The 144,179-nt window shown below is 37.5% G+C and overlaps 6 protein-coding genes across 15 annotated transcripts in view; 2 read left to right on the top strand and 4 right to left on the bottom strand.

Annotated features, from left to right (window-relative positions):
* Window positions 1–7,414, bottom strand: part of PRKAB1_2 (Protein kinase, AMP-activated, beta) — a gene marked incomplete at its 5' end in the record, with an annotated part of 15,892 nt that extends 8,478 nt beyond the window's left edge. The window contains 4 exons of one of the 4 annotated variants that reach the window (XM_051212276.1): window positions 1,206–1,598; window positions 2,920–3,019; window positions 6,595–6,866; window positions 6,911–7,414. In XM_051212276.1, coding sequence (XP_051072437.1) covers window positions 1,206–1,598; window positions 2,920–3,019; window positions 6,595–6,866; window positions 6,911–7,012 — 867 coding nt within the window. The other 3 variants (XM_051212277.1, XM_051212275.1, XM_051212274.1) reach the window with 3 other exon arrangements.
* A 10,653-nt stretch (window positions 7,415–18,067) lies between these two features.
* On the bottom strand, window positions 18,068–62,131 carry WDR47_1 (WD repeat-containing protein 47). 2 transcript variants are annotated; one of them, XM_035730685.2, is made up of 13 exons: window positions 62,036–62,131; window positions 42,911–43,176; window positions 38,562–38,768; window positions 37,951–38,103; window positions 35,901–36,099; window positions 32,273–32,877; window positions 30,655–31,246; window positions 27,826–27,968; window positions 25,165–25,487; window positions 24,259–24,520; window positions 22,321–22,636; window positions 19,873–20,091; window positions 18,068–19,144 (listed from the first exon to the last, which is right to left on the bottom strand). In XM_035730685.2, exons 2-13 carry the CDS (start codon window positions 43,100–43,102, stop codon window positions 18,999–19,001), a joined length of 3,357 nt encoding a protein of 1,118 aa, XP_035586863.1. In that variant the 5' UTR covers window positions 43,103–43,176; window positions 62,036–62,131; the 3' UTR covers window positions 18,068–18,998. The 2 variants fall into 2 exon arrangements, with proteins under 2 accessions (XP_035586863.1, XP_051072434.1); XM_051212273.1 differs by lacking the exons at window positions 18,068–19,144; window positions 19,873–20,091; window positions 22,321–22,636; ... (3 more) ...; window positions 30,655–31,246; window positions 32,273–32,877 and having other exon boundaries at window positions 34,148–38,103; window positions 42,911–43,173.
* Window positions 62,132–66,470: 4,339 nt separating this feature from the next.
* Window positions 66,471–79,999, top strand: PDE9A_2 (High affinity cAMP-specific and IBMX-insensitive 3',5'-cyclic phosphodiesterase 9A). Of its 3 annotated transcripts, XM_051212272.1 has the most exons (8): window positions 66,471–66,622; window positions 67,589–67,871; window positions 67,909–68,029; window positions 68,689–68,946; window positions 70,297–70,678; window positions 71,817–72,025; window positions 74,359–74,730; window positions 77,522–78,436. In XM_051212272.1, the coding sequence occupies exons 5-8, from the start codon at window positions 70,582–70,584 to the stop codon at window positions 77,966–77,968; spliced, it is 1,125 nt and encodes a 374-aa protein (XP_051072433.1). In that variant the 5' UTR covers window positions 66,471–66,622; window positions 67,589–67,871; window positions 67,909–68,029; window positions 68,689–68,946; window positions 70,297–70,581; the 3' UTR covers window positions 77,969–78,436. The 3 variants fall into 3 exon arrangements, with proteins under 3 accessions (XP_051072433.1, XP_051072431.1, XP_051072432.1); XM_051212270.1 differs by lacking the exons at window positions 67,589–67,871; window positions 67,909–68,029 and adding an exon at window positions 66,658–67,030 and having other exon boundaries at window positions 77,522–79,999; XM_051212271.1 differs by lacking the exons at window positions 67,589–67,871; window positions 67,909–68,029 and having other exon boundaries at window positions 77,437–78,436.
* Window positions 80,000–87,361: 7,362 nt separating this feature from the next.
* On the bottom strand, window positions 87,362–98,548 carry MS3_00004357 (uncharacterized protein). Its single transcript, XM_051212269.1, has 6 exons — window positions 98,427–98,548; window positions 98,229–98,392; window positions 97,982–98,190; window positions 96,684–96,809; window positions 96,537–96,644; window positions 87,362–95,566 (listed from the first exon to the last, which is right to left on the bottom strand). The coding sequence occupies exons 4-6, from the start codon at window positions 96,758–96,760 to the stop codon at window positions 95,350–95,352; spliced, it is 402 nt and encodes a 133-aa protein (XP_051072430.1). The 5' UTR covers window positions 96,761–96,809; window positions 97,982–98,190; window positions 98,229–98,392; window positions 98,427–98,548; the 3' UTR covers window positions 87,362–95,349.
* An 11,686-nt stretch (window positions 98,549–110,234) lies between these two features.
* MS3_00004356 (uncharacterized protein) lies at window positions 110,235–133,140 on the top strand. 4 transcript variants are annotated; one of them, XM_051212266.1, is made up of 12 exons: window positions 110,235–110,263; window positions 114,252–115,966; window positions 119,335–120,418; window positions 120,982–121,091; window positions 121,179–121,263; window positions 121,304–121,373; window positions 121,428–121,479; window positions 121,522–121,619; window positions 122,059–122,165; window positions 123,842–123,909; window positions 124,847–125,055; window positions 131,052–133,140. In XM_051212266.1, exons 3-12 carry the CDS (start codon window positions 120,387–120,389, stop codon window positions 131,475–131,477), a joined length of 1,257 nt encoding a protein of 418 aa, XP_051072428.1. In that variant the 5' UTR covers window positions 110,235–110,263; window positions 114,252–115,966; window positions 119,335–120,386; the 3' UTR covers window positions 131,478–133,140. The 4 variants fall into 4 exon arrangements, with proteins under 4 accessions (XP_051072428.1, XP_051072427.1, XP_051072429.1 ...); XM_051212265.1 differs by lacking the exon at window positions 110,235–110,263 and having other exon boundaries at window positions 113,953–120,418; window positions 120,982–121,263; window positions 121,522–122,165; XM_051212268.1 differs by lacking the exons at window positions 110,235–110,263; window positions 131,052–133,140 and having other exon boundaries at window positions 113,953–115,772; window positions 115,812–115,966; window positions 121,522–129,278.
* A 247-nt stretch (window positions 133,141–133,387) lies between these two features.
* On the bottom strand, window positions 133,388–143,067 carry MS3_00004355 (uncharacterized protein). The gene has a single exon (XM_051212264.1). The coding sequence runs from the start codon at window positions 140,820–140,822 to the stop codon at window positions 139,311–139,313; it is 1,512 nt and encodes a 503-aa protein (XP_051072425.1). The 5' UTR covers window positions 140,823–143,067; the 3' UTR covers window positions 133,388–139,310.
* Between the last annotated feature and the right edge of the window lie 1,112 nt (window positions 143,068–144,179).

The following is a 144,179-nucleotide window of genomic DNA, read 5'->3' as shown; positions in this document are numbered from 1 at the left end:
CAGTGCAAACACTTGTGTGCGAAGCATTTTCTTCTTTATAACTTGAGTACAACATAATCTCTCTCGAATATAATCTTTTCTGTCCAACTTTGGTTCAATGGGTTTCACTTATTCCGAGCACCGCCAAGTTATATCTCCTCATTTCCTTAGCTATTTGACTAGTCCTCCCAGTTTCCCACATTATCCGGATATTCCATGTGCCTATGTTAATCGTTGCTTTGGTTATCATGAGGCGTCAAAATTCTTCTAAATAAAGACCCTTCAACTCCCAAGGGAGTGTTCAAAAGATTTAAATTATTTATGTGCTTTTTAGCAAGGTTTTTTTAAGGGATGGGGTTACTGACCCCATGCCCAACCCTCCTCCTTTACTCAAACTTGTGACTGGCAGGAGTTTGAATCTAAAATATCAGCTTCTTATTCATTGTTTAGAGCCAGTAGATACCTTAATTCATAATAATAACTACACCCACTTAACAAGAATTCGATTTATGGTAATTTTCTGAGACAAAATGTTATGAGTATATTATACTATGTACCAAACTATTCCATCAGTCAAGATGTGAAAATGCGAATAAAGTTTTCGCCATATATTGATGTCAATTGGAGAACTATGGAAAACTAAGAACCAATAGTCAGCCGCCGCATTTTACTATGGAACTTCACAAAAAAAGTGCATCAATGACCTAAATATCTCTCTCTGAGCACGTAACCGTTAGGCTATCGAGTTGAGATCGATAGAACCTACTTACTTAACTACATATATATTTACTTCGGGAATCACTTAGTTTAGCTTTTTTATGATAAAGTCTAGTTTGTTTAAGTAATTCTGAAAAAATTGGGATATTCCCTATGGTGATGGCTACACTTGCATAGAAATATCTATTCATATAAACGAGTAGTAGTTTTTATGATCGATTGCCTTGATTCTTTCAGAAATGATCATATATATAGTTGACTAACAGGTTACAGGTGTATCATTTAACAAAAGACAAATGGTTTCTGTTCAACGACTTATAACCAACAGTATAAATGTTGAAACTCGGTTGGGTAAACTTGTATTTCACAATGGCAGTGGACTAATTAGTTCTAAACTACGCAATATCAATGTACCGCTAGATAAATTTTGGTTATGTATCATGGTGCTGCGTAGTTTAAATTGGCCAATACATTTATTCACTTTAAAAAAATGACGAAAAAAATGTAACCTGGAGTAATTGTGGAGGTAATAACGGAGGTGTTAATGCTTTCTTAGGATCACTTGAACTATTATGAATGGCTGGTGAAGGTAATGATCCTCCACTTCCAGTTTGCGGGGATAAAGCTTCCAATGGTGTGGCAGGAATAAAGCGGCTGTATTCACCAGGTGGTGAACCAGACCCGGAACTTGGTACATGGGGAATTTCTGCTTCTGATGCCCCTGGCGCATCAGATTTTCCATCATTGATTTGAAACGGAATAGCTTGTGAGGTTGAGGATCGATCATCATTACCACCACGAGAATTGGCCATATCATGAGATAGAGCAGTAAGCACATCAAAGTCAGACTCTTTGACTTGAATCACGTTATTTTGAACACCGGTCGGACTAGTAAAGACAGGCTACAAAATTTTAAAAATGTTGAAACCAATAAATAATTTTAATTCAGTCGTTTACAAAAAGACACAAAATACACTTGAATACATTAGCAGATGCAACGTTATTGAAAATTTGTCGGGTGTATAGTGTGAACTGTTACTAGTCATGTTGATTAAAATCCAGAATCTTTGAGTACACTTATAAAGGTATGAAATATCAGAGCTTACTCGAAAGTATACATTGAAAAAGACTTTCAATGAGGACAATGGCCGATTGTTAAACGGGTGAAAATAATAAAGATCAAAAATGAAATCCGTAAACTTACTGAGGGGAGGCGATGGAGAAGATCAACTGAATAATGAATTTATTTTATTTAGATATTCGGTTAGATGTAACCACTACATAATATGTGGACGGAAGATACTTCAACATTTCCAGTTTACTAATTTGGTGGTAGATAACAACATAGAAACAATAGTTGGTAGAAGTTAATATCAATAATCATAAGCTACATTTATTTCTCCCACAACTATTTGTCTCTTATTCTGAATTGTGAACTGCTAGGTAATGAAATTGATAAAGCAAAGTCCTTAAAGATAATATCCAACAAAGGTCCAGACAGGATACTTTGTATGCTTTTATTTGAACTTAAATGATGTAAATTGGCACACAGCTTTACAAGTGAAAAATTTATCTCGGTTTTCAGTTTATAAATCCATTAATAATGTTTTCTGTTTACATTTATTTTTTAAAAAAGGAATTTTTAATGAGGTTACACTAAAACATTAAAGTAAATTTGTATTTTTCGTGAGTAGAAAATATTTTTTGGACAATCACAGTAGAGTAAATACATTTCCTGAAATAATCTGATATCACAATTATTCTAATTCTTTTCTGATACGTTGATGAGCTAAGCAAATGTTTCGCAACTCCAACTTCAACACAGTGAATGCGGCTACTTCTATCCTCTTCTGCTTTGCCTGGTAACTGGATGGCAAAGTCTAATTTGTATAGAAACTTTATTGATCGATAACCCCAGAGGGAATAATTTACATTCAATTTAATCCAGTTATGTATCGATTCAATGATTACTGATTACAGAATTTTATCAACTGAATAAGTGTCACTGAACACACAATCATAGTAGAATAATCAAAACAAGGAAAAATGCATTAGGAATCAAATAAATAGCTACAACTAAAAATACAGTGGATTGTTTTGTAATACTGCCATATTACTTTTAGAGGCAAATTTCCAAATATTTCGTTGTATCAAATAGTTCCGTATTGAGACGAAAATAACAAATAAGTATAAAGCTTGATTAGTTTTAGAAATGAAACCAACCTGGTTTTGGTCTAGCTTCCAGTGCCCATCAACAATAAATTTGTACTGATGTTCACCAAGAGGAAGATCAATGATCGTATAAAAGTTGTGTTTACTTGAGCTGATATAAAAATAAAATAAACATGATTTTACGGTCTGTAAATGAGATCCGTATACAGAAAAATGGGTTGCTTCATATGGTATAAGAGCTACAACGTAGGACTGACTGATAGGAGCACACTACGAGAAAGTTAGAAGTGACCCAACCAAGACGTAATATTAATCCAAGGATCCAGTGATAAGTGGACTGTGCCATGTGGGTAGGTTCATACTACCTGGTTGAGGTATATCCTGGGACCACCGAGTCAGAAATGCAGTTGTTAGGAAACGAGTACTAGGTAACGATGGTAAATCAATTGATGAAGTAGTGAAAATTCATCAGTTAAGATGGCTGGGACACGTGTTACGTATGCCCAACCACCGACTGCCCCGACGTGCGATATTTTCTGGTGTAGGAGTAGGTTGGGAGAAAGCTAGGAGTGGCCAGACCAAAACATGGCACAAATCCATGAAGTCACTGACAAGTGGTCTGAGTCATGTTGGTAGGTGTAGACTACCTGGTTGGGGACTGCGAGATGATAGCAACCGATGGTTAGAGACCCTGAATGGCATGACTCAAAATCATTTACAATGTCGCAGGTGCATCTACTCTTTGTGTTCTCCCAAATTCTAATCTTCTAGATTCTTCCTATCCCTTATTTTCTTCCCAAATTTATTTCACTGTATTATACCCCTTGAATAATATCTTCAAACTAATCTTTCGGACTACTGCTTATACTCTTACTACCACTACGGGATTTGAATTGACAACTGCATCTACATGCTAATGAGGTATGGCAACTCGAACTGATGTACGTACACACAAAGTTCTACGTTGTTACTGACTGACTGACTAACCTGGTTGAGGTCTGGAAGATTATAGCAACCAGTGTTTGAAGATATTTCAGTCGGTCACAATGGTTTAATTGTATTTACTCCTACCCTCCTATAGATAACAGTTTTCAAAATTATCTTGTTATTCTAAAAACAAAATACTTTATCCTCGAATCACAATACTAAAATGAACTCTTGAATACAGGCATAGGATACAATACATTTAGTCTATCCGGCCTGAATACTGTCCAGTATACGTCAAACTACAAGTGTTAAAGTTTGTTTATTTGAACAGAAATATTGGTACAAAAAGCACCAAATACATATACGGCACATAATAACGATGAGAATGTGAAGAGGTAGATAATATAAAGTGAGAATAAGAAAAAGGAGAACAATAACGAACAAAAATTAGTGTGACAGTGAAATAATAATAATGAAAGAAGGCAGTTCGGTTAGCAAAAGTACAACCAGAAAGAATTCTTTCAGTCAAAGAAGTTACGTTCATTTTTTATGAAAAAAGTAAGATAAAGCTACAGCAGGATCGCCCCTGGCTTCTATTCTGAACCATATCTGATAACGTCTCAAGCCACTGTGTTGCACCAACTCTAGGACCTCAACCAGGGGGTCGTGAAGGACCAACAGAAGCCAGTCCTGTACAGCTCTATTTCATACCACGACACCATTCCATAACCTGACCACCTCTCTGCTTTTTCCAACCAGTCTCAGTGTCGGCAAATAATGCACGACATGGGATCTCTGGGACGACAGATGTTAAAGGTAATAAGCTTGAATGGAACATGATCTTAGAACAGCTGGATCAGATAAGGCATCGAATGATATCATTCAAAAAGCAATCGTTCAATTAGACAGGAATTTTAGAATTCCAGTTGATCGACAGAATTTGATTAATGCTAAAGACTGAACAACCACCAAATTGGTTAATAGTAAGTAATGTAAAACCCTCAATCAAGTTATTGGGCGCCTTGATAGCTAACTGATAACGTCTCCGACCGTGACACTAGTGTCGGTAGATCTAACACCATGGGGAGTAAGTGTTGGTGAGACCATATTATAAATAAACGGGCTACGATCCAATCAGTCCAGATAGTTGGGACGATGGGCGTAACACTTACAGAAACAGTTTACCTGACTTCCAACTACCTTCTAGTTGCCAACTTTTGTCAAACAAACTAAATGGAATGTCAAAATAAGCTCCCCAACTCTTAATAAAGTCGAAAAGGTTATAACTAGCACCGAGCGGCGGAAAGCGGATGGCTTTAATGGATTAACCTTGGAGATGTTTGAGGATAGTCATCCAGTTTTGTCACTTAGATTGGCTGAGGTATTAACTGGAGTCTGTACACTGAATGTAGCCCTATATGACCGGTCACGGTCGCCGATCGTTCCAGATTATAAAGAAGGATAGAGATCCTCGCGTGGTAACTGCAGACGAATCAGTTTAACTAAATACACTAGACTGAGTGATTATCTGACGGTTATCTAGATCTGAGGAACAGTAAGCCTGAGAAAAGCGGGTTGATTTGGGACAAGACGTGAATGAAATGACCAGATATCCACTCTTCATCCGATTCAAAGATATAAGGATACCAACGAAGCCCAACAATGGCTGTATTTTCTAACTTTAAGATGGCATTAGACTGTTGATCTGGAGGTTTTATGGTGTCACTGAAGGGCGTGCCGATGTAATACATTAACCTTGTACAAGCTCTCTACCTGAATAGTACTAGTCGAGTTAAAGATTATGGCAAACTGTCATCAGAGCTGATAACACCAAGTGGTGTTCGTCAGAGTTGCTCGCTTCTTTTATTTTTATCTAGTTTGGTCAAAGATATTATTTGACGTGAAGATTTCGATACTTAACTTTTCAGGGGTCGATTAATAACAAGGAGACTCACTAGACTTAGAATACGCAGATCAAGTAGTTCTATTTGGTGAACTCCCGACACAATATAGTCTTTCGGTCGCCTTTAGCAACAACCCAAACATGTTTGGGGTGCGTTTCATTCTCTTTGAATCCCAACTCGTACATCGGGACTGGTCTGCCGAGACGCCTAAACTAGGGAGTGATAAAGTTGAAGTCTTAATAATTCTAGTGTATTATCATCCGCCGACGTTTTGTCACAGATTTCGGGAATTCATTTGTTTCCTGCCAAAATATGTCGCTTGTGACAAATAGATGTAAATCTGCCGAGCGACAGGTGAGTATATTAAACAGTAGTCGGTCCTGTATCACTCTATGACTATGGAACATTGCTAACGTATACTAAAACCACGAAGTGAGTTATGTTGACTTTATAGGCGAGTGGCAGGTAAAGGCGTAGAATGGATTGATAAGGTTGTGTAATATGTAAACCCAACAACCGCCAACCTTGAACTGCAACATTGGCTGCTGTAGAGGTGGGGTGGAGTATGTTAGCAACGTTCAAACGAATACACCACTGGGACATGAAGTTACTGGATATTGGACACAGACTTATTGGTAGATGTAAACTACTTAATTGGACCGTAACCATTTGTTGGGAGGTATCTAACAACTGCAACTGATTCAGTGATGTAGTTTGTGGTCAACTATGATAGACTTTTTATCGCCGATTCTCAATATGCCTTGATAAGAGGTTATTTTAGATGTGCAAATTTAATACTGACTACAATAAAGTGACTGTTCAAAATATGCAGGCATACCAAGATAGGTAGCCGCATTAAACTATCATTATTTACATGATATTATGCATTTCTAACCTTTTAACCATCGGGATTTTCGACCTCCAACCATTGAATGTTCCACTTATGTAAACATCTTTTCCTCCTCCATCCCACTTAAAGACAGTTGGTACACTCTGCAAAGATTGATTTTCTTCTGACATATCTGGACCTGGAGCCGGTCCTCCAAGGAATAAATTTGGTTTGCCGCCTGAGTCATAAAGTCTGGAATCACGGAGTTGGTCCGCAATAGCATGGACGGCAGAATTACCAGTAACAAAGCTAATCACGGAATCTTCGGCAAGGGTGTCCTGAAATGGGTAAAATTTATGCTACTCCGTAGAGATGAACCTACATGTGACATTTGATATACATATCTTTTACCAGCAAGAACGCCCGAGAGGACATCGTCGTCCAGTGATGGTCTACGCTTGTGACCACTGGAAGAGTTGCCCATAATTTTGATTTATGTATAGTTGATATGAGACCCACAATTTAAAGATTTTGAAATCAGCCACGAATCTCCAAATCCCGAAACAACATAAATGTCAGAACATAACGACCAAATTGTAACGACAATTACAATTCACGCGGTCTCTAAAAGCAATTAACTATAGATTCAGATAGGTGTATAGAAAACAGAAGGCCTATGGCATGTTTTTGTCCTTTTCTAATGAGCTCTTGAGACTATCTAGTCTTCCACTGGATGAGTCAACTGAAGGGTTGGACATCACTTTTCCAGCTGACTGGTTCCATAAGTTGATGACTCGGTATGAAAGTGTGGAGATAGGCCTGACAAGCTTATTTTGTAAATAGTTTTCAATTTTATTTGTGTCCATTTTGTTAACCTTCCATTGTATGTATATTTAACATTAAATGACTGTAACTGCTGTTTTAGTAAATGACCCTGAACACACTTTCCGTTGTGATTCTGACATAGCGTAACATACCGTTGCTGGCTAGCAAATACACTGTTTCTCACACATTCCTCGTTCTATTTTCATTCTTGATTGAGTTAACTGAGATCTAAAATAAATATTATTTACATTTATAGACTGTGAGTGCGAATACGCCATACCTTGCTTTGGATTGCACCACTGGAGAGTTCGTCGACACGTTTGGAAATTACCCAGTATTTATAACTGTGGATTTATTGTACCAGACTAAAGCTGAACACGCATCATTTTGGGCGGACTTAAGTAAAGTCCCGTTTTTATTGTATTTGTAACATTTAACTGGTATATATTAATATTACTATTGATTTTTATTAAGTTTGTTGATACTTTTTGCGTTTATATATCGTCTGGTCCACCACAAATATTTGGTGAGCCTCGATTTTTTTATAGACATTTACTATATATATCTACATATTTTTTATTATTATTATTACTTGACACGACACCATTTTTGTTTTGGCCATTATGAACTCCCCTAGTGGACTTATTGATATAGATAGTTCACCAACCAACCCTTTCATTCATCACAGCCAGAAGATAATGTTTTAGACTCAATCAACGCTATTTCTGAACTAAGATTACCAACCTACGGTGTCAACAACCCTAAATTTGGGTTTGCACAAGTTGAGGCACTATTTTTGGCGAGGGGTATACGTTCGCAAGCGACCAAATATGCCCACGTCGTCGGTGCACTACCTATAGAAGTAGCGACGGAAGTCGGTGACCTGATTGACAACGTACTAGAAACTGACCCTTATAACAAGATAAAAACTGCAGTAATCCAACGCACATCGCTCTCAGACGAAAAACGTTTACAACAACTGCTTACCTCATGCCACCTAGGGGATAAGAGACCTTCACAGTTGCTCCGACACATGAGACAGCTAGCCGGCCCATACAAATTAGACGAGACGCTACTTAAGCAAATGTGGTTACAAAGGTTACCATATAGTGTTAGACAAATTCTCGGTATTTCAGGAACCTCTGTCACCCTCGACGACTTAGCTGACATGGCTGATAAGATGATGGAAATATATCCCGATAGTCGCGGAATCAACGCGGTACAAACCTCTAGTAGAGATGTTATGATCCCCCCTCTGGACATTCAGCAACAAATAGCACACTTAACTCAGCAATTAGCATCGTTGCAGGCGACCATTGCCACGATCCACTCTCGTCTTGCCAGATCGATCTCGAGAAAGCGATCAAGGTCCAGACCTCTCCATAGGTCATCCAAACGGGCAGCGGACACTTGCTGGTATCATGCGACTTTCGGGGAGAAGGCACGTCGTTGCACTAAACCGTGCAACTTTGCGACAAACAAGCCAGATTATCAGGGAAACGAGCCGGCCAGACAGTAATGGCGGCGTCTGTTACCGGCCAACAAGTTAGCCGCCTCTTTCGCATCAGGGATCACATTTCTGGCCCGGATTTTTTAGTCGATACAGGAGCAGAAATCAGCATAATCCCACTTCACCTCTCCCAAAGACAAAAAACAACAAGCACTAAGCTGTCTCTCATTGCGGCTAACGAATCAATTATCAAAACTTACGGAGAGCAATCTCTTATGTTAGACCCCGGACTCCGAAGACGATTCACATGGGTTTTCATGGTTGCCCAAGTCAAACGACTCATCCTCGGAGCCGATTTCCTCAGTGCCTACAATTTGTTAGTAGATATGACCAAGAAGAGATTAATCGACGCAAATACACGTTTACAGGTAGATGGTACACCTTCCAACGACTATGAAATCCATGGTGTACGAATAATGAAACCTGCAAACAACGTTTTCAATGACATTCTGTCAGAATACGAGTGCATCACGAAATCAGAGTATCAAAAGGAATGTAATTCACATCAGGTGCAACACCACATCATTACCACCGGTCCCCCTATTAGCACCAGGGCGAGGAGACTACCTCCAAGCAAGTTGCAAGTAGCTAAAAGAGAATTCGAACATATGATGCAACTTGGTATCATCAGACCATCTAATAGTCCTTGGGCCTTGCCGTTACACATGGTACCAAAGAAAGACCAAGATTGGCGTCCGTGTGGTGGCTATCGACGAGTGAACAATCAAACCATTCCCGACAAGTACCCAATTCCACATACACACGATTTTTCATTAAACCTACACGGTAAATGCATCTTTTCGAAGCTCGACCTAGTGCGAGCATATCACCAAATTCCGATGGCACCAGAAGACATTGAGGAAACAGCCATAATAACACCTTTTGGTTTGTTTGAGTTTCTAAAGATGTCATTCGGACTGAAAAACGCTGCTCAGATATTCCAACGCTCCATGGATGACGTTACAAGAGGCCTTGATTTCGTGTTTGCCTACATCGACGATGTTCTGATTGCAAGCTCATCTTAAGAGGAGCACATCCAACATGTCCAGATCCTTTTTGATCGTTTTAAAAAACGTGGTATTGTCATTAACCCTTCGAAATGTATATTCGCAGTCCCAGCCTTAGAATTTTTGGGACATTACATCGACTCACAAGGTATCAAACCACTTCAGACGAAAGTTGAAGCTATCACTAACTACCCCGAACCTACCACTGTGAAGTTATTACGACGCTTCCTCGGTACGTGTAATTTTTATCGCCGCTTCTTACCACGTTGTGCTGAAGTGTTACAGCCATTATCCGATTTGCTGAAAGCCGACAAAAAGGTACGAAGAGAGAGAAGAATCAAACACTCAACCTACCCCCTGACGCCAAAACAGCATTCGAAAAAGCAAAGTCGATGATAGCTAATGCCACCATGCTGCAACATCTAAATACTGACCCCACAACCCACTTAATTTTGTGTACGGACACATCTCAAAAAGCCGTCGGAGTCACCACTGAAAACCTCTCTTTAATCTCTTGAGGTTCAGGACCCAGAAGAAACTCGCGTCAGTGCATGTGGTGTCCATCCTCCTAAAATTTTGACTTAAATCTAACCCTAGATAGTTGTATTAATGACCAATCAGACAACACGGTTCAAATTATTGTCAGTGCATTACCCAGTTACAGTAACCGTGAAACGAATAACGGGAAAAATAGTCATAACATTTATATGACTGACCACGCACTGAACGTGTATATATTAAAACCTTGTAAACCATTGCAAGTATGTTTAACAACACTTGATTCCCGTCAAATTACGAAGGAGCTAAAACAAACTACGAACTTTGGAAATAAACGTCTAGAACATGTTACACATACATCAGGTATAAAAAATAATTCGAATTATAGACAGCCACTTAGTCGCACACATAGACCTGATAGCCTTCTTGGTCCGGCTCCCAGTATATACACTATGTCCCTATCAGATGTTACAATCAACAACAATCACGAGACTTTTTTGTAATTCCACGGCTTTTCTGCCGGCACCAGCAAGTATACTACAATTATCTCTATCCGTTGGGACATCCAGGCATGTAAATTTGAAGAAGAAAGTCTTGATGTTAACGATGATTACGCCTGTGTTCCTGTAAATTGTGGATCGCAAAACTATTTACTGATGGGATGTGTGTACATTTCATGCCATAGAGATATTACGAAAAATTACTAACAAACGTATTTTCAGACTTCACACTAACCGCATGTGCTTACAATCTTCGGAGGTGTTTTTGATCTGCCAAACGTTGAGTAAAATTCGACTTAGGTACCAGGTCGATATGATAAGTTAGTTGAAAAATCAGAACTTTATTGATGGTTCCAGCAAGTTCGAAAGCCGGCCAGGAGAAATAATATACTTGATTCATTATTCACTTCATCCCAGTGCACATCAGTCATGAATTTTTTATGAGTGATCATAGAGTCGTATTGAGTACTGTTCATTCTTTGAACATCAGAGGACTGAACTCTAAGGCTGCAACGATGTAGCACAACTCCTTTTCGACGCTTACCATGAAAATCCTATTTCGTTACAAGTAATGTTGACAGTGCGCTTTCAGAATTACACCACAACCTGACATATTGCCTTGACTGTACTGCTCCAATTATCGGTCATGTGGCTTATAATGCTAATAGGGGCCAAAACACTTTCAATACCTTTAAGAGAAAGCTGAGAAAATTGAAACACCACTACCAGAATTATCACATGTATACACTTCAGAATATAGTTGACAGACAAATGATTCATCCAAACGCATGTGTATTATGACTATGGAGAATAAGGCCTCAGGTAATAAAAGCCCAGAGTTATCAATACTTCGACCTTTCGAATCCTATATGAAATCGAATTCTCTTGGTATAGAGAATTTTCCATATTTAGTGGAGGCATTTTTGGTGACCCTGATACTATTTTTCAGCAATTCGGCCAGCATTTCTCCCAATGCCACAACACTGAAACCGAAATCTCTATCAACGCGTTTCCATGTATATTTTTATAGTTGAATTCATGAATCGGCATAAGCTAAACCACCACGGAAAACCTGGAAGCACTGAACAGTCGTTTCGTTCTAGTATGTGACTTCTCAGTATCGCGCTTCCACGATACCGCTAGCGGGATCGCACATGTGGCCTTTGCATTTGATTATTGTTAGTATGAGCAGAGAACAATCGTGCTGCTCGTACTTTGAGCCGGTAACCGCCAACTAACACTATGCATTCTATTGTGGTTTGTTGACACACTTTGGTGTACCAACCCATTCTCTCATTTTTTTGTTTCATGTATGAGTGACATACAGCCAGCAGACATCGTATGAATGTGAGTTTCTTGAACAAACAGCCCCGCGCGCACTCTAAACGTCGTCTTCCTGTGTGCTAGGTCACGGCCATGATCAACACACCACATCGGCTCGTAGTTGGCCTGACTATAATATTTCGCCGCATTGATCTATGATTAGCGACACTCAGGATCAGTCGAATATGCACACCTGTAAGGTCCAAACGAACTCCGTTTCTAAGTGACTTAAGTAAAAATAAGTTTTGCCACAACATGCATATTAACATCAAGTCAATCAAATAGTCAATCTGTAAGTCTCCGATGATATTGTCGACCTTAAGAAGTCTATTAGTCTGACGTTCTTATTTTCTTGGTCAACAACCACACCCTGTATTCGCAGTTACGAACCAGGTTATGATAGGCGTCCATCGAAGGCTCTGGGTCATATATTTGGTCGGGATTGGTGATGAATCCAACTTCTGGCTGGTTCACACTTATATATTTTGAAAGAGTGACTTTCCTTTTTTCGTATCTATGGTGTCCGTACCGTATTATTTCCGTCCAGATTAGCAACCCGTTTTAGAAACTGAGCAGTTATACGGAACCAAACATATATTGCATCTAATTCTACATTTCATTTCTGTACTTGATTATTTCATAAAAACTGGAGAGCAATTCTTCATGACTGACTGACTTTATTTGTTTTTCTCCGGAGCAGACTCTTATTTATCTTTGACTTGATGGTGACCCAAAAGACAGGTGGGTAAACCCTTAATGACTGGACAGATTGTGAGAGAGTTGTATCATACCAACATGGTATTGGGTAGCCCACTCGTGGCATCACCTCATATATTTCCGTCTTACTTTTTATCCTCACTTTTCTTACATGCTTTCATCCTCACATAGAGGACGAAATCAAAAAGTCATGAGCGATAATTTATGGAAGATTGTAAATGATAAGAGATAACAAACTAGTAAAGTATATGACACCCATGAAGCATCTCTGAACACTGACTGGGCGTTGATCAGTATCGATTGAAAGCCAAAAATTGAGCGAAATAGTTCTTGTTGGGTAAGTTGATCAAGCCGACATTTATGTGGAATTTTATTTTAGGAGAAAGCTGAAGTAACGACTAAAGTTGATTGGTTAAGAGCTGTCCGCAAACATCATGGTAATGTCACATTATAACCCAAGTATTCATTCACCACCCTATTTTGTGTAGATATTATAGTTCTTATTATTTTATGTTGAATATTGAAAAACTTTGTGTGTTCCAAAAGAATAACGTCACGCTTCGAATGTTTTGTTCCATGATCTTAATGAGGGCATATTTGTAGTGGCATTGGGGCTTAGCTACACAATCCTCAAAGATGAACACGAGACAATTAGGGTGATAGATATTCAGCCTTTAACGCAGAGAAAAACCTAACGATGAAGAAGGGGGGAGTTAGGAACGGAATTAATTCGGATTAGTCGGATGGTATGGCTCGGCCTTGCTTCCACGTAAGATCTTATCGGTTAGGCATTTACGTCATGACAAAGGTACAATTTTAGGATTGGGTCTATTTTTAGAGCAGTACTAATATCATAGTAGACCATGATTCTACATATTCACTAATAGCCTGGTAACTTCTATCGATGAAACGAGGGGTACCCATCGCCACGAGAGAATCATTAAAGATTGTGTTAAAATAAAGATAACGCTGGTAATGAAGTATCCAGCTGTTTTGTTGTAGTAAAATAAATCCAAGACTGCATTAGACTGGTTTTATCTTCATTGTATTGAAATGATCACAAACTGTTCTAAGTTCCAACTGGTCAATTTGTCTCTAGTACTTAAAGATCGGTATAACAAGAAGATACGATTAACAGAAAAATAGATAGACAGACAACCACATAGTGGAATATGAGAACTCATATGTAAGGCATTCGAAATGATCACACAACTGATCGGAATTTGACCATTAGGATTGAACTAGCGCATTCGACAGTCACATGCTTAGTTAGAGATTGTATTCTCAAATGAATGTTCATTTATATTCGTTTAAAATATCCGTATTGAATACCTTAGGAATTTCGTAGTATGTTTTACCCAAAATTTGTAATGTACATGTATGCAGTGAATACAATGTTGAGAACGTTCGTTTTGTGACCTTCGATAACATTACAGAATTATGGTCTAGTTCGTTATTAGTACAACTATAATAATATACATTATCCTAAAATTGTAGATTTGTCATGATATGAAAACCTAATCTGTATGATCTTACGTGAAAATCACATCATTGTCTATTCTGATTCGTAACAATCAGCAGTATAATGTTCGGAGTTTCTAAAGAACATACGTAGACCGTAGATAGAACAACATTTGTAATATGCATAAAAGAGATAAGTTACACAAGAATGATCACGCCTGCAAGACTCAGCCATGCCATCAGATTGAATAATAAAAAGTTCCCGCCTTCTCCCCTGTCAGACGTCTCTCCGTGTTAAATGTTTAATATCTATTTTCCCAGTTGTTTCACGTTCAGCCTTAAGGATTGTGTGGTTATGACCAATATTACTACAACATTTAACTGAGTTTAGGTGCTTCTAATTACTTCTGAAATGTGCATAGTCGAGAAAAGCAAACGGTATTCAGTGCTTCGCTGTGCAAATCAGAAGGATCAACAGGTGAGTTATTTTGTATTTATACTAATCATTTACAAGCAAATGCGCTTAAGAAACTGAAGGAGGTAATTGATAGCTAAACTGCGGAACTGTGGGATTGATATATTATAGCCAAGTCAAGTGATGAGGAGCCAACAGAACAGTTAAATGAAAGGTTTAAACTATCAAACCACAAACCGATACTTAGAACTCCGAGTGGCTTTAAAAGATGATGTTACTCATTAACATGAAAATATAAGGAAGTGCGCCTGAACTTTTTTATTGTATTGTAACCCATTCCTGCTGATTCCTTAGACTTTTATTTGGGAGCCAAGTTACCACTTGTTTTGTCTTTCAGGTGAAAGGTATTGAGAAGACTTTAGGTCCCATTAGATACTAGCTGTAATACAATTTAAGTATGTATGTGTATGAAGACCCACCAAACATACAGTTCCAGTATTCGTAATTCTTCGTTCGTATCGTGTCTTTAGTGTTATTCCTTTTGCTTTCGGTATAACTCATGCTGTGGTGTGTACTAATTGTAAGACAGATGTGAGCAGTATATATCAGGAATTGAAAGTAGATTTCTCATGAACAGAAGAGAAAGGAAAACAGAAAGCAGTCCAAATAACAATATCAATGAAAGTTCGAAGGAGTTTGTATGGGATAAGTCAGTAGATGTGAACAATTAGTGTATTTAATGGATTGCTTTCATCTTTTACCAACACAGTGTGTGATTTTGTTTAACACAGTGAATCAGTTTATCAACCAAGACTACTTTTGTCACTATATTACATCTCTTTCGGGTTACTAACAATTATTCATTACATCATTATGGATTTGAAACTGGAGCATTTGATGTCGGACGAGTTTAATACAACAACCAATACCGCTTTTGTACGATCTTTTAAGTTATTACGCAAGAAATCTTGCTAGATGATATTAAGACAGGGACGTTTCACAATGGTAATGAGAAGTTAAAGCAGTTAGTCACTTAGATAAATTTCAACAATGCCCAATTGGAAAACCTCTATGATCATTTGAGTACTTTAACCCCTATATCCTTTGAGATTTAAAGTTGGATTCAAGCTAAACTAGTGGATATAGAGCACCAGCTTCATTCTCACAGACTGAGGCAGAGAAGCAAATTAACTTCTCAGCATATCAAATCATTACAAGAATTGCGAAATGATGCTGATATTATCATAGTTGAACCTGATAACGTATCAGATGTTGTTGTCATGAATAAGTCCGATTACAAAAGTAAAAAGGAATCTATTCTCAATGATTAAAGTAAATATATGTCCTACATTAACTCTGATGGATCACTTAATTTTTAAAAGAAAGTAAACTCGAATCTCATAAAATTGTTAAATATGAATACTTTTAACAAAAGGAGTTTAGTTTATTAAAACCTACGGGTTCTGTGTATTCTAATGATGTGTGTGTCAGAACGATAATTATTGACTGTTTGCTCAGTCAGCCTTGTAGATTGTCTGACAGGTGTTAGATGAGTTATTTATTCTCCTGTTCTTATTATTATCGATTGTTGGTTGCTGTGAATTTTGTGTCGGTTTTTGGTATGGAAATATATTTACGTTCTAGTCAGGCTAATCACGTGTTCGTGATCTGTTGGAGTCCTACAGAATAAACTCTAGAAGGGAATCTAGTGTAGATATTCGTCTAAGGTAAATTAACGTCTCATTCGTGCAGACAAAGAAAACCGATCGTTATAACACTTAGTTTATATGAATCACTAAAAATCCATAAATCCAATACCCCTTTACATCAGTTCTATCAACGTGTCGATCATCTACACACAATTTTGCAAAATGGCTCATAAAAGTATCAAACCCCATCCGGAATCAATTTTGTGAGTATTTTTTTGAATGACTCACTTAGATTGATTAAGTTGTGGTGGTAAATAAATCCCCAAATTAAATAGCTCTGTTAGTCTTGGACATTCGATGCTGACCACATTAGTTTTAATGGACTAACTTAGCTGAAGGCGCTCGGTCATGCATCCGCACCAGATCACGAGTGGGAACACCGTGCTCAACATCCCTTGCAATCGCTAGCAAGCCAAGATCGGTTGATCCTCGATATATTTGAAGATGCCACAGGTATTTAGAGTTTGACAACGCTTTAACCAGTAACAATTTCTACTATGAATCGCACCCTCCAAATGAAATCAAAAGATAGAAGCGAGGAAGTTCGAAGAAATATTTGATGGGTTATCAATATATCGTGGATCGACTCATCTAATCTGGCTAGCGATTGCAGGTGATGTTGAGCACGGTGTTCCCACTCGTGATCTAGTGCGGATGCATGACCGAGCGCCTTCAGCTAGGTAAGTCCATTAAAACCAATGTGGTCAGCATCGAATGTCCAAGACTTACAGAGCTATTTATTTACTGCTACATATTGATAACCTATCAAATATATCTCCGAACCTCTTCGCTTCGGTCTTTTAATTACACTTGATGAGTACGATTCATAGTAGAAATTGTTACTGGTTAAAGCGTTGTCAAACTTTAAATACCTGTGGCATCTTCAAAGTACTTAATCGATAATAATTTGAAACTAAGACAATATGCGCTTTATTTACGAATGTACATTTTAGGAAGGCTGATAATACTTTACGTGACCATATTTCATTAAATAACATTCCGTTGCCAATTTCTGTTAAAAACCCTTAAAGATTTATTACTATTATGTACTGACAATGTGAAATCCGTTTTTGAGGTCAAGCGCTTTCGACAAATCGATGGCGTAGCTATGGGTAGCCCTTTAGAACCGTTGTTGGCCGATGTGCTTATGGGGTATGTAGAGAATTTAGCTGAAGACTCAATTCTGAAGATGTCTGTATAAGCGGTACGCGGATGATATAATCAAATGTGATAAACGTGTAAATGTTATCATAAACCACTTTTTATAATCAGAATGAGAGACTATACTGCTGTTTAGTATATCTGTACTTTGGTTGAAAAATGTAGAGCTCGGATATGCCATGAGTAATGAACTCTAGCATCTCTTATATTATTTAACAGTTTATACTAATTGTTAACATGGAAATATAAGAACGTGGAACTGTTACGCACTTAACTTACAGATTGAAACCTCTCTCCACCGGATTCGACTTAGGCAATCGATTATTATCGTTAGCCCTTAAACATAAAAGATGCACATTGCTGTTCAAAGTTGAGTTAACAAATTTTTTATTGATAAATGAGTTATTTTATTACCTCGATTTAAACGAAACAAATTTTATTTATTTATTTTAAATGATTAAAACGAAACAACAGATTGATTTACCAACACGGATCATATGTTTGATAGGGATCAATTTCATGCTTTATTTCGAACGAATAACTAACTAAATACATGATAGAAATAAGTTGATTTTTTAGGAAAATGTAATAATAAAATATTGAGACACCGTGGATGCATGAAGTAAAATGACAGAAAACAGATAAAGGATAGTGCTGAAGAAGGTAAAAAGAAAAGACAACTGTATCACAGTAGAAATGTATACACTATGTAGTCGAGAATTTTCCCCATTTGAGGCAGCATATCTAGTGTAAAAATTTAGTAAATATGAACACCGAATTTTAATAAGCTAAAAAGTATCTTGTTTCTGCTGAAAGATAATCAGAGAAAAATGAAAAATTTTGATAACACAAACTAAAACATAATGAATATATATCTCTTGAGTATTATATTGGGAAGTATAGCTGAAAAGTCAATCAAACATACACGCTGAAAGCAAGTTAACACATACCCATAAAAAGTGATACAAGTACAAACTGAGACGAGTTCATTTAAAGAGTATTCGATACATCAATAAAAAATAGTAAATAACATATGATCCATGAACTCCACCAGGATATCAAGCGTACTATTGCACTATAAACAATTTAGGCACACATAAAAGATAAATTTTGATTACAAACTGATTTTAATATATGTAGGTGAAGGGTATAATAATAATTTTGTATAAACAATTTAAATAAGCGCATACTACGAAAACAATTATTCAGATGCTGAATATATTATATAAGAAGGCATGTGGAACAGACAATAAAAATCGCGTATATGAAGAGAGAGAGAAATGAATAAATTTATCCTAGTATCCATAGAAACAAAGAGATCATTGGGAGAATATATATGTTATATCACACAGTGGGTAATGCCCATGAAATAACACTCTTATCTGCACTTGAGGTAATGAATGATAATTGATTAGGATGCCAACGTGCTTGTATAATTTTATCCGTATGCTCAGCTAATTGAACACAAGGCAATGGTTGAGATAAATCACCTAAATATTTTGATGGACAATAACACAATTTTTGAAAGAAACAAAAAAAACAGATCACTTAGTTTAATAACTTGAATGAATTGATGATTTGAATATATGCATTAAAAATACTGGAGCAATGTATATAGAACTGATATTTATACTGTGAATTTTATAAATACATAATAAAACCTTGTTATAAAAGGAAAAAAGATAAACTCATTCATTAAGTTATACAGTTTATTGGAGATTTTATGAAGAGCTTATGGTGAAACATTAGATGTACTATAAAATACTTACGGAGTGAAATAATTAACCATGATAAAAACATTTAAATGATTGGGGATTTATATAATACGTATGAGTTGCAAATAAAATTATTTGCTTTTTTGGCAATAAATTTATGCAAACAGTTTTGGACATTTTCAGCTGCATAGGTGTATCGGCTTGAAAACGAAGAAGGTGGTAGTGACTGTATTAGACAGCGAAAGAGCACAATATTACTCTCAACAAACTTATCTCATAATAGATTATTATTAGAATATAATAACTCTAGACGGTAAATTTACATAATCTGAAAATCGACGGTCGATGAATTTCAAATTCTCATGTTTATATTATTATTATCAATGATAAACTATAATTGTTTTTCAATAAATAAACAACGTTAGATAACAAAAGTTAACCAGTATTTATAATAAACACACAAGGGAGAAAAAAAAAACAATAACACAATACATTGATCATACCATGAAAGTCGGTTAATATAACACGTTTGTCATAACTAGCTGATAGTAGGTAATAAGCAGTTGGTGAGAATCGTACACTACGCACTTCATTTGAATGTGGTCTGTATGCATTGATATAACGAGCACCACGTAAATCAAATAATGATATTGTTGAATCCTCATGTCCGCTAGCGAGTAAATTACAATTCGGCTCAACAGTAACTGAAGCAAATGCACTGCCTGAATAAAGAAAACAAATTCAAAAGAACGAAATAACTAGATAATACAATTTGTTATAATTATATTGAGTTGTACAATCAGTACAATGGAGAATGATTATAAAATGCATGTGGATATAACACTCAAATAGACAGACAGAATGACAAATATACAAAAATAAGCAGATAATCAGACAGAGAGAAAGAAACGGAGCTTTGTGGGCGACTTTTAATATAACGAGAAGTAACAATGAAATAATTCACATTTCATAGTCATGTTTTTTCGTCTGTGGATACGTGGTGTCAAAATGAAGTGCAAGTCTTTCTTCCGAACGTTGCTTTAGCTGAGGATGCGCCCTTAGGTGAAGCTGGGTTCGGAGTTATTCTGTATACTCTTAGAAAATTCTGAATGACTTCCCCCGTCATTAAGTATGTGGAAAACGGTTGAACAAAGTCAATAACTGCTTAATGGAATATTTCCAATGACGTGATGCAATGTCTATTGCTAATTCATGCCTGTTGTTTGAGTGGGGGGTGTCTAGTCATTTCAGCTACTCTCAAATACCGAGTATTAAAAAAACTCCACTCAGGTCAGCCTGGTATGCGGCGCATGAATTTACCGCCACACAACCACGTATACTGGTCACTGATGGATAGGGACATTATTATTATCTGATACTGATAGTACTTACCGTTAACACTTATTACCCTACCCATTGTTGAATCATTAGACATACGGTACCAAACCATTTGTTGGTGAACAAAATGGTTTAAAAGATATCTCGGTTTTGCTGTCGATGACATTGTTAAATTGCTTACTGCAAATAGATTAACTGTGGTATCTACAAAGCATATTCCATATTTTCCTGCGAACATTTCGTAGACCACCACTATACACATATATGTACGAAGCGACTAAGTAGTGTAAACAATAGTGTAAGATTAGTTATGTATTTTTAACTGTGATTATTATTAAAAAGTACGACCAAACAAAATCAATCGATAGAAATACTTCAAATATGAAGGTAAACAAATGAAGTCCCATTTTACATCATATCTAATATATTTAACCATGGAATGATATACATAAATAATCGATTAGTTGCAGTATATGTTAATACTATTACTTATTATTTATGATAATGTAGGGTAAGAATTTCGGCCTAATAATTGGGTCATACATCCATCAGAAAGAGGGTAACAATTAATTATCTCCATTTTTTCGTCGAATATTTAGTGTACAAGAATCAGTTTACAAAAAAACAAAAGCTTGTTACACTGGTCAGTCGTATTGCCTTGGTATATCAATGGATTTGACAGTCTTATGTGTCAATAATGTAATCTCATGAGCAGTTGTTACTAGGATACCATATACTCTTATTATGCATCAATCAATCGATCCTAAATCCAACACTACATTACAGTTTTTATAATGTGATTGCGAAATTTAGAAATTGTGAAATCAAAAAAATTTGATGAGTTATTATTTACGTGTAGCATTTTTCATAATGTTTATGATCTTTGGAGGTGTTCTCTCCCCTGAGTTGGATGATTCAACTGTTGAGCTTTCTTTGAACTTCTAGATAACATTATGAACATACAAATTAGCAAATTTGGTACGTAAATAGCAGTGGAAACTAAGATGCATAATAAGTTCTATTTATGATTCGTTAACTGGATCCCGGCACACGGGGACACAAGAAAACTTGAATCTTTTACCTTTCGCTCCAAACTTCAACTGAGTTCAGAGAGCCATCAAAATGATCAACAGATATGAAGTTAGTAATAAAGGTTTGTAATTCTCCGTCGTTCATATTAAGCAATATAACAGAACAGTCTCTGATGACATATGTGTAGTGTGTGTAATGAGAGGATTTCTTCGATATTAGCCTTTAGTTACAAGCTGCACATATAGGTTGAAGGATTTCAGTCAATTCAGTCAGTTATAATGAATGTAGAATATGGTAAATATATAGATCGGTTTAAGTTAGATTGAAATTATAGATAAGCACAGTTAGAGGGTAAATTTACATTGGTTTTCAGGAGAACTAGACATCATCCAATTTCTTTACAACCTGGAAAGCAAACCTGAATTCTACAGCTACAGACGTGTACTAATAACTCTAGTGAACCATTTCTGACAATTGTGTCAGATCACTATTGAACCATTTATAAGAATTCAGTTTTCTAGTATAGTAATAGACGGCAAAACTAACATGTGTACACAGACATAAAAATAGACAGAACTAACCTTGTGAACCTGAATAAGATGGAACAATTAACACAGGAGCTGGAGCTCGTAAATCCCATAAACGTGCAGTAGCATCTGCACTACCAGAAACGAACAATGAGCCAGGACTCCATACAGATAATGAATAAACTGCAGCTGTGTGCCCAGACATTGAACGTACAACATAATTAGGTGGAGTGGACTTCGGTGTAGATAGATCAAATGTTTGGGCTCGATTACAATCAACAAGATAAATACGAGAATCGCCTGCACCAGCACTTAGTAAATGACTACTTGGTGTACTTGTAATTGTATCCGAACATGGATAACTTCCTAACTAGATTTAATTTGTAAAACAAAATAAACAAACAAACAAATTTAAAATACGTTTACTGGAATAACGTAACTTGCTAAAAACTGTTATTTAAATTCACACATTTTGTAATCTAATGTAACTTATTCACCATACAAATGTTTGCGTAATTGACTTTGAGTCACACTACTTCGGGTATGAGGGCTAGTGATACAGTTAGACTGAGCAAACCGAAAGTGATGGGGGGATCTGGACTTGTAATTTATTGGTTAAAAGTCGTGTGATCCAGTCGTTATAGCAACGTTTTACGTTATTATTATTTACTGGCAACACGGTAGATTACAGGATTTAATTCGGTGTTTAAACAACTAACTTTTATCGATTGTAGTAATTTGATCAGATAGTGAGGTAGCGTAATTATTTGTGTTTGAAACATAATCAGAGACTAATTGATTCATTATGAAATCGTTTGTAACAGTAAAACGTTTTAGTATGAAATTCATGGATAAAAATAAATAGGCGGATTCCACTACTTAGACGATAAATTCAAACCGTTTTCTGAAGTTGAATCCATGAGTCAATCTAAGCAAGACCACAATTGAAAACCTGGAAGCGCTGGGCGGCCGTTTTGTCCAAATATGCAACCCTTCAGAACCGCGCATCCATGGCCCCGTATGCAGGACTCGAACCCAGGGCCTTTAGTTTCGCACGAGAATATACAATGTTCACTAATTAAAAGAGATCTGTATGGATAAGAAGTTGACAGTGATGAATGCATTATTTTTAAAGAATTGATACGGAAAAAAATATAGGCAGATTGCAGACAGTGATTGTGATATCTGAATATAATCATACTTTTGAATGTTTTTTTTTAAAGGAAATTGTTATCAAGTACTGTAGTGATTTCGAAATGTACTGTACTGTAGAAGAAATAGAATTCTTTCTATACTGTTTAGAATTTCGACTACAGAAATAAAAGATGATTATTGTACAAAGAGTTTACATTGTTTTACATGTTTGATAAAGTAATTCCATATAATTAATTTTGTAGTTAAATATTTATAATCGTCTTATTTGATATACATCACATATATTCAGGGGAGATGTATAGAAGCACAATTACCAGTAGTATGTCAAATAGACACCTGTAATCAACTATAAGACATCTGAGTTCGCATGACCTCAGTTGATTTATTTAATTTATATACAGTTTATGTTTTCTTATTTTATTTTACAATACAAAGTTGTATTAAACAAATAGCCAGACAAAAATGAGTGCACATAATTTATTGTAATACCACTGTCTCGATTTTTTATAAGAAAACATATAACATAGTTGGATGACTACTGTAGGTCGTCTTGTGTTCGAACGATTTAAACTCACTACAAAATTATTATACCGTAAAATAGTTGGTTTGACAATTGAATACCAACAAAGAATTGTCAATTTTAGTCGCATCTTTATTGATTAATAAAAACACAGTTCGTTGTTTAAAATACCTGACTTCATGGTCAACCTATCATATGAAAACTGTTTAAAGAAAGTATTATGTTATAATTAGCGACACACTTATTTTTGATCTATTTTCTACTATATGAAGTAGCCTGAATCAATGACAACCAAAATAGCATCCTGACAAACTTACTAGAAATGCAATATCTCGTACCGTACCATCATGATATCTTAGTTCAATGGCTTGTCCAGCGGTACTTGCAATTTCTGGATCACCACAAGCAGCATCTGGTATGCCAGTTGTTGGGTCCATCTGAAGTAGGCGAGTTGTAGTGTCGTTACTTCCTGTTGCGATAATACGACCATCTGGACTCCAAGCAACACAATATATACTACCTTTGTGGTATTTTTGACGCCTCATTAGAACTACTGGAGAAGTAGCTACATGATTAGCACTACAAGAAAAAAACATTAAAAAAATATTTACTGGATGACAAAAATTATCTTCACTTGAGACGATCATTGGAGTGTAATAGGTTCAACGAATAAATAAAACTAATCACATGTTTGTTAGTTACTTTTAGGTCATGAAAAAAATTTATGGACTTGAATGTAAAGTCATAGGGAGGTAACCGAAACAGATAATAGGATGAAAAACTACGAGAAGAAACGTCGCTCTACTTAAATAAACGGATGATAAATAACAGGGATGAAGATCACTACCGTGTAATATCCATTACACATAAGAAATACATATAACAGATAACACGACGAGAAATTAAAACTGAACAGATCATATAATAGATCATTTGTCAAATGTTCTTAGATATTCAAATGATCACGGTAGTATGTAAGTTTAATATTCATGTCATATAAGCTTACACAGTGAAGTGCTGTACATTAATATTTGCGATTATAACATGTATAACCTTAGAATGTTCACATAGAAGCAATGTTTTTCGAATTGTGTGTTAATTTTTCTTGTCATGGATCAACCAGTGGTAATAGTTACCCAAATCACCTCGATTTCAAAGTGATCAAACAGGTCCAACGTACACACTCATTAAAAAATGGGAGTAAAGCTTGTTCACAAACTCACCTAAGGTGCTGTAAACTAGGATATTGGCATACACGTAAAAATTTACTATTCGAACCGACAGCATACAATCGTCCAGATGGATGAAATGCAATACAACGTATTGGTTGACTATCTTCTAAAATTGTTACAGGTATGTAACGTGGAGTTTGAGGACTGGTATCAGGGGTGTCCGACACTTCACCATTAAGTTTACATGGTCTATCCATGTCAGTACGTTGTGCCTGTGGTTGTGAGGAAGAATTAACTATAGATGGTTTTTCATTTATATTAGGTTCCATAGTTTCAGACAGCTGAGTAGGATTTTTTGTAGCTTGACTAATGATCTGTATAAAAAGAGAAGAATGAGTTAGTTGACAAACTAAACACACATAAGATGCTTAAATCGATTTTTCTAACATCACGGATGTTGAATCCAAGAATGAAATACAACTTGTCATCAGACAAGTTTATTAAACGTTATAACTTTTTTAAATCCATTTATTTAGAGCAAGTACATTCTGGAGCGACAGAGCACCAAAAATATGCCCCACACAAATAAGATAGTATTTTGAATAACTAAAGAGAAGAAGGGTAGTAGTAGTAGTACTAGCACTAAAGAAGTTAACAGAGATAATATTTATTAAGTTTCACTTAAATATAAAGCCAAGGAAAGCTTCTACCAGTTTGTGAAACCCATCTTACTATGAAGATTGTAGTACGAAACTACAGTAAGGTTGCCACTGGCTTTTATTTTGAGCCTTATCTAATAGCAACTCAAACTACTGAGTTGCATTATCTCCAGGATCCCATTCAGGTCCCGATGGACTGGCAAATGCTAGTCTTATACACCTAGCTTTCGTACTACGACACCATGTCATAAACTAAACAAGCCTGTTACTTCTTCAATCCATCTCAGTTTCTTCAATTAATCTACAAAATGTAAGCCACTGAGATGACATCTATAAAACACATTTGTAACAGTGTTTGATAGGAACAAATGAGATAGGTGAACCTTGTCCTGTCTCATGTGTTTGCGTACAGAGCCTTCAAGATGTCAATAGGGTAGACAGCACTATCGACCCATGGACGGAAAACCGAGAAAAAAAGACAAAATAGTTTCAAATAATTATAGGTGGAGTGAATGTATACTTTGGTTTCATGATTGGATTATGAAAGAAGTAAAAAGTCGATGAATAGATTACTTGGGATAACATAACTAAAGTCAGACCAAAATAGTGTAAACGATTGACTGTTTTTAGATATCTGGCAATAAATCCAAGATAGCTTTTTACATTTTATCAGTTTATTACCCATTTATTGATATTCAAGATCATATTTTACAGACTTTCATTTATTATCGTACTATATACAATAACTTAGATCTATGTAACAGTTGTTGTATTTATCTGTCCGTCTGTCACTTCATCATGATAAAGTTGGAAGATAAAGCGGTCAACTAATAACATTTCTGAAATTGATTGATCATATAAAATAAGTAGAAAGAAAATAATTTACGATTGAGAAGAGAATATCTATAAATGAACCCCGATAATAAAATTAAGTAGTCAAACGAGACAAAAATATGATTATTTGTGGGATTTAAATCAGTGCGGGATTATAGGTGAAAAAGAGAGGTAGTATGCAATCGATTATATAGATATGATGAATTTGCTTGAATGAAGTTAGAGTAGTTGACTGTTATAGGCTGATAAATCATAAGCTACAGAGATTTAGATAAAAATTAATAATTTCTATATGAAAGTTAAATAATAAGTAGGCAGAAAAATAGATATTGATGAAATAAATTGGCATAAAATTTCTAGTTAAACCAAAAGATTTGAATTAGAAATAATAAGATGAACACTGAATGTGACTAAATAACAACAAATGATATTAATTTTGCACAACATTACTACCACGTTAAGTCATCGGACATGAGTAATTTATATTAGTCAAATAAACCGACATATTAACAATCCTTTATAAGTCTAAGAGAAATCAATAATTTTGTGAAATGGTGGTATTGTTTTAGATTATATTTAATCTGCATAATATGAGTATTTGCAAGTGATAACGCTAGGCTACACATAATGCAAAGCCAATTAACTAAAGAATAAATATATATGCCTGCTAAAACCTTTAAAATTTTCAACAAAATATTTTTAGTAAAGTTCTTTGGTCTAGATAATTTATTAGGGAGATTTCATTGTCGTTCTTGACCTCATCAGCGACTAATTTATGTAGAAATGAGCTTTTCAGTTATTGGACAAATGTCATCGTGGGTATTGCAGTATTTATTTGTTTTTGCACTCATGTATATTGTGTTTTTTCCGCTGACTTACGATTAATTGATTTTTGCTACAACAGGGGTTGATAGACTGTATCTTTTTCAGTGTCTACTGATTGAGGATCTATAATTGAAAAGCTCATTTTTACATAAATTAGGTCCTGATGATGTTGTTCAAGACAAAATTCAAGGCTCAGTAATTGAATTATCAGGCTCAGAGAACTCAATAATACCAAAATCAATCACCTGAACTGCAAAATTTTTCCATCGTTTCAAGAGCTACAGATTAATGAAATAGCCTTATCCACTTGATGATTTATATACTCAATAATGACAAAACAAACGATAAAGAGGTAATGCATAGAAGATAAAAACACAAAAAGACAACAACTAACAGGTGTAACTGGACATGATTGATCTTCGCTATTAGCACCGGTAGTAGTATCGAGCACTTGAGAATTTTCTCTATCAATACGACGTTTTTGAAATTCATGCAATAAATCACCAGCATGTGAACCGAGTTTATGACCATCTTTATCTTGAATATAATGAAAATGATAATTGTAAAGACTTTAAACTCCAAATAAAAAATACACAAACACAAAAACAAACAAAGAAGTTATACGATAACACGTGATGATTTGATCTGTAACAAAACCCATAATGCCTAACAAAGTTTTAACGAAACTCACTAAGAAGAAAAGGACAAATTGTGTTGTAGAAATTTCTGTTGTCCAATACTGTCAGTTTACAACTAACTCACCCACAGTTTAAGTCATAAAAGTGAACGGAGTAGTAGTATTACCGTTAGTGTTAACTAACTGACTCAATATATCATGTCCTCATATCCACAAAATTGGCCTGAATTCCTATGCAACCGTATTAGTAGATTGAATAACTTTGGTAATCAGACTCGATCTAATGGATTCAATATAGCAACACAAAATATGAAATGTAGATTGACCCTAGTAACCTAGATACAATATTTAACTAGTCTAATAAACACAAAACCATGTGGGAACAATCCATTTAGCCATAAATATTTGTGATAAATCTTCTGACTGAACGCTTGAATAGGTTTGCTAAGCTCTTCTAACAACCCCAGGCCAAATCTATACAATAAGTTGAACACGAGAGAAAAGGCGCGAAATATAGACAGAACGCTTTACTTCAAGATTAATTTATGTACAGAAAATTGAGGGTGCTTATAGCGATCCAGATGACCTTGAGCTTCTGGAAGGTTCTAGAACCCTACTAAACATAGTAGCAGGATAGATAGTCACCCAATCAGAAATGTGACACGTGACTCTTTACTTTCTGAGAAGCTTCTATTCAATACTGACCGGATAAAATGTTTCCCAGCGTTTTCAGGGCCCCTTTGGGTTGTTTTCGGGGAATACTCTGGGTTTTCTAAAAATTTGCTCTCGAGATGACAACATTATATACTTGTAAATGGTATAACGATCGGAAAAACTTGTAACATTTTAGGTAGAATTTTATTTAATACACTATCCTTCACAATACACAATACTTCTATTTTCAAATGGATGAGGATGTATGCAAAAAAGCCATTGGGATAAAACGAGAAAATGAATGAAGAGAAAAGCGAAGAGACAAAATGAAAAACATGTCTAATCTAACCGGTGTGGTGGTAAAATATGACATGGAGATGTACAGACACACACACACACACACAAAGATAAATTTTTCTGTGTAAGGACAAACGAATGACCAGTAACCAGATCATGATAAACTACGATCACATAACCAGCCTTTTGTCGATTATTGATGTCAGCATAATCATTATATATATATATGAAATAGATTTTCTGAGTCAAATAGAGTAGCAGCACCCAATATGCAACACTAATTCACTCTATCTCTTGAATAAAGAAACTAATCTGAAATAAATTATGAGATAATTGAATCTCTGAAATTTTAACGATAATGTCTAAAACGTGATGTGTTCATTTATGATCGACAGATATATCAGTGAACAGTTGTGAAACAAATGTTCGGGAAATACTAATCAATAGGCATGAGTACTTGATGATCACTTGTTTTATAAGTTGGTAATACTCGGTAGTTAGCTCGAATTAATCTACTTCAGAAAAGTTAATTTTACTGTAATTTTAAATCATTCAAGAGCTTATCGAAGTTGGCTTTAAGTATCATGAAACAACCTTTTAAAAAAGCATAGATTAACTACCTTGTCGGGCTTAATGAGACAAGTGTTTAGTAATTAGATCTGGAGGTCACAAACTTACATCAAATTGATGGTTTAAATTACTTGAATAACAACTGAAATACGTTGAAGAATTATAGATATATTTAAAATCAATGGATGGATATTTTGACCTAGACTGGGATTCCTCAGAAATCAAGATATTAGGTATTATCTAAGTGAGGATAGATGTCTTTGAGTGGAATCGAAGGACAATTATGCTAAGCCCCGAATCCCCACAGTTGAATGACGCTAGCGATACTAACCTCCCAATGCCCTGGTACGGTAGAGAGTGGTGAGAGTTCACTCTCTTTCGAAATGCTCACACTTGGTCCACGTATACAGCCACTGATAGGGAAGTCCTACTCACTACCTTTTCGCCGCAGGGGTGTTGTTTACGACATTGAGAGGATAAAAAGCGAATGACCGGGGCTTGAAACCGGGTCAGTGAGTAAGGAGGATTCAACTAGGGGAGTTGGAAAACCCTGATTCCAAACTAATGATGCACATGGACTCCAGGATCCTGAGGGAACAAATGGGGTATAAACCTATTGTTGGTCACAAAATACCATGGGATCGCATCTCTTAACGTTGCTCCATTGCCTTGTGAATTAGATCTTGAGATCAAAGGTTTGGGGAGTGACCCTATAAGAGAACTACAAGCTTCGGTTTGGTCACCCGGGCACTACATCCCAGCCTTTATACAAATCATATGTGGTGCATATATATTTTGGTGCCACTTTGTAACATTATGGGTTTGAATAAATAAACTGGACGATGAACAAATGATAACCTTTATTTAGTTCTTTGCTCAGTTTTAATTCATTTTAGAGATGAAAGATAAGCGCCTGAATGAAAGTTTTACCAATCCCAACAAGGAAATTGATTCGATTTTCATGATATTCAACAAAGATATTAGGATTATTGAACAAATATGCTTGAAATTTCTTTTAGTTTTGCATTATATATATGTATAAACACAAAAACACAACACACTCACCACTTTCTATATCGATAATAATTGAACTTTGCATTGATGCAACCATCTCTTTAGGTGATAAACTACCAGACATTGTTCTATTACATGGTGATGAAGATGATGGAGATTTCCGATGACTGGTAGTATCATCAACACTGACAGATTGTTTCACTGCCAAACGATCATTAGTAACAGGATCAAATGATGAATGAGGTGATTCTTCTGTAATTGATTGCATTTGACCTCCTGTTAGAGCAGTAGAACGAGATAATAACATTGAATTTCGTACCGTTGTGTATATGTTATGTTCATGATGATCTGCCATAGAACTATTCATATCTGTTGAAGTAGATGACATTTGACCATGTAGTGAAAATAACCGGTCCACTGAAGCTTGCATACTGGCGGAAATATTGGCCGATTCTAAATTAGCATTTTCATTAGTGTTTTGATCAGCTGAAATATTTTGTACTTTATCTTCTGACATAGTATTATTATCTTGTGAATTTGTAGATGCAACTGTTCGGTTGGAATTAGATTTTTGATTTAAAAATTGTAAATTCGGATTAGGTGGAAGACGAAATCCAGACAAAGAATGAGTCATTAACCGAGGCTATAGGAAGAAATAAGTATGAAAGAACTTATATGGAAATCTGATGAATTAAAAATCTAGGCTATATTGGAAGAAAGAATGGCTGATTAGATCATAAAGAAATCCCTCTTGATGTAAATTATCATATCGAACCCAGATGAACCAGAAGAGGGTTCGCGGGTAGAATATCATATAAGCTAGAAGATACGAACAGGTTTTGACGTTTTACTCCCAAAGAAAAAGTAAATATTGTTTGCTCACATCATTGGACTCAAGCCTCAAGTAGTGGCATATTCTGGGGATTACTGAGCTCAAAACTGTGGCCACCAGGAAGAACAGGCAAACGACGGGAATGGGGTGGATATTCAAAAAGAAGTACAGATCGGGAACAAAAATTAGGTGCTTATTCACATACAGAAAACTAAATAGTCTGTGTAAGTTCTTTCTACACTTTTGATATCAAGACAAATAACTTAGCGATTCACCGATAAGTTACCCTAGAATGGAAACGATATCCAGTAAAACCATAAGAGTCCAATTAACTCAACTACATGTACAAATAATCTTAAGCGAAAATTTGTTGAAAAATGTATGCTATTCCCCAAGAATACAACTAAACTCAACATAGAAAGGAATTTTAAATCCACCATTTCGAATTTTAAAACCACGAGTGTATATTTGAATCAAGTGCTCCAAAACTCGGGTTTTCGATGGCTGATTAAATGCAAGTTTTTAGGAACTTGTGCATCTCCCAATAGTTTAGTTGTCAGCTACCGTTTAAAGTGTTATTTGTATTTATTTATGTCTTCTTGTTACCACTTTGTATGGTCTAACATTGTCCATAACTAATTGATGTGATTGAGATCAAAGGTGATAGATGTGAGAAAATTTGACATGGAAAATCCATCTTAAATGGAATACACGTGATTTTCTTCATAGTTTTCAGTTTAAGTAGACAACTCATACGAAAATCTTTGTCTACCTTATCAGTCAAATTCGATATAAAAAAGCGAAGAAATGAAAAGTGGCATATATAAGAAAGCTTACACCACGTCGAGATAAATTTGGTAAACCAGAACTCCGAATAACTGGACGCAAACCTGTATTGATACCATTATGATGATTGATGTCATATTCACCGTTAAGTTCATCATTTTGTAATGACGGTGGATTCATGCGTAAGAGACCACTGGAAAGTCCTTCATAAGCAGGAATAAGACTTCGCATTAATTCACCACTAGGTCCTTGAAGATGGCCTCTTTTTAAAGCTGGATTATGTATTGATAATACTGAACGCTGAATACTCGATCCCATTATGGTATTTGATTCTGGTATGTGAGTATAAGGAAATACGAGTGGTTTCACAGTAGGTTGAGTTAATATATGTTCTGGCCATAAACTAGATTCAAGTGTTGGTCGATTAATTGGTTGTACTTTCAAATCTAATTCATATGATTGGAATGGTTGACTAAAATTCACTGGTTTCAATGATTGAAGCCATGAATTTAATGATAAATCCGGTGCAACAGGTTGACGACAATGACTAGTAGAATGACTATGTGCTCGTTGATTTATTTCATTGTTTTGTGTAGTATGTAAAGAAATATTCTGATTGTAAAAACGTTCAGTTTCTTCTTCTTCGTCTAAATCACCTAGAAAACACGCAGAGAGAAAGACTATTTAATTATGAAATGAACAATATATCGATTGTAAAAGTTTAGTGAAATCGGTAGCTTTATATCTATTGGGAACATCAACATTTATTATTATTATTATTATTATTATTATTATTATTATTATTAATTATACAGTGTTTAACATGGTCTCCATCGACATTAGCTAGGATTATTGAAAACTAAGGTCAATTAGTCAAAAGCAACGTAGAACTTGACGCATATATGTGTCGGTTGACGCTGCAGTACAACATCATTACAGCGAGACCAAGTTATCAAGACAAATTGCGAAGCAGTAGCAGTAACGGTATTAGTGACAATATAAAAATTAAGGATACACAATATGTTTCAAGCGAAAAGAATGAATTGGTGAAATGAGAAAGATGATTTTAAAACTGAAGATTCAAGGTGAAGCAAAGAGTGAATATATCTGCGTCAGTAAGATCGATTCTGAGAAACACCAAAGTTTCTAACCATTGGTTATGATAATCAAACGGATCTCAATGAAGTAGTTTGCACCTACCGAAATAGCTCAGTTCGACAGTCAATTACTTTATGAATTGATGTTACGTTTTGGTTTGATCACTCCTTTCAACCAACTCTTACATAACATTAAGGGGTATTAGAGAGTTTTTTAGGCAAAACTTGGAACTTCTTACAAATAGAGTGTATGCACGACCCAACTCATAGGATCGCAATCCAAAGTGATAATAATACCGAAGTTTGACAGTCCTAGAAGGAAACTTGTTATTCGATTATATCTGGACTTCAATCCTTTTCCTTTTAACGTTTAGTGTGTCATGAGAATAATCATTTAAAATAAACAGAAAAATTCAGCTAAACTATATGATGGTTTGACCTACAAATGTGGAACGGTCAAGAATAACCAACAATTTTGATACAAAATTGAATATGTATCCACTTAGTGTCAATGTGTCGTTCTATAGTTGCTTACAATGTAATAGAAATCAATGTGACAAAAAATATTGACCTGAATGGGAAAGAGAATAATAACTATGATGTAGTAAGAATCAAAGTGTAGATGTAAGTAGTTAGAGTGATCATGTTCATGAATAATAAAATTATTTAACAAAGAAGGACGGTTAAAAGTGTACGTTCTATAAAAATAAAATATAACAAAATAGTAACTATGAGGACAAAAAATATGTTCATAAGTAAAGAGTACAAATTATGCAAGAAATTATCATTGAGATGATAAATGGGGACAATTGCTTTTTTGATTGCGAAGGTTAGACGTTAGTTGTTCAACAGTTACGACCTAATAAAAGAACGAGCAAATTTGAATCAACTTGGTTATACTAGGAATTTTAAGACTTTGAAATGATGCCCTGCAATTAAATAAGCGATTAACAAATGCATCCGTCGAAGATTTATGCACTTTTGAGTTCTAGATGTTTTGGGATGAACAATAAATTTTAGTTTTAAGATAGGTACTTTAGTTTGTACACTTGGTAATGACATAAAAAATGAGTTATTGGATTTGTCACATAGAGCCTCTTCAATAGATAGTGACTAGTTTAACAGGTAGACAGGTCGTTTTTAGTATAACATTTATTCCACGGTCGATTCATCTAGCTGTTAAACCGGATGTCCTTAGGTACTATTATGGAGCTAATCGAGTCATGAAACGACTAGTGTATAACATTGTGCTGTGAGCAGTTCGGTCTTATGTTTGAGTCAAAACAAAGGAATAATCTATGAGTAGTTCGGATCGCGCTGGATTGCATAACTTGGGATGATTTGTGTAGTCTAGTGACGACTACTCATTAAATCCGAGTTTATTGATATAATAGGCGTTATAAACAAAGTCTCCTTGTATACACTTATACATAAAGAATTCGACACAAACGTGATTCAAATCTATTTAAAGAGTAAATGACAGTAAGATTATAATTTTGTAGATAATTCACAAGCCTAGAAAATCAAGGTCTAATTATCTGATGCACATGTTGACTAACAGATGAACGCGTGAAAGCTGATCATTCTGAGTATGTCTGATAAGACTCTACATTATGTCGCTGATATCTAAGGATAATCACTTTTAATAAGATCATATAGGTTCCAGTGACATATGATCCACGATAGCTACAATATTTAATATCATGATTCAACAATGATTCTTACACTTAAGAAGTAGCTTATATTGTTTATGAAGATATTAAAATGTCAACCTAGCTGCATTTATATCGAGTACTATTTGTTGTCACTAGGACAAGGTTAAAAGAAGAGATTTTTTGGTTTATGAGTGCATATAATCTAATTGTGTTGGACATCATTTGTCATCAAAAATAAAATAAACAAAATCCTCACTACTTTTGAAACCAATGTGCACATAAACAGAATATATTTTTCAATATGGTTATTTTTATATTCATCGATAAGTTAATGTGGATATCTACTGTTGAGTAGGTATCTTTTGACAATAGAATATTATTCTAAAATGTTTTTGAATACATTTGAATTGGATCTTCTTCAGCTGGAATAAAAATAGTTGTTGAATGAAAAATTAATATTTTACCTAACAAATACCCATATATGAGGTACAGATGCTCAAACCAAAGACAGTAGAGTTAGAGCTGGAGAAACGCTAGTTGAAAGACCAATACTAAACGCAAAATATAAAGCTCCGCATTCATCACTACACTTATTGGAAATTTAAGTAAAGGGGTTTTGTGGAGATTGGTTCAATTTGTAGATATTATTCGTCACAAGTTGATCACATTTACAGTATCATTGAAAACCAGGGACTACCAGACAGCTGCTTCACTGTAGTATGGAACTCACAAGCAGTGTGAATCTACAACTCTACTAAGGATTGAACCCAGGATCTTCAGTTCTCGTGAAGAACGTCTAACCATCAGAGCCTATGGAATGGCATCCAGTGATATACTTTCAACTTCAATTTATTTGTTGTCATATAATACCACTAGTGATCATTTACTGATGACCAAACAAACTATTTTGTCAACAAATACACAAACCTCCAAGCATTCCAGTTATCTGCATTTGAGCTTTCCGTTCTGTTGCCATAAGAGCACAGTAATCTACACAGGCTTCGTATAGTAAACCTTTAACAAGTAATCGTAAAAGTCGGTCACCACGAGCATTTTCATCAGTTGATGCCTGGCCACTAGATGAATGTTTACTAAGTTGAATAAATGGTTGCAAGAGCGGATAGATCTAAATTGAAATGTTTTCAAAGAAAAAGCGAAATAATAAAAGAAACAAAAAACAATAGAAAGGAAACCCACTAGTCTTTTAAAAAAATTTAAAATTAGACATTAAATGTCTCAACACACAGATTTATGTACTAGAAAAAGAACACTGGTAACTCGCTTTATGCATTGTCCCTAATTTTACAACATCATTTTTAATACTTTCAAATCTATGATTTTACTTGCACACTGAATAATCTCAAATGACGTTATTCTTAGCTATTTCATTAGCTCTGTGATCTTAGAATACTCAATGCAGGAGGAAAAGTCGGAGACTAGAGAATAAATTGTGTCGGAAATTGGAGGTAGATATTTTAAAAAACGAATACCATTTGGTAATAACTGGAAAAGATAGTCCAGGACAGAGTTGGTTGGAGAATCCTGGTGGCCTATGCTCCATGAGGGGAAACAGGCGTAAGTAAGTACTCAATTATTTTAGCTATTATTTTGATGTTATAGAATCTTTGCTTTCGCCTAATATAACTTAGTAATAAAGGACGAAGTCGAAAAAGTTTCGAACCTGATATTTATTTAAAGATGAAAGATACTATTGCGAGCTACCCAAACAAAACAGAAATGATAGAAGCTATAAAAAATGTTACTCCACATACACAAAGTGAAAAAGCTTACACAAAATATCATTGATAGACCAGAAGATTCCAAATAGAACACAGGCTATCTCAAGGCCACTTGAAAATGAGAAATGCAAATGTAGACAATAGATTGTGAGTAGGCGAATCATTCACCTAGCCGAGGTTACCACCTGTTATAACTTGTGAACCTGTGTGCCCAGTTTATTGTATAACACAACGATACCGCCAATCAGAGAGCAGCGAACTATCGACCGAACCATGTGCGAGCAGAGAATAAATAACCAAGAAGTGACTTACACTAAGTCACAAAACATCAGAAAATCTCATTTTTCTACTCATTGGGATATTACAAATATATCATTAATTTATAACAATCTACCCAATGCTCAATTTATTCGAAATTATCGAGTCAAACCTTGGTAATGATACCTATAAAATGAACGGTTAAGAGTTAGGTGAAATCACTACAACTAAATAATCCCTGTTAATTTGTGTTTTTACATTTGTAGTTATTGCTTGACCCAAAGTGAATTATACGAAAGTGTTATTACATGTGAAATAATTTCACAGTAGGATAGATTCATCTGAAACACTCGTCAAGGAGAAGCTGATATCCTTGAAAGTACTGATGCTACCATACATCACTCCTAGTATATTTTGATGGATACCGCTGGTTGACTGTTGTTACACATAGTCTACATAACGATAATTACTACTCAGTCAACCATTGTATTTCGCCTATTTCCCGCTGCCTTCTTCAGCAGTTTTACGTAGAGAGCATTAACTAGTGTGATTTTTTTTAATGGTTGAACACGTATTTCTAAATATTTAATAAATATTCAGCATCATTTTTTTATCCCATAACAATCATTAGACTAGCAGTTATAAACATGCTGATGTCTCATATTACATTGAAATGAATTGATAAGCAATCTTTCTAACTAGCCATTCAAGCCAAAATGTGACATAAAAAGGGCATAGAAACAAGTTTTTTCTAACTACATGCTAAACAACATGCATAGAAAAGTGGTTGTTACTGAGAAGTAGAAAACAAACAACGTCAACTATGCTATTTTATTACTGTTTGAGCATAAATCTTAACTATCCGCCAGCTTTTATTTACACAAACTGAAAATAATGCTGAAGGTAGCAGGAGATGAGTGAAGGAGGGGTGGGCGAAGAGAGATTTAATATAATTATTTATCAATATTATTAAAACTAACCTGATTAAAGCATTGTAAACGGCCTAAACTTGGATTCCAATAGCGATAATCCGGATGTTGGTCTAATCGTGTTAAAGTTAACAAAAGAGTTAAATCACGATATTCTGCCTGATTTTCACATTCAGGTTCTAACTGTTTCAAACAATCAATAACCTGTTGTCGTTTTTTTTTTTAGAGAATAACAAAAATAATAATAAAATAATGTGTTATTTATAAGAGAATAATGAATATTGTACATTGATAAATAATCTATTGTGGGGTTTTTGATGCATTCCTCTTTAAATCTAATTTATTCAAATAAAGATAAACAAAACGTATAAAAAACAATTCAATAATGCTTGTAAAACTACAGAAATTGTATAGAGTAACCATTATTGTTAAGACAGATAGACTCAGGAGCATTTTTAATGAATCCATGTTAACAGATCAAGTAAAAATTAGATTAGCTCAATGTAATTAGTTTACAAAAAAATATACAGATGTAGGACAGGATAATAGAGCATTGATTAACGTAACTATGTTAAGTGAACCGGTAACATTTAATTATATAGCTTGAAATTGATTTTAGGTTCTAGTAAGGTGAAACACAATCTTGCAACACACAAACTAACCTGTTCAACACCATGATCTATATTATTTTCGTTAACATTAACACCGGTAGTCCCATTAGCTGAATTATTCCCATCCAAGTTAGTTACATCACGTAGACACAATAATTCTAGATACTTATGTTTTAATAATAAAAATCGGGGCTTCCTAAGATCTAACGCAACAGGTGGACCTCGTAATGGTTCCAAATAGTCAAGTGCATCGTCCCACTACAACAACAAAAAACGAGGAAATGATTGTTAGAACAACTTGATACATTAATAAACTTATCGCGTACAAATAAGAATAATCAAACTGATAATTAGCTCATAGAAATTATTTCTAAATCATAACTGAAAAAAGAAACATTCAGAATACAGAACCACATAATAAGGAATTTAGGCTATCATTTATTTATAAACCAGTTAACAAAAAAAATTGAGTTATTTATCTGATAATAAGTAATTAACCAGTATAAAAATGAAAGTCACAGAATAAATAGCAACCAATGGTCCATCACTTCTACATAAAATAACAATGTATGGTTGCATTTTATCTAAAATTATTATATCTCCTCCAAATCCGAACTGAATCGACCGAAAAATGGATTGCTTTTCTATTATTATTGTGATGGACACTACTTACAAGATAACTTATAAATAGCATGCAACGGAGCGCCTCAGTTGCTGTAGTCGACAGCTGAAGACAGAAAATGGGAGGGTAATTACCTGTGGGTTAGTGGTATTATCTAAATATTTAAGTATAAAAAAGTCTAATTTCTGAGGGATACCAACATAATTAACACAGTATATTAATACATATAATATCTTGTGAAATGTTGGTGCATGCAGTTATAAATCTAATCAAATTATATGTGAGAAAAAAAAATTCTCTGCTGTGAAGGGCGGCCTGCTTGAGCATCTGGGCTACCTGTTCCTCCCATCTAGATATTTCAACAAGTTATCTATTTTTCTTTGTTTCAATATATCATTATGTCTATTCATCGCATAACCTATTCTGCTGCGTTTCTGAAAAGTGTACAACCTTTCGTTGTCAAAGTTACAAAAAACTCAATAAGAGACAATGTGGTTGCTGGCAATATACAACGAAAAGAATGCAAATTATTCAGATGTTCATTTATGGAACTGCTAACATCTAACTGGCGATCACTCAATATTTATCGCCAGGACCGACCAAGAAGAAAGAAACGGAAACTTGTTGAAATACTTTGCGCTGAGAATTGTATATTGTACCAAAAATATAATATTGAATAAAGCTAGTAATAATAATAATAATAATAATAATAATAATAATAATAATAATAATAATAATAATATGGTTTTATTTCTTAATAGGTATTAAGAATGTAGTATGTGTATAAACTATTATAATTGACTATTATATCTCTGATCATATGTACATCTTAATAAGACAGCTGAAAACCAATTAGTTAGTTCACTTTCTAATGTGTAGTATCTTTCTCTATCTCAGTTGGAATTTGATTGGCAAATTGAGATACATTACATCATTCATTTCAAAAGTTAATCCATATATATATAATATGGTTAAAAAAAAATTGTTTTACAGGTATTCTCTAAATATTAGTTACGTTCCTAAACAACAGCTTATACTAATATAAATTGATTGGTGGTTGAAGCAGAAGTTAAATGGTTATAATGTAGCGTGACATTCATTTACCTATTCCAGATTTTTCTAGATTCATTGATTCCCTCCATTATGGCTCCTATTCAGATGATTTTATTAAATGTATTTATTTTAAAAAATGTCAATATTATGTAATCAAATTATTAGTTAGCAGTATCATTTAACAGTGATTTAAGTAAAATTCTTTGAAATATTAACTGAATGATGCAGAATCAAAAACAAAATAATTTTATCTCATCATAATGACTCACTTCAGAAAAATGTAATTCATGTATTAAGCAAGAGGATGTAGTCATAGAGATGTGATAATTAATTATTGATTCATTTTACTTATTACTTAACTAATTATTGTATTTTCAATAGTTAAGATCATGAGTCAGTTGAAGCTAGACCACCATGGAAAACCTGGAAGCACTGGATGGCCGTTTCGTCCTATTGTGGGATTCGAACTCAGGACCTACTGGTATCGCGCGCGAGCACTCAGCCACTAGACCACTGAGTTGGCCGCCATCTAACGGTGTGAATGTTTAACTTCAACTAATCCACGAAATTGAGCGACACATCCACCATTGTCTTCAGTGAGTTACTATCTCACAACAGACCTGATTGAACTCCACTGTTCACCACTTCTCACTAGAACTCCAGGATATACCTCTTGAGGCCAGTCACTAGTGAGCATATGTTGATTAATATCAGATGGATTTTGTAGATATTATATGCTCACTAGTGACTGACCTCAAGAGGTATATCCTGGAGTTCTAGTGAGAAGTGGTGAACAGTGGAGTTTAATCAGGTCTGTTGTGAGATAGTAACTCACTGAAGACAATGGTGGATGTGTCGCTCACTTTCGTGGATTTATAGAAGTTGGACATTAACACCGTTAGATGGCGGCCAACTCAGTGGTCTAGTGGTTAAGCACTCACGCGCGAGACTGATAGGTCCTGGGTTCGAATGCCGTAAGGTGGGGTCGCGGGTGCGCACTGCTGAGGAGTCCCACAATAGGACGGAACGGCCGTCCAGTGCTTCCAGGTTTTCCATGGTGGTCTAGCTTCAACTGTCTCATGATCTTAACCATTGAAATTACTATAATATCCACAAAACCCATCTGATATTAATTAGTGTATTGTTGATAAATTTTAATATCATTGTCTATATTTATATTTACTTGAGAATGGTATTTTTCTTATTTAAACACGAAACCTATGGTCATATATTTATTACGGTATATTTTTCTTAGATACTCTTAAAACAGTGACTTCCGAAAGGTAGGGTTGAAGTTTGAGATATGTTTTAAATTACATGAATCATTAGACGTTTTCTGTGCTAGTTTAGTATGTTGCTTATACAGAACAGTGATTTTGATATCAATTGATTGTAGATGCTAATTGAATGTAGAAGTCATGCTTGTTTGTCATGAAAATCTAGTTGAGTTGTAATGAGTGGATTACGAATTCCTAGTGGTTTTATCAAGTCGCGCGCTGTTTGTAAAGCTGTAAAATCAAAATGGGAAATTTTAGATCCAAAGGAGAGGTTGTACTGTTGACTCTAACAGGAAATCGAAGCAGTAAAATGTTTTCTACGTATAACTGCTGTAACGTGTGACTGCAGATTTTGATAGCAGCGTTTTATCGATCGATTCAATGACACGAAAAACACGTAAGGACGACCTAGAGTCCCGATTGGCCCCGCTTCGCTGTCTAGCCCAACCAGTTGAGTCCAGAACACAAGTCTCAGCCTCTGAGTTATGAATCGTTATATTTCAAACATACTCTGTTTATATACCAACCAAACAAACCACATCGTACCATAAAATAGAAAACAACATTTGTACAATATTTAACAAGTGAAATAAATATCGACCCATAGGGAATGTCCATTTAACGTCCAAAGACATCATTAGACTTAACACGAAAATTATTGGTATATTTTTCCGAACATCCTAACAATAACTAATATCCTCAATGTCACATTTTTAACAGACCTAAGTAGACATACAAAAAGCTCGGTCTCTAAAACAGAGAATTCTTATTTTCTTTCGATACTGGTCCCGAAGATAACCAAGTATAGAGCCAACAATACAAAACTATAAACAAATTTCCCTAGGAAGGCCACAAGTCACCGATATCAAACAGTTTTCTATTGAGCTCTGAGGTGCAGCTCTCGGACTGATGGAGATATTAACATCAACCCAGTTTCTTGTTCAGGTTCCCTAAAAAGAAGCATTCTCCTACAATATGAGTAGTTATGACTTCCAAACCACTAGCACACATTTAACATCACCAGGTTTTATCCTACTTACGAGATAAATACTGAACTAACTGCCTATAGGCACTGATCGATATGTTTACGTTGCTTAGTGTCAGGTGTGATTCAATGGTAGATTTAGTTTCCACCACTTGGACAACTCGACGGTAGGATGGATATTGTAACTATGTAGCTTTCAAACAGGTATCTGCTAGGTGTTACAACCGAATAACTACAAAATATTTGGTCACTGGAACATTAGTTCTGACTGAGCTGTTCGCAAACAATTTGGGGACCATTCCACTAACCATCAAGATTGGTTTTTCCATTGAAGTCAAGTTTTAGATAATTTTTATTGAGTTGGCAAAATGGTAAGACTTGACTGAGTTCACCCGGCAGGGGTGGTATCGTAATTGCACAATCGGGGCTTAAACTGGTCAATATATTTCAGGGATTAACTTACATGACCTTCCAAAATTAATTGACGAAAGAATAGTATATCTTCATTGAACGGTCCATTTACTTGTCCAGTTTCTCGTTCTAGGGCTAACATAGAGATGGCTAGATCACGTTTTTCCAAAAATTCCAAAATTAATTTAACTACATCTGCTTCGTATACTGTTAGTTGAACTTTCTCATGTTTTTGCACACTCATTCTCAATAATGTTACAATTCAGCACTAGTGATTAGAAGAGTGATATGTGTATAATTTGATACATCAATTATCTGCTATTCGAAAAAAGAAGACAATTAGAAAACATAATATAGGCGTTAAATAATTACACAACTGTTATAGCTTTAGTAAATGAGAGTATTAAGAAAGATTTTTTTAATGAGTTGTTTTTAACTCTTTTTAATGAGGCAACGTATTTCCTCCCGTGCTACTGACTATCTGGAAGAAGAAAGTGACATAAAATATCCAAAAATGAATTGTATGAAATAGTCGTGTAATATGTTTAGTAGAAGGATTATTTCTCGTAATACATTTTGCTTTACTCAAAGCACGATAAACTAACAATGTAGGAAAAATTTGTAGGGTTAATTTCCATGAAATCTGTCATTTTCACTTCATTCTCCAAGCGATATGATGCGGGTCCAGAGTGAGTAGGGTCCTTCCAAAATTTCCAAATACTCTATTGCAGCTAGGCCTAGCTGAAATTTTGCTTTGGAAGTCTTGTCCCATGAAGATAAAAAAGCTGATTTTCATTTAAATAATGAGTATATACTAAAACATCCTGTAGGGACGAATGCAACTTTAAACATAGAACGACGTGCCCATAGGTTGAAGTTGCCGTACCACACTGGGCAGAGAGCTAGAACTATCAGGGCGCCCCCAAACGCCCTGGTACGACCGAGAATGGGGAGTCAGTCCTACCTTTTAGTGACCCTTAATCTGACTACAGTTAGGCCGGAGAAATGATCGTTATCGGGTGATCGCTATCACCTATTCTCGTATATAATTATCAACTTAATCCACATTGGTGAATAACGAAATCAAACAAGCCAAATACTAGAATGGATTTTCGAATACGTATATTTTGTACAATCATCGATCTGAACAGACAATCAGAGGGACGAAGAGGAGAGAGATGACGCGCAATGGAGAAGGTAAGTGAGCCAACTCAATTTAATCAAGCGTTAATCAATATTTATAGTCAGATGAAAATAAGTTACAGATATGTAATGAATGGGATAAGAAGTGCACACACATATGCTCATATGAAAACAGTCAAGGTTGATAAGCAAATAGCTGAAAAGGCCGAAATGTGATTTCAGAAGAATGAATAAGTTGGCTTGTCCGGAAGCCAAAATAAGCTTAATGGGCTTAACATAGTAACCGACACTACAACCTCTCGAAATTCTCTCACATGGCTACGTGCATACAACCACTGTCAGGAAAGTTCTACTCACTGAATCCTCGCGGCAAGGGTGTTGCTTAAGGAATTCAGAGGATGAAAAGCGAGTGGTTGGTGTTTTAACCGAGTTGGTGGATATGGGAGATTCACCTGAGTTGGGAAACCCGCATTCCAAACTAAAGCTGCACATCGGATCCAGGTCCTTAAGGAAACAAGTGGCGTATGAGCCTATCGTTGGCCACCAGTTGCCATGCGATTGCATGTCCTAAAGATACTCCACTGCCTTATGGATTAGATTTTTAGTCCTGTTACCACAATATAGATTGAATTAAAGAACGTTCCGTGCAGGATGTTGGGGAATGCTGATTGGCTATCTCTTAACCAATCAGCACCAATGGATACTTAGAGAAGACTCTAGAATCTCGCGTAAAATCTATAAAAATACTAACATTTTTCTTATTGTAATTCCTACTTCCATCTACCCTTGTTATTTGGAATATAATTTCGTTCTTGTTCAACCGTGTTCTGATTTGAGAACTGGTCGATTGAAGTAGCGTCCAAGAATACTAAGCAATAGGAAAAGCTGGGTCGTAATAAGAGAAATTATTATAGTTGCGACGGGGGAAATAAGAATATATTCAAGATGCCAATATCAGATGACCAACTCAACCGAATACTACAACAACAGCAAACACAAATGCGGTTACTGGAGACTGACGAACAAGCTTAACATTCACTGCTCAAGCTTAACCTAGTGATAGTATTGACACTACTGCAGATTAAATTAGGATTTACCTGTTCAATTAACTCATTGTCGTGTCTGATGTTTTTTAGCCGTTTACACTCATCCATCAATGTCCTGAGTGTGACGTTTGGATCTTGATCCAGTCGAATTAAAAGTTTAGTCATGGTCTCAGCATCTTTTGGTGAATGAAGAGCTTTGATGAACATTAGACAAATAAATTGGTCTTCTTTCAATGGGCATAACTAGAACCGTACACACTCTGTTGACGACGTCTGCTAGAGCACCATATTCATCAGCTTCGTGTTTCACCAAATTTAGACACTGATATCGAATACTAAACAATGAAGAGGAGTCTTCGAATATCTCTGACAATTCAGTTACTGTCTTCTCGAAACTGAGTTCTCGAGGTAACTTTGGCAATATATGGTCAGCATAATGTGCATGTTCATTTCTTCCCAACTTACTCATCAACAATCGAGTCTTCCACTCGTCATCCTGTTTACAGAATTCTATTCGAAATGTATCTTTCCAACGCTTGAACGACGTGAGAAAGGCATTTCCAATTTCGGGGTCATAGATGAAGTCTGTGATGCTCCCAACAACCGCACCACAAAAAGTATTTGAAATAGCGTGTGAACTTGAGCAGTGGATGTTAAGCTTGTTCGTCAGTCTCCAGTAACCGCATTTGTGTTTGCTGTTGTTGTAGTATTCGGTTGAGTTGGTCATCTGATATTGGCATCTTGAATATATTCTTATTTCCCCCGTCGCAACTATAATAATTTCTCTTATTACGACCCAGCTTTTCCTATTGCTTAGTATTCTTGGACGCTACTTCAATCGACCAGTTCTCAAATCAGAACACGGTTGAACAAGAACGAAATTATATTCCAAATAACAAGGGTAGATGGAAGTAGGAATTACAATAAGAAAAATGTTAGTATTTTTATAGATTTTACGCGAGATTCTAGAGTCTTCTCCAAGTATCCACTCAGTCAGTCAGCTACAACGTAGGATCAGGCACATATATGCATCGGTCCAAGTTGCCATACCTCATTAGCACAACAAAATGAACACCGGATTCATAGAACTAGTTAATTCAGTGGTGGTAATATATAAAAAAAGATAGCATATAAGGACATAGTACAGCAAGAAAGAATTAGTTAGTAGAAAGAAAGATGTGAAGCGATCTTAATCTCACGGTTTGAGGGAAGACAGAAAGTGTATACACCGACACCATTGTGATCGATTCTGAGCCATGTCACACAGAGTCTCCAACCATTGGTTACGACAGTCACGCGGACCAAAACCAAGTAGTCTGCATCTACCAACATGGCTCAGACTAGAAGTTAGTGTCTTCAAGCACTGATGCCACGTCTTGGTTTGGCCGCCCCTAACTTTCTTCCAACCATCTCCAATACCGGATAGCATTGCACGTCGTGGTAATCGGTGTTCATGCATACGTAACACGTGGCCCAACCATCTCAGTCGATGAAGATTCACAGCCTCATCAACTGATTTACCATCATTATTTATTTGAACACATAAATATTGGTACAAGAGGGTACCAAATATATAGGCGCCACACTTTTGTGTGAGGGCTGTGATACTGCCCGGGTTCCCAGACCGAAGCAGGTGGTTTTCCTAGGGGGCCACACTCCGAGCCTTTGACCTAAAGGTCTGATCCACAAGGAAGTGGAGCATCGTGAGGAGATGCACTCCCATGTTAGCCGGTGACCAACGATTGGCTCATACGCCATTTGTTCCCACAGGATACTTGAGTCCATGTGCACCGGTTGTTTGTGATCCGGTTAAAGCGCAGGGCATTCGCTTTTCGTCCTCTCATTTTCGTAGACAACACCCCCGCAGACCAGTTCTGAAGCAGCAACTTGCATTTAGAGGGAGAGAAGCGAATTCCAAACATTCTGGCATTGTTGCTCAGTGCTACCAAAAGACTCTGCATTTTATCAGCGTCTTCACCAAACAGGACTATGTCATTTGCGTATTCTAAGTCGATAAGTGGACCTCCTGGAAGGAAATCAATACGCGAGAATTCAATCGACGAGAATGTTATTTCCATCAGTAGGTCTGTAATGAAGTTAAACAAAAATGGGGAGAGTGGACAGCCTTGACGGTTAAAGCCCACCGAGCTTTCCGGATTGGTGACGAGATTTCATTAGACATCAACCTACTACGGCCGTTGGGATTTCCAGGGTAAGTTAAGTGACTGAAACGCCCAACTGCTTCACTCCCTGCTAATAGTCCAAACGTTGACGAAAACCAGTCGTAATCTTGCATTTAGATGAAGAAACGCATCCCAAACATTGTTGCATTGTTGTTTAAGGGGGTCGGCAAACCGACTTTTCTAGGTGTCTTCATCGAAGAGAAATGTGATGTGCATATTCAAAGTCAATAAGTGAATTTCATTATATAAGGTTGATTTCTGACGAATCGGACGAGTGCTATTTCTAAAGGAATGTTCACGGTGGAGTTAAACAAGAATGAGGAATGTGAAAAACCACGAAAAGCTTACCGATTTCGAAAACAGCTTGCCATAAGCTCTGACTCAACAAGTAACTACAGAATCCAAAATACAGAATAATACCCCATGTCAAAAGTCAGTCAGTCAGCTACAACGTAGGACCAGGCACATATGTGCATCGGTCCAGGTTGCCATACCGCATCAGCACAACAAGATGAGCACTGGATTCACAGCAGCGGTTAGGTCAAAGGTGGTAATATATAAGAGAAAGATTGCATGTAGAGATATAGTACAAGAAGAAAGAATTGGTTCGTAGAAAGAAAGATATGAAGTGATTTTAATCTCTTAGTTTAAGGTAAGACAGAGAGTGTATACACCGACGCCATTGTGATCGATTCTGAGCCATGTCACACAGTCTCCAACTATTGGTTACGACAGTCACGCGGACCAAAACCAAGTAGTCTGCATCTACCAACATGGCTCAGACTAGAAGTTAGTGTCTTCAAGCACTGATGCCACGTCTTGGTTTGGCCGCCCCTAACTTTCTTCCAACCATCTCCAATACCGGATAGCATTGCACGTCGTGGTAATCGGTGTTCATGCATACGTAACACGTGGCCCAACCATCTCAGTCGATGAAGATTCATAACCTCATCAACCGATTTTCCATCATTACCTAATACCCTGTGTCTAACCTCACTATTACTTACCCTGTGATCCCAGCAGACGCCAGCAATATTTCTAAGGGATCTGTGGTCAAATACTAGTAGCTTACGAATATCTTCTACTCTTAATGGCCATGTTTCGCTGCCGTAAAGTAAAACAGAACGGACTGCCGCGCAGTATACTCGTCCTTTTATTGATAGACGGATATCTCGCCTTCGCCACAGGTGACGTAAGTTGGCAAAAGCCAAACGAGCTTTTCGAATCCGTGCTGAGATTTCGTCAGACACCAACCCATTAGGGCTGATCAGACTTCCAAGGTAAGTGAAGTTGCCAACGCGTTCGACTACTTCACTCCCTATCCTTAGTTCAGGTGTTGACGCAGACCAGTCCTGAAGCAACAACTTGCATTTAGAGGGAGAGAAGCGAATTCCAAACATTCTGGTATTGTTGCTCAGTGCTACCAAAAGACTCTGCATTTTATCAGCGTCTTCACCAAACAGGACTATGTCATTTGCGTATTCTAAGTCGATAAGTGGACCTCCTGGAAGGAAATCAATACGCGAGAATTCAATCGACGAGAATGTTATTTTCATCAGTAGGTCTGTAATGAAGTTAAACAAAAATGGGGAGAGTGGACAGCCTTGACGGTTAAAGCCCACCGAGCTTTCCGGATTGGTGACGAGATTTCATTAGACATCAACCTACTACGGCCGTTGGGATTTCCAGGGTAAGTTAAGTGACTGAAACGCCCAACTGCTTCACTCCTGCTAATAGTCCAAACGTTGACGAAAACCAGTCGTAATCTTGCATTTAGATGAAGAAACGCATCCCAAACATTGTTGCATTGTTGTTTAAGGGGTCGGCAAACCGACTTTTCTAGGTGTCTTCATCGAAGAGAAATGTGATGTGCATATTCAAAGTCAATAAGTGAATTTCATTATATAAGGTTGATTTCTGACGAATCGGACGAGTGCTATTTCTAAAGGAATGTTCACGGTGGAGTTAAACAAGAATGAGGAATGTGAAAAACCACGAAAAGCTTACCGATTTCGAAAACAGCTTGCCATAAGCTCTGACTCAACAAGTAACTACAGAATCCAAAATACAGAATAATACCCCATGTCAAAAGTCAGTCAGTCAGCTACAACGTAGGACCAGGCACATATGTGCATCGGTCCAGGTTGCCATACCGCATCAGCACAACAAGATGAGCACTGGATTCACAGCAGCGGTTAGGTCAAAGGTGGTAATATATAAGAGAAAGATTGCATGTAGAGATATAGTACAAGAAGAAAGAATTGGTTCGTAGAAAGAAAGATATGAAGTGATTTTAATCTCTTAGTTTAAGGTAAGACAGAGAGTGTATACACCGACGCCATTGTGATCGATTCTGAGCCATGTCACACAGTCTCCAACTATTGGTTACGACAGTCACGCGGACCAAAACCAAGTAGTCTGCATCTACCAACATGGCTCAGACTAGAAGTTAGTGTCTTCAAGCACTGATGCCACGTCTTGGTTTGGCCGCCCCTAACTTTCTTCCAACCATCTCCAATACCGGATAGCATTGCACGTCGTGGTAATCGGTGTTCATGCATACGTAACACGTGGCCCAACCATCTCAGTCGATGAAGATTCATAACCTCATCAACCGATTTTCCATCATTACCTAATACCCTGTGTCTAACCTCACTATTACTTACCCTGTGATCCCAGCAGACGCCAGCAATATTTCTAAGGGATCTGTGGTCAAATACTAGTAGCTTACGAATATCTTCTACTCTTAATGGCCATGTTTCGCTGCCGTAAAGTAAAACAGAACGGACTGCCGCGCAGTATACTCGTCCTTTTATTGATAGACGGATATCTCGCCTTCGCCACAGGTGACGTAAGTTGGCAAAAGCCAAACGAGCTTTTCGAATCCGTGCTGAGATTTCGTCAGACACCAACCCATTAGGGCTGATCAGACTTCCAAGGTAAGTGAAGTTGCCAACGCGTTCGACTACTTCACTCCCTATCCTTAGTTCAGGTGTTGACGCAGACCAGTCCTGAAGCAACAACTTGCATTTAGAGGGAGAGAAGCGAATTCCAAACATTCTGGTATTGTTGCTCAGTGCTACCAAAAGACTCTGCATTTTATCAGCGTCTTCACCAAACAGGACTATGTCATTTGCGTATTCTAAGTCGATAAGTGGACCTCCTGGAAGGAAATCAATACGCGAGAATTCAATCGACGAGAATGTTATTTCCATCAGTAGGTCTGTAATGAAGTTAAACAAAAATGGGGAGAGTGGACAGCCTTGACGGTTAAAGCCCACCGAGCTTTCCGGATTGGTGACGAGATTTCATTAGACATCAACCTACTACGGCCGTTGGGATTTCCAGGGTAAGTTAAGTGACTGAAACGCCCAACTGCTTCACTCCCTGCTAATAGTCCAAACGTTGACGAAAACCAGTCGTAATCTTGCATTTAGATGAAGAAACGCATCCCAAACATTGTTGCATTGTTGTTTAAGGGGGTCGGCAAACCGACTTTTCTAGGTGTCTTCATCGAAGAGAAATGTGATGTGCATATTCAAAGTCAATAAGTGAATTTCATTATATAAGGTTGATTTCTGACGAATCGGACGAGTGCTATTTCTAAAGGAATGTTCACGGTGGAGTTAAACAAGAATGAGGAATGTGAAAAACCACGAAAAGCTTACCGATTTCGAAAACAGCTTGCCATAAGCTCTGACTCAACAAGTAACTACAGAATCCAAAATACAGAATAATACCCCATGTCAAAAGTCAGTCAGTCAGCTACAACGTAGGACCAGGCACATATGTGCATCGGTCCAGGTTGCCATACCGCATCAGCACAACAAGATGAGCACTGGATTCACAGCAGCGGTTAGGTCAAAGGTGGTAATATATAAGAGAAAGATTGCATGTAGAGATATAGTACAAGAAGAAAGAATTGGTTCGTAGAAAGAAAGATATGAAGTGATTTTAATCTCTTAGTTTAAGGTAAGACAGAGAGTGTATACACCGACGCCATTGTGATCGATTCTGAGCCATGTCACACAGTCTCCAACTATTGGTTACGACAGTCACGCGGACCAAAACCAAGTAGTCTGCATCTACCAACATGGCTCAGACTAGAAGTTAGTGTCTTCAAGCACTGATGCCACGTCTTGGTTTGGCCGCCCCTAACTTTCTTCCAACCATCTCCAATACCGGATAGCATTGCACGTCGTGGTAATCGGTGTTCATGCATACGTAACACGTGGCCCAACCATCTCAGTCGATGAAGATTCATAACCTCATCAACCGATTTTCCATCATTACCTAATACCCTGTGTCTAACCTCACTATTACTTACCCTGTGATCCCAGCAGACGCCAGCAATATTTCTAAGGGATCTGTGGTCAAATACTAGTAGCTTACGAATATCTTCTACTCTTAATGGCCATGTTTCGCTGCCGTAAAGTAAAACAGAACGGACTGCCGCGCAGTATACTCGTCCTTTTATTGATAGACGGATATCTCGCCTTCGCCACAGGTGACGTAAGTTGGCAAAAGCCAAACGAGCTTTTCGAATCCGTGCTGAGATTTCGTCAGACACCAACCCATTAGGGCTGATCAGACTTCCAAGGTAAGTGAAGTTGCCAACGCGTTCGACTACTTCACTCCCTATCCTTAGTTCAGGTGTTGACGCAGACCAGTCCTGAAGCAACAACTTGCATTTAGAGGGAGAGAAGCGAATTCCAAACATTCTGGTATTGTTGCTCAGTGCTACCAAAAGACTCTGCATTTTATCAGCGTCTTCACCAAACAGGACTATGTCATTTGCGTATTCTAAGTCGATAAGTGGACCTCCTGGAAGGAAATCAATACGCGAGAATTCAATCGACGAGAATGTTATTTCCATCAGTAGGTCTGTAATGAAGTTAAACAAAAATGGGGAGAGTGGACAGCCTTGACGGTTAAAGCCCACCGAGCTTTCCGGATTGGTGACGAGATTTCATTAGACATCAACCTACTACGGCCGTTGGGATTTCCAGGGTAAGTTAAGTGACTGAAACGCCCAACTGCTTCACTCCCTGCTAATAGTCCAAACGTTGACGAAAACCAGTCGTAATCTTGCATTTAGATGAAGAAACGCATCCCAAACATTGTTGCATTGTTGTTTAAGGGGTCGGCAAACCGACTTTTCTAGGTGTCTTCATCGAAGAGAAATGTGATGTGCATATTCAAAGTCAATAAGTGAATTTCATTATATAAGGTTGATTTCTGACGAATCGGACGAGTGCTATTTCTAAAGGAATGTTCACGGTGGAGTTAAACAAGAATGAGGAATGTGAAAAACCACGAAAAGCTTACCGATTTCGAAAACAGCTTGCCATAAGCTCTGACTCAACAAGTAACTACAGAATCCAAAATACAGAATAATACCCCATGTCAAAAGTCAGTCAGTCAGCTACAACGTAGGACCAGGCACATATGTGCATCGGTCCAGGTTGCCATACCGCATCAGCACAACAAGATGAGCACTGGATTCACAGCAGCGGTTAGGTCAAAGGTGGTAATATATAAGAGAAAGATTGCATGTAGAGATATAGTACAAGAAGAAAGAATTGGTTCGTAGAAAGAAAGATATGAAGTGATTTTAATCTCTTAGTTTAAGGTAAGACAGAGAGTGTATACACCGACGCCATTGTGATCGATTCTGAGCCATGTCACACAGTCTCCAACTATTGGTTACGACAGTCACGCGGACCAAAACCAAGTAGTCTGCATCTACCAACATGGCTCAGACTAGAAGTTAGTGTCTTCAAGCACTGATGCCACGTCTTGGTTTGGCCGCCCCTAACTTTCTTCCAACCATCTCCAATACCGGATAGCATTGCACGTCGTGGTAATCGGTGTTCATGCATACGTAACACGTGGCCCAACCATCTCAGTCGATGAAGATTCATAACCTCATCAACCGATTTTCCATCATTACCTAATACCCTGTGTCTAACCTCACTATTACTTACCCTGTGATCCCAGCAGACGCCAGCAATATTTCTAAGGGATCTGTGGTCAAATACTAGTAGCTTACGAATATCTTCTACTCTTAATGGCCATGTTTCGCTGCCGTAAAGTAAAACAGAACGGACTGCCGCGCAGTATACTCGTCCTTTTATTGATAGACGGATATCTCGCCTTCGCCACAGGTGACGTAAGTTGGCAAAAGCCAAACGAGCTTTTCGAATCCGTGCTGAGATTTCGTCAGACACCAACCCATTAGGGCTGATCAGACTTCCAAGGTAAGTGAAGTTGCCAACGCGTTCGACTACTTCACTCCCTATCCTTAGTTCAGGTGTTGACGCAGACCAGTCCTGAAGCAACAACTTGCATTTAGAGGGAGAGAAGCAAATTCCAAACATTCTGGTATTGTTGCTCAGTGCTACCAAAAGACTCTGCATTTTATCAGCGTCTTCACCAAACAGGACTATGTCATTTGCGTATTCTAAGTCGATAAGTGGACCTCCTGGAAGGAAATCAATACGCGAGAATTCAATCGACGAGAATGTTATTTCCATCAGTAGGTCTGTAATGAAGTTAAACAAAAATGGGGAGAGTGGACAGCCTTGACGGTTAAAGCCCACCGAGCTTTCCGGATTGGTGACGAGATTTCATTAGACATCAACCTACTACGGCCGTTGGGATTTCCAGGGTAAGTTAAGTGACTGAAACGCCCAACTGCTTCACTCCCTGCTAATAGTCCAAACGTTGACGAAAACCAGTCGTAATCTTGCATTTAGATGAAGAAACGCATCCCAAACATTGTTGCATTGTTGTTTAAGGGGGTCGGCAAACCGACTTTTCTAGGTGTCTTCATCGAAGAGAAATGTGATGTGCATATTCAAAGTCAATAAGTGAATTTCATTATATAAGGTTGATTTCTGACGAATCGGACGAGTGCTATTTCTAAAGGAATGTTCACGGTGGAGTTAAACAAGAATGAGGAATGTGAAAAACCACGAAAAGCTTACCGATTTCGAAAACAGCTTGCCATAAGCTCTGACTCAACAAGTAACTACAGAATCCAAAATACAGAATAATACCCCATGTCAAAAGTCAGTCAGTCAGCTACAACGTAGGACCAGGCACATATGTGCATCGGTCCAGGTTGCCATACCGCATCAGCACAACAAGATGAGCACTGGATTCACAGCAGCGGTTAGGTCAAAGGTGGTAATATATAAGAGAAAGATTGCATGTAGAGATATAGTACAAGAAGAAAGAATTGGTTCGTAGAAAGAAAGATATGAAGTGATTTTAATCTCTTAGTTTAAGGTAAGACAGAGAGTGTATACACCGACGCCATTGTGATCGATTCTGAGCCATGTCACACAGTCTCCAACTATTGGTTACGACAGTCACGCGGACCAAAACCAAGTAGTCTGCATCTACCAACATGGCTCAGACTAGAAGTTAGTGTCTTCAAGCACTGATGCCACGTCTTGGTTTGGCCGCCCCTAACTTTCTTCCAACCATCTCCAATACCGGATAGCATTGCACGTCGTGGTAATCGGTGTTCATGCATACGTAACACGTGGCCCAACCATCTCAGTCGATGAAGATTCATAACCTCATCAACCGATTTTCCATCATTACCTAATACCCTGTGTCTAACCTCACTATTACTTACCCTGTGATCCCAGCAGACGCCAGCAATATTTCTAAGGGATCTGTGGTCAAATACTAGTAGCTTACGAATATCTTCTACTCTTAATGGTCATGTTTCGCTGCCGTAAAGTAAAACAGAACGGACTGCCGCGCAGTATACTCGTCCTTTTATTGATAGACGGATATCTCGCCTTCGCCACAGGTGACGTAAGTTGGCAAAAGCCAAACGAGCTTTTCGAATCCGTGCTGAGATTTCGTCAGACACCAACCCATTAGGGCTGATCAGACTTCCAAGGTAAGTGAAGTTGCCAACGCGTTCGACTACTTCACTCCCTATCCTTAGTTCAGGTGTTGACGCAGACCAGTCCTGAAGCAACAACTTGCATTTAGAGGGAGAGAAGCGAATTCCAAACATTCTGGTATTGTTGCTCAGTGCTACCAAAAGACTCTGCATTTTATCAGCGTCTTCACCAAACAGGACTATGTCATTTGCGTATTCTAAGTCGATAAGTGGACCTCCTGGAAGGAAATCAATACGCGAGAATTCAATCGACGAGAATGTTATTTCCATCAGTAGGTCTGTAATGAAGTTAAACAAAAATGGGGAGAGTGGACAGCCTTGACGGTTAAAGCCCACCGAGCTTTCCGGATTGGTGACGAGATTTCATTAGACATCAACCTACTACGGCCGTTGGGATTTCCAGGGTAAGTTAAGTGACTGAAACGCCCAACTGCTTCACTCCCTGCTAATAGTCCAAACGTTGACGAAAACCAGTCGTAATCTTGCATTTAGATGAAGAAACGCATCCCAAACATTGTTGCATTGTTGTTTAAGGGGGTCGGCAAACCGACTTTTCTAGGTGTCTTCATCGAAGAGAAATGTGATGTGCATATTCAAAGTCAATAAGTGAATTTCATTATATAAGGTTGATTTCTGACGAATCGGACGAGTGCTATTTCTAAAGGAATGTTCACGGTGGAGTTAAACAAGAATGAGGAATGTGAAAAACCACGAAAAGCTTACCGATTTCGAAAACAGCTTGCCATAAGCTCTGACTCAACAAGTAACTACAGAATCCAAAATACAGAATAATACCCCATGTCAAAAGTCAGTCAGTCAGCTACAACGTAGGACCAGGCACATATGTGCATCGGTCCAGGTTGCCATACCGCATCAGCACAACAAGATGAGCACTGGATTCACAGCAGCGGTTAGGTCAAAGGTGGTAATATATAAGAGAAAGATTGCATGTAGAGATATAGTACAAGAAGAAAGAATTGGTTCGTAGAAAGAAAGATATGAAGTGATTTTAATCTCTTAGTTTAAGGTAAGACAGAGAGTGTATACACCGACGCCATTGTGATCGATTCTGAGCCATGTCACACAGTCTCCAACTATTGGTTACGACAGTCACGCGGACCAAAACCAAGTAGTCTGCATCTACCAACATGGCTCAGACTAGAAGTTAGTGTCTTCAAGCACTGATGCCACGTCTTGGTTTGGCCGCCCCTAACTTTCTTCCAACCATCTCCAATACCGGATAGCATTGCACGTCGTGGTAATCGGTGTTCATGCATACGTAACACGTGGCCCAACCATCTCAGTCGATGAAGATTCATAACCTCATCAACCGATTTTCCATCATTACCTAATACCCTGTGTCTAACCTCACTATTACTTACCCTGTGATCCCAGCAGACGCCAGCAATATTTCTAAGGGATCTGTGGTCAAATACTAGTAGCTTACGAATATCTTCTACTCTTAATGGTCATGTTTCGCTGCCGTAAAGTAAAACAGAACGGACTGCCGCGCAGTATACTCGTCCTTTTATTGATAGACGGATATCTCGCCTTCGCCACAGGTGACGTAAGTTGGCAAAAGCCAAACGAGCTTTTCGAATCCGTGCTGAGATTTCGTCAGACACCAACCCATTAGGGCTGATCAGACTTCCAAGGTAAGTGAAGTTGCCAACGCGTTCGACTACTTCACTCCCTATCCTTAGTTCAGGTGTTGACGCAGACCAGTCCTGAAGCAACAACTTGCATTTAGAGGGAGAGAAGCGAATTCCAAACATTCTGGTATTGTTGCTCAGTGCTACCAAAAGACTCTGCATTTTATCAGCGTCTTCACCAAACAGGACTATGTCATTTGCGTATTCTAAGTCGATAAGTGGACCTCCTGGATGGAGTTCAATACCCGAGAATTCAGTCGACGAGAAAGTTATTTCCATCAGAAGATCTATGATGAAGTTAAACAAAAATGGGGAAAGTGGACAGCCTTAACGGACACCACTTGAGGTTACAAAAGTAGATGACAGTTCGCCATAAGCTCTGACTCAACTAGTAGTGTTCGAGTAAAGAGCCTTCACAAGGTTTCTGTACTTCTGGGGTACGCCTTTCAATGACAGACACTGCCACAGAATCTCGCGGTCTACCGAGTCAAATGCTGCTTTTAAGTCGAGAAAGACCACCATTGTCGGACGCCGATAAGTATGCCTGTGTTCTAGAATCTGACGAATGGTGAATATGTGGTCGATGCAGCCACGACCAGGTCTGAAGCCAGCTTGAGTCTCTCGTGTTTGCAGTTCACGAGTCTTAGTTAGGCGTCTGATAATTATCGAGGCTAGTATTTTAGATATTATATTAGTTAAACTAATCCCTCTGTGGTTGTCACAGGATGATTTTGACCCTTTCTTATATATTGGGACGATAAGTGATTGTGACCAGTTAGATGGGATAACGTCTAACTCCCAGATCCTAGCTAAAATATTAGTCAACCTAATCGCTAAAATTGGACCACCATCCTTAAAGACCTCTGGAGCCAGTCCATCTGGACCAGCTGCCCTTCCTCGTTTCAGATTAACTATAGCCTTTTGAACTTCAGCAAGAGTTGAGGGACCTACTTCAATGTTCCATTCACACTGTCTGGGAATGGAGGGTAGTTGTAGAGTAGCTGAAGGCCAGTTGAACTGTTCTCTGAAATGTTCCGCCCATCGTTCTAAACGTCTGGACTGACAGCAGATGAGGGTGTCGTCTTTTTCCGAAATAGTCTGACTTACACTTGACTTATTAATTCCAGTTTCTTTTATTAGTCTGTAAAGCTGTCTTGTGTTCCCTATAGTCGCCGCCTTTTCCATCTCTTTTGCTTTCATTGCCCACCACTGCTCACGGTCGTTTCTTAGACTTTTTCTTAACCTAGATCTGATTTGTTGTCGCTCCCCATCATGTTCGGAACCTGATGGGACGAGTTTGCGAGAATCCATCAGTGTGATAGACTTTGAAGAAATCCACTGGTTCTTTGTAACCCTGTGGTTTAAATCACTGATATATGTCACTGCTGTTTCCACAGCTGTTTGTATGGCTTTCCAAGCAACAACTGGGTCAACCTCGTCTTCAAAACTACCTAATCGTGACCTCAATTGTTCCTGGAACCTACTTTTGGTTTCCTCGCTACTCAGTTCGGTTCTAATGGGTCTTTTTACTGTGGCTTTTTCGCGTCCAGTGAGGCGCAAGCAGATGCGTGCCCGTATTAGGGCGTGGTCGGAGTACAAGCAGGTACTCCAGAATGAGCGACAATCTTCTACCGACCCTCTCCAACGATGACTGATGGCAATATAGTCTATTTGAGTCCATCGTTGGTTTGGTGTAGGGGGTCGCCATGTTAGACGATGTCTCTCTTTATGCTTAAAATTTGTGTTTGCTAAAAACAAACGATTGTCTGAGCACAGTTGCAGCAGACGGTCACCATTATCTGTTCGCTGTGCCGGAATGCTAAAATATCCACCTAAATGCCTTTCTGTTTGGTTTAAGCTACCTATCTGAGCATTAAAGTCACCTGATACGAGTACTATGTCTGAGCGTTTAGCTTTCTGAAGAAGTTCAGATAGCTTTCTGTAAAATTCATCTTTCACATCATCTGAGCTGCAGTCAGTGGGAGCGTAGGCAGAAACGACGAAAAGGCAACGACGTGTATCCCTATCCTTCCGAGTTCTTACGGAGCCGTTTAACCGAACAGCACATGGACGACTGTTGACGGGGATCCACTCTAGCAGTGCTTGTTCCGCCCTCATGCTTAGTGCTATGCCTACACCTGCCAGTCCACGAGAACTGGCCATCGGGTCACCAGATACACGGAGGGTGTATCTCGTTGGCTCTCCGTTTTGCCGAGGTGAGGTCAAGTGAATGACCACATTGGAATCCTGTATGCGTGTTTCGGAGACACAGCATACATCAATGGAAAGAGACTCTAGGGTTTTAGCCAAGGAAGCCTGCTGACCGATTTGACATAGGGTGCGTACGTTGAAGGCTCCAATGTGTAGTTTAGAGCGAGGTTTCAGTAGACCTGGGACAGGGTTTTGAGCACTAGAATCGTTGGCTATGGTGACACTTGAGGAGGAAGCCGAAAGAGGAAGTTTAGAGTGGAAAGTCGATGTAGGAGGAATAATAGGAATTGAAGAGGAAGGTTGATTATGAATACAGTGGTCTCGAGTGCTGTTAGAGGTATGAGGGCGGTTATCACTTCCCGGTTGCCCACACCGAAGAAGGGTTCTTCTGGAAGTACCTGAAAAGGAAATTGGATTAGAGGTGGTCTCAGTGACCTGAGAGCGTGACCGCAGTGCCCAAGGGACAACTGCTTGAGGCCGGTCGCGCACGGCCTTTTCGTGGGAGGTTTTTGACGTGTTAGCTCCGTTCTTCAAAGGGCCTTACCGCCGGAGACGGAAATCCGTGAGGTAAGGTGAGGTGTGCATTTTTAGGGTCGACCTTTTCTAACCCCACCCCTCCTTGTGGGAAGGCAGCATCGCCGTCATGCTGGTTGTCTGAAGGAAACACCTTACTGCTGTCACACCTCTGTACAGTCAGCAGTACGACCTCGCCTTCGGACTTTGGGTTTGTTGCTTTTAGTCTTACCGCTCTTCAACCGACCTGTCTGACATGGTAGGACCTTGAGGAACGGCTGTTCCAGCCAGTATAGCTCGGTTGCTTCATCACGATAGGCAAGCCCGACCACCACGTCAAGGTAGCAACAACGGTCGGAAATCGGCAGCCAAACCACTACTAATAATCCCAAATTTTACGAGTAGGATATCAAAATGTCGTCTAAGGCTGCAGTTAGTGGAATGGAACTACATCTAGATGGAATTGCGTGGTATTAATAAAATGAAAAACAGCCATGTAATAGATATGTAAATTTAAACGTATATCTCTGTCGAATTGAATACGTGAAAAAATAACAAGATGTTAACTAATTTTTATTGCACTCGAAATATTTACTAGTGTTGTTTCATGCTGCCTTCTTTGGTTGATAGTTTAAGAATACTTATCAGTAACTACACATCATTATTTCATATGTTGATGCTGATATCAAGATGGTATTACATTTCGCTGCCACATTTCAGGTAATTTTTGACAGGAAATACGGGATATGAGGCAAGATAACATACCATGCTGCACAAATATTCCTACTCCGTTAAACACTGGGGTCAAAGTGAGAAGCTGGATAAGAATTTTTTGAATGATAGGTTTGAACAGTGAAATATTTACAGCGTGATAAAAAGCATATAATTTAAGGCAGACAACGAGAACTTAAGTACACAGGTGGTGGCTAGAACACCTCATATAATGAAAGGAGCTCGCTCAGAGGTTTAGTCATATTAACAGTACTGTAAAAGTGGACTTGGACATGTTTCTTATAGAATACAAAATATTAGAGAACTGATCATCTCAAATACAACTTGCACTCCGTAAAAACACATGAGGGATATCATCGAATATCATTGTCTACTCAGTTAATTCCTAACATTCCACTTAGTGACGTATATTATGACACCCATGCATTGTAGTTATGCGGCGGCTGAACAAATGGTACGAAGATCCGAGGATTAAGTTCTCTATGAATGGAAAATTAATTGCCAAGTTAGCGTGGAAGTATTAGGAGACATCGCAAAAAAGGTTAAAACATAAACAGACTAAGGATTCAATGCAAAAATGACGTCATAATAGGTAATGTGACCGGGGTATGCAATCGAGATATTTGTGGTCAAACGCCCGAACACAGACTTTACCAGCAAACCTATTCTATCGTAAGGTTTGATTTAAATTCTTCGCTTGATGTGATTCAAAAATATGAGGAAACTATAATCCATGGACGACCTTTGAGCGACGGCTAAGTGACCTTGAGAATTTCCGCCTGCTAACTAGGACTAAATGAGGGTTATAAACCTGTGTAAAGAACAAAGATTATGATTTACAATTGATGATTAGAGTTAGGAATTCGATTTAGGGTTTTCATCACGAACTGACACCAGCTAAAATGTCAAAACGCTGTTTAGTAAAACGGATGAGTGTTTTGCGCCAAGGTCTAAGACCCGTTATCTTATGTCTAATTGGTTCGTCCACAAATTAAAGTCTAGCCGCCATAATCAGTAAGGGCACATAAAAAACGGGGTCATGGTCGGTAAACAAAAAGTATTTTTCAAACACTCTAATTCAGGCATATAAATAGAGAATTCTAAGACGTTTGGTGGACATTATTCTTGTATATAGCGGACGGGCTTACAAGAATTTAAAAGAACAAATACTGACTCTCTTCACTTCGTCTACAAAAGTGAACAAAACCCTTTGATATTGCAAAGCTCTTCGAAAAACCAGTTAATGATTTTAGTGAGCTTATATTAACCATCAGCACTTCTAAGATAATTGGTTATGACGAAGTATAATGTAAAGTTTTAGTTAAGGCTTGGTCAACCAAATGTTCCCAGTCATTCGTAAATGTCTTACTCTTGATTTTATATCTGAGTTCCAATATTAGCAAGCGACCTAAGAGGACTGATGATTTACCAGAAGCTCCAAACGCACTTCATTACTTTACGACATACTGTAGGTGGGCAGGGACAAAGAGGTTAGTTGAAGAATGTTGCCTATGGTATTTCCTCTTTATTTTTTAGTTGCTTCTTATATTATCGAGCCAAACTCTAGGAAATACTGAAACTCACTACCATCAGTTTTGTGTAATTTATTTTATTTAATAAAAAATATGAAATTCAGTAAACTTGGTACATATTTGCTGAATAGCATGTTTGTGTGGTTTTAGGACAGTGGTACAGGAAGAGATATTCTACATAGTAATTAGCACAACCCTAATTGAAAAGCTTTGTTTGAAGTAACATTTCTCAACTTACTCCATGAATACATAGTGAGAAGCACAAACATACTACGTACAGCAAACAGCTTCAATAGAAATCAACTGCCCGCGTGTTGAGGCACCAGTTAAAATTCCACACATAGAAAAATAAAATGAAACGTTTTGGTGTATCAATAAGGGGTTGTTTTAATACATTAATTATTTTAAAAGCGATGTTCTGCTTTATAAAAATTAAACGTGGTTATTCTATCAGGTCGTCACTCAGTAAAGCTGTTTATTAATGCATTTGATGGTAGACAATAATATTGAATAATTTTCTGAATTCTTGCTTTAAAACATAGTAGACACTTGTATATATTTAAGCGACTGACCAGATGATGCCCATTCCCGTAATCTTCGTAAAATATGATCGACGGCTTTTGGCTTTACATTGTTCGTTTCCATTTATAACTTGGCAAAAAAAATTTCGTGTTTTGATCGGATAAAATATACGTCTTCATACTTTGTTCATACAGTTATTTTTCGTCCTGATTAATTTTTTCATTCTTGATTGATTTATGTTTACTTGGTATAGAGTTTTCCACTTTTTATTATGAGCAGTTTATCCATTGTTTAAAATATATACGGGATTTTGTTATTATGTGTTATGTTTCAGTTTTGATTTATGTTGGTTCCAGAACCAAACTTTGCTATTGCAGGTCGATACATTCTCCTCGCTCACTTTTCTTTCCAGATATTTTTCAGTGATTTCCATTCAGATGACAAAAATGACATGATGATCTGGGGAGAATTAAACAAGAAGCTTGGACTTCCTAGAATAGAGCCTTTAACTGTCACACAGCTAACTCTGGGGAAGGACTCTAAGCATCAAAATCACCCGAGGCTACTTCGTTTAACATTTAAGAATGCTACCGACGTAGAGGATGTCCTCCAGGCTAGTCATTTGATGAAATCCAATGGGAACGTAGGAATACTGCCAAACATACGTATTCTGAGCGCGATCTCATCTGGAACACCCCTAAAGAATCTCGCGAGAAGTTTTCCGCGGAAAAAATATCATTGTGCAAGGTGTACCGAAAAACTCGGACCCTAGTCAAACAAACTCTGATATTAGGGAATGGAAATTTATCAAGCAATCCTGGAGGCTCAAAAATATGCTGACTCAACATGTGACGAGACTAGTTAAAAGGGACGGAAATTCTAGACCCCGGCTAGTGTGGATAACTTTCTCATCCTCCCATATGGTGGCTACAACTCTGAAAGCATTTCGTGCCAACAGATGTTGGTTGCTAACTTGAATCCATATGCATCCGGGTAAGCCACGTGACGCCAGGATCAATCGCAAAGGCAAATTGGAGCTGACCATTCCATTTTCGGACTGTCTTGATCATAAAAAAAACGTGTAAAGAACAGGGCCTACCAACTTGGCAAACCTCATATAGGTAGGCTTCCTGTCCATTCACGTAAGGCTCATACAGACAAATGAGAAGCTCGCGCGCTTCAAATTGAAAGCATAAACTGCTTATACATGAACGCCACGAGTTTACCAAATAAAATGGATGAGCTACGTGAACTTGACGATGCTAATTAGGCTCATCTGATAGGATATCTGAAACTTGGATATCTTCTCAGTTTACGGACCAGGAGCTAGCAATACCTGGGATGTCTTTGTTTCGCAACGACAGAAATACAGGAATTGGGGTGGATTAGCCTTATACATACGAACCTGCTTGGAGGTACACCAAGTTCACAGCCAAGAGTTTATCGATCTAGATGAAACCGCATGGTGCTTAGTAAGGTTGCCTACTGCTTCGAGGTACGTAGTGGGGGTCATCTACAGGAAGCCCACAGCTGACATCGAGTACGATGGTCGTATGCTGGAAGGCTATCCCTCTCTACTCGTCTCGGTTTCACACACATCCTGATTCTAGGCAACTTTAATCTTCCCAGAGTCAACTTCGCGGATCACACGTATACTGGAGGCGATAACTCAATTGAAGCTCAGTTCTTCAACCTCGTCGATGAATTGGGATTATACAAAAATGTGAGGTCGGCAACTCGTTGGAGAAACAGTCAGACACCTTCGCGCTTAGACTGTGTATTCACAAACGAAGAATTCCTAGTTGACAACCTCTCAATCCTGGCTCCCCTGGGAAAAAGCGATCATGCCGTCATAGACCTCAGTTTTGTCAGCAAAACTAAGCTAAGGTATCCCACCAATAACTCGCGTTGGAATTTTAAAAGGCTGAATATCCCAGCTCTACATGACTATCTACAACAGGTGGATTGGGATGCTCACTCTCAACTTGATGTGGATGCTCATTGGGACTTCTTACTGCACATGCTCTTATGTGCTACAGAGCAGTCAGTTCCTCAAACAGTCCTCAAGAGCTACAAGTAACCTGCGATCATCAAGAACCGCACTATTCTTTTTCTAAGCCGCAAAAGGCACCGTTGAGCAGAATACAAACGAACTGACAACAGCGGCGCGTACAGGCAATACAAACATATAAGGAACATATGCACGAAGGCTATGAGAGGACAGGCTTCAGTACCAGATAAAGCTTATCGATGAATTTGTCTCCAATCCGAAAAACTTATTCCGTCATGCAGCCTCTCTTCGACAAGTCAAAACTAGAGTTTCGCAACTGCTAGGTCCCAATGGCCCGACCGGTAACGACGGCGACGCCGCTGAGCTTTTGGTTGAACAACACTTTCGGACATTTCAACCGATTCAAATTAACTATATTGATGAAAGCTTCATCTGCAACTACGCGGGACTTTCCGAAGTAGACCTAAGCGCTGACTTGATGTTCCGGAAATTGCAGCACTTAAGATTAGATACTTCTCCTGGCCCAGATATGGTTCATCCTGCTATATTGAGAGAAGCAGCCTCAATCCTGGCAACGCCGCTTAGCGTGATGTTTTCACACTCGCTGAGCCGAGGCAAATTACCGGAAAATTGGAAGTTGGCTCACATCACACCAATCTTCAAAGGAGGTCGACGCAATGAACCTTCAAGTTATCGGCCGGTGGCTCTTCTGTCATTACCTTCAAAACTCATGGAGTCCCTGATATGCGACGGTTTAAACGACTATCTACTGTCCTTAAATTTCTTCTCACCCCAACAGCATGGTTTCAGGAAGGGTTACTCTTGTATAACCAACCTGCTGACTGCGGTTGACAGATGGACAAGCATCCTTGATCGCAAGGGAAAGGTTGATATCATTAACCTTGATTTCTCAAAAGCTTTTGATAAGGTTAACCACTTGTGTCTTACGAATAAGCTCAAAGGACTAGGTATCAAACCACATCTAATCGATTGGCTTACTTCATACCTAAAAAATCGACACTTTAAGGTTAGGGTTAATTTCACTTTATCTCAGGCTATGGAATGTCCTAGTGGGGTCCCCCAGGACTCAGTATTAGGGCCTCCTCTCTTCTTGATCCACATAAGTGATCTTCCTCAACAGGTAACGTCAGACTTACTACTTTTAACCGACGACGTGAAACTTCGGAGAGAGATACGCAACCAAGACGATATACAGGCACTTCAGGAGGATCTAACTCTACTTCAAAGTTGGGCAGACGATAACGGACTTACCTTTAACACTTCAAAGTGTAAAGTCGTCCATCTGCGACATGTCGCAGACTTCAGTTACAACTTAGGAAACTCCTCCCTAGTAGTGTCCCGAGTCGAAAAAGATTTAGGAGTCCTGGTACCCTTCAGATTTGAAGTCTTGCGCTAACTGTGACTAAAATGCCTTTCGAACAAACCTTGCACTGGTAACATTGGAGCGCATTTGCGGCCAATCTTACAGTAGAACTCTCAGCATAATCTTCAACAGTTTTATTCGTATCTATTTAAAATACGGAAGCATAGTATTTCCTCCCTCTCTCCAAAAGGATAAGGACACTCTGGAACGCATCGACCGATGAGCCACGAAATCATTTCGGGATTCACTCGCAAGCCTCATGAAGAGTGCCTCTAATCACTTAACCTTTACCCATTTGAGTATAGGCGTCTTAGAAGTAACCTACTAATGGATTATAGTATTCTTAACACTTCTGGACATTCTCTTAAACACCTACTTAAGCTTAGTTCGAATAATAACCTAAGGGGTAACACCCAGAAACTGGAAACACAACATAGCAAGACGGAATGTACACACAACTTCTACTCCTTAAGAGTTGTCAAATGCTGGAATTCGCTGCCGGCCGAGCTAGTCCAAGCGACTTCTCAGGAGTCCTTCAAGAGGCAACTTGACCTATTCTTAAGGACCAAGGACAGCATCACACTATGATTTACCAATTTCTTTTCCTCTTTTTTTGTTAACATACCTAGGTTCTTGCCTGGAGGATTTGGTGATCCCCTGCTACTAGACACGGAAGCCTGTTAAGCGAAAGCTTCTTCTATTCCGTCCACAACCATTTGAACCATTTGAACCATTATTGTAGTTTAGCGGCCGGCGGGCTTGTAGTATTCAAGGTCAACACACAGGATGAAGTTCGTTGCGCTTGTCAGCGGTGGGAAGGACAGTATATACAATATTATGGAATGTATTGTACATGGCCACAGTTTAGTTGCTCTTGTTAACTTATGTCCTCCGAGATGTGGTGACAAGTGAGTCGTATTAATTAATTCCAAGTTCTTCCTAGAACCTCAGAGATCGACAGTTATATGTACCAAAGTGTTGGTAGTGAGGCTATAGGATACATTTCTAGTGCACTTAAAGTTCCTCTATATCAGACGGAGCTACGCAGAGTGTCCCATTGTAGGCGCATGTTGTACCGTCAATGTTCAAACGACGAGGTTGAAGATCTTTATGATATCTTATGTAAAGTGTTATCTGAAATCCCTGATGTGACTGCTGTGTCAAGTGGGGCTATACTTTCAGACTATCAGCGATATCGTGTCGAGAATGTAACTCGTAGGCTGGGTTTGCGTTCGTTATGTTTCTTATGGCAACGGTCTCAAGAAGAGCTTCTGGAGGACATCGTTTCAGCTGGCCTCGATGCCATAATAATCAAGGTGGTTTTTTAATGTGGTCATGCATCTGTAATAGCACATACTAGGCACAATTGTTGAACTTTGCGGGTATATTAGGTTTTCAAATTTTACCGCTTATTTATTTTGGCACATATCAAACAAGATTTTTGTGTCTGTCATTACCCGTGGTAACAAACCTGAGTAGACCAGTTAGGTTGAACAGTGTGCTTCTATAGTTAGCTTTGTGTTTCACGTGCCCAAATCCTAGATATACTATGTCAAATGGTATGCATGTTTAACAAAAGCTAGTAACCATTGCACTAAGAAATGGCATTCGATGAAACTACTGTCTGGCAGTCTAAGTCTTGGTCAGTGTAGACTGTCTGATTGCGGTCCCTGCAGTAAGTATTATCATTTGTGACATGGCGCAAAATCGGTCACTTGCAGCTACATCCATTCTTTATTCTCCTTTAGATCTTAAATATCATTTTATAACTTAAATTTGACACATTCATTTTTTCCAAACAATATTTAAGATGTCCTGTCCTATTTATCGTTATTGACTCTAATATTATTTCACCCTTTGTCTCTCCTTTCGAGGACTATCTTCCTGTGCTGATATGCTGTTAAACCATGAGGCACTGCACAACTTCTACCGGGTCTTAGAAATATTGCTCTGCTGGAATCACTGGGTAAGTATTAGTGAGGTTAGACACAGGGTATTGGGGAGTGATAGCGAACCATTCGATGAGGCTGTAAATCTACATCGACTGAGATGGTTGGGTCACATATTACGCATTCCCAGTTACTGGTTAGCACGGCGCGCAATGCTAACCAGTGTTGGGGACGGATAGGAAAAATTTATGGACGGCCAAACCTAAACGTGACATAAATTCCATAAATTCATTGACTTCTGGTAGATGCAGACTACTTGGTTGGGGTCCGCGCGACTATCGTAACTAATAGTTGGAGACTGCGTGACGTGGCTCAGAATCTGTCACAATGGCGTAGGTGTGTACACTCTTTGTCTTCATTCAGACGGTGAGATTAAAATTACTTTCTACCTTTCCATGAACTGATTCTTTCTCTCTGTATCATATCCTTTTATGACATTTTGTAACTTCCATTGAAGTAACTGCTTCTATGAATTTGGTGTTCATCTTGTGCCAGTGAGGTGTGGCAACTTGGTCCGACGCATATACGTGCCTGATCCTACGGTTTAGCTGACTGACTGACTGGGTCTTATGTTGGTTACGACCGACTTGTTATATATGTGATTTCTGATCAGTCCTAAGTTGCCGATTTAGATGCTTCTATGTCTTATAAAAATTTATAAATGATGTAAAGAGTGCATTTAGAAAGTCAATAGAGTTCAAATGTCAACTGTATTAAAATATGAATTTAGAGTTTTTAAAAATTAGAAGTGGTATGCGGCTCAAATTCCGGTTGGCTTTATCTATGGTACTTTACTATGTAACAATATTCCTTTTTTGCCTTTCCCACATTGACTACCTCGTACTAAACTTAGAGATGAGGTTGGGAATATCAAGTTATGATGATTTACTTAAACATTTTTCAGAAATCATCATTACCATGTTTTTGGTTTGTTACTTTTAGTATGCTTTTTACTTTGTCGTAGCCCAAGTTAGTGACATTATTTCAGGAGCACTTTCTAAAAATTTCCCTATAATATTTTCTAGATCGCCGCTTTTGGACTCACAGTTGAAGATTTTCTTGGGGTTCATCTCAGTAGTATTGCATATAAGCTTCGCCAGCTATCAGTCCCCCCTTGGTCTTTGAATCTATGTGGTGAAGGTGGCGAATTTGAGACAATTACATTAGACTGCCCAATTTTTCATAGTAAAATTGAATTAAAATCGGAACCTGAAATTGTGACACATTCTAAAGACCCATTTTCACCTACTGCTTACCTCCGTTTAAGGAATCTGATTTTGGAGGTTAGTTTGTGTCTTATTTTGGTACATTTTATCGTTTTCAAAATAAACCGAGTTAAATTTCAAATACCTGAGTTTAGTTAAGTAAGTAAAAATAGTTGAAGACTTATTTAAAGTATGAGATAAAAACATTTATTGAAGTGGCTGGTACATTTTATACGCCGCGGTCTATTATCGTATACGAACTAGGACTTGACTGTCAACTCTTTGACCAATTTTTTCATTATAAAAGCAAAAGTGTGACGTTTTTCATGATATCTTCAGTTTTCTTAGATGCGAGTAAACTTCATACATGTGAAATTGATGACGCAGCTTTTTCGACGATCGTTTTTCCACAGTATAAAGGTAAGGCTAAACCGGACGTGGTTGTACCTGCTATATTGTGGTTGAATACTAAACGATGGATTATGAGATAAAACACAGCTATTATCTGCTGAGGTTCGTACATCCATATATTCAAAAAAAACTAAGATGTCTCTTCTGTTATAAATTATTCTGATTCAATTTTTATCCATTCATTTATTTTGATAATACTCCTTCTCTTTAAGTCTTTGGAATTTCATTTTTCTATTCACGCGGCGGATATTTATTTTGGTGCCCACTTGTACTAGTGTGCATGCTATAAAATAAATAGACAAATAAAGATCCGTACAGCTCATTTACTTTGGTTTTAGAAACTGAATAATGTGACAGATTCCGCAACCATCTGTTTCTCAAGATCGAGCAAGTATATCTACGGTAAAATGACTTAAGTTGTACTAAAGTTAAAGCTTTTGTTGACTATTTTCATCTTGGAAAACTTATGTCATGTAGTTTATACATAACATCGTGAAAGTCGAATGCTTATTCTACCGTCTACGTAACCTAATAATGAAATTCTCTCCGGTCTAGGACGCTTAGGTCTATATATATATAAAGAGGAAGAGAAATGACATCAAACGCCCGATAATTCAAACATTTCTACTACTTCTATAATCAATATTTACATGTACAACCTCTTCAGTCGATTTTATGATACTCTTCAATGATTTAAAAATCATAGTTTTTAATATTTGACCTGCTGTCTGCTTTCTGGAATCTTATATCCAGTATTTACTTCAAAGACACAAGTTGTAGATGAAACACTATTATAAAGAGTCTTAACAGTTTATTAGGTCATAACACAAATATGCATGCATATTTTGTTCATTTTTTTATTAGAAGTAGGTATTACATAGAAGGAACTGAACTGCAAAAAAATTTCAGTAATGACAGCAATAGATTAAGAGCTGAATTGCAAAATACTTATCAAATTAGTATTTCCGATGATTTGGTATTTATTTTTCTTTTATTCGTTTATAATAATTTCTTCAGGCTAAACCATTGGATGAGGTTTGCCGAACCTCGGAGCAACTTTTGTCTTTAAAAGGGAAACATAGTAATGAGGGAAATACTTCAACACATGAACGATCACCATTTATCACTCCATTTGAAAGATTAAAAAGTATACGTTTGAAAACATGTGAAGAAATAAAAGGCGACGTTACTAATGCTTTGGTTCAGAAAACGAATATTAATTGCAATAATGATAATCATCAGAAATACTATGAGTTTGGCCGGAAATCAATAAATAATTTTGCTAGATCATTAGGTAATGGTATGTATATTACATCAAATTACTATGGTACCGGTGAAAAAGTAGATGAAATATATAAAGCTACAGAAGATGCCTTCAGTCAAATGAAAAATGTTTTCAGTAAGTGTAAATTGCGCGGAAAGTTCAGGTTGTTTTCCAAAAAAAAATATTTAACTTTTCCACTACTACTGAATGAATGATGCATGTGTTGTGTAACAGAAAAGCATTTTTGGCAAAGCTTGTGTTTCCTCCGCTATTTCAAAGACTACCCGCTAGAACTATGCTCATTATTAATGCCTTATTTTTTAATATTATTCGGACATTCGGTACGGAAGGGTGCAGTATAGTGACCAAGCTTAATAAAAAGGAACTTGGGTGACATGACTCGGAATCAGTAGCAGTGGTGTACATAAATTAACTTTTCCCCCAGGTTTTGAGTTTCAGTGCTCCTTAATACATAACTTTTCATCCTCTCTTTTTAAACCATATACCCAGTGTTTATTCTTTTTTATTGTAACTGAAATTATTACTACCACCACTCCTTTACTATCCATTTTGTTTCTTTTAGTGAAGATGCGGCTTATTGTTTAATGTTTTCGACTTTCAGCTACTAAGTCCCAGGTTCAAGCCCCACTCCACCAACATGGGTTGAGGTAACCGGCTGGTATTATTAGCTCTCATAGCGTGTGTACCTGGTGAATATGTTGCTTTGAAATTCGTCCTGTTAATTTCATCTCACTGTGTTAATGTATTGTGAAAACTTCAGCTGACATATATTTGTGCTAGGTTTCACTTTGATTCTTGCTGACCAATTAGAGTATTAATAGTAACTTTGGTCAAGTCATTAAAAGATATGTTTTCAAGCTTAATGAGAAGCATGATGTTTTTAAGTCTACAGACCTCAGATCTTGCTAATAGATTTAAAAATAGCTCGAAAAACCAGCATTCATCTTTGTTATTGACCATTCTAACGCACAACAATGGCAAACGTTCTTTTGTGATTACGTTTAGAGACAATAGCTTTTATTGGATAGATCTTTGGATACAAAAACCGAAGATTAGTTTTCTGAGTACTTTGGACAATTATTTACGAGGTTTGGACTAGATCAATATGTATTTTCACATTAGCGTTCTTACCACTATCTGTCGTTCGACTTAGATGTTGTGTATTGTTTTTTCACTGTTCATGCTCAAGTTATTTTCGATTAGCCAGAATATTCGTGTTAAGCACAGTTCCCTCCTATTAATTGTTCCATAGCTTTAAACAAAATTAAACCGCAGCAAATTGTGCAATTCATTGTCGTTTTAAGTCAACATTTGTCTCCAGATGTATTCAGTAATTTCAATGAAGCCTATACTGGACAGCTAAACAGATGGTTAGAAGAAATGGAGATTGACAGTAACAATTTAAAAACTGAATATATTGATTCATACATGCCAACACGTGTGTGTATTTGTGTGAATTCTGTAAGTTTCTTAATTTTCAAGTGTAAAACTATGTGTTATGCTCTGTTCTGTGTTTTTTTTTCTTTTCAGCCACTAGGTCCTTACGTGTTTTAACTCATTTTCTGATGATCAATTAATATTTCGCTTGTTTGACATCAAACATACATATTTTCAATAAATCAATTCACGGTTATCCAATATATGTGTTACTATCCAGAGTAGTTTTCGGAAGTTATTATAGTTTATATGCTACATTTTTGTTGTAGAACTATTTTTTAATGGTTAAAGTATTATTTGACTTTTAATTATCAGATCATAGTTCTCGAAATTCTCTTCATCTATTTTGTGTAACTAATCAATCCTGAGTAAAGGTTCATTTAAGTAGGACGCAATTATTTAATAGGATAAATTAGTGAATTAAAAAGTTTTCTCATGTGCATTTTTTAGCTGAGAACATAATAAGTATAGTAATTGTATCATTAGATTAAACCTCTGATGCCAAACCAATCAGTGATCAAATTCATTTTGATGATATCGTTAGGTAAATTTTGTACTAACTAAAAGAAATTATTTACAATTGATTTTTTCTGATATTATTCATACAAATGATGGCTAGGCAAATTTTCAAGCAGCTAAATTCATCTTACCAGTTATATTCGGATTTATATGTGACCCAGTAAATGATTGTATAAACAATTGATTTCTGAACAATAAGTATTTGAACAAATTGTTTTTGTACACATAAAGGGGGTTTCAATTTCCGTATAGCCAAGGCTTCAATAAACCTTAGTATACGTCCTTGAAGGCTTTTGTACAACACAACAAATGCTGATTTGATATCAACCTTATGACTCGTCTCAATCAAATGTTTCGCAATGGATGATGATGTCTGTCTATCCTGTGATCTTATTTGACCATTGGAATTCATCTGATTCTGCAACCATTTTGGTATATGTTCACCCACCCTTAATTGCAAATGACGATTGCTCCTCCCTATGTACGTGTTTCCACACATACATGTAAAAGACAAGGTCTATGTTTCACCAAAAGCACAAACAGCACGAAAGCGATTGTGTCATATCCCATTGTGAGATGGAGAAGATTTGTGGCTCAGGTGGATGATTTTGGTGGAGTTTTGTTCTCTGAGCTGGAGAACAAAACTCCACCAAAATCATCCACCTGAGCCACAAATCTTCTCCATCTCACAATGGGATATGACACAATCGCTTTCGTGCTGTTTGTGCTTTTGGTGAAACATAGACCTTGTCTTTTACATGTATGTGTGGAAACACGTACATAGGGAGGAGCAATCGTCATTTGCAATTAAGGGTGGGTGAACATATACCAAAATGGTTGCAGAATCAGATGAATAAGTATTTGGTTCAAACTATGTATTACCATATATCCACACTTGGACAGTAAGTTATTCAGGTAAGGCATTCCGTACTTGGTTGTAACTGACTTCCTAACTACGGATTTATTTTACCGCTCTTCAGCGATCTTATTTGCAGTTGTGATAGTGGGTGAAAATACTTGACTGCCTAAATTAAAGTTGGTGGGACGCGGGTTTCGAATTTGCAACGAATTAGTGTATTCATTTCTTATGTTCTAAGTCTTAAATTTTCCACAACGTTTAACATCGTTTCGACCCATTCGCTTTCTGTCTGTTGATTTCCTCTCTCTCTCCTGTTATTTCGATGTGAGCTGTAGTAATTTAAACCTATGAAGATTTTTGCCCAAATCATCTGTTGTTTATGATTGACTGAATCAATTAGTTTAATAAGGTATATTTATGGTTCAGCAGTTTTCCCTTTGATGTCCAAGTGCTTTATAAAGAATGTTTCCTTGTGAGATAATTATCGTTTGTAATTATGTTTTTTCTTTTCACTCATTACAAAACTTTTAGAATATCATCTATAGGGTATTATGTAGCGAACTTCCTGGCAAAGTTTAAACAATTAAACTAATAAATTTTAAAATAACGAATAAAATACAAAGTGAACTATCACTGTTTTTTTCTGAACATATTCATTCTGATCATGGATCTGAAATTTCCACTTGACATATAAGCTAATTCAAGTTAACATTCTATATGAGTCATATCAACATTGACAGCTTTATTCTATTTTGTTTGACAATCCTAAATTTACATGCTTTAAACGATGCATTTTTTGGATTATTAATTTGGATATATAAATGTAGAACCTGAAAATAATTTATCGTAAATAATATTCTTCGTTCAAATATTAATCTTTTAATATGATGGAGATCTTTAAACGGTATCAAAAACCTTATATTATTGTCTGGACTTTGAATAAACTTAACTTAATAGTATACCTTTTTAACTTCCCCAGCTTTCAAAGGAGACCGTTTATTGTTCTGACGAAGTCTTAACAATTAGTCTATCTGCCATCGTATATTATGGTGATATAAATGTGTTTGAATGGATTAATTCTCTGCGTGGTCTATATGTTCAGTCTATTTCACATTGGGCTCCAGCTAATATTGGTCCTTATAGTCAAGCAATAGCTGTTCCTATCTCAAATATTCAGCTGGATGATTTCTCTACTTGTGTTACAGATTATTTTACATTCTATTCTGGTCAAATTGGTTTAATTCCTGAGTTGGAAGTAATACCATCAGAAACTGGATATTTTTCTGATCACTTCGAAGCATTGGAAGTTGAATCTTGGCTTTCATTAAGACATTGTCACCGAATAATGAAAGTAAGCAATTTCAAAAATGTACTATTCCTATTTATCAATTACTGATGCACACACAATTCATGAACTGTATTGTTTATTTACTTGTCCATTTACAAAATTCTTAACTAGAACCTGTCATTTAATTAGTTTTGATATACAATGAAAATATTATATGTGTTTCAGTTACTTGCTTACTCTATACTTAAACGTCTAAATGGTTCTTTACATTGTAGCATCTTTAATGGTGTTGAAGTTCATGTGATGAAATACAAAAACATGGGCAGTTTACCCTTCGACGGTGTGTTCCATCCCTGCGATTTACCAACTGTGTAACTGTGTCTCGTTGTTGATTTCCATTGTGAGACTTAAATGAGTACTTACTACTTCATAAGATGGAGTGTTATTCTTGTAGATTACTTGGTCACGACAGCCACTACCATATTTCATTTCATGCGTCAAAGCATGAATAGAAGTGCATCTGTAGTGAACGAGAACACAAGTGAGGACAACCGATTATATTAGGCACAAAATTACAGAGTTACTTGGTAAAATAGAAAAAACATAATCCGAAACTTCATTTGCAAAGTGTTCATTAACTGTTTCAGACTTCATTATTCGTGCATTTCCATACCAATTACTTTCTGTTCCCATTTTTTCTTCTTTGATCTGCTCAACTTTCTGCTGCCAGGCACTCTATTCCTGATTGTTGTTACATACTACTTATATCGACATAAGTACCACACACCACACTATAATTTAACTGCGTTGCGTAGCAGCCATGAAAGTTCAAGCCTATCATTCTTATGAGGGTTTGTTTTTCTCCATTGATGATATTCGGTATTGAATTTATTAAGTCTCTTTTGGCACACAGATTCCTTAAACGAATGATATAGAATTTCTTGTATTTACAAGTTTTGTAGATGCCTCATATTACCTAGCATTCATATTGGGGACTTATCGACCAGATGTATGGTGTGTGGTACTTATGTCGATATAAGTAGTATGTAACAACAATCAGGAATAGAGTGCCTGGCAGCAGAAAGTTGAGCAGATCAAAGAAGAAAAAATGGGAACAGAAAGTAATTGGTATGGAAATGCACGAATAATGAAGTCTGAAACAGTTAATGAACACTTTGCAAATGAAGTTTCGGATTATGTTTTTTCTATTTTACCAAGTAACTCTGTAATTTTGTGCCGAATATAATCGGTTGTCCTCACTTGTGTTATGTTTATTACAATAGTACTTACCATAAAAATGGCCTAAAATATTACTAGGAAAGGTAGGCTTACTCTGGTTATTACATTAAATGATCGACCAAAAGAATGTTCTTCAGGCTAAAATTTGGCCCCGAACTGATTAAAAGCAGAACAACGTAATATTTCGATTTCATTGTTATATAAATAACCACTAGATGTGTGGATCAGGCATTTCGCGTTGTTCTATCGTACTGGTCACTTTTTCGTACCAGAAAAAAATAAAACACCAGAACTATGATTGTAATATAGATCTTTCTATATGATACTCCATAGTCTGCAATTTAAAAATATTTCTTATAATTGTTTGATCGCTGAGTAGTTACTAAGTCGCATTTGCCTAGTCCTTTAAGCCCTGATCCGAATTCTATCAATCACTTTAATGTGATCACTGGTCTTAGTTACTCGACATTGTGTACACTATGTTGAGGTGTTTAATGGTTGCAGGAAGTCCTGGAATTCTTTACGAATAATTCTAGTCTCGTAAGATTCTCCATTATTTTTATTGATGAGACCAATGCTTCTATGGTTTATATCATCATCACTTTTTGCCTCAGGCCATTATTATTATTTCGTATATCTTTTTAACATAACTCCTCTACTTCAACTGATCTACCTATTATGGCTAAAGTTGAGGATTACTTATTTAGTCATTCTAATGCATTTAGACAACGATACCGGAAACATCCTGGAAATCAAGTATCTTCTGACTTTATTTGCTTCAAATTTTCACAAACGGCTATGTAGTCTACACCAAATATTACTAGTAGTGTACATTGTTCAATCAGAATTTTCCGTCCCTTTTTTAATTCTGCTAACACTTTCAATCAGAGGCAATTAAATTACTCATCTAAGAAAAGTGTTTAACATCGTCAGCGAAATGAGTTTATGTCTTCAATATCTTGAACTAACAGTTTAATTTTTCCTTTCAAAACTTGAGTAGGATCTAATCCCATTTGATAAGAAATCATTTTTTAAAGGGACCAAGTATAGAAATATTTAACTGTAGTTGAGAATCTACAGAGAAATTAAGTAGAAAGAATCCATAATAGAGTTACTCCTGACTTTCACGATTTATTATGATTAACCCAAATGATAGGTCATTGTAGTTCCTTATGTTATTCGATAACTGTTCAGTTGAACAATCAACCTAAGCGTTAATATTCTGAGTGTATTATCCCAGTAAAGCTTTGTCTTAAGTACTTGTAAAGATTAAGATTCTGATGTCGCAAATTTCTAGGAAGAAACTTACTCGGACTTCTATATTAATATTCAAGATGTTTCTTCAAGTTACAATTCGTAGTACACCACTTTACATGACATTGTTTCAAATGAAACAGTTTTTATTTACTTTTTAAAATGGAGTGAGTTATCTTGAAATTTAATTAATTTTAATCTATAGTTGTAACGTTCGGTACGCGTGATAAATATATTATCTGTAATGTAATGTTCTGTTTTTTTTTCAATCTTAAGGCTAACATTTTATGATTTTCAATTCAACTTTATGCGACTGAAGTACTCATTATGTTGACACTTAATTTTTTAAATCTTTATTCAGTACATGGCCCCGTCCAACATATGGATGGATCTGTTCCTTGGAATTTGCTATGCCATTGATGAAGTTTCATTAAACCAGGCTCGAAATTGTTTTCACCAAGCTGTTTGTTCACAAACATTGGATACCACTGATAAATGTCATTGCAATCAATGTATTGTATGGCTTGTCGTATCGAGTCTACCTAAAAATGCTACAGTTGAATGGCAATGGATAACTGGACCATCATCACTATCATTGGTAATCACATCGTTAAATAAAGTACTTAACAGAGAATCAGTTATTCCTTCGAATACTTTTATGCTATTCTATCGATATGATGTTAATGGATTAAATGTACAAGAACTATCCATTTTACTCAGTGATAACTACACAGGATTTATGTTGCCTGTTGTAAAGTTCACTGATCCCTCTGTAACTGCAGTATTTGTTTCTGTACAGTCTAAATAATGATTACAATAAAATAAGTGATTGTTCTTTATCTTCTTATAATTGAGGATACTAGATAATAAGACTGGTCCAAATAAAAACAATAAATGATAACCCATGTATCAGGCACAAACCTGTATGCTTGACTTTAAGCAACCATTTAGATGTGGTAACTTGTATCCTGTTTTGTAAAATAGATCTGCCACATAATGATTGTATGATGCAATCGATAAGCAAACGCACTAGTGACAACACTAAATGTCCACCATAAACTCTCTTTGACCTTGCTTGACTATGTCTTGTATATTCACCAATCATAATTTTTGTTTGTCATAAACAATATTAATTTTGTTGACTCATTTTTCCTGTTCTTTAGTTACCATTTGGTATGTTATTTATGTCTCCTTTTTCCTGTTTGATTTACTGAATTATTTGTTTTCTGTATACTAACAGTGATAATTTACGTTTTAAAACAGATAAAGTCAAATAGCTTACATGTTCTGACTTTGGCTGAGCTAAGACTCTGTGCTCGACAGGGGATAGCTTAGAATTGCGCCTGTAAAAAATTACTTCCTACAGTGATTGAAATTCGAAAGTCTTTACTATTAAGTCATCGTCTCTTTTAACTAAGAAAACAATTAATAGATCAATAAAATCTGGTTCAAAATTGTACTAACTGATATAGCTAAACATAGTGCTCTATCCATAACTATGATATGACTTCGTTATAAAGCGAATGATACTTAGAATAAAAAGCTTAGGAGTATTCGTTTTTGTTTGTGAATAACAATTGCAACTGTGAGGACATTTGAACCACAGCTGAACTCAAATAAAAGGCATCTCGATTCCTTTGGACTTTTTTTCTCATTGTCCACATATAGTGTTGTAATAACTTGATATCAGGTAATAAACACTTGTTTTTTTATCAATATGGTCAAAAAAGATTCAAGAATATTAATTACCACCTAATAATATCAGGTGTAAAAGATCAAGAACTTCTGTTTTGAACTTATTTTAAGCTGTTTAGCAAAGCACACCCTTTGACCCCCAACCGAAGTATGATTATTCTGCATATGATTGACTTACTGGCAGCCTTCATCCCTGTTGAACGAGTTAGTGACTATCAGGACTCAGTAGCTCAGTAAACAATGCGTTCGATGTTTTAAGCGAATTTTTTAATCTCTGTGAACATCGAAATTGTGATACATGTACATCTAGCTAAAAGCACACGAGGCCAAGTTGGTCACATTCGAATCCTTCCTACACCTCCAAATAAATCTCCTATCTCCACGACTAACCATTCTCACGTCCCTTTACCACTTCGCATCGCTAGGGCAAACGATTTGAGTGCGCGGAACGTTATTCCTGGTCTCCTGAAACCACGCTCTAAACTATATGTTGGAACTTATAACGTCCGAACAATGTGCCAAATAGGACAACAAGCTTCATTAGCTAGGACTGCAGAGTCTCGCGCCATCGATGTGCACTGCGTCCTCGAAACGCATATACAGGGTCCGAGTAGCATCATTCATTTGACCTCACCATGTCAAAATAAAGAACCGACTCGATTCACACTTCGTGTATCTGGAAGCCCTGATTCTGCTTCCCGTGGCCTCGCCGGCGTAGGTATAGCATTGAGTCCTAGGGCAGAACTAGCTCTCTTAGAGTGGATCCCAGTAGACAGTCGTTTGTGCGCTGTCCGACTGAACGGAACAGTAAGGATCCGGAAAGATAGGGACAATCGTCGTTGTCTCTTCGTCGTCTTTGCCTATTCTCCCACTGACTGCAGCGCAGATGATGTAAAAGATGAGTTTTACAGAAAGCTCTCCGACCTTCTCCGAAAAGCTAGGCGCTCTGATGTAGTAATAGTGGCTGGCGACTTTAATGCTCAATTAGGTAAACTAAGCGCAAGGGAAAGACACCTAGGTGGATCTTATGGTGTCGTGGCTCAAAGAACAGATAATGGCGACCGTCTGTTGCAGCTATGCTCAGATAACCACCTCTTCCTTGCAAATACTAACTTTAAGCATAAGGAAAAACATCTTTTAACATGGCGATCCCCTAATTTGTCCCAACGTTGGACCCAAATAGATCACATCGCTATCAGCCACCGATGGAGGGGCTCGATAGAAGACTGTCGCTCATTCTGGAGCACATGCTTAGGTTCAGATCATGCTCTAGTGTGAGCGCGTATCTGTCTGCGTCTTACTGGACGTAGGAAAGACATATTATACATTCTCAATCCAGGAGATTGGATCGATGGGCAGAACACTTTAGGGATCAGTTCAACTGGCCTTCAACCACACTTCGGTTTCCCACGATCTCTAGTCAACCTGAATGGCGAGTTAATGTAGGTCCTCCGTCTCTTTACGAAGTTGAAAAAGCCATGGGAAATCTGAAGCAAGGGAGAGCAGCAGGCCCTGACAGGTTTACTCCTGAGAATTTTAAGGATTGTGGTCCAATATTAGCAGTGGGATTAACTGAGGTCTTAGGTAGAATTTGGGAAATGGACGTAATCCCATCTGACTGGTCTCAATCGCTGATTGTGCCAGTCTATAAGAAAGGACAAAAGTCCTCCTGTGACAATCACAGAGGAATCAGTTTGACTAATATAGTGTCTAAAATATTAGCCTCAATAATACTTCGACGCCTAATCAAAGCTCGTGAAGAACAGACTAGAGAAAATCAGGCTGGTTTTCGACCTGGACGTGGTTGTATAGACCAGATATTCACACTAAGTCAGGTCTTAGAACATAGACACACATTCAGACGCCCCACAATGGTAGTATTTCTCGACCTTAAGGCGGCATTCGACTCTGTTGATCGTAAGGTTCTATGACAGTGTTTGTCACTGAAAGGAGTACCAAAGAAGTACATTAACCTTATAAAGGCTCTCTACTCGAACACAACTGGTAGAGTGAGAGCTTATGGCGAACTGTCATCAGAATTGATTACCTCAAGCGGTGCTCGTCAGGGCTGTCAACTCTCTCCATTCTTGTTTAACTTTATCGTAGACATGCTTTTAGAGATAGCACTTTCCTCATCTGAATTTCCATGGGTTGAACTTCTACCGGAAGATTCACTTTTTGACTTAGAATATGCTGATGACATAGTTTTATTTGGTGAAGACGCTGACAAAATGCAGAGTCCTCTGACCACTCTAAGCAACAATGCAAACATGTTCGGGATGCGATTCTCTCCCTCGAAATGCAAAATGTTGATTCAGGATTGGGTTACATCGACACCCGAACTAAAGATTAGGAATGAAGTAGTTGGGCGTGTCAACCGCTTCACTTATCTTGGGAGTCTCATCAGCCATTGTGGTCTGGTGTGTGACGAAATCTCAGCACGTATACAGAAGGCTCGACTAGCTTTTACCAACTTGCTTCATTTGTGGCGTAGGCGAGATATCCGTCTACCAACCAAAGGACGGGTTTACTACGCAGCAGCTCGTTCCGTCCTACTTTATGGCAGTGAAACATGGCCGGTAAGAGTAGAGGATATTCGTAGGTTACTAGTATTTGATCATAGATGTCTTTGAAATATTGCTCGTATATCCTGAGACCACCGAGTAAGTAACGCAGTTGTTTGGAATTGGGCACTAGGTAAGGATGGCAAATCAATTGATGACGTAGTGAAACTTCATCAGTTGAGATGGCTGGGACACGCGTTACGTATGCCCAACCACCGACTGCCCCGACGTGCGATGTTTTATGGTATAGGAGTAGGTTGGAAGAAAGCTAGGTGTGGCCAGACCAAATCATGGCACAAATCCATGAAGTCACTGACAAGTATACTGAGCCATGTTGGTAGGTGTAGACTACCTGGTTGGGGACCGCGAGACGATAGCAACCGATGGTTAGAGACCCTGAATGACATGGCTCAAAATCGTTTGCAATGGCGCAGGTGCATCCACTCTTTGTGTTCTCCCAAATTCTAATCTTCTAGATTCTTCCTATCCCTTATTTTCTTCCCAAATTTATTTCACTGTATTATACTCCATGAATAACATCTTCAAATCCTAATCTTTCGGATTACTGCTTATACTCTTACTACCTCTACCACCGCGGGATTTGAGTCGACAACTGCATCTCTGTGCTTATGTGGTATGGCAACTTGGACTGATGTACGTACGTACGAAGTTCTACGTTGTTACTGACTGACTCTAACTGACAACCACATATCAAATATACTAAGACTTGTGACAATGCTTTATCGAGAACATCCACTCAGTATCCACATACGGTAACAGAGAATGATCAATCCCAGTTCTGAATATCAACAGTAGGGGATTACGAACGTTTGATCAGTGTGAAATCTGGCTGGCTTTACAATGTATTCAATGTGGGGAGATAGGACACTTTCTAGGTGTGTCCCTCATGAAACCAATCAATTAAATCGGTCAATATAGTAAACGCAGTAGATTTTAACTGATCAATTAATAATTTTCCGAAATAAACTAAATGGAAAATAGGTCAGTATAATGAAATTGACAATAAAAAATAAGCTCAAAGATTATTGGTATTTTATAGTTTAACTACTGAGAATAAGAATAATTTGAATAGAGAAAATTGGTTAGAATTAAAATTAAGGTGGAACGACCAGACATTAGTACATTTATTTTAGGTGATCTGTGCCGTTATTTCGGTCGTTCAATGACTTTAGTTGTGAATGTTCATTTTGTTAGTCTTTTAGTTCTAAAGTCCTCATTTCACTTTGAATTCATAACACCATTCTCTAAAATATTGAGATTTAGTGATTGTAGAAACTTTCGTAAAGTGACTTTCCATTTATTTCTTAAAATACATGACTGATTATCCCTTTAATATATAGAATTCAATGTAGCTGTGATGCTTTAACGTGTATATTATAGTTGTTCGACCAAACATAATTGATATCAAGACTTCTTTGTATGGTTAGTACACACGTTGGTTAAACTAGGTAACGCTTCCTAAGATATTATGTATTTAATCTGAACTGAGATTTTAGTCTTAGAAAAGACCGTCACAAGATTTTAAAGATTGACAGTAGAAGCGTAATGTTCAACTTTAGGAACTAAGTTTTGTCAGGAGGCTTCAGTGGCCTACCTTTATCCACTTGCGTACATTGAATATGCAAACTTCCACAGATAAATGATCCCGTTGACACTTCAGTGAACTTCAGCCATGTGCAGATTTGAATAGACATCATCGGTGTCATGAAATAATGGTCATTGACTGAGTTTGGAAATGCAGATCGTTGGATAACAACTTGGTACCATGGTTGATGCAAATCCTGAAGGTAATGGGTTCGACCCCCGACAGTGTATGAATACGTATCATTTAAGCGCTACACTAGAACTTAACAACTAATCAGTGGTACATGTATTGCAGTGGCTTTGCTTCTATAATCGGTAACCTTTATAATATAAATCTTAACGGTGTTTAAAATTAGAAGGTAATGAGAAGCGGCAACTACAGTTCATTAGCACATAGCGCAGATTACAAAGCTACGAGCGTATTTGAAGTGGATGGGAGAATAGGTATATACGAGCAAATACATAGTCAAACTGCATAAGGGCGCAGCAAAAGCTAATCATATGAATTGAGTACATATATACATGCGGAGGAGGATGAATCATCGAGAAATATTTTAGATATTAACATTTTTAGCTATAGTCTGTCAAGTTCTCTAGTGATCATAACGGTACAGAGAAATATGCGAATTGTTACTATTCAAACAACATTATCTGTTAAGTAAGTTAATGGAAGGGATTAAACATAATCGAAATTGGTTGTAAGATAGTTGCCATAATATGTGAACAAATTATGTGTAGGGTAACAGAAGTTATTTTTCTCCACTCCAAACGTCATTCGCAAGAAGAAGAACAGGTGAATCTATTTATCATGAAATACAGACATTTCACACACCGTTGCTAGAATTCTGTTGGGCGAATTAAATTTTGCGTATATGATCACAGGTTATTCACATACTGTTCAATAATATTATTTCTTTGGGTTGATAAATTAGTCTGAAAATAATGTATGTTTTCGTTAAAAGTCAACAGTCCGGGAAATACTTACAACCGGTAGTGTTTAACAATTAGAGGTTTCTACCGAATTTGTCAACAATCTAACGAAACTTGCACTGAATCTTTCTCAAACACCGATAAACCACTTTAAAATTTTCGGAATATATTCTACGGTGTTTAAGCTAATTTATTTGGTTTCAATTAGTTGGCAGGCTTTCTTTAGAACGTAGTTCAATAATCGATTGGCGTACTTACTTACTTACTTGCGCCTGTTACTCCTAATGGAGCATAGGCCGCCGACCAGCATTCTCCAACCCACTCTGTCCTGGGCCTTCTTTTCTAGTTCCATCCAATTCTTGTTCATTTTTCTCACGTGTATCTCCATTTCCCGGCGTAATGTGTTCTTTGGTCTTTCTCTTTTCCTTTGGCCTTCAGGATTCCATGTGAGGGCTTGTCTTGTGGCGCAGTTGGGTGCTTTCCTCAATGTGTGTCGTATCCACTTTCAGCGCTTCTTCCTAATTTCTTCCTCTGCTGGGATCTTGTTTGTTCTTTCCCACAGTTGGTTGTTGCTAATAGTTCAATCGATTGGTGCACTCAAATATTAATTTTCTTAGTAAGAAAAATAATTTCTATGTGGATATCACTGATTTGAGTTTAGAGTATGAAAACAACTAATTTGAACTCATCCCACTAGGGATAAAATAACTGTTATAACTTGTGGGTTTGTGTCCCTATCAATGTACAACGTAATGATACTGCCAATTAGAGGACAGTGATTTATAGACCGGACCAATGACGCATAAAACCCGTACGAGCAATCTATAGTGCTTATCGGTCCTGCTTCCTATCTAGCCTGTTAAGTTCAGAACACCAATCTCAGAATCTGCGATATAAATCATGTATTTCAAACATAATGGGTTTATACACAATCCAAACAGACCACATCTTACCATAAAATGGAAAATAACATTTGTACAAGATTTAACCAAAAGTGGCTGTGAATGTAGGAGATAGTAATTTATATACTGGGCATATTTCAAGAAGGGTAAATCGTTTTGGTGGAGTTTTGTTCTCTGAGCTGGATGATTTGGTCGTGGAGCTTTCATCGTTCTTCTGAACGACATCATCAGCACAAACTTCAGGTAGAAGTGAAGTGCTCGAATTTCTCCATATAATAATAGTTCATAGGTCAAAATAAAGCTTATAATAAGAGGAACACGAGTATGAATAGTTTAGTTATTTAATAATAATATTATTATTACAGAAATAGATTCCAACAATAACCATTCATTATTCTCATCGGAATATAATAATAACTACTCAGAAAAGCCTACTTCATATCGAATTTACAAACTCGAGCTGTTAAGTCACTTGTGTAGTGAGCTATCATAACCTGTTTTGTTTGTATTTTCACAGATAACATTGTTTAGTCACAATGAAAACCTCACCATTCGACCTTGTATTATTGACTTATACAAAATGTTTTATTCAATCATAATTGAAAATCTCGACTGCTTAAAATTTGATCGATGGATTCACACATTTATAAACTGTGCTTTACGAAGTTAATATGAACTCATATAACTAGATAGTTCCGAGTCCTTAGAAGAAGCCTATAAATGGATTTCCTACTAAATATTAAGAACTCAGAAATTCCTAATATCAGTTTATATTATACATAAGCAAGTAGTGGTTGAACTCATTTTCTGGACTACATAGGATTTAACCTGAAGGTCACCCTTATGAATTTAACAGTAATCTAGTGTTTCTACTTCAAATCATCACCTATAAATCTGTAACTAAATGGATACAACTGATTCTTAATAGTTGTATTGCCGATAAACTTCGCATAATTCATCCATATAATACACATTTCTTTCTAGAATAAAAAGTATGTTGTTACTTCTAACATGCTGTGATTCATTTGTAACAAGTAAACTTACATTTCATAGTGAAAGCAAAAAATTAACTATTCTTGTATTGTTATGTTATCGACCTGTATACCATGAAAATTTCTAGAGCATGTTGTAAGGTAAGGTGACCAGGTGTTTTGAAATTTTTTTTCTCTCTCCTTTTATGTGAATTAATAATTAGGTTATATCATGTTGTTTATACATTTATTAAATCACGAAATTAATAATCTATAAATTCTACCTATCATTCCAATTTCTTTACTGTTTTATCAATGTGATAAACCGTTTGTTTCAAGTCAGTTATAGATAGTTGAGTTTATGGTATAGTACATGTCAAGATACAATTTCAGTTTGTAAAAATAGTTATACTGAAGACCGTCTTTGTTGAGTATATATCATTTAGGTTGAATAGATTGATGGAAACGCCTCTATCATCATTCTATACGAAAATGTTACATATATCCTTGCAGTGATATTTCTGCAATCTCTAGTTGTTCAAAAACAAGAGAAAGACGTGTGTATGTGTCTGACGATGTCCGTTTGTTCAGTTGTGACAATCTATCGTAAACTAACAACTTTAAAAATTTGTATATCACAATGAACTCACTTATAAAACGTTAATTTCTTTTGTACCTAGTACTGTAATAACTCCACCGAACTGTTGATCTTTTATACAAATTTAAACACTGATAGAGTTTATACAAACGTAGATTAAGTTGATAGGTTATTTCTCACTTTTTTATTTGATCGGTGAAGTGTACTTATGAGCAAAATAATAGGAAGAAAATCATTTACAGCAAACGGAAAATGGATGTCTCAAATTTATGATATGGAATTTTTGCGAAAAATCGAGTTGTCAGTGATGAAAAACTTTTGGAATGATGAAATAATCTTCACAACACCCTGATGTCTTAAGTCTGATTATGTTTACGTTACATACCTATTACTAGGATCTTCTGGGATTTAACTTGATAAATTTCCATTTTTTAGTAGTTCTTCAGTTCATATCAATAATAACAGATTTTATCAGAAGGGGTTTGTGGAGATTTTTAGAGATTTTCACAGATTGAAATCATGAGTCAGTTGAAGCTAGACCACCATTGAAAACCTGGAAGCACTGAACGGCCGTTTCGTCCTAGTATGGGACTCCTCAGCAGTGCATATCCACGATCCCGCGCCACGCGGGGCTCGAACCCAGGACCTACTGGCTTCGCGCGCAAGCACTTAACCATTAGACCATTCTAGTGGGAAGCCGCTACCAGTGGAGTACAACCAGGTCTGTTGTGAGATATCAGCTCACTGAAGACAATGGTATATGGTGGCGCAACTTCGTGGATTGGTTGAAGTTAGACATTAACACCGTTGGATACCGGCTCAGTGGTCTAACGGTTAAGTGCTCGCGCGCGAAGCCAGTAGGTCCTGGGTTCGAGCCCCGCGTGGTGCGGGATCGTGGATATGCACTGCTGAGGAGTCCCATACTAGGACGAAACGGCCGTTCAGTGCTTCCAGGTTTTCCATGGTGGTCTAGCTTCAACTGACTCATGATTTCAATCTGTGAAAATAACAGATTTATTCAATATTATATGTTTAGTACAATATGGAATTATTAGCATACATTCAAACTTATTAGATCCTTAATAAATAAATAAATTGGTATTTTCGAATTTATTTTTAAGGCCCATTTGTCTTCATTTACAATCTCGACTCAAGATGAATTTATTGTGTTCACTAAGTAGTAAATGGTTTTACATATAAAATAAAGTTAGATATATTATCAATTAGTCTAAAGATATTGGTAATGTATTTCCGTGATTCTAGTTGCCAAATAAAATGTCAAATATTCTGTTTTTCATATAATATTTTGACTGGGAAGATTGAGTAAGTCAGTAGCATGACTTGCTCACAGATCGATAGCTTAAACCACGATGGAATATATATTGGAAAGAGAGATTCATTGATCAAACGACTGAATGTATATTAGGGGATGAAGACATGCAAAATATGCGATAATACAACTAGGTTGATAATATGCTAACAAAGGATTATTCAAGGACATGGGATGAGGGTCACAAAGTGACCAATAATCTTTCGCCTTTCCTATTTATAGTACAATCAAAATATGTACTGTACTAATCAGTATACCATTATGATGTATTGTGGAAAAAATTTGAGTTTACCTTTCAGATCACATGTTGAAAGTATTTTATGTTTGATTAAGAAATATTTAATTGAAAATTTAGTTTAGACAAGTACTTTTCTTGTAGAGAATTTTTAAACGTTTTATGAAAAATTCATAAGAATATAAACTAGAAAAGAAAAATTGACTGAAAGAAAACTAATTTTGTTTTTAATTGGATCAATAAGAAATTATGACTGAAAGGGTGGAGTACTTTCTAATTGAAGAAAATAAGTGGTGACGTTTTTCATTGGAACAAGAAATTAGTGAATATTTTTTCAAAGAAACAAGTTAAATAGCATCCAGTAGCAAAATTGTTCTAGTTAAAAGTGCTCAGCCACTCAGTAACAAACCAGACGAGCGAAACTATGGAGAAAAAATGCCTTGAAGAGTAGTAGCTGGGATATGTATTATGAAGCCCGACCACCGCCAACCTCGATGTGCAATGTTGGCTGATATAGTAAAATGGAGGAACCTAACAGTGTCCAAGCCAACAGTTGATACCAGTGCAAGAAGTTACTGACTATTGAACTGAGTCGTATTGGTAAGGGTAGACTGCATGTTTGAAGATGCTGGGTATCAGGTTTAAAAACCGGTTGTAATGGCGCAGATATATACACATTTTATTTTAAAGTAAACACTGAAACAGTGTTATCTAACACCCTCTGTTAATCGAATCCAACAATTCTTTTTGAACAGTATTCTTCAAATTATCAGTCTGTCTCACTATTATTGCTACTACTAGTATCTCAACCTTTTGCCATGTATCTCGTCAACTTATTCTCGCTGTGAAGAAATGGTATGGCTAATCGGCTTGGTGCAGATGCGTCACGCTCTATGTTGATTATGACTGACTGAAACTGAGATCACTTACTTTACTTACTTGCGCCTGTTACCACTCGAGAAGGAGCATGGGCCACCCGCCAGGATACTCCAACCAACATTGTTCTGGGCAAACCTTTCCAGTTGCTATTCATCCTTTTCACATCTGCTTCCAACTCGTGACGCAGTGTGTTCTTCGACTTTCCTCTTTTCCGTTTATCTTCCTAATTCCAGGTTAGTGCGTGCTACGTGGTCCAGTTTGTTGATTTTCGCAACGTATACACTACCCATCTCCAGCGTCTTTTCCTAATTTCCTCTTCAGCTGGGAGCTTGTTTTGTTCCCTATAAAATTAGGTTTTTGTTGATGGTATCCGGTTGATAGACATTCAGTATCTCGAGTTGATAATAGTTTGTAAATATTTGAACATTTATGATGATGGTTATAGTATTTCTATAGAATGGAGCTGTCTTGACGTCCATACTGAAGATTTTGACTTTGATGCTGGCTGACAGTTGCCTTGAGTCCCATATGTTTTCTAATGGCTGGGATGCTGCCCTTGCTTTCCCAATCTTTGCATTCACATCTGCATCAGATCCTCTCCTTGTTTATCGATGATGCTGTCCAGGTACGTGAAAATTTCCAGAGCTTCTCCATAAATTGTGATTGGGTTAGTGCTCTGTACGTTGAATTTCAAGATATTAATTTTTGATTGTGTATGTTGAAGCCTACTACTACAGAGCCTGCTGCTACACTAGCTGTCTTGACCTGCAATTGTTGCTGTGTATGGGATAGACAAGCCAGGTCATCTACCAAGTCCGAATCATCTAACTCCATCCAAGCTGTCCATTGCATTACAAACTTTCCCTCAGATGTGGAGGTTGTTGAGGCTAGTTTCCCCTATATCTGACTCCAATAAATGATATCCCGTTAACTGAGTATTTTAGGTAGGCTAAATCTCCTAGTAGAATTATAGATTTACTCGCGATTATTCAGAAGCCTGAACACCAGTCGTAGAGATATTTTATTGTTAAAGGTAAATAAAATCCACAAGCGTACAGCGAGCAAGCACACTGTGAAACCAAGAATGTGTGGGTGTGAGAGTTAAAAATCCATATATATTTTTCAGTGTCAATCAAGTGTGGATAAATTATTGATTGTCTGTATGTTACAACCAATAGGAGAATAGATTAAGGTTGATGTGCAGACACGCACTCAATCATCCACACACAGAAATTAACATAGTGAATTAAGTGTCTGAATTACAGTGAGTAGACTAATAATACAATAGTTGAATAGGCTTGCTACAAGGTCTTCATAATCCAGTCGACCACCAGAAGAAACAGAAAGAGAGAGAGCAAGCAGCCTTGTCTGACTCCGGTCCTCACTTGGAGTGCGTCTTTCAGCTGTCCTCCATGCTTGACTTTGCACTGTATTCCATCGTATAAGTTCTGTACGATGTTCATGACGTCCTCAACTACACCATAGTGTCGAAAATGTTGTATAAAGTTATTCTACCCACACTGTCAGATGCTTTCTCATAAACAAAGAAGTTGATGTGTAAGGACGAACTTCATTCAATCGATTGTTCAATAATAATCAGGAGTGTCACGATTTGGTCTGTGAGCGACCGATCCTTACGGAATACAGCCTGTTAATCTCGAAGTTGGGCGTTTACTTAACCTTCCATTCGACTCAACAACGCTGTTGAAAACTTTACCGGTTGCTGATGGTAGTGTGTCTGTAGAACTTGTTCTTCCTCCTAAATCTTCCTGAATAGGACATCGGGCATATTTGCAGTTACTTCTATGTTTCCTTTCAGTTGGTATATTTTCAGATAATGTTGCTCTCCCACTCTTCATTTTTCGTGGTTATTTCGTCGATTGTTAGTGAAGTGCCATAAATAGGAGTGTTTGTATATGCTGCTTCGACATCTGGTGGGTTAAGTGGAGCTGGTCTATTCAAGATTTGATCAATACGCTCTACCTACCTGTTTCACTGTTTTTGAATATCGGTGATTGTTTTGCCTTCTTTGTCCTTGACCGGTTTCTCTGGTTTACCAAATTCCCCTACCAGTTTCTTTGTTGTGTCATATATCTGTCTCATATTTCCTTGTGTTCCAGCTGTATCCACTGTCGTTGCTAGGTCTTCCACGTATTAATGCCTATCAGTTCTGATGCTCGTCATCACTCGCTTGTTTTTTCTGTGTATTCGTTCTGTGCCTTGACTTTCTCTGCTCTCGTTCGACCTTTGCTAATTGCTGTTTTCTTGTTCTTCCTTTCTTGTCTAGGGTTTTTATAGAGATCCATTCATTATGATGGTGCTTGTTGCAGCCCAGCACCTCCTAACACGTTAAAGTTAGTACTTATTTGATCCCTTTCGAATAGTCCTCCATGATAGTTTCTTCATTCAGTAGATCTTGTAAGGCTTGGAACTTGTTATCAAGAGTTGTCTTGAATTGGTTTAGTTTGTATCTTGAAAGAAGGCTGTATTGAAACTTTGTAATGCTATTTCTCTAGTTGTCTATTGATTCCTTATCTTCAGTTTCATGCTGGCAACCATCAGGTGGTGATCTGTAGCTATGTCAGCTCCTCTCTTGGTTTTCGTCTTCCATTGACCTTCTGAAATTTTTAGCGATACAAATATGACTGGTCTGAATCTGTATAGCGTGATCCGGTGAGACCCATGTAGTTTTTTGAATGCGTTTGTGTGGGAATAAAGTGCCACCTATAACCATTTTATTGAATGCACATAAAATTGCACATCACTTGTCATTCTCTTTTCTTTCTCCCAGTCAGTCGTCCCATGATATCTTCATACTCGATGTTGTCCATCCCGACTTTGGCGTTTAAGTTTCACATCAGGATGGTCAGGTACTTTCCTATGCATTTCTCTGCGATTGACTGTAGCCTCTCATAAAACTGATCTTTATCCTTGTCGTTGTTATCATTGGTTGATACATAACATTGAATAACATGCATTGTGATTCCCTTCTTCATTGTTTTGAATGATGCTTAGATGATCCTAGATCCATGAGGTTTGCATCCTGTAAGTACTTTTCGTGATTCTTTGGACAGAATCAGTGGAAATCCTTGTGTGCCTCGCATTTTCTTCTTCATGACCAGAGTACAACAGCATCTCTCTCGAATATAATCTTTACTGTCCAGCTTGTATCCAACGGGTTCCACTTATTCTGAGCACTGCCAAGTTATATCTCCTCATTTCCGTAGCGATTTAACTGATCCTCTTAGTCTCCCATACTATCCGGACATTCCATGTACCTATATTAATTACTGCTCCGGTTGTTAGAAGGGGCACAAACCTCATGATTGCTAAAGAACTTCGGCTTTCCTCATTAGGTGTCAAAATTCTTCTGAATGAAGACCCTTCAACTCCCAAGGGAGTGTTCAAAAGATTTAAATTATTTATTTTATTAGTGCTTTTTAGCAAGGTTGTTTTTTAAGAAGTGGGGTTACTGACACCATGCCCAACCACCCTCCTTTATTCGGACTTGAGACCGGCAGTAATCATAGATGTATAGGCGGATTTAGTAGTTCAACTGATTTCGAATTGTTTTATAAGTAACCTAAATAGGACGTTAAAATCAAACCTTCAACTTTCAGGGATGTAAGAAAGGTTATAAATTATTTTAAATGAGAGAGCAGTAATCCTAATAGATTGACTCCAGTGGTTAAGGTGGATGATTTGGCTTAGTTGTTAGCAAGATTTAGAAACCTTAATGTTATTCCATTAGAATGATGTCAACCATTAGTCATTGCACAAAGGATGGCACTGTTATATGTATCAGTTTGAGTTACGTAGTGTTTAGCATATTAGTTTCCACAATAACATGAAAACCAAATGTAACCCAGGTGAGTTAATCTCAAAACAAACCAAGCTTGTTTAAACTCGGGAATAAACATATCAGCTAAATGTTTAACCATGATATATCTTGGAGCAGGTGCATTAACAAACGCCTGACTCCAGTTGTTCGTAGAAGTGAAGGCAGTATCTGGCATTGTTGATCAACATAGTTGAAACAATATCCGTCAATAAAAGATGTGTTGAAAGGTATAGCAAACAAAAAGAGAGATAAAATCCGACACTTGTTATCATCAGAGCTCATAGCAACCTACCATTAAAAAATCCCGGGTAACATGGTGTTAAGCAGGGATTCCTACTTTCACTATGTTTATTTAGTTCTGGTATACATACGGTTTTAAAGATAAATTATCCTCATTTTAGACTCTAGGTATTTTAGCTATTAGTCTCATTCATCGAACTAGGGTACTGGAAAAACAAAGTCTTATGAGCGAATCAATCGATTATTGTTATGATCTCTCTTATTACCATTCAGCTACTTTCATTGCTTAGTATTCTTCGGATAACTTGTTTCACTCAACAAGTCCCCAAATCAGAGCACGACTGAACAGGGACGTAATTATATTCCGAATGAAACAAGGTTGAGTGGAAGTAGAAATCACTATAGGAAAAACGTTAGCATATTTATAATCTTACAGAAGATTCTAGAGCATGTTTCAATTATCGGCTAGCACTGATTAGCTAAGAAGTGGTCAATCAGCGTGATCAAACACAATCATGAGCGGAACATCCTCTAATCCAATCTATATCCCACCAACATTTATACAAAATTGTTTGGGGTGTATTTCTTTTATCCTAAAATGTTGTTCTCAATAATGAGTCAATTAGTCAAACACGTTCCTGTTAGCGGGACATAGACTGGATTAAAGCATGCTCAATGCACGATTGCTTTGGTGTACGCTGATTGGCTAATTCTTATCCAATCAGCACTAGTCGGTACTTGAAGAATACTCTGAAATCTTCTCGTGTAAAAACTATAAATATACTAACGTTTTCCCTATTGTGCTTCTTACTTCCATCTAACCTTGTTATTTGGGATATAATCTCTTTCCTGTTCAGCCGTGTTCTGATTTGGGGACTTGCTGAGTTAATCGGTGTCCGAGAATACTAAGCAATAGGAATAGCTGGGTCATAACCGTAAGAAAGAGATTATAACAGTTTCGAATCCTAGTCATTTGACGACTCTCATCAGACAAACCAAAAGCTTACATCATCTTTGGAACAAGTGAGATAGTCTAGGTTTTCTGTTTATTGTGTAAGACGGAAAGGCAACTTCGAATACTGAATCGGGGGTATGGGTCTCACCTTCCCGAGAAATTTTAGTTTAAAATTTCATCAAAGTCTGAATACTATTTAGTTTCTCACTTTTATTTGGAAGCAGAATGGCAACATCATAAGTCTGAAGACTTTGCATATCGTATTATATTTTACACCAGTACAAATCAAAGAAACATAAAAAGCCTGGGTTGCATTTATTATGTAGATTAGTTTAATAGATGTGTGAAACGTGAACCAAATAGAATTTAGATCCATTTTATCACTCTCAGTAAGTGAATATACGATACTTTTAAGAGCATCAGTAAAGACCACTGTGTACTTTTGAAATACTGAATATTACTTGCCAGGCTATTTATAAAATATTCATTACAGAAAAACTGAGCTACTACACAACTCGTACACTGTCATAAGAAGCATTACAGCATGGTATGGCTAGCAGTACACATACATTTCTAATAAACTAGAATAAGCTCAAATAATGATAATTTTCAAAGAAATGTTTTTAATGAGGAAAGCAATCACAATACAATTAATAGTAGTGGTGGTAAAAGTAATTCTAACAATGACAGTTTCGGCCAAAGCATAGATTTGACAATAAACGTGTGTGAAACACTGATAGACACAAAGAGACGAAGACAAATAGTTCTTAGAGCGCAATGATATAAATAATCCTGTATGGAAATAAGTCATTTAAAACATACAAACAAATATATCAATAATAATATCACGTGCCGCAAAAATATATCGATAGGTAGTCTCTTTTAAAATGATATCATCCACAAAACTGTCGACAAATTATAGAACGTCAAATAAGTTGATGTACAACTATCCATATCTTATTCGTAGAATTTCATCGACAATTTAGTGAAGGATACTAAGCTTTAGAGTGACCCTTTAACGACAATTCTCCTGAACAATCTTTAGTTTTTAATGAAAATAATCATTGAAGTAGTCAATTTACGACAATTAGAATAGTTATAGAAATGAAAAAAGTTGACAATAACAAAGTATCACTTAGTTAAATTGAGATTCGAAAACAAGTGTGGTATTTTGATAAACAATATAGTAGAGTTAAGTACCACAAAATACAATTAAATAGATGTAATGCAAAACAAACGACTATAATAAATGCCACTATATATATATATATATATATATATATATATATATATATATATATATATCGCCATTTATAAGATAATAATACAACGAAAGAAAGCATAAATGGAATGTAACTCATTTGCATGATAGAAAACGAAAGCATAAAACGTAATTATTATCTAAGAAGGAGATAAATGGTAACCAACTGATTCAAAAGAATAACTAAGTACCCGAATAACCCGTTCCTGGATAACCACCACTGCCCGGACCACCAATCACACCTTTTACTGCACCGACAGCAGCTTTTTCGATTAAATGATCCCGAAATCCTGGTTGCTCACCATATCCACCTTGAAATGTTGGAGGTTGTGATTCACCTGCAGCGTATTGAGTATGATGTTCAGAACCAACGCCAACTGGATTTGCTTGTCCACTGCGTCTAGAACAAGATGTTTTGTATACACAGTAGAATGAGAGCAGAAAACTATTAATTTATAAACTAATGGAAATCACATTTAAAAGATGTGAATATTCTATGTTAACATACATTAATCTGCAGTTTGTTCCATAAATGTAAACATCCATACACCAATCAGGGACCAAAGAATTACATATTACAGATAAAGTGGTAACTTCGGTTGAAACCAATGATTGTTAATGTTAATGTTGGGATAAGTTTAGATTAATATCTATTACATATATGATAACTGTATATAAATGTATGTGAAATATACCTACTAACGGCTATAAATACACCAGCGATACAGTAATAAAAGACTGAAGTCCAGTTTTATTCCTTACCAAACGAATGGCCTAAGTGAGTAAAATATTGTCTATACATTTTTCAGAATGAAAATCAGTTCTATTTTGTCGACCTAATTGAGATTTACTTCCAAAAACTAATTATACTTTTTAGAAATTGATAAAACAGCACTGAGTATAGTTTAGTGAAATGTCTGTTAAGAAGAGTAGGTGGCTTAATCGACCTGTGATCAATAACAGCTTGTGATTAACCCCGGTGTGATTGGATTATGTTAAAACTCAATGTTGATCTTACACATTACTCATAAATTTGACAAGCATGAGCATAAACAATAATCTGGACTAATAGATCGCTACTATAAGTATAAAAACGCCTGCGTACTACATGAAGCATATTTCTCATCTGCCTGACCAAACTAAAGTAATAGAGACAATAAAATGACAGAACAGTGGGTGTGACTCACAAACACAGACAAACTTTTAGTGGTGTCAATCATGCTTATTATCTAAAGGCAGTTACTATCTCACTATCCAAACAGGAATGAATTTTAGGTTAGAAATATCAGTATTATGATCAAATAAATCAGCTACTAACTTGATAGTAAACTTTGTAAATATAGATGTGAAAGTAAATAAACTAAACTAACCTTTCCTTAAAAATCCTCCAGACATTAAATGCACAACATCCAGCTAAAGCTAATCCACAAAAAAGTGTAGAAATTCCAAAACATAAACTCATTGGTAAAATGGCTGCACTAAAATGAAACTAGCAATTACGAAGTATATTTACTTACATTCCATAGAAAATCGACTTTTCAATTGGGGATCGTTTTTCAATGAATTCATTGAATTTATGCAATTGAGGTATCATGGAACAACATATTGGGGCTTCAAATATTATGACGACTATACCAATTAAACTTTAGAAAATTAACAGAAAAAAGGCAAGATTGAAAGTTATCATGAAAACTGAAAGTAAAAACAGTGGAATTATGTACATTTTTCAAAACCAGGAGTAATTTGTTCACTGTATAGTTACGAAGTCTGTGACGATACGTTTACAAAAGAAATTAAATTCAAGACCTCAACATATGTCATAATTACCAGATTAAATAAATATATTACAAATATCCACTTTCTCATGTCAAATAAAATGTTAACCATATTTTTTTCGGTACACTTGGTTGTCAGTTTTGGAAGTTTAAAGATGACTTCATCCAGAAAGCTTGATAGAGTGATGTGCCACTACTGGATGCTAAGTATGCTATTTTATGTGATCGTTTCCTTAGAATTGATAATCTTTCCAATACTATGTGTCCAGATTTACAAATGTCTGAACGTCACTGTGCAATCATGAAGGTTACTGAAGACTTAGCCAGTATATTTTACTCAGCATACTTCAGAAATGTCATAAACGTAATTAGATTGAGTCGAGCTTCTTTAGCTCAAAAGGTGGATAGTGCTTTTAAGCAAAGGTTCACATATCCAGTTATATCGCATTATGATTAAGACAAATGTGTTAAGATCACCTCTAAGAATTACTTGCACTCTAAAGTTAGAGGCACACCGTAAAATATTGAGAACTTTGATGAATAGCCTAGCGTCTGGCAAACTTTGGGGCAATTCCAGTAACGTTTATTCCCATAAAAGGTAAAATCGGATGAAGCTAGTAAAATAAAGTGACGAAAACTCCAGAATACTTTCTACCAAAACCGTAACTTCGAGTAAATACATAGAGACATCACGTAGAACATGCTAGACGGTTAGCATCGAGCTCGAGACGAGTATAGTAACAGTAGATTCTCTGTACAAGGAAAACTTACAATGTTCAGTCTTAGCAAAGAGCTTAACCATGAAGACAGAAGCATAATAAAACCTACTAATACAACATAGTTCAAAGCTCAAGGAGAACAAAACCTCAGGTTATCACCGATCTCGAAGTATGTAACTGGAATTGTGATAAAAGCAAGATAATTCCAGCTTGGAAGCATTACATAAATTGTTAACCGTCTCAAGTGCCTAACTCACGAGAAGTGATAACCAACAAAAATAAACGAAGAATATAGGCCGAGAACATGTTCGGATCACTCACTTAATATTAGGTCCTGGTCAGAACTAGAATCTCCCCATACTACAGTGTGATATCTTTATGGAATTAAACTACAGAATGAATTGAGCAATAATTTAACGATGATAAAAACACAACACTGGCTTGAAATAAAACTAACATTAGGAAAAGTCCACCAATAATGCACTGCGCTGATATTGAGATCATGCAAACAACTCCCATTGAAAAGCATACTAAAAGCTACATATGCGTATAGTAATCGGAAACATACAAACAGCAGTGACAATCCCAGCAGCTCTCAAACCATATTCAATAAGACGAGGTGAAATGGCCATCTGGTGAAATTTACAATTTTTGATAGGTTGTGTACTGAGTAGTTGTGGAGAGCAGTGTGTAGAAGAAACTAGAACAGAAAAAACAAGACGAAAATTGAACCAATAGAACAATAAGCATATAAAAAAACGCTTACAATTATTTATAAAGGCAATCGACACTAAACAGCAATAACACAAGCGTGAGATTAAGACAACCTAACAACTGTGACTAGACGCTAAGAGTGTTATTTAAATTACCAACATGCGTTAATGAACACTTCAAGGTCTTTTATGTGATTCATAGGATGAGACAAACCACAAACTGGGGAATTGAATTAGTCAACTAATTGATTCGTGGGATCTACATGCAGTTTGCAAAAGTTTTTAATGCTTTTTTATGGTTCTAGTGCTGAAAAACTTACTAGTATTCTAGACAGACAACCTATTGTCTGTTTCTTGGGATCTGCGTCTGGTTAGTTATGGAGTCTTGATGATCTCAGAGAGATATAATTCTTCCCGTGCTTATTCTAGGTCTGAAGAAAAGAGCTTTGATCATTAATTGGTGAGATTGTTGAAAAGTGACACCCAGAATTTTTATCTTAGTACCTAAGGTAACATAGCGATAAATAATTCAGCAAAATAAATGGTTCAGCGAGTCCTCAACATTGATGCTAACCTCATTAGTTTTACTGGAAATACCCTTGTTGAAAGCTCTCGTTTATGCACCACCAGATCACCATAAAGTATTCTATGCTTCTCAATCCTTGCAACAAACGCTTCTTAACAAGCCGATAACTTCCCAAATATATCTTCTAACTTTTGTATTCCTTACCCATAATTTGGCTGGTTTTGTATGTTTTGATTATAAAGGTCTAATAGGAAAAAGTATTTTCAAACGCCAAATAGTTATGGCGGCTTGAGAAACGAATTAAATGTATAGTCTTCTTTGAAATATTCATAGAGAGGTGTCGTCAGTTTTGTTTCTAGTAGCGAATCATACGAAAACGTTCTAATGGATTTTCGTGTGAGCTCTTTTGTGCTGATAGAAACGAATGCCCCAAATATCACATATAGTGGTGTCCAGGTTTGATTCTGTGGTTGAAAATATGATGCCAGGATCCATAGAGGAGACGAAATAAAATCTTTCAGTGCAGAATTACCAGATCGTACGCAAAAGAATTAATGATGAAGTTGCTTAAGAGCGAACTCTGAAAGCGGTAAAACGTTCTCACGAGGTATGCATTTTTTTCTGACGAGTTAATCTGTAAGATGTATTATACTGAGATTATCAAATTTCATTGTATATCAAGTTCATTTCATACATGTGAGGTGGAGTCTGAAGGTCATCTACCAATTAATACATACTCATCGTGAACTTTTCAAAATATTTTATATAAGTCCTCAATAATCAATATTAACTGGTTTCTACCTTCTGATTAAACTAATTGAAACATGAATACTCAACTGGACGTTACTGTCGTTCTTAATAACTTGACACCTAATCTCTTGAATCATTCATATACACACAGTCACGCATACTGCATTAATCCAGTTAATACTTAGTAAATATAAGTTCTCATTTTCCATCTGGTAAACAAACTCTTTACTCTCTCAGCCCTCAGTCTGAAGATGCCACAGGTATTTGGAGTTTGACAACGCTCTTACCAGTAACATCTAATATGAATCGTACCCATCAAGTGAAATCGAAAGACAGAAGCGAGGAGGTTCGAAGATAGGTTATCAATATATCGTGAATCGTCTGATCTAATCTGGCTAGCGATTGCAGGGGTTGTTGAGCATGGCGTTCCCACTAGTGACCTGGTGCGAATGCATGACCGAGCGCCTTCGGTTAGGTGAGTCTACTAAAACTAATGGGGTCAGCATCCAATGTCGAAAACTTACAGAGCTATTCATTTTGGGAATTTGTTTACCGCTACAATTCTTCAATAGTAATTTCAATGAGAGAGAAATATGACCTAATTCTTCTGAGCCGACCCGAAGTAGAAGTCTGTAATCCCTATATCCGACGAGTCAGTGTTTGATAAAATCAACCCCTTCATCTTCCGAACACCTCGCTTCCTATCCATAAATTTCACTATCACTGCCTAATTTTCCGCATGACGACACATTCATCTCCTCAGGTGGTACGCCGACGGTAGGACTGGGCGATGGAAATATATTATACGCTGGTGCACCGAAAAATCATTGTAGTGTACCCGTTAGCAAGATCTATTAAGGCCAAAACCCAGAATTTCGAAAACTTTACCTCATGCAAACCAAAATACTGATCACTATAGTGCTGATATCCTTCAGATACGAAACTCTTTCGCCAAAATTAATCGTAAACGTGACCAGTTAATATCTCCCTTGCATATGTGGGCCGCTTCTAGTGTCGAAAACCTTGAACCACTAATTACAGCTGAGTGTATCTCAGAGTTTTTATCTGAAGAAGTAACGAGTAATATCCAGTTGAGTAAAATTTTAAAATTATTGTCTAATTCAGCATTAGTATCACTTTAATAATCGAATTAATTCCAAAATGGTGGATGTCATGATGAGATTACACAGTTTATAATATCTTACGTGAGAGTCAGATCATTGTCTAAACTTGGTCGTTCTATGGTGATAGTCAGCAGTACGATGCTCAGTACTTCTTAGGAACACATTTCGGCCGGTGATAAAATGATATACTCAACATGGGGTGGTGTATGTTATACGAAATAACCACGCCTGCAATGCTGAGCCATTCCATACCTAATGATTGTTCCCGCATTCACCATTTCCGGCCTCCTCCAAATGTTACATGTTGAATGTAAAAACTTTCAGTACTCATATACTCAGTTTTGAAGATCGTGTGGTTAGGAACCAATATCATTGCACAAGCTAGGGGGTGTTCGCCTTCGAAAATGTGGTATACTGAAACTCGGCTACCAAGTTCAACGTCTTAGAAAAAAATCGGATAAAGGAACATGCAAATTCCTATCTAACATTAACTGTTTTAGCGATACCAAACTGTTTATTAGTCTGCAAAAATACTAACTCTTTGATTCCATATAAAAACGTAAAAGTCACTCTGGACTTAAAACCTTACCAACTTCACGTAAGGAGACATGAAGCGATAGGATCGGATGGTCAAGTTACTGCAAATAGAAAACTAGAAACAAATCCCAATACTGTGAAGAGTATCGAACACACTCATCATATCATGATGTGAATACACAAACGACAGATCACCCTGTAGACCTAGATGAGTCTAAAGCTCAGAAATTTATGAATGACATGCGGACTCCAACTGACGCCGGAAAAACATAATGACATTTATTATTCCAATCCAAGCTGTTCGTGTAATTAAGTACTTGAATGTAAGCCATATGCCAACTCCACCACCTGAACCTAGTCGAGTAAAAACTATTACTCCTAAAGGTATGAACAGGACGACTTGGATGAACTTTAATTCATCTCACAGAAACAAAGAAATTTTCCGACTCTAGCAAAGAAGTGTAAAAAGACGAAATGAGGAAGTACATATTATTCAACCCAACTTCTTGATGGCTCTGCCAGTGATAGTGAAGGGATTCTCCCAACTGATATCATGTAAACTACCATCAACCTCTCTAAGTAGCAAAACTCGTGGTTGGCACAAGCATAACCAACCTTTAAACACGTAAGAAACAGAAACTATCAAAGCACTGAACGTACCACTTACCTGCTATAGCCTAAAACTATCAATAAGTATGATATTAATAGGTTTCATACCTCGAAACCATCTCGAATCCTCGAGATCACAATCGTCATCACTCTCAGAATGAAAATTTCTCACATTCTACCGTACCTCCCAGTTTACCATGACCGGCCATTCTTTTATTATACGTATTGTAAACATTCCGTCGATCTGTAATAATAAAACGTACTTAGCCCCGTTTTCACCCCGTTGTTAATAATCTCTCATAACGTGATCTGAAACATGAACTAACAGTAATATTTCCGATCTTAGTATGCCTCTTGATATTTATTTCCTCTATCGAAGTGGTAGGTTGAAAGGACGAGGTGGGGGATGCCTTACTGTTGCTTACTCTAGCTTAAACTCACTACTATGTGATATGCCAGGATTGAGCAAACTGCATGATTCGGTGTGGATTATTCAGTTTCCTTACTGTTCGACCGTGTCTACCGTCAACCAAACGTATTAACGTTTGAAATAGCAATACCATCAGAGAAATCCTTACTAGCCCCGTCCATAACATTCACAAGCAAGCTTATTTGTGTGATCTTCAACACGCCTGGAATTTCTCAATTTCCAGTCAAAGCAATGAAAAGTTTTGAATCATTCGTCGAATGTCTAGAGCTTGAACATTGGACTCAGTATGTCAGTAGCCCTACCAAACATCAAAATATCTTGAACTTAACTTTTGTCAGTGGTCACATCACAATACTGTATAATTACAAAAACGTTTCCAGGTAGCAACCATAATGATTTCATCTGTAGGCTTGACATTAAAACCACAGCCGGTAAATGTAAAAGTCTCATACATCATAGAAACTGTCGTGGTAAACAAATCCCTAGAATTAATAGCATTGTAAGTCTTCGAAATTTGATGCTGATCTGATTAGTTCGACTGGGCTCAAGTAGCTGAAGGCATTCGGTCAAGCATCTACACCAGATCACGAGTGGATACGCCGTGCTATGCATTCCTTCAACATGCCAATAGCCCTCCAAATCTATCATCAAACTCTTTCACTCCTGACTTCTGATTTGACTGGGTTAGTATGGTTCGATTATAAAAATATTACTAAATAAGGCGTTGTCAAACTCAGAATACTTGTGGTGTTTTTAAAACTACCACAAGGCTGATTGAGAAAACTTCCAAAGTTGCCTATGAAGCACAGATCGGGGAACCTTTACTGTAAACAATTCCGATAGACTAACTAACATATCCTATGACAGATTCAGTATTATCTTTGACAAAATCGAACCTTTAGAATACTGGAGACCTAAGTTTTCTAAAGATCTGTATGTACAGGCCCGTACACGAAGACGTCTCTGAAGATATTGCACCGTATTCCACAACCTTAATGAAATTTCCTGTGTAGTTACGGTAACAGAAATATTTGTCCAGAAAGAGACATTGCGTACACAAGAAACAATCGCACAGGAAAACCGTGCCATAGAACTTGACGGTGACTCCTCTGCACTTATCAAACTCCTTCGAAATAAACTTGGACGTTCAAAATCGAGGGGAGGAAACATATTTATTTAGAATAAACAAGTATACGGAGATCCTGAACTTGAAACGCAGCTATTTAGTGAAAACTTTCACTCCTCACTGACAAAAAACCATTATGATAATCAGAGCCTACCCTAGTGTAAGATCTGAACTAAGGTTTGGACTGAGAAACAGCTGTCTAGGTGGACTAGATACACGCCCTTACCCGGTTGAATCCAAAACAATGCAATATTCTTCTCAATTACACAGACTCGATTTATTATTATTATTCTATTATTATTACTTTTTTTAATATGGCAAATATAATGCTAACATTATTGGAAATTGTGTATTATTGCATTTTTTGAAGAAATCCGAAATGGTTTATTCACAACACTTATGTACCCATAAGATGTTTGTGAATAATAATAATAAAATGACTAGATAAAATGACGGTTCTAAAAGTCATCATAAACTTCAATGTACATTGTTATCTAAACAAATATGACCACCCAGCTATCCAACCAGTAATTGTTCAATTAATCAAATCTAAATTACAATGAATAAGGAAGTTGATAAAGGATGCGAGAAAATTACCAATCACAACAAATAAATGGTATTCTATCTTATCTGGATAGACCACGCACAGATTCGTTCAAATGATAATATATCGTTGCTTTATAACACAGTGTTTCCAACTCTGGAAGATTGCTGCCGCCAAGACTAAGTATCAAGTAAAACAACATAAATGCAGTTCAGGAAGAAACACGGAAACTTAGTGAAGGTGTAAGAAAAATAAAAATTATGATAAAATAAAAATATTACCAACTCAAATGGAATCAAAAAGACTACCAAAATGTACAACTAAAGGAATCAATAGGAATTTTCACACACAAAACATCAAAAATGGATCTTACATCCAGTACCTTTTTATGTAATTTCTAATGTTGACTTTAGTGTACAAAATGTTTCTAAGATAGTTAGCCCACTTAAGGACCAGATGGTATTTCAGCTGGCATGCAAAATGTGAGGGCAATGATATGTGTTATAATTTTAAACTATTTGCGACATCACCCCCTACAGCGTATTGATTTGTTGCCTGGAAAGCAACACATATCATTACTAAAACCAAGGCAGAACCTGAAGCAAGTAATGAAAATTGCCGATCCATAAGCACAACCTCAGTGGTATCTGGAGTGATGAGAAAAGTGGTTAAGGGGGCGGTAGTTGAACACTTACTTGCTAACAACCTGATCTAGACCTCGCAGCACGGACCGTCCAACAAATGCCTAGTAGACTACCAGAATGACCTAGCTCTGAAACAAAACAACAGACTCATTGTATCAGTCCTATTCTTAGACTTTATGAGGCTTGTGATAAGGTCGCAACCAAAAGGCTTCTCATCAAACTAAATTTCTTCAGAACCAACAGCCCATAATGTTCACGGTTTGCTTCATTCCTAACAAAACGTAAACAAGTGGCAAAATACAATGACTCACTCTCGTCACCTGGAACAATAACTAGTGGAGTCATCTATGGAAGCGTATTAGGTCCACTCTTGTTTCTTATGTATATAAACGATATACATTTAACACCGTAAAATTTAGGAGACCATGATTATACACTGATGATCTCAAAATAGTATACAGGTTTAAACCTGGAGCTCTAAGTAAAGGTGCACCCCATATTCAAAATGACCTCAATAACCTAACTATCTGGAGCGAAAAATGGCAATTACCATTTAACCTTAACAAGTGTGAGATCATTCACTTTGGAAAACATAGTTATGAACTATAGCATCACTTAGATAAACGTAGGGTTCACACACTCACATCAGAGCCTCTTGTCCTTTCTTTTCCTTGCTCCCTCTCTCAGCCCCCTGAGATATGGAACGGGTGACTTCATCCTGCACCATCCTTAAAGCCTTGGATATTACAAAGGGACATAAGGTCGCGATTTCTAGAAGCTAATATCTTCAATGGACCTATCCTTGACCATCAGTTGCACATTCGCAACGTGACTTTCATGAAGCGCGCCAACTGTGATACTGACTAAAACCATCTACATTCATATCTTATAAATTATCAACCCAGCTGCGTAATTTACTACAGTGGATATTGTATCATTTGTAGCAATTTGATCTTGCCTGTAAACCGGCATGTCTCATGTAACAAACTGTTATTTGAGAATAAATAATAATTATTATTAATTACACAGGAATCCCGAAGTTTTTATAACACGCCTTCCTCTATCATTTCTAAACCTAGGCGGCTAATTGGTTTCACAATGAAAACTTTCTTCATAACAGAGGCTACGCTTACGCCTTTCAAAGTATGTATGAGACCCTCCCTCGAATAACGCTGATTTGTCTTGTCAAACATGAATATCAACAACAAAGTGTAACGGAAAGAGAACGCTGAGAATCCCTCCACAGCATTTTGTTGAGCTGTACTATGATTTATTTGTTTCTCCTCCCTGTCGTGTATTTTAACCTTTGTTCAGCTCTCTTTGACCACACGTTATGTCCTTCGGTCTTCCTCGTCTGAGCTTTTACCCTTTGTTATCTAATTTCTATTGCATGTAGCCGAACTTTGACAATAAGGTCGTGTATGACGAAGCTCAAGGTCACGGTGTGGTTCAGTGTGTGACTGTTAAACCTTGACTGTCTGCTTGGGATGATTGTTGGGTTTCCTGTAGATAGATATCTGATTCCTTCTTGTTCGGAATATTATTATTGATTCTCATTTATTGAACTCTTTTGTATTGACTGTTTCTTTTTTTGCTTAGCACGCTAATTCGTGTCAGAGAAACTTTTAACTGTATAGCACAGGCTGTACCGTATGAGGTATTTGGTGTTTTTGATACAATTTATTTTGTTTTTTAAAATTAGAACCGTTTATGTTGGACACAGAGTTTGTGTTTTGCTATAATTTAATACGAGTAACACCAAAACGCTTTGTATGCTATGCAGATGAACGTAGTCTGGTCTAATCGAATAAAATTCCGTTCATTAGTTCTGCGTTCAAATCTAATATTGATAGTTCTGTCGTTACATAAGGTAAGAGTAGAAGATATCCGAAGACGCCTCACACGTGAACTGCTAGGATGTGACTTTACTCTAGACTACATAGACAAATGAAATCACCTCTCCTTAAAGCATTTATGGGGCCATCGGCTAAGAAACGATCTGGTATTTTTCTACAGAGTAATATATAATCTCTCATTTCCAACCTCCCGCCCAACTATGATCCAGTCTACCGACCCAGAATCAACGCATAGACACTACTAACCGTAAAAAAACAGAAATCAAGGCGTTGTACGTTTCTACAGTACGGTAGCTTATTATGGAACAGGCTACCAGTACCTTTTCGTAACTGTGATACTATCACCAAATTCAAAGGCCTAAAAATCCTGTTTCCAGACACTCGAGCGCTTCATCAACTATTCTCAGAACTCTCATCCAACACTGAGGCACTGTATTATGGACAGTCTTATATCTTGATAAATCAAGGATATAACGGATTCCCATTGTCATTAATATTTGCATAACCAAACAATAAAACACATGATGTCCCCACTCCCGTTATTCCTTATTAGGCGCTCTCTCATGCTCCTACTTCTAAAATTTAGATTCTGAATCTCCCTAATGTTCAAAGTTCCATCATTTTTCCCACGCATTGACATGTCCTTCTTTAATTCCTATTTCACGTAAGCAGATAACTCACTAAACTTATGGATGCTGCTTAACTATAGCAGATCATAAGAAGCTCAAAATATCCTAAATTTTTGTGACTTCTTTCCAATGATTTGCTATCTTATTTACTTATAGCCTTATTAGGAAATTTAGCAGCTCTAAAGTCTTCTTTGATATTATTTGATCAGCTATCTGTCCTTATCATTTCTAAACCACATACCATCTGACCAGCATCTTATAACGATTACCATTACTTAACTTTATAGAGTGCGATTTACTAGATGGAAATGAAACCCTTAATATAAGAGCTTTATCTATCTGATTTGCATGTATCATAGAACTGACAGACACAGTGTATTCCAACAAGGTGTGCAACATGGAACTTAGATTGAAACAATATTCGTGCATACCACAAACGCAAGAAAACCTAAGATTAAAAAGAATTGAGGGTGGCGCAACTGACCAACAAACATGTTAGTGGGGAGAAAACTTTAGTCTATCCATGTTTCTTAAGATACTACTACTAATAATAATGATAATATATTTCTTCATGGGCAGGTACACTCCATTTTTAAAGGCATGATCTACAAATTACAACATTTGTTGGCTCACAGCATGTTTCTTAACTTATTAAGCTTATAGTTGTTATAAAGTACACTCTTAGAGCGCTTGCTGCAAACTATAACTTTGAGGAGACGCGTACGTCAAGTTTGTTCCAGACGTCAGAAGTTCCATAGCTGTGCCCTCAGAGTAAGATTCTGAGGAAAAAAAGAAAGAGAAACGGAAGAGCAACAAGGTACTTGAATATGAATGCAAAACATTGCTTAAAATTTCATAGTAGAACAGATAGAGGTATAATAAACTAGATTAAATTCATATTATCTCTTGTTAGAGTGAATGAAGTCAGAGGCTCCATATAAGAGAATGTAGTAATAAAGAACAATGAGTTGTGATGTTTAACAAAATAGAGTAAGCACACATAAGGAAAGGAAGTCAAGTTTGGTACAAGGAAAGCGGCTTATTAGAAATAAGTGTGCATATAGAGGGTGAAGTGTTAAGAATAAGAATAACTATATCTTTTATTGTCTAATTTTTTCTTTCTTTTTTTGTCCATCCAATGCCAGTCGCACAATTTTAATGCAAAAGTCCGAGTCAGCATGTTATGTGTTGTCTTAGTAGAATAGCTAATCCAGCATAAAATTGGAAACATGAGTCTTAGTGGTGAGCGTAGGAAGACAATCTATATCACAGATTGATTGGCTTATTCTCAATCCTAAAGAGCCTGATACATACAAAACGTCCTGCCCCACAAACATGGGTGGATTGAAGTCATCGCCCTCACCATCAATGCTTGCTGGTCAGTAACTCCACCCTCCCTCCTTGTGTGATGTTAGGCTCATTTAAGCTTATTTTTGGATTTATGTCATACCTCACACAATCCTCTGTGTTTCACATCCTGTTGGAAAGCACTACTTCTATAAGTATCATTTTACAAGCTTATCAGGCAGCTACAAATTATGGACTGTGGGTAAGTCATCGATGCAGTACTTTAACTGACTATAGTATAAAGTGTAGTTTGCCAATCAGAGTATAAGCATTAAGATTGGTTTAATGTAGGATAGTTTTTACCAAAGCAGGCGGAAAATTATAGAAGCATATGAGTTGTAGATAAGGTAACGAGTGGAGAAATAATATTAATTGCCAGTCAACATGGTGTATAGAAGAGTAAAATGCTGATACAGGATAAACATGAGGAAACTCACATTAACTTGGTGCTGATGTTATTTTGTGTTGTCCTAACCTGTTGATGGGTAACAGGCCCCATAGATGTGAGACCACTGGTAGTAGGCAGTCGATTGTGCGGTTCTCTTGACTTTTTGGGGTGGTAGTGAGTGTCCCTTAGCGATCGAGTTTAGTTGAACAGTATCGATAGGTCCAGTGAGTTGACTGTCTACTTCAAGTGAAGAAATGGGGTGGAAAAAGTAACTAATACAACTGCAAAGTAGGAAAAATAAGACAAACTGAACTTGAAGTCCATTTTGGTTTATAAATGGAGAGAGCCCATGATATCTGAATGAGGCGCAGATGTGTTCGTACGTGCTAGGTCAGTGCATACTTATGGTCTTGCGAGATGTCACGAATCATCGGCATTGATGCTGATTTATGATGCAAAATACCCCTTTAAAACGAGACGTTGAATTGGTGTCTCTTCCCGCTGAGAAAACCTATTACAAGCAAAATCGGATAATTACGCTAAAATGAAGCCTGCTCATGACCACATTAAACAAATAAAAATCGAAATGAGCAGAACTAGCTTCGACAAAAAAGCGGAAGTAGCCAGTTGCATCAGAATACTGTTTTCAGTACTATATCCCAAAACTACTCATAATCCTATACTTTCAGCTTCCTTTTTAATCAACTCTATTTGTGCAGTCCTTTGTCCATTCATGCCATATTTACACTTGTTTTCCCTAACTTATTAGAATGCTCTTGCTTAAAAAGTATCTTAATAAGAGAGAATTAGAATAAGTATTCATACCTTAACTATTCCACCACAAATGACCCAACTTCAATGTGCATGAACATTGTCTTTGCTGCTTCTCCTCCTTTGTTTTTACTTTCGTTTTCGTCATCATCGTGACGTGTCGCAGAAAACACACATGGAACATGTGACTTCGTCCTGCGCCATCATTAATACCTCAAGTATTCCAGAAGGATATAGAGTTGCGTTTACTAGAAGCTCTCAACCTTACGGGCACTCATTCTCGACCACCAGTGGTATGTCGCAACGCGACCCCCATAAAGTGCGTCCACCCTTATATTGAGAATTCCAGTTTTACTAACATTATTTATATTTATACGTGAGGATTGTTGTTCCCCCAATTCTACAGCCAATGTACCTCATAAAATATCAACCTAACTGAGTAACCCACTACAGTGAAGCCAATATCATCTGTAACAGATTTATCTTGCCTGTAAATTGGCATTCCTCATATAACATATTGTTGTTCGAGATTATATATATTATATATATTATATATGTATCATCGCACGCGCGCTATTTAAAAAGTATAGTGGTATTTTTCCTCGCTGAGTAAATTTCTTTGTTTTGATCGTTTATTACGTATCAAGACTACTGTTTTTCACTTTAATTGAATTTATTTCAGTTAAAGTATTCGACTAAAGTATCATTTTTACTGTTTTGTCGTTGGTACTCTTGAGTACCTCTTTTTCAACTGTATCTGTTAGTACTTTTGGTCCTAGCAATCTACAGCCCTTCACTTTTGGTCATTGATAATTTTTTTTTGTTCTGAGTATCATCACAGTTTAAAAAAGAACCCCTCCTAAATGACCGGACAGTGTAAAAAAAGCAGTTGTCAACGTCCGGGTTGTCGTTATCCTGTTGAAAGCGGCATGCAGTGCGACGAGTGCAAAGGCTGGTACCACGAAGTTTGCACGAACTTAACGCCTGCTGCTTTCAAACGGTTCAGCAAGAAGGGTTGCGTGTGGCTTTGTCAACAGTGCTGCTCGGATGCAAACAGTTTGCTAACCGAGGCCATCTCACTGGTTGATGCTGCAAAGAAGTGTTTTAGCAAACATAGTCGGAGCGCGTCAAACAGCACTCGATCTGTCGACGCGCAAGTCAACGTGAAGGAAACTAAGGTTAGTCCGGTGATAGATGACTCACGCCCGTCAAAGAAGGAAAAGCAGTCTCCAAAGAGGCCTGCCTTAAAAAATGCTCAAGAAAAGTAGGGTCTTCTGTTCCACGTCTCCCAGATGGGATCCAACAGGAAACACCTAGGAGCCGCAATCGCAAGGCTCGATCGGTTTCAAATGGTAAACATAACACGACCCCTCAGGTCGTCGACAACCCCCCAAAACCCAACACTAGGTTTGACGCAACTGTTATTGCTTCTACCAGCACCGTTGACGAATGGGTAAAGGTTGTAAGGAAGAAAAGTATTGATATAAAAGGGAAACCTGCCCCCGTAAAAGTGGTTGAAAAATCGAAAGCTGATCATAGCGACAGATCAGCTATTTTTCATAGAATTAAGGAGAGCGATAGCTCTGAACCTAAAGCTCGTTTTGAGCATGACATTGTACTGATTAGGCAGCTGCTTAATCAACTCATGCCTCAAAATATGACTGGGGTCACCTTGCTAAAGGTGTATAGACTAGGGAGTCTAACGGACTCGAAACCAAATCATTCCAGACTGCTTAAAGTAGTATTCGGCTCTTCGAACGAACGTGACCTAATTTTACAAAATGGACACAAATTAAAGGGTTCAGGAGTCTTTATCCGAAAGGACCTACCGTTGGCAGACCGTGTTAAAAGACGGGAAGCCGAGAAAGAACTACAACATAGGTTAGACGCTGGCGAAAAGGACCTAAAAATTGTAAATTTTCGGGTTGTAAGACTTCGACAGAGAATGATGCCCAAGCCACTCTGGATGAAGCACGAAGGCACTTAAACAGGCTTCGGATCTGTTACACCAATGCACGAAGCTTACTTAATAAGCGATCGGAACTAGGTGTACAGATTGACTCTACAAAGCCAGACATAATCGCAGTCACAGAAACCTGGCTGACACAGGCTATAGATAGTATGGAACTTGATTTCGGGGTTTTTACGTTAGTAAGGGCCGTCAGAACACAAAAGCGCAAAGGAGGGGGAGTAGCTCTATTCATTAGGAATGCTATCCCATTTACCATTATCGATAGTGTATCCCATGAGAGTGGGACGTGTGTATTAGTTAGCTGCCGCTTGAAATGCAAGGGACAAGAGCTGTGGATTGGTTTGGTCTATCACAATCCAAGCTGTGAGGTAAATGAAGTCCTGTTAAGCAGTCTCAATACTTGGTCCCAAAGTGGTCGATGTCTAATCCTAGGGGACTTTAATGCACCTATGGTAGACTGGGAAAATCTGCGAACTAAATCGTCGGAGAATTCTTTCGAGCAGGAACTAGTTGATGGGGTTATCACATGTGCTCTAGTGCAACATGTGAAAAAAGCGACTAGGTACGACCCGGACACTGAATCATCCTTACTAGATCTTATATTGACTCACTATGAGGATGATGTTGCGAACCTCCATCATATGCCACCCTTAGGTAAAAGTGACCACGCAGTTTTAACTTTCGACTTCCATATAACTGCCAGTCATGAGGACGCGTCAGTCCAGTCCAGACCCAACGTCTGGAAAGCAAACATACCAGATATCATGCACTCAGCATCGTTAGTAGATTGGACAATAGACCCAGAGTCCTCAATTGAAACGGCTTGGGACGCATTTCGAAATTTATACTTAAAAGTTACCGCACCCCACATTTCTTGGACTGTGCCAAGTGGGCCGAGAAACTCCCCACCATGGTTCAGTAGGGAGGTCCGCATCCTTCTCCGTAAGAGAAGAAAAATGTGGGATAGATTTAGGTTACTGGGAGCTGATGAGACAAAATCTCAGTATCGAAAAGCCCGGAATACCTGTGCCTCAACCCTCCGTAAGTCTAGAAATTTGTACGAAGAAAAGATTGTTAAGGAATCCATAGAATGTCCTAAACATTTGTATTCCTATATAAACCAAAGAACAAAAATAAGAGGAAATATTCCTGCAATATGGGGAGACAGTACTGCCGCATCATTAGTGGAGGACGACTTTGGTAAGGCTCAAGTGTTCTCGAACTACTTTAGCAATGCATACACCATAGAAGCGCCCTTCTCATCAGCGTATACAGATCCCCCCATACATACACTGGATAGCGTGACCATTAAAGAACTCGATGTATTTGGTCTGCTAAATAAGCTTGACATAGGTAAATCCACGGGGCCCGATGAATTACATCGTAGGCTACTGAAGGAATTATCTAACTTCGTTGCAAGCCCTTTAAGTACATGCTTTAACCTATCCGTTACGCAGGGTCGCTTACCGAAAGATTGGAAAAATGCCATAGTAAGTCCTGTCTTCAAAACAGGCACGAAACACAAACCTGAGAACTACCGCCCCGTTAGCCTAACTAGTGTGGTTGTTAAAATATTAGAAAAGATTATTCACAAGGAGCTGTTTAGGTACCTCATTGAAAACCGGATCCTTTCGGAGAAGCAGCACGGCTTCAGAATAGGTTATTCTTGTCTCACTAACTTATTAGTGGCTCGTGAAAGCTGGTGTGCTCTTAAGGACCAAAAGCTACCTGTAGACGTCGCCTTCATTGATTTCAGTGAAGCTTTTGATAAAGTTCCACACAACCGGCTGTTATATAAGCTAAGAAAAGTCGGGATTGGAGGCAATTTATTGATGTGGATAAAAGACTTCTTAGTTGGGCGTCAACAAAGAGTTCGGGTGAACTCAAAGTTATCTAGCTGGGAAACTGTGCTTAGTGGAGTGCCCCAGGGTACAGTTTTGGGGCCAGTGCTATTCCTCTTGTATGTAAATGACCTTCCTCGTTTCCTATCATCATCGGTCTTGCTATATGCTGACGATGTCAAGATATGGAGAGCGATACGATGTGAGGGTGATAGCTCAGAACTCCTAAATGACATGAAGAAATTAGCTGAATGGTCTCAAACCTGGCAGTTGCCCATAAATACTTCCAAGTGTGTTGTGATGCATATCGGTCATCAAGGCACAGATACATACACGATGAATAACACTGAGCTACCTGTCGTCCAGACATATAATGACTTAGGAGTTATCGTTAGCCAAGACTTAAAGACTACTGCACACTGCCGTGCAATAGCCGCCAAAAGTTTTAGAACCTTATGGTCAATACGTAGGGCTTTTAGTCATGTCGACGCTAAAACGTTTTTGACTTTGTATACAGTGTTCGTTCGTCCTAAACTTGAGTACTGCATACAAGCGGCAAGCCCCTGCTTTAAAAAAGACAGTGAGCTTCTGGAAAAGGTTCAGAGAACGGCAACTAAGCTGGTTCCCGGAATAGCGAAGCTTCCGTATGAATCTCGACTGGCCAAGCTGAACCTTTTCCCGTTGTCATATCGCAGAACTAGAGGGGACTTGATTACAGTTTTCAAATTGCTTAGTGATAAATTCGCACCTAACATGCCCTCATTTTTCTTGTCTTCCGAAACAGAGAATTTACGAGGACACTCCGAAAAAGTTCACAAGCCCAGGACAAATTACTTGTCAGCTGACTATCGACTTTCCCATCGAATCATAAACGAGTGGAATTCATTACCTCAGCACGTGGTTGAGGCTCCATCCGTCGACTCATTCAGAAGAAAGTTGGATCAACTGAGAGACCACCATTGCCAGGACTAACATAGGCCATCGAGCCTCCTGTCCTTCCCAAACTGAAACTGAAACTGAAATGATCAATCAGTCAATCGACTAAATACTCAGTGGATCTTCGCTACTGTTAACTGTCAGCATTTGCGATTTACAGGTGTTAAAATCAAGGAGGTTGGTGACGGTCTAACCGTACACTGTACACGAAAAATATTAAAAATTATTAAAAATTTGATGTATATTATGATGAAACATGAGTCACTCTTCAACACTTATGATCAACGTATTACAAGTGTGCTAATTCAAGATACAAGTCTGGTCATTTATAAACAGTGATACCGATGGTTGTCAAATGTAGTAGGCTTGCAGTATTGGATTTTTGTGTTTTTTCTCGAGAATCCAGTGATTCCAGTTTTCAAATAGGTCTATACTACGTGATTTTTCTGAGAAAGACTAGTGCTGGGTTATAATCACATCTGACTGATCAACTGAACAATGTTGGTGCGACATTATAAGCCCTCTATCCGTGGACTATACTAATGTGGAAGTGATTAAGGTTGGTTATTGGAATCCACCCCCTTTGTGTACCGAGAAATCAGCAAGGTAAATAATAATTTGTTGGTTAATATTATAGGAGTGACTCGGGAAGTCACTATAATAATATTCGTGAGATGCGAACACATTGTGAGATAATTTAGACGCGGTTTCTCGTTTGGAAATCTAATTTGCACAATCTTACCGGTCACCCAAGCATTTCAGTCACTTACAAATCCGCAAGCAGAGATGATGGGTGATTATTCAAAAGGTCAAAACACACTCATTTCGTCCTACTGGAACTCATCAGCTGCGCAACGTTTCGTGTGGTTTATGACAATATCGTGGAGATCATCCCGAAGAACCTTGATCAACTTCAGCGTTTAGCATCACAAACGAGGAAATTCAAATCCTTTTTGCTGAATTCAAATCACCCAACATTTTCATTCTTTAAATGAACATATTATGTTATACTGGTGTCTAGGTAGGTATTACAAGCATTTATTTATGCACTACAATAATATATCTGATCCCTAAATCGTAGATCTACCTTGGTGTGCCTACCCAATCTATAGGATGTTGTGTGGAAGTCACACGATTGTCTACACTGATTCATCCCATCATGTTAGTTAGAATCATGCTGTTAAGAAGTTCCGTCGAACATATTTGGGTAGATTATAGAAAGATGTATTCGATGCGAAAAAGAAGACGTTACACGATCTGACCACGTCTGTATGGCTGACCTTTACCTTACAGTCCAAGCATTCCTGCGTTCACCGTTTCAGCTTCAGTTTGGAAAAGACAGTAGGCTGGATTGTCTCTATTTGTCCTGGTAATGGTGGTCTCTCAGTTGGTTTAACCTCCTCTGAAGTCCTTTGTCTGATAGAGGTTCAATCATTTGTTAGAGTGATGAATTCTATTCGTTCATAATTCGAGGAAAAAGTTAAAAGACAGCTGACAAGTGATTTGTTCTGAGCTTTTGAATTTTTTAGTGTTCCAAGTTCTTTGTTTTGGAAGACCAGAAAAGTGAGGGCATATAGTTTGTAAAGTTATCATTATATAATTAAAATATGAGATCTCGTCACCTCTAGTTCTTTTACATGACAAGTGAAATAGGTTTATTTTAACCAGTTTATCATCATATGGAAACATCACGATTTCTGAAATCAGTTCATTTGTGATTTTATAAACCTTTCATAAGAGCATACTGCGTCATATTTGACAGAGGTTAGCATCTTGTATCCATTGTTTGATTTTCGGATGAACTAAATCTTTATACAAAGATGACAGGTTATCAACACTGACATGACTAAATGCTCAGCGTATGGGTCTTAGCATTCGAAGAGTTTTGCCGGCTACTGCAGGGTAGTGTGCAATTGTTTTCAAGTCTTGGTTAACAATGACTCCTATGTCATTTTGTGTTTGGACAACAGGTAGCTCAATGTTGTTCACTGTGTATGTATCCGTACCTTGACAGTCGATATGCAAAATAATGCACCTGAAAGTATTTATCCGCAACTGCTGAAGTTCAGACAAGTCAAATAGTTTCTCCAGGTCACTTTGAAGCCCTTATCTTTCACCTTCACGTTTTATTACTCTATATGTTGATACACTCATCATATAGCAAAACTGATGGTGATAGGGTACGAAAAAAGTCATTTACACACAGGGGTAACACCACTGTTTGTTATTTATGTCCACAACTAACCAATCAAGGCGTTGTTTATGCACCTACCACGTCAACGTTGTCTGATATGGCCGTAGACTATCCTTGTTGCTTGTGACATTCCATTAGAAGGACATCGTTATACTACTATGTTATTGTGACTCATGATTTTTATTCACTTCAATAAGACACGCAATACTGGCCGGCATATTTATGCATTCCACTTAACGACCATAATTCATTTGATTATTGAACTAATCGAAATGTTTTTACGTCCAGAAACAGATATGATTTAAAAACAAGCCGTTCTTGTTCTGACTATAGCTTTCACATAGACTGATATCGTTAGTATCGCATTTACAGTTCTAGTACAATATCTGTAGGATATATTAAATCACAAACTGGTCGAAAATGTACCAAGTACCAGCTACAAGTTCGTTTGTGCTCTTTGTTGATGTACAATTGGGAACTCCTTCATCCGTATAAATAAGTCGCCTCCAATCCCGACACCTCTTAACTTAGATAGCAGTCAGTTGTGAGGATCTTTGTCAAAACTCTTAGTGAAGTTAATATAGGCTACATCTGCAAGTAAATTTTAGTATTTAAGAGAGCAACAACTTTCACGGACTACCAGTAACTTAGTGAGACGTGAATAATTTGATATAGGGCCATGCCACCTTTCATGAAGGATATGGATTTCGTCTATATTATTAGCCAACTCCTTCCGAATAAACGTTTTTAAACTTTTAAAAACCATTTTGATTAGCTTACAGATCGACTGTTTTCGGGTTTGTGTCTTGTTCCCGTTTTGAAGACTGAACTTACTGAGGCGTTCTTCAGTCCTTTGGTAATCCACCTTTGGTTGCAGACAGATCAAGACATGCAATTAACGGATTTGCGATAAATTTTTCTCGTTGATTTACCATTCTCCAACCGAACTGTCTGACACGGTGTAACCCAATATAACTATTGTTCCAGTCATAGGTACCATGACGCACTGTCATATGGTTAGGATTAAATCAGAAACAAGCCGATCGATGAAATGCCATTATGTGGTGGTTCCATTTTAGTCTGTATATACAATACGCTTGTAGATCACTAACGTATGTGATCCGTGACGAATGGTTGTGGGCCTACACGAGTTAGACGGTAATGGTTTGATCAACCAGCTAACGTCAAAGTCACGCCTTGCGGTTAGGACCAAACATGGATTAGTCTTTCGTTGTATACAGGTATTATGACTGTTTTGATGAACACACAACACAAATGGCGTTGTTACAGCAATATCGTAGTAAGAGTAGCTACAAGAAAAAGGCTGGGACCATCATTGCATAGGCCAGTTCGCGACGTTCCCCTGACCTTGAAGAGAGTAGGTGAACCTCTCGGCATTTATTTAGCCGACTGCTAGATGATTTGGGTATGGCCCATTGACACTTCACTGGCCCTACATGCTATTGGAGTGTAACGAGCTGTTTATATGAGGATATCGGGAATAAAGGGTGTGAGAAAGAATACGTCTATAACTCGCCTGGTACACAGACCTCACTTGTGGATGATGGTGAAGATGATCGACAAAAATTAAGAAAGAAAAACAGGACAGGGTTAGGAAAATTTGTTAGTCGAAACACGAAGTTATGGTAGAGTTTCAAATGCTTCGCGCAGACCACATGACTACGTTCTACTACCATATTCTGTTGCGATATCTTTATAGAGCCTAAAATCATGGCGATCATTTAGGGTACCATGGATTACTTTCCTTGTCAATAAGTATACGCTACGTTTATTGTTACAAATACTTATCCTAACCACGCCGAGATACCAGCCATAAAATCTGCATATGTGACTGGGGAAACTGTTCACCCATTGATAACTAACCTCAAACCTCTAAGACACCGGGACCTGACGGGTTACATCCACGGCTGCTGTCATCTCTCGCGACACCCTTAAATATGTCCCTTTCACTCTCCCAAGTACCTAGAGATTGGAAAGACGCTATATTCAGTCCTATATTTAGGGATGGTCAGAGACAGATCGTATCTAACTACCCACCTGTCAGTCTAACCAGGATGGTCGTTAAGTTACTGGAAAAGATAATTCGGGTTAAGTTGTTAAGTCAAACAGATTCACACAATCTGTTAGCTCCTGAGCAACATGGGTTTCGTAACAAGCGTTCATGCTTAACTAACCTACTTATTGCGAGAGGGGATTGGACTGCGGCCTTAAATAATGGTCTGTCTGTCGATGTGATATTCATAGATTTTAGCAAAGCATTTGACAAGGTTTCACACTTAGGTTTTATACAGAAGCTCTCAAACTTCGGAATAATAGGTTCTGTTCAGGAGTGGATAGGAAACTTATTGTGTGACCGTATACAGAGAGTGAGGGTCAATGGAGCGCTATCCGACCGGAATCCGGTCAAAAGTGGTGTACCCCAAGGCACCACCTTAGGCCCCCTGCTCTTCCTTCTTTACGTTAACGAGTAATCGCTGTTGCTTAGGTCATTGTTATTATTGTTTGCAGATAAAGAATACCAACTCACTTGAGCTTTTCCAGAGTGTGGGGAAAAATTAGTGAAGGGTCTTTCTAAAATCCCTTATGATGAACGTTTAAAACGCCTAAAACTTTTCCCCTTGTTGTATCGTAGGACACGAGGTGACATTATACTGGTATTTCGTATCTTTAATTATGATTTGGGTGTTAATATGTCTTATCTTTTTGCTCCCTCCAGCACTAATAATCTCCGAGGTCATAACAAGAAGGTTCGCAAACTGCAATCTAACAAACTTAATGTGGGGTCCCGTTTTTCTCATCGAGTAGTCAGTGACTGGAACATCTTACTCAAACAAGTGGTATTAGCCCCATCAGTGAATATTTTAAAAGAAAAGCAGAACCTTCACTGGAAGGCAATCTGTCAGGATTAACACAGGTTCACCAACCTACCATCCTTAATACTGAAGACTGTCAGCGCAAATTTTGTTGCTTACGGCACACCCAGTATTTCTGAATCTTTGTGCAAACTAGTCGAAACCATATCTGTTTTTTTTTAAAATTTGGCGTTACTTGTATAAAATGTTGTATCCAAAATAAAACTAAGTTTTTTCTGGTTGAAATTGTAATTTTTATATATCATTCAATAGCACTCATCTTTCCAGGCGTATGTGACTGTTTATATGTACCTTGTTGGCAGCATTTTCTCGCCTGACCAATAAGTTGAGATTTCTGAAAGCTTAGAATTCCATGGAAAACTTATGTATGATTGTCGTTCACATATAATAAGTTGGAAAACCTGTTTTTCTGATGAGATTTCTTACTAGCAATAATTATTCTGGTATAGGTGGGAAATTGGAAACATCTAGCAACGTTTGGTTGTTAGTTTAGGTTCTTCAGATACTTTTTGTGTGTACATATCCGGACTCCTAAACAGGACTAAGCCAGTCACTGTAAAGTTAAACAAGTTAACAAAAACTAGTTCATGCGTGACACTATAACACATCAAATAAAAAAATCTACCAAGTAATGTTTTCGCGTTGTTTCACCGCATCTCCACGAAGCCTATGCTGATGCAACGAGATAAAGATATGCTGCTTATAATGGCTGGGATAACTAAGAACAGGAGTCATGGAATCTTTGATTGGTCCTGTACCTTACCATTAGATAGACAGTTAAAATAATATCAATCTAATATCTTATTTTCATGTCGTTCGTTTTAGAGACTTCATGGTCAACGATTTTTAAAATGAGGACATAACCATCGTAAATCGCGTTGCTATATAGTGTGTCATGGCACGAAGTTTTTGGCGCAGTTCAAACTAGTAAGTCTTGCTATTCTCTGTTAGCTCATCAGACTTAACTCCTTTATTATTAAGTAATTAGCACATTACCGCTTATTTTCTGTTTTTGACTTATTACATACGTCAAATCAGTATATCCTACTGCCTGACAACACTATCTTTAACATATATTTCTAGATGATATAAGCTGCATTTAATGGAGATGCAAATAAGGATACCATGAGAATGTCCATTAAAATGTTGTAAGTTGCAATATGTTACTCGATCGCCTAATTAGATGATATAGCAGTGATTGGTGATTAGAGTGAAACTAAACAACTCATACTTCATCGTTTGAATGGAAGCTACTCTTTTATATACTTCAACAGTTCTCATTCGATAAATTTACATTAGATTAAGGGAGAATGCAAACAAAAGCCCTTACACATTGCTTACTTTCAACAACCACGTCTCCTAGTTGTACATTCCAAAATAGGTTATATAGAGAAGTTACCTACTTACAGGAAAAGTAGTTCTTATTCATATATCGCTACACTTTTGTTTCATAGTATCTCCTCTATTCATACTTATTCTTTAATTTACAGTTTAGAGTGGTTATTGGATCGTCAAGATGTAATGATACATAGAGCGAATGATTTAAAAATTCTTGGTAGCGAAGAAGAATATCAGAAAGTAATGCTTTTCTTTACTGATGGTATGTTATGCTTTAAACCTCATAAATTTCTGGCACCGTTATCACCACTTTCATTTTCATTTAAAAATTGTCTTTCCATCTTTATAGTCATTCAAGCATTTGGCAAAAGCGTTGAAGTCCGTCAACAAGTAATTGCAACCGCTTTAGTATATTTCAAAAGATTTTACAGTCGGTAGGTTGCATATGAGAGGATATTATCTGTAACAATAAAGCAATTCATTTAAGACTATCGACCCATGGTTGATGGCTCCATCGTGTCTGTTTTTAGCATCTAAAGTTGAGGTTGGTTTGCTTATTCTAAAAAAATTATGTCGAACAAATCTTTACCGATTTTAGGAATTTGGCGTAGTTTCTCAAAAAAATCTAATGACATCATGTCGTAATGTGGGTAAGTTATGTTTTTTAAAACTATTAATTCGGTCAATCCTAGTTCATAGTCATTATTTAATCTATTTTCCTGATGGTTACGGTTATCCATATCGTGCTCAAGATGTATTGGAATGTGAATTTATTTTACTTGAAGCAATGGTGAGATTGTTGTTTTGGTTAATTTGTGATATTAAGAAAATGGGGGTGATGTCATTTTATTGTCGAAAATAATTCGTGGAAAAATATTGGTCATGAGGGTTGGAGAGTTGGGACTATTTTTTATGTTCACATCCTACCAATAATAAAGTAAATTAAGTACGACCATAACAGAGAGATTATCCTTGGTTCTATCAATCGTGGTTTGATATATAGTCATAAGCTGTGTAAAGCTTTGGCTGATAAGGTACAGTAGTCCTGGAAGTGGTAGATGGTATTTATGGAGCCATTAAGCTTTTCTTTGCGTCTTTGAGGGAGATAATTATAAGCACTAAATTTTGGTGTAAGCTTTTTGCCCACTTGCATTCCACATCAAGCAGTAATACATTTTCTGTTTTAGTCATAATTGAATTCTGAAGTTCTCCAAATATTTTATTTTCAGGATTGTTCATTAGTCGTCTTCCATCCTTATCGTCCGTTGGTACAGTTTTGTGATGAACTTCGCCCTCAAATGCATGAGTATGCTGACGTACTGTTAGAGCGTGCTTGGTAAGTCGTTTCCTGTAAACCTTCGTACAGAACATTTTAGGTTATTAAACAAACACACCGAAGGTCTATATGCTATTTGTCTCAACCAAAAACTTTATGTATTTCTTGCAAATTATGTCTGTATGTTGTGGTCAGTGTTGCTTGTGGAGTACTAATCTGGACACTTCGGGTTCATACAATTTAGTCTCAGTTTAGAATCCAAGTGATCGTATAGTACTTTTTGAGAAAATGCACGATAATGTCTGCAGCTCATCAAATCAGTAGTAATAATTTTATCTTATATGCGAGTATCGGTAATCGAGGATTTTCATTATCGAAATTGTCCTCGTTTACTGATGATCAGCCCAACTATCTTATTTCCACTTAGCTACTTTGATCACTGAAGAAGTCGAAAATCCACATTCTGTATCCGAACAACGGTTAATCATCATTGGATATCAGGACTCTACTAATTCAGGAGATTGCACAAAATTGTCACAACGCACCAACTCAGTCGTTTATAAGTAACATAACTACCTGGTACACATGTAGATCAGCCTAATCTGTTCATACGATAAGCTACTATTCACAAATCCAGCTTTAATACAGTGAATGCGACTATTGCTATCATCATCTTCACTGCCTCACTAACTCGAGTAAGAAGTCGAGTTGTTGTTTAGAAGCTTGTTGATCCAAGAACCAGTAAAACCCAAAATACATTTATGATATCAGATGGGTTTTGTGGAGATTGTAGTAATTTCAATGGTTAAGATCATGAGTCAGTTGAAGCTAGACCACCCTGGAAAACCTGGAAGCACTGGACGTCCGTCTATCGATTATGATTATCACAGTTTACGATTCGAATAATTGTCAATGAACACAAATCAGTGAGGAACGTATTGAAAGTCTATAAACAGAATTTACACTTAATTATTTAATGTAACAAGAATTCATCTTAAATCGATATTGATTTTCTTTCTATGTTGTATTTAAGGATTCCATACCCCCAACATGTCTGAAGTTACCATACCACATCAGTACAGCAAGATAAAATAGTAGCAGTAGTACCAGTGATAGTAAGAAAGATCTGACATCGAGGATATAATCCGAGAAAAAAAGAGAAAATACAAGGAAATAATAGGTACCATCTCTACATAACGTATCCTCCATACAGTCATTCTTTGTTCTTAATGCTCATTATCATACATTCCTGTCTTTACTGTTTGATGCGTATGGCTAAATCAACTGCAAAAGGGAAAATAACCAACAACACTGATCTTCAGAATAAGAGGAGCTTCGAAAAACTCAAAGCGATTGTCGAACACTGTTTACACACTTTGGTACAAGACTTGCAGTCATCATACCTTTATTGAGTTAACCGTTCCATTTATTCATAATTATGATTCCATAGTCTGTACATATGATTCCACACTACTTTGTCAAATTTGGGATCCCATTACATGTTTCGGAAACTCATATTTATTAATGAATTATTTCACTTTACCACTACTCTTAAGGTATTTCTAACTATCTTAGGATCTTTTGAAACCTTAGGACTATTGGGTAACTGGATTTTTCTAATTCGTACATCTAAGATGAACTCACAAATCAATGAATTAATTGTATACTTTTTTTAAATATGCTGCAAATGATTACAATATATTTTCGATCATCTTTTTTTGTCGATATATGTAAAGGTGGCTAGTAAATGATAGTTTTCGAACAGACGTGTGCCTGCATTATCCTCCCTATATAATTGCTCTAGGTATGTTCTTTTTTTACCATATGTATTATTAAGTCCTTATTTCTCTTAGATTCTAATGAGCTTTATGTAAAGTCCGACTGGCTACTTTATTTCATTTCATTTAAAATATTAAAGTTTCTGAACAACTGGCCACTACAGTAATCATTACTAATTGAGTGAGTGCCCGAGCCTTTAACTACAAGATCTCATCCCCAAGGTAGTGGATTAGCACCAAGTGATGCGATCTCTCGATAGCCAATGACCAGAGTAGATTCATACTCCATTTGTTCTTTCAGGACCTTGAAGCCTGTATGCATTAGTGAGTTTCGCAAACCCCTAGATAGGTCTCTCAAATCCATCAACTCTGTTTAATTTACTGATGCCCACTTTTTCTCATCATTATGGTAAAAATACCTTCATCATGAGACGCTAATGATTAAAGGTTTCATGAAAGAGTCTACAGACACAATACCTTATGAAAGCACTTCGAAAACTAGGACAAACTACTCACTTTCAACTGTAACATTGCATTGTAAAGCATTCCTTTGCGTAATAAATTAGTTTTTTGTGACAGTTATGTAGGGTCTTTTATGTCAAAATTTATCTTATAATTCATTCATGCCACGTTTTTAACATTTCATTGTATGCTATCAGTTTGTATACTAATGATAACACACTGCTTGTTAAATATTTTTTTTAATTCTGTTGTGTATGTAATCTGTAATATAAAGAACTGTAAAATTATTCTTATAAGACTTATGCGTCCTCTCTAATAATCACTATTTCACGTTTTTATCAATTTTATCTGGAACAACCTAGAAGTCACATTCTTTCTGGAAGTATTAACTTACGTTTATTTTTATTACCTAATTATTCCTGTCAACCCAACCATGCCCATAAACTATTATGCACTCGATACTAATTTTCAGAATATATTATTATTCAAAATAAAACACAGGTTGTCTACAACTGGCCGTTGTGATTATTTCAAGTAATCCTGACCTATTAATCGGCTCCGTCAATATCAGTTCATCATCATTTATGAATTCCAGTCTATCTATTTCATCAAATAAACATGGTTATTTTGGGCACCAAACCCAATCAACTGTCAATCCTTCATTAGTTGCTGATCGTTGGTTCAGTGAATTAAATGTAGATATGGAAAGAGTGAGCATAAACTTATTTTTGTTTATTTGAATGATTGTGTGCTGTTGTTTCTTTGCAATAAGTAAATATTTTTGGTAGATGGATTTTGTTTCTAAGGTAAAAGGGATTTTATCATCGGCTCAACATTACGTGGGGTCTTGTTGACCTTTCTAATTATGAATCCTTTTATTTTATCCAGTGTGCTCGCTTGTTATTCAAGACAGAGAGATAGTTTAATACATCGCAGAAGTACCTTATGCTGGATAATTTGTATTTATTTTGTTGACCATTCTATTAACAACATCTGCAGACGAATCAGAACTGACAACACTTTAGAGTGGAACCAGAAAAATGCCGTGCCAAAAAGGCACCACAACGTGTTTAAAGAAGAATTGGGAGAATGTACGAAGGCCAAAGCATTGTTAACCCTAAAACCTGCAGCTACTTCCGTCTTTCGACCCAAAAGACCTGTACCTTATGCTGCTCTTCCAATAGTTGAACAAGAACTACAACGACTTCAGGAAATGGGTGTTATCGAACCTGTGAACCTCTCAAACTGGGCTGCACCAATAGTGGTTGTCAAGATGTCGAATGGAAGCGTCCGTCTATGTGCAGTCTCACCAGTATCCGTTACCCTTACCAAAAGGTCTTTTCGCCAAGCTGGACGTTGGCAAATATTTTGGGAAATCGGACTTATCAGACGCGTATCTACAAATCCCGGTATCTGATGAAAAAAAGATCTCCTGACGATCAACACACACAAAGGTCTGTTCCGGTATAACCGACTACCTTTTGGTGAGAAGACGGCTCCCTCTATTTTCCAGCAAATTATGGATACTGTGTTACAAGGTATCCCAGGGGCAGCAGCTTATTTAGACGATATCACAATTATGGCAGCAGACAAAATGGACCTGCAGAAGAAACTGGACCAGGTACTAGAATGCATAGCCGATTATGGTTTTCACCTCCGAGCGGAAAAGTGTGACTTCTATATGCAGCAAGTACGGTACCTTGGGTTCATAATAGATAAAGGTAGGAGACGACCAGACCCAGAGAACATTGAAGCTGTGAGAACAATGCCTAGACCTAGGGACATTCCTACCCTACGATCGTCCTTGGGACTGGTCAGCCATTATGGTGCCTTCCTCCCCAAACTCCATCTTCTACATGCTCCACTAAACCACCTACTACAAAAGAGTACAAGATGGAATTGGTCTGCGGACTGTCAAGCATCTTTCGAGAAAATCAAGCAACTCCTAACTTCCAATCTCTTATTGACGCATTATGATCCTTCGCTACCAATGGTCGTTACCTCAGATGCTTCTAACCATGGTGTGTGCGCAGTTATCACTCACAATTTTCCTAATGGGTCTGAAAAACCTATCTCCCACTCTGCCAGATCTTTGACACCGACCGAAAGGAACTATAGTCAAATTGAGAAAGAAGCCCTATCAATTATCTTTGCAGTGAAAAAGCTCCATAAGATGATGTATGGTCGACATTTTACCCTAATAACAGACCATAAGCCACTACTTGCAGTTTTGGGGTCAAAGAAAGGAATTCCTGTTCATACAGCTAACCGACTTCAACGATGGGCAACCACACTTCTGGGTTACGATTTCAAGATCATTTATCAGTCTACTACCGCCTTCGGGCAAGCTGACGCATTGTCAAGATTAATAGGCTTCCAATCAAAAACCCCAGAGGAGACTCTTGTAGAAATATAAAAGCCGAGGAAGAAGTTCATCGCGTATTGGATGACGCAATCAATGGACTCCCAGTAACCTTTGAAAACATCAAGAAGATCACTGAATGTGATAAGACATTGAGCACAGTCAAATGCTATCTCCCGATCAAATGGCCAAACAATCGTCTCGACGGAAAACTTGCAATATTTTCGTCGACGGGACTCACTAATGGTTATCGACTCATGTGTTATGTCCGGTGATCGAATTGTTGTTCCGAAGTTATTACGTCACAGTGTTCTCAAGCAGTTTCACAGTGGCCATCCTGGAATCAGTAAAATGAAATCGTTGGCTCGTAGTTATGCTTATTGGCCGTCAATCGACAAAGATATCGAGAATAAATGCCGTAACTGTCCATCATGCATTTAAGCTGCTAAAACTCCTTTGAAATGTGAGCCAACGCCTGCAGGACCCTGGGTAAGACTTCACGCAAATTTTGCTGGTCCAATCTAAGGAAAAATGTTTCTAATTATTGTGGATGCATTTACTAAGTGGCCAGAGGTATATACCATGCTTAATTGTACGACATCAGAAACAGTCCACAAGTTGTCTACCTTGTTTAGCTGCTACGGAGTTCCAGAGACCTTAGTAACTGATAATGGCTCGCGATTCATCGCAGAATCGTTTAAGTATTTCTGCAGCGCAAATGAAATAACTCATCTTTGTTCTCCGCCCTATCATCCGCAATCGAACTGACAAGCAGAACATTTTGTGGACACTTTTAAACGAGCATTACTGAAAAGGAGAAGCGAAGGTACAACTGGACAGATAATCACAAAATTTTTAACACCCTACAGAACCACTCCGAACCCAAATGTTCCGGATGGTAAGTCTCCTGTTGAAGCCATGTTCGGACCGTTTTCAACGCCATGTTGCCATTCAATTAGTGGATGAGCACAGTCACAATCCAAATATCCGGAGCTTTAATGTTGGTGACGAAGTTTTCATTAAATACTACCTCGGGAAGAACCGATGGGAGCCGGGGAAAGTTGTACAAAAATTGGGAAAAGTTTTGTACAGAGTCCGAGGAACTTTTGGAACATATATACGACATACGAATCAGATCCATAAAGACAAAAGAACGATGCAGACTCAAAATAACCAGCCGAATCTTCCGTTAGAGTTAATCTTAGACATCGACTTTACATATGCCCAAGGACACTGAAAATAAGCTTCGGTCAAGGAAGACGCCGCCGGAAACCAGTTGTCAAGCCAAAAGTGGATCCTAGAAAGAAATCTTATTCGGGGAGGTGTTAAGTCGGCTCCCGAGAACTACAACGGAGCCTCCAGAGGCCCTAATTGAGCCGAAGGGTTTCAGCCAATCAGAGCACGAGGGAGCTTTCTAGAATATTAACGTGGTATGCTACTATTGGTCAGTAGCATAAAATATCTTTCAGCGGATTGGCCAAAATATAAACTACCTTGATTGGTTTAATGATTTCGTATATGCATATGAATATTACTGTATATTAGAGTAAAGCCTGATGAGGATCTAGTCGGAAATAATATTGTTCGCTTATAAATGTTGTTCTAAATTTACAGTATGGAAATATTTCAAATTTTAATGTTGATTTGACAAATGCTAATAATCTATAAATACCCGTGTTTTTTTGTACAAGAAGGGACCTTCGGAGTAAAGTGCTTTTCGCTTAATTTGCGCCTTTTCTCGTGTGTTCAGGTCGCTGCATAGTTCTAGCTTGCGGGTTACCAGAATAGCTTAGGAACCGAATAAAGCGTTCAAATTAGCAAGACTTATCACAATGAAAACTATAAAACATATATATGTCATCTTAATCCGACTTATTACATTAGTCAGGTGAAGTTGATTTGGTGAGCACAACTTCATATATACACTGATAACTGATCTCTCAGCAAACATGTAATGATAACCATGATTTTGAGTTTAAGCCGATTGGTCAGTGGTTAAAGTGCTCGACTTTCAACTACTAGGTTGAAATTCATTGCACTTCTGTCTAAATAACCACCCAGTGTCATTAAAAAATGAGAAATCAGTTGATGAGGTAGCGAACGTTCATATGTATCAAGTATCCCCAATAACCACCTATCTGGACCCTTGATGATGACTGTTGTATGAGTAGGTTCGACGAAATCTATAAGCAGTCAAGCCAAAACATGCCATCGGTCCATGAAGTCATTTACTGTTGGATCGAGCCGTGTTAGTGGGTGCAGTTTACCTATTCGGGGTCCTTGTAATCATCCCAACTAGTGGTTGGAGACGACGAATGTTGTCGCTCAAAATTGGTCGTAATGGGGCAAATCTGCTTACTCTTTGTTTTTCCTTGGTTCTTTCATTCTCGAATCACATGTAAGCGACTACTGCTGCTACTCGTCTTCATAATTTCATCCCGCTGTGCTGACATGATGTGGCAATTTGGACAGATGCACATATGTGCCATGTTCTACATTGTTTATGACTGACTATTGTCATTAGCATTTACATAAAATGTAGTTGGAAGGCAAGTGCATTTAATTACCGAATTATATATATATATATATATATATATATATATATATATATATATATATATATATATCGGAATAATGGTCTTGTTGTGGACCCATCATTGAAATAAATAATTGTATATTTTATCCATATTTTACAAATTCCAACCTTACAATTGTATTGTTTAGAAATTTTATTAGCATCTGAAAATTCATAAATTTCTTCCATTTGTGGTTCAAGTCATTGTTGATCAACCAAATGTGGTTCTTGGTAGACTCGGGATGTGCTTTCCGTCCTATTTAAGACCTCTACCTTCATACTCGTCGAACAAGTCAGTGGCTATCTCAATTCAGTTTCTCAGTGAACAACCCAGTAGCGTTTGCATCAAGAGGTACTAGTTTCAAGTCTCAGTGTGAACATCAACATTCGGATACATGCAGACAAGTGCCGAATAGGATGAAACTCATGTCCTGAATCTTACTTCCATATACATACCAAATAATTGAATATTGTTAGCAACAAAACACATCATGTAATCCGCATAACGTACTCTCTATGTTTACGTACTGACTTTCCAACTAAAAAGCAGTTTTGATGGGAATGGTTTTCTTTTCGGTAATGGAGCTCATACTCGTGGTTGTGACATTGTAATATTCTACAGTCAAAAGTTAAACATAAAAAATAATGAGATTGAGATATTTTTTTAGCTTAAGATAGATTTGTTTATCATGATTAGATTCAAGCACTTGTTGGGATGTTTCTCTATTATTTGATTTTACTTTATGAAATTGTTGGCATTATCGGCGCTCAAACACAGCTACTAATGAATACTTCTAGTATTTGGAAAATTAAGTTAGACAATGGAAGGAGACAAACTATGCTTAATGTTGTATTATTGAGTGATAAGTAGTATATATTTTTAGAATTACCAAAACAGCGCATCTGAGGTCGAATAAAATGGAAAAAATCATCTTGGCTTCTCAGTATTTTTAAATTCTACAACAGATAATAATTAGTTTGTGTTTAACTCTTGTTCAAGGTCATGAGCGCGACATTAACAATCAAATCTCAACTCACACATGCACGAAAATCGGCTCAATGTGACTGGACAGGATAACTAGTAAAAAAATAGTTAGCTTAAGATTAACCAGTAAAATTCAACAAAGGGAACAAAAGCTAATTAATTATAAGTAGTATAGTTTTAGTTCAGAAATTCCACTGTCACAACTTATCGGTATTTCAGATTGATATCATGAACGGACCGATGTTGGACCACCAGTGAAAACCTGGAAACACTAGACGTCCATTTCGTCCCAGCATGGGACTCCTCAGCGGTGCTCATTCACGATCCTGCGCGCGGGACTCGGACCCAGGACCTTCGGTCTCACGCTAAAGCTTAACCTTTAGACCACTGAGCCGGCATCCAACGGTGTCATTCGCTGATACCAATCTAAGCTCAACAGTCTCCACAACCCATTACTGATAATTATCGGTATTTCTAGGTAGTCAAAATTATTAAGATTGTCAGCGTAAAAAATGACTTTTGTCCTAGCGAATAGTTCGGTTGTCCACTGTAAATTTTTTTCACATCTACAATTTTATTGATTTACCATGAAATCTTGATGTGGTATTCCACTCTAAAAAGTTCTATTGTCCAGGTGCTCTCCGTCTTTTAAAAGCAGCTACTTTGTATCATATCGATAAATTGTGTCCCATTCAATCTGATTTTTATTGTTTATCTTCTTTCCCTCACTAAGATGATTTGATTCTATAATATTACTGTGTAATACTGTTTCATATTACTTTAGGTGTTGGAAATTTCTCGTCATCTACTTAGTTTGTATGATTTATGGCGTCGTTTTGATGAACTTGCTGAAATGCCTAACATATTATTAAAAAAACTTCCACGTCCTGTCATTCAATCGCCACATACTTCACAAAATTACCAATCTGGCAATTCTGTCAATCCAACGGGTTGTAATAGTACTTCTGCAACTCAATCATCTAATCTATCTAGTGGGACGCAACAACAAACTCATGGTGGATCAATAGTTGTTCCATCGGGTACAGGTGCTGTTGGTACAGGAAGTAGTAGTGGTGCTACGGGGACTGTTGGTAGTATACATAATATGCCGGATCACCAAACTCAACAACAACAAAGATCAATGACGTCATCTAGCCAACCACGTATGCATCCACAAGGTGGTGGAATGCAGCATATGGGAGTCAGGTAGACGGATAAAGACAAAGCGATTATGGCTGCATATCTGTATAAAACTTTGGCAGTATATACTTATATATATTCAGTTCTATATACACAAATAATATATATTCCCTGGTTTATTTCTGCTGAATGTATTTGTGTGGGTTAACCAAAGCTTTCACGTGTTAATTTTGAACGAACATGTCGTTTTAGCAATGTAGCAGTATATCAGGTCAGCTGGAATAAATACTTTTCAGCATATGATTGTGGAGATTATTGAATTTCATTGAAAACATGATCCGGTTTAAGCTATTTTGTGTATTCACTGATCTTAACTACTTATAAGTAGTAGGTTTATCACTCGAAAAGGTTTCTTCGATTTCATCTATAGTGGTATGAGTTTTAATGAATACACAATTATGATGTCAATTTGTGATGAATAATTTATGATTTCGCTAAAAAACAAAGTCTGGCCATCATATCAAGGTTGATAAAGGTCTGCCAATGAATAAGCATTTTTTTAACCAGGTTGGTATGATATTTCACCATGCATAATATAATCTGAAATTTTTTTCAAGCTTAATACTAAAGGCGATCACTTTCTGATGAATTTTTTATATAGAGTTAAGTCTGAACAGGTATTCTTATTTTAGTACGTTATGGGAGAAATAAAACAGAAACAACTTATCAATGTAACGGTGAACCACCTAGTTAAATAAGTAAAGAATGTAGCGAAAATTTCTACAATGAACACATTATCTAATTTTGTAAGGTTGAATTCATGAGTCGATCTATGCTAGACCACCACTGAAAACCTGGAAGCACTGGACGGCCGTTTCGCCTTAGTATGGGGCTCAGCAGTGCGCAGCAACAATCCCGCATGCGGGACTCGGGCCCAGAACCATCGGTCTCTCGCGAGAACGTTTAACCTCTAGACCAGCTATCCTGCCCCTAATATTTCCTACCACTTCTGTTACTGTTACTATTTGTCATTCGTCGTAATAATTGCATGGTGTGGCAACTTGAATCAATGTGCGCATATATACCATGCTCTATGTTGCTTATAACCTACTGATTGATTTAAAGGAATCTAAAATGATTTGGATTGTCCTGTTGCTGATATCATTTTACTGGGATTTTATCGGTCTTCCATCTATTCTATATCATCTTGTGTCATAACGGCTATATAGAGGCAATCTGCAAAGAATACCCACATGCCAAATAAAACTAATCGAATTTTCAGTCGAGTGAATGGATATCTGGACTCAGTGGCTAAGTGAATAACGCAATGATATCTGAAGCGAATGATACTAAGTCCGATTTCCGTAGTGAAAATCAACTCTAGGATTCAGGTACATCCAACTAATGAGTTCCAATTAGAACGAAACTCACATCCTGGATCCCACTGCTAGTTACATACCATCTGTTCTATGGTAACTGGTTGATTCCTTTGTTTAGAAATTCTTGTTAGAGATCTAATCAATTTAAGGTGAAAATATGAACTATTGGATTTTAGATCTCATGTATTAAAAAAAAGTTGTATTGGTTGTGACGTCTGAAAGTCCAGTTAGATTCCATATAAAGTTGCATGTATATGTACTATTAAAGGATTATAATTTGAATTTAAGATAATCTTTTCAATAATGTCAGTTGTAAAAAAAGTCATCTTTAAAAGTTTGTAAAACTACCTTGTGTGACTTTGTTTCTTCAATAAATTTGTGTACTTGAATTAATAGTGCTAAAAGTTTATTTACTTTTTTCATCACAACTCAGTTCGATTTTATATATTTTTAATTAATTCAGTCTAGTATTTCGTTGACATCATTCACATTGTCACTACATTAGACCATATGATATAGCTTAACGAAGGTATATATATATATATATATATATATATATATATATATATATATATATATATATATATTAGATTGATATATTTTTTATATACACACAACTGTATGAATATGTTTTTAAAAGTTCGTTAAGATCAATATATTTTTACTAATTAGAGGTTAATTGGAAAAAGATGAATTTATCAAATCATTACTATATTCGACCGCTACTCTTACTTACTTACTTACTTACACCTATTACACTTCGTGAAGCAGCATAGGCCGTCTACCAGCATTCTTCGTCCAACTTTCTCCTGAACAATCCTATCTGGTTGTTTCCGTTGCTATTCATCCTTTTCATGTCTGCTTCCGATTCCCGACGTACTGTGTTCTTCGGTCTTCCTCTATTCTGTTCCCCTTCAGGATTCCAAGTTAGCGCTTGTATCATAATGCACTTTGATGATTTCCTCAATGTATGTCCTATCCACTTCCAGTGCCTTTCCTAATTTTCTCTTCAGCTCGAGGCTGGTTTTTTCTCTCCCACAATAGATTGTTGCTGATGAGATTAAGTATCTTGTGTAGTAAATGGTTTGTTAATACTTGTGCACTTTTGATTATGGTTGTATTAGTTCTCCACGTTTCAGCTCCATACAGTAGAACTGTCTTAACACTCGTATTGAAGATTATGACTTTGCAATTGGTTGACAGTTGTTTTGATTTCCATATGTTCTTCAATTGTAAGAATGCTGCTCTTGCTTTTCCGATCCTCTCCTTTACGTCTGCATCAGATCCTCTGTGTTCATCGATGATGCTGAGCAGGTAGTTGGACGTTTCCAGAGCTTCCCCATCAAATGTGATCGCGTTAGTGTTCTCTGTGTTGTATTAGAGGATGTTGCTCTTTCCTTTGTGTATATTGAAGCCTATTGATATAGAGGCTGTTGCTATACTGGCTGTTCCGACCTACATTTGTTCGTGTGTGTGCATGGGATAGAAAAGAAGGCAATCTGCGAAGTCCAAATCTTCTAGTAACATCTAAGCTAACTATTGCATTCCACGCTTCCACTGAGATATGGAAGTCTTGATGATCCGATCAATCACCTTAAGAATGATAAGGGGCAAGAGTGAGCAGTCTTGTCAGACACCGGTCCTCACTTCGAATGAGTCTGTGAGTTGTCCGCCACCCACGACTTTACAGTGTAGTCCGTCGTATGAATTCCGAACGGTGTTGACGACCTTTTAGCTACACCATAATGTTGAAGAACTTTACATAAGGTCCTCCTATCCACACTCTCAGATGCTTTCTCATAGACAAGGAATTTGATAATATAAGGATGAACTACATTCAATCGATTGTTCAACGATGATCCGTAGGGTTGCGCTTTTGTCTGTGCACGATCAATCCTTACGAAATCTAGCCTGTTAATTTCGAGGTTGTGCGTCTACTGAATCTTCTTACGGCTCAACAACACTTGAAAAATTTTTCCGCTATTGATAGTAGCGTAGTGTCTTTGTAGTTCTCCAACATGTTGAGATTTTTCTTCGGTATCTTGATGAGATATCCTTCTTTCAAGTCCGGCAGTACTTGTTCTTCCTCACAAACCTCCTGGATAGAACATAGAATATCTTCGCAGTCACTTCTATATCTGACACCTATTGGTTCAGTCTGTAAGCTTTCAGGTAGTGCTGTTTTCCCCTTCTTTATTTATCTGACGAACATCCTGATTTCTTCGGTCGTTCACGGAGTGACATCTAAAAGGTTTGTAAGTGCTGCTTCGATGTCCGATGAGTTCAGTGGAGCTGGTCTATTCAACAGTTCCTCGAAGTGTTCTACCCATCTTTTCCTCTGTTCTTGAGTCTCGTTGATTGTCTTACCTTCTTTGTCCCTGACTTTTCTCTCTCCTTTACCATATTTCCTGCCAGTTTCTTCGTTGTGTCATATAGCTGTCTCATATTTCCTTCTCCTGAAACCTTTCCTCTGTCGTTGCTCGGTCTTCCACATATTTCTGCACTAGTGGTCTTCTCCACTTGCTTGTTTGTTTCTGTTTATGTGGTCTGTGCCTTGACTTTCTCTGTTCTTTTTCGACTGTTGTTAATTTCTGTCTTCTTGTTCTTCCTCTCTTGAATCTTGTGCAGGGTCTTGATAGAGATCCATTCCTTATGATGATGCCTGTTGCAGCCCAGCACCTGATACTTTGAAGTTAGTGCTTTAAGCGCAGTTGTTTGCTGCTTTGCCAACTTCTATTTAAGCAACCGGATAGTATTACTAGCTTTAAAGTGTAGCTTGAAGTCAAAAATAAATCTGTGCTCGATAATTATTTAGTACTAATAATCGTCAAATCAATGTTACCATAGGAATGCTTCTTATTGTCAGTTATATGCATCCCTTAAAATGTGGAAAAAACTAGCTGAGTTTCCTAAGTGAAATAAGATATTTTCAAGAAATCCTTTATTCCATTGTGTCGGGAGCAATTTCCTACAGGTTTAATTCTGAACTATTCTTTAGACCGTCGAATACAGAGTCTTGGTTTGGCCAAAGTCAGAACAAGCAAGCTATTTGGCTAGATAAACTTTATCTGTTTCGAACAGTAGCCGGAGAATAGGAAAAATGAGTCAACAAGTAAATATTGTTTTACAATGAACATCAAACTGTGATTGGTTAATAAAGAGATACAGTAGTACAAGGTCAAAAGGAGTTAATGTGGTGATGGGTGTTTCCGTTTATTATTGGTGAGTTCGTCTATCGATCACATTTTACACTCCCCCCCCGAAACGCGCACCACGTCCATTGTCCAGGGTCGTCGTCGCCGTCAGATAACCGGATTCTTCTAGCAGGCATAGGCTTCGCACATCTCTGACGATTTCTTCTTTTGAAGTTCTCGACTTTGCCATGTGGACTCGTCCATCCGGGCCATGGCTTACTTGCTCGACAATAGCCTTAGGCCATAGACCAATATTCACTTTGACGTTACTAACAAGGACTAAGTCACCTGGTTGTAAGTTCCTGTGTACGTCCAACCATCTGTCTCTTGTTTGGAGAGTCGGTAAATATTCTTTTATCCATCTATTCCAGAATGTGGTGGTTAATTTTTGAGCTTCTTTCCATCTTTTGTTGTATAATAACGTCTTATCCACCGAAGCATCATCGAATGATATTTTTTTATAAACCAGTAACAACTTGTTCGGAGTAAGAACTTCTAGGGTACCAGGGTCATCTGTCATTTTAACCAGAGGTCTGTCATTCAATATCCGTTCCGCCTCAGTTAAGAAGCTTTGCAGAGTTTCATCGGTCAACACATTCTGGAATAAAAGCACTCTTAAGATTCTTCTAATAGATCTTATGATGCGTTCCCACACACCACCTCGATGACTTGACCTAGGTGGGTTGAAACGCCACTCACATTCTCGTTCTTTAAGGTGGTTTTCTATTTTATTTGTATTCCAGGAACGTATAATCTGTCTCAAACTAGCGTCTGCACCTCAGAAGTTTGTGCCGTTATCACTAAAAATACGCTTTGGGCATCCTCTTCTGGCAATAAATCTTGATAATGCACATAGAAATGAATCCGTATCTAAAGAGTAGGCCATTTCTATGTGAACAGCCCTAATAGATAAGGAGGTGAATAAACAGCCATAACGTTTCTCGACAACTCTACCTCGTTTGGCATAGAACGGTCCGAAGTAATCCATACCTACTTGACTAAAGGGTGGTGAATGAGTCTCGACTCGGTATTCCGGTAACGGTGCCATTATTTGGGATTATGGCATAGAGTAAAGTCTTCTACATAAGTAGCATCGTTTTAGAACCTTCCGAACAGCAGAATATCCTCTAACAATCCAATACTTCTCACGAATACTACTCAGAGTTTGAGTAACTCCGACGTGTGCGTTAATCGAATGATGATGCATTATAATCATATCTGTAACAAAGTGACTTGTAGAGGCTAATGTCCTCAATATCTGACTCCAATAAATAATATCCCGTTAACTGAGTATTCTAGGTAGGCTTAATCTCCTAGTAGAATTGCGAATTTACTCGAGATTATTGAGAAGCCTGAACACCAGTTATAGAGATAGTTTATTGTTAATGATTAATAAAAATCCACAAGCGTACGGTGAGCAAGCACACGATGAAACAGAGTGAGTGTGTGTCTGTTTAAAACCCATATATATTTTTGCGAGTTAATCGGGTGTGGATAAATTATCGATTATCTGCACATTGAAACCAATAGGAGGATAGCTTAAGAGTTAATGTACAGACATGCATTCGATCATACACACCGAAATTAACATAGTGAATTAAGAGTCTGAGTTACAATGAATAGACAGATGATACAGTGGCCAAATGGGCTTGCCACATAAGCTCCCATCCAGAACATTGATGTTTTTATGTACCAAAAAAAAATTGGATTAACATCTATGTTCGACTAAGAAATAAAGAACGGAATTGTTTTTAAAATGAAAGTACAACTCAGCAGCACAACAACCGAGGTCTTGTTTGATGGTTGAGCGAATGCCTAATAGTATCAAAGGAAGCTTGATATCCCATTTGTAATCTCCTCGTGCGGCCGTCAAAGAGGCTTTTAACTGTCTATGGAATCTTTCTATCATTCCATTAGCAGACGGATGATAAGCAGTGGTTCTAATTCTCTTTATACCGAAAGTATCTGTAAGTTGCTGAAATAGTTTGCTTTCGAATTGCGTTCCACGGTCGGTCGTAATTGTTGTAGGGACACCGAAGTTTGTAATCCAGTGTTTCACCAGCTTCTTCGCCACTGTTGATGCTGACGTGTCTTTTAACGGAACAACTATGGGCCATCTCGTAAATCTATCTATACATGTTAATATATGCGTGTAACCATTAGAAACCGGTAACGGTCCAACAATGTCGATATGAATATGGTCGAACCTAGCGCTAGCGGCGGGAAAAATTCCGGTAGGAGATATGATGTGCCTATGTACTTTTGACTTTTGGCATTGGCCGCATTCCCGTGACCATTTTCGTACGTCTTTGTTTATTTTTGGCCATACAAATCTATCTGTGACAAGCTTTACAGTGGCTTTTATACCTGGATGAGATATATTGTGTAATTTCTCAAAAATATTTCGTCTCATACCGAAAGGTACAAAAGGGCGAGTTTTACCTGTTGAGGTATCACAAGTTAAGGTGTCCTTGTTGTTTATGGGGATGTTTTGGAATAATAATTTCGTTTCCTTAGACTGCAAAAGTTTTTGTAGCTCCGTATCGAGCTTTTGATGCTTTGCCATTTCTTGATAGTCTATATCAGGGATCGAGAAGGTATTGATATTTAATCTCGATAGTGCATCTGCTGCCTCATTTACATTGCCTTTAATATAGCGTATATCAGCTGCAAATTGTGAAATGAATTCTAGTTGACGAATTTCGCGCGGACTGTATTTATCATGATTGTGCATCAAGGACTTAGTTAGAGGTTTGTGATCAGTATATATCGTGAAAGAATTGCCTTCTAACATGTAGCGAAAGTGTTTGATGGCTAAGTAGATAGCCAACAGTTCTCTACCGAATGTGCTATATTTTGTTTGCGTTGCGTTTAACTTTTTTGAGAAAAATGCAAAGGGTTGCCATTGTTCATTGACACGTTGCTGAAGTACAGCACCTACTGCTACGTTAGAAGCGTCGGTCATTATTGCCAAAGGTGCATCAACCTTTCGTCGTGCGAGTAATACCTCTGTGCTTAAAGCGCTTTTCAACTGATCAAATGCTTGAATTGCTTGCGGTGTCATTGCTAATGATTTAGCTCGTCCCCTTAATAAATCAGTTAGTGGTTTTGCTAAGTCTGCACATTTAGGGATAAAACGTCTGTAAAAGTTGATCATCCCAAGGAAACGTCGTAGTTTCTTGAATGAATCAGGCAAAGGATAATTTTTGATAGCTTGTGTTTCCTCAGGAACTGGTTTAATGCCTTGATTATCAAGTACGTGACCTAAAAAGGTGAGGGATTGTTTTCCGAACTCGCATTTGTCAGGATTGACTGCTAACCCATACTCATTTAGCTTCTCAAAAGCATCTTCAGATGAGTTAGATGTTCATTTTCATATTTGCTTGCTATAAGTAGGTCATCTATGTAAGCATACACAAACGGTAAGCCCCGTACCACTTGGTCAATAAAACGCTGGAAACTTTGTGCAGCATTCCTTAATCCGAAAGGCATGCGGACGAATTCGTATAGTCCAAAGGGGGTAGTAATGGCTGTTTTAGGAACATCGTCCGGATGAATTGGAATGTGATGGTAAGCACGGGCGAGATCAATTTTTGAAAAAATCGACACGTCAGATAGGCTATGAGTGAAGTCATGCAAATGTGGGAGAGGGTATCTATCTGGTATGGTCCGGCTGTTGAGAGCTCTATAGTCACCGCACGGTCTAACTTCGGAAGAGTTTTTCTTAAGTACCATATGGAGCGGTGATGCCCACGGACTATCGGAGGGGCGTATGATGCCCAACTCAATCATTTTGTTGAATTCGTTCTTTGCGATAGCCAGACGAGAGGGATCAAGGCGTCTTGGACGTGTGAACACTGGTGGACCCTCTGTCTTTATGTAATGTACGACGGTATGCGTCGGTTTGTCGTGTTTGAAACTCGGTCGTAATAAGTCTGGAAACTGATTAAGTAAATTGACGTATTTGTCATCCTCGTGATGAGGTTTAACTAATAAATGTATGGAAGTCTCATTTGATATAATTCCTCTAATTTCCTTACTTTGTCCGGCAAGGACAAGTTTCCTATTTCTGACGTCTACCAGTATTTTGTGGAATTGCAGAAAATCAATGCCGATTATAGGAACGAGGACGTCCGCTATGATGAAACTCCAGGAAAAATTAGATTTAGGACCAAAATTTAATTGTAACCGCCTTCTGCCGTACGTCTTGATGTCAGACCTGTTTGCAGCTTTTAGTTTTAGTTTGGGGTCAGGTGTGTTTTTCTCGAGTGCAGTAGGTGGTACTACACTAACCTCTGCCCCAGTGTCGACTAAAAACTGTGTGCCGGTTCTTTTGTCTGTAACATATAATAGACGACTGTCTTGAGAGTTGTGGTCAGTGAGTGCAGTCGTCATTAACCTGCGGTCTTGACGTCCCTTTTTCTGTGTGCTTGCAAAGTTACAAGGCGGAGTGCATTTTCTAGCTTGTTTGCCATATGTTCTATGGTACCAACAAATGTTGTATCTAGCAGTGCTTGGACTACGTCGTCTACGGCTTGTGGATGTTCCTCTACGCTTACTGTGGGAGGCATTCAATAATTGGATCTGAGTTATCTGTTTGGTAAGGGTATCAACTGATCGTCGTAACTCGGCGATCTCGTCAGCTGAGCTTGATTGGATTTGAGATACAAGGTGAGTCTTGGACCGTTCGTAAATTCTGTCGGCTATGTCTGCTAGCCTATCAAAATCGACGTCTTCGTCTCCAATTGCAAGTATCTGTTGAATGTTTTGAGGGAGACGTCTGAGCCACAATTGATATAGTAGACGTTTGTCTACTATACGATTTCCTAATAAGTTTGTCATGTGGCGTTTTAACTGTGATGGTGTATTGTCACCTAGCTCCACGTTGGCTAAAAGTTGATCAATTGTCTGTTAGTCGGTGAGAGATGTGACACGAATGACCTCTCTTTTTAGACAATCGAATGGTGAGTCAGGATCCGGCTTAAAAATAACATCAGGCACTTGTTCAATGACGTCGTCCGGCAGCAGTGAGTTTGCGTAACTAAATTTCGTACTCTGATTTGTGATTTTGTTTGCAACAAAAAAGCTTTCTAAGCGAGCAAACCAGAGTTCAGCCTTTCGTGGATTAAAAATAGGTAAATGTACAGAAATGGCACCCACGGAAATAGATTTAGATGATAGGCTTAGCGAATTATCAACTGACATGGTACGAAGGAGCAATAATAATAATAAACTGAGGTTTGAAATATACAATATGAAGAAATCAAAAATAACAAAAAAAATATATATAAGACTCACCGAAAAGAAAAATTGTCACTTTGGGTATATATATGAGAATATACAGTAATAATTCCAAAGGGAAAATGTTATGAGTGAATTTATTATGACTGTCAATGGATTGTTATTGATTATAATAATTCCAATATGAAGTTCTTTATGATACGCTTGAGGAGAATGCAGCAGACTTTGGAGGAAAATGGTGCGCGTTCTAAAGGCGGGTCACCAATATGTAGAGGCTAATGTCCTTAATATCTGACTCCAATAAATAATATCCCGTTAACTGAGTATTCTAGGTAGGCTTAATCTCCTAGTAGAATTGCGAATTTACTCGAGATTATTGAGAAGCCTGAACACCAGTTATAGAGATAGTTTATTGTTAATGATTAATAAAAATCCACAAGCGTACGGTGAGCAAGCACACGATGAAACAGAGTGAGTGTGTGTCTGTTTAAAACCCATATATATTTTTGCGAGTTAATCGGGTGTGGATAAATTATCGATTATCTGCACATTGAAACCAATAGGAGGATAGCTTAAGAGTTAATGTACAGACATGCATTCGATCATACACACCGAAATTAACATAGTGAATTAAGAGTCTGAGTTACAATGAATAGACAGATGATACAGTGGCCAAATGGGCTTGCCACAGATTATTAGGGAGAATAATCGGATATTTAGTTTCAAAGTGTAAACATGCTAGCTACAAACGTCCTCCCACGCGAATTTTGCCTTCTAACATAAAGGGGTTGAAGTTTCTTATAGAACTTTGACGGATTAAATTTTTCCTCCTGACCATCTCGTTCATTGTTTCCTGACTTTCTTGTTGTCTCGAAGCGTTATCTCCGGGCATTAACGGGGAACTACTTAGGATTCTTTTCTCGTCCAGGAACGCGATATTTTGGACTAGTATAATTATGTCGCTCTTCGAATTTTCGATATCCTCAGCACCTAGTGCACCTAAGGCTAGATGACTTCCATTCCTCTTGCTTAACATATTATTGACAAACCGTCTGCAGTATGAAAATACCCTTAGAAGCCTAGACCACGACTTACACGTACGAAATCGATCTAGAAACTCATCATTGCATCTTGGGGGTTCGAAATCTTCTTTCAGCACATGGGCTACAGTGTTCTCAACCTTTTCTAGGCTAGGCCATTTGCCTTCTTCCTCCCACAAGAATCCTGGCCCTTGTAGCTACTCCCTTAACTTAGCCTTATCATTTAGTGATAATCCACGTGACGCGTGATCCGCAGGATTCAATTTGATTTTCACATATCTCCACTGGTTTGGCGTAGACAGCTCATGTATAGTTTCTAGCCTGTTACTCACAAACCTTTCAAACCTTTTAGTCGTATTTTTTATACAATGAAGCACAACTGTCGAATCGGTCCAATAAATAACTGACGAAATGGGGATACTTAACTGTTCCCTTACGTGCCTTCCAATCTTAGCACACAGAACGCAGGCCGTTAATTCCATTCTGGGTATGGTGACAAGTTTTAGAGGAGCAACCCTAGACTTAGCTAGCAGGAACGAACAATGGATCTGACCAGAAACACCTTCATAACGAATATACGCAACAACACCATACACAAGCTCGGAGGCGTCGGCAAAACAATGAATTTGCGCAGATGATGGTTCAAACCCTGGTTTCAAACACCTTGGTATTCTTAAGTGGTCTAACCCTTTTATATGTCTACACCAAATATTCCACTTTGCTTGACAATCTATAGGTAACTCGGCATCCCAGTCTAGTTTCTGACGACAAGTATCTTGTAAGACCACTTTAGCTGGTAATATTATTGGGGCTACAAACCCAATTGGATCAAAGATAGATGCTACGTACGATAAAATATTTCTTCTGGTTGGGTTTCCGTGAAATTCATGACCTTTGAAAAATAACTCGTCTGTTCGGACGTTCCACTCTATTCCCAGAGTTCGTTTACTTGTCTCGTTGGATTCGCAAACAATAATGTTTCCTTCAACACGGTCTTCTGGAATTAACTCCAGCACGTCAGCGCTATTACTAGTCCATTTAGTTAAGTTAAATCCTCCCAAACTTAGGAGTCTTTTAAAGTGTGAATATGTCAGTTTGGCTTCTATAGTATTTACACTTATCAATAAATCGTCCACATAGAATTGCTCTTTAGCTGCTCGCGTGACTGCCTTGGGAAATTTATCTTGATTATCCGAAATCGTTTTCTGCAAGGCAAACATGGCGATGAAGTTGCCCCGAACAGATGAACTTTCATTCTATAGATCTCGGGTTCCTTTTCTAAGTCTCCACCTGGCCACCATAAATATCTAAGAACATCTCGATCATGCGGCGGAACTATTACTTGATGGAACATGGCTTCAATGTCCGCCGTAAGACCTACTGGTCGTTGCCGGAACCTGGTGAAAATATCTACTACGTTATTGACTAAATCAGGCCCAGAATAAAGGTTCTTGTTTAAAGACGTTCCAGCATACTGAGCTGCACAATCGAACACTATTCTTAACTTGTTAGGCTTCTTGGGGTGGAAGACTGGATGATGAGGAAGATACCAAATTCGTTCATCAGAGTGGTTATCGTTTATCTTTTCAGCGTAATCTCGTTCTATGTACCGAGTCATGGAGTCCACATAGTCTTGGAACAATTTCTTATCCCGAATAAGTCGACCTTTTAAGCAGCTAAGTCTACGTTCTGCTAATTTCCTGTTATTAGGTAACTTGTCTTTGTGTCTCCAAGGCAAAGCTATTTGATAATGCCCGTTCAACCTTTGCTTTGAACCTGATATAACACTGAGTGCTACACGATCTTCTACAGACATCAATATAGTACGACTAAACGGATCTTTGAATTTAGTTGAGTACAACTGTTCAAACTTATCCTCTAATTCCTCTTTAGCTGAGAGGTGATTGATTACACGATT

The sequence above is a fragment of the Schistosoma haematobium genome, chromosome ZW (genome assembly GCF_000699445.3).
Source record: "Schistosoma haematobium chromosome ZW, whole genome shotgun sequence".
Taxonomy (NCBI): Eukaryota; Metazoa; Platyhelminthes; class Trematoda; order Strigeidida; family Schistosomatidae; genus Schistosoma; species Schistosoma haematobium.
The sequence above is the reverse complement of the archived record's forward strand: the minus strand, read 5'-3'. Positions and strand labels throughout refer to the sequence as shown.

Excerpts from the sequence above, each read along its gene's own strand:
- WDR47_1 (XM_035730685.2), bottom strand. The coding sequence starts at position 43,102 with ATGAGTGTGCAAAAACATGAGAAAGTTCAACTAACAGTATACGAAGCA. Across the intron at positions 38,769-42,910 it reads AATTAATTTTGGAAGGTCAT|TGGGACGATGCACTTGACTA; the intron begins GTAAGTTAATCC and ends TTGTTGTTGTAG. Across the intron at positions 38,104-38,561 it reads TAGATCATGGTGTTGAACAG|GTTATTGATTGTTTGAAACA; the intron begins GTTAGTTTGTGT and ends AAACGACAACAG.
- PDE9A_2 (XM_051212270.1), top strand. The coding sequence starts at position 66,501 with ATGAAGTTCGTTGCGCTTGTCAGCGGTGGGAAGGACAGTATATACAAT. Across the intron at positions 68,947-70,296 it reads TAAGGAATCTGATTTTGGAG|GCTAAACCATTGGATGAGGT; the intron begins GTTAGTTTGTGT and ends TAATTTCTTCAG. Across the intron at positions 72,026-74,358 it reads TGTGTATTTGTGTGAATTCT|CTTTCAAAGGAGACCGTTTA; the intron begins GTAAGTTTCTTA and ends TAACTTCCCCAG.
- MS3_00004357 (XM_051212269.1), bottom strand. The coding sequence starts at position 96,760 with ATGATACCTCAATTGCATAAATTCAATGAATTCATTGAAAAACGATCC. Across the intron at positions 96,645-96,683 it reads AAGTCGATTTTCTATGGAAT|TGCAGCCATTTTACCAATGA; the intron begins GTAAGTAAATAT and ends GTTTCATTTTAG. Across the intron at positions 95,567-96,536 it reads TGGAGGATTTTTAAGGAAAG|ACGCAGTGGACAAGCAAATC; the intron begins GTTAGTTTAGTT and ends ATCTTGTTCTAG.
- MS3_00004356 (XM_051212266.1), top strand. The coding sequence starts at position 120,387 with ATGGCACGAAGTTTTTGGCGCAGTTCAAACTA. Across the intron at positions 121,264-121,303 it reads TTCAAAAGATTTTACAGTCG|CAATTCATTTAAGACTATCG; the intron begins GTAGGTTGCATA and ends GTAACAATAAAG. Across the intron at positions 125,056-131,051 it reads TAAATGTAGATATGGAAAGA|GTGTTGGAAATTTCTCGTCA; the intron begins GTGAGCATAAAC and ends ATATTACTTTAG.
- MS3_00004355 (XM_051212264.1), bottom strand. The coding sequence starts at position 140,822 with ATGACAAACTTATTAGGAAATCGTATAGTAGACAAACGTCTACTATAT.